At 37.9% G+C, this 101,795-nt stretch overlaps 5 protein-coding genes and 2 non-coding genes across 20 annotated transcripts; all 7 read right to left on the bottom strand.

The window, feature by feature from the left end:
• Positions 1–10,899: 10,899 nt before the first annotated feature.
• On the bottom strand, positions 10,900–43,494 carry cpne7 (copine VII). The gene is made up of 16 exons (XM_004067100.5): positions 43,233–43,494; positions 42,073–42,554; positions 37,172–37,354; positions 36,846–36,920; positions 32,983–33,057; positions 29,729–29,812; positions 29,563–29,652; positions 29,339–29,437; positions 28,889–28,975; positions 28,392–28,451; positions 27,802–27,935; positions 22,221–22,275; positions 19,272–19,323; positions 18,354–18,487; positions 17,768–18,004; positions 10,900–14,823 (listed from the first exon to the last, which is right to left on the bottom strand). Exons 2-16 carry the CDS (start codon positions 42,244–42,246, stop codon positions 14,671–14,673), a joined length of 1,692 nt encoding a protein of 563 aa, XP_004067148.1. The 5' UTR covers positions 42,247–42,554; positions 43,233–43,494; the 3' UTR covers positions 10,900–14,670.
• A 3,582-nt stretch (positions 43,495–47,076) lies between these two features.
• On the bottom strand, positions 47,077–52,730 carry rpl13 (ribosomal protein L13). Its single transcript, XM_004066989.5, has 6 exons — positions 52,590–52,730; positions 52,065–52,182; positions 51,299–51,440; positions 49,071–49,244; positions 47,597–47,653; positions 47,077–47,277 (listed from the first exon to the last, which is right to left on the bottom strand). The coding sequence occupies exons 2-6, from the start codon at positions 52,166–52,168 to the stop codon at positions 47,119–47,121; spliced, it is 636 nt and encodes a 211-aa protein (XP_004067037.1). The 5' UTR covers positions 52,169–52,182; positions 52,590–52,730; the 3' UTR covers positions 47,077–47,118.
• LOC111947252 (small nucleolar RNA MBII-202) lies at positions 47,363–47,442 on the bottom strand. The gene has a single exon (XR_002873072.1). It is a non-coding gene; the product is annotated as a small nucleolar RNA MBII-202 (small nucleolar RNA).
• LOC111947253 (small nucleolar RNA MBII-202) lies at positions 49,329–49,403 on the bottom strand. The gene has a single exon (XR_002873073.1). It is a non-coding gene; the product is annotated as a small nucleolar RNA MBII-202 (small nucleolar RNA).
• A 1,848-nt stretch (positions 52,731–54,578) lies between the features above and the next one.
• On the bottom strand, positions 54,579–58,026 carry gcshb (glycine cleavage system protein H (aminomethyl carrier), b). Its single transcript, XM_004066991.5, has 5 exons — positions 57,750–58,026; positions 57,323–57,402; positions 55,346–55,409; positions 55,130–55,261; positions 54,579–55,015 (listed from the first exon to the last, which is right to left on the bottom strand). The coding sequence occupies exons 1-5, from the start codon at positions 57,901–57,903 to the stop codon at positions 54,918–54,920; spliced, it is 528 nt and encodes a 175-aa protein (XP_004067039.1). The 5' UTR covers positions 57,904–58,026; the 3' UTR covers positions 54,579–54,917.
• Positions 58,027–59,285: 1,259 nt separating this feature from the next.
• On the bottom strand, positions 59,286–66,918 carry kars1 (lysyl-tRNA synthetase 1). 2 transcript variants are annotated; one of them, XM_011489107.4, is made up of 15 exons: positions 66,761–66,854; positions 66,003–66,170; positions 65,535–65,679; positions 65,239–65,404; positions 65,060–65,153; positions 63,657–63,843; positions 63,036–63,161; positions 62,822–62,941; positions 62,585–62,747; positions 62,257–62,430; positions 62,066–62,151; positions 61,904–61,989; positions 61,669–61,795; positions 61,409–61,552; positions 59,286–59,889 (listed from the first exon to the last, which is right to left on the bottom strand). In XM_011489107.4, exons 2-15 carry the CDS (start codon positions 66,140–66,142, stop codon positions 59,812–59,814), a joined length of 1,836 nt encoding a protein of 611 aa, XP_011487409.1. In that variant the 5' UTR covers positions 66,143–66,170; positions 66,761–66,854; the 3' UTR covers positions 59,286–59,811. The 2 variants fall into 2 exon arrangements, with proteins under 2 accessions (XP_011487409.1, XP_004067040.2); XM_004066992.5 differs by lacking the exon at positions 66,003–66,170 and having other exon boundaries at positions 66,761–66,918.
• Positions 66,919–67,823: 905 nt separating this feature from the next.
• On the bottom strand, positions 67,824–101,574 carry nfat5b (nuclear factor of activated T cells 5b). 13 transcript variants are annotated; one of them, XM_011489068.4, is made up of 13 exons: positions 101,259–101,563; positions 82,945–83,070; positions 80,445–81,063; positions 79,373–79,559; positions 78,551–78,741; positions 78,126–78,298; positions 77,226–77,360; positions 77,089–77,141; positions 75,515–75,647; positions 74,468–74,554; positions 74,202–74,299; positions 72,090–74,007; positions 67,824–71,705 (listed from the first exon to the last, which is right to left on the bottom strand). In XM_011489068.4, the coding sequence occupies exons 1-13, from the start codon at positions 101,329–101,331 to the stop codon at positions 71,467–71,469; spliced, it is 4,032 nt and encodes a 1,343-aa protein (XP_011487370.1). In that variant the 5' UTR covers positions 101,332–101,563; the 3' UTR covers positions 67,824–71,466. The 13 variants fall into 13 exon arrangements, with proteins under 13 accessions (XP_011487370.1, XP_011487371.1, XP_011487375.1 ...); XM_011489069.4 differs by having other exon boundaries at positions 72,090–74,004; XM_011489073.4 differs by having other exon boundaries at positions 74,202–74,266.
• Between the last annotated feature and the right edge of the window lie 221 nt (positions 101,575–101,795).

Below are 101,795 nucleotides of genomic sequence, written 5' to 3'. Positions count from 1 at the left end.
TTACCACAGCCTGGTGGTCAATCCCAGCACATTAAATGACGGTACACATTTTTTGTTTGCACAAGATTTTAGAATGAATTTCAGCTCGCCCATCATTGACACCAAATCTTGGTTAAAAAAAAAAAAATTTGGACAAAAATAAATATTATCAAACCCCATTTTTTTACAAATTACAAAAAGATTAAATTCATATTCCAATGTTGAATCACTCAACCCAATTTTTTTTTTTGCCTTTTGCACACTGACAGGAAAGAAAGAAGCAAAACGTTTTGGCAAATTCATTAATCCACATCAATGAAACTGTCAAATTCATGTGGTGTGTACGATCTCAAAAATTCGTGTAGGTCACCTATGTGCCTCGTACAGTTCTGCCCATTTTCCACCCAAAGACAGCCTGTATCCTTGGTCTTTACCCCAAGCACCCACAGTTAACATCAGGAAAGTTATGAAAAGTTATGAACTTCCTTTTGCAGCCATTCCTCATGCTTTCCTCTTCTTTCTTCACATTCAGCTGACAAGAAAAAACTAAATGTGTGCCAGTCATTCCACTAAAGAAAACACACACTCTTCTGCCTATAATGTCAGTGTCAGGTTATTGTTCACTCCTCGAGCATGTTTTTTATTGGAGGAGACAGTGCCAGCCACCAAAACCATGCTTCATCTCATTTTATCCTGCATAGCTTATTACAAATTCAACCACGTGTTTAGCTATTCTATTCTGTGGGCTTCTCTAACACGAGATTGAAATAATTTCTCATACAGCTTCAACATTTTCTTTTAATGCTGTAGAACAGCACTAAATAGAATCTGCTACAACAAAACAAGCTCATGAGAGGAATAGAGACACTGGTATTAAACATGCTGATAAATGTGTTTGTCCACTTTGTCAGTTCTAATGGATGGTTCTGCTGTCAGAGGCGTGTGGTCATTCAAACAATGATAGGGTATTACCCTAAGACAATGAATAAAAATAGAGGTGATGTATTGCTCTTGGAATGAATGTTTGGGGAAGTCAGACAGCTCGATCTTACTAACAGCTCTCCATAAATTTTATCAGCCTTCGGCTGAGAATCATTTGTCCAAACAATGTTTTAGTGACAACTTTGTAATAGTTTTTAATAGAGGTAAACTGACAACGCAAACAGCATCCTGTCAAGATGGATATGATAAATAAACCAGTAGGATCATAAAGTACATAGATTTAAATCTTTGTCAGAAAATACCTACTGTGGACTTCCTTTCTTTTTTTTGTCTGGTAAAATTTTCTGCTTTGTTTTTATATCCATACACTTTATTTATTGAACTTGTAAAATATTAACTCAAGAGTCTATATTTCCATCTTCCCCAACTCCTAGATGTCCGAAAAGAACAGGACAGAAAACATGTGGAAGTGGGGTCCGAAGGAAGGCTGGCCACAAATGGATTGGTATGTTCTGCTAAAAGTACATTCTGAAATGCCGTGTTTTTATGAAAAATAGCTAGAATATACTTACGCATAATCATAGCTTGACATCTTATGCCAACTCTGGACACACGAGGGTGACATTAAGAATTTTAGATTTCAGAAGATATAAAACTGCAGTTTTTATTGGACAGATGTTTCACAAATGTAACAGAGAATCTGTTTCCACTAAAATCTTGGAAACTGTCAGTTGTGATTAATGCTGATAACTTTAGTCTAATTAATTCACTTTTTACTACTCCCCACGACACGCCCTCGAGTTCAAACGTGCGTTCTGTGGTTAAAGAATTTTTTTTCTTTTTTTTTAATTGACCAAGCATAGCAGACCTGCTGGAGTCAGTCCACCCAGAAGCAACGTCTGGTAACTGGAGGCTCGGGCAAAACCAGATTAAGAAGACTCTGTTAGGATCACTCTTAACAAAGTTAGAAACAGAGGTAGTAAAAAGTTAGAATTTAGTTTTAACCATCACATTTGTTTTTGCTGTCCATTTATGTTAATATTCACAATAAACAAAACAGCCATGAATATACAAATGTTTTTATGCTACTTTACCTAAAACAACCTGCAGTTTTCAGTATAAAATCATGACAGGATTGACACAAATTTAAGAGTGTGTGTTGTTGTGAAGGAATTTCAGTGAAAAGGAGAACATTAGCTTGAAAGGTTTGGAAGAAAAAAGCCTTTTATATCCATGAGAAATGGAGTGATCAGCACTTCTTGGTTCCTGTTTTGTTTGCTGCTGCAGCTGGTTCAGAGCCAGAGCCATGCAGTCTGAGTGCTGACCAAAATGAGGCTCGTTTATCATCAACAGAGACAGTATTTTACCACTGCCTCAACGTTAGCTTCTTCATGAACTTACATAAATTGTAACATTACTTTTGAATACCTTTATGTTTTCCGTTACTCATTTGCTCTTATTGTTTAATACAAGAAACATGTCAGCACATTAAAAATGGATGTAAATAGCATTCTACATTGACATTCATTCAACTTTTTTTCCCCTTGCAGATCTTTCAAAAAGAAACTCTTGAGTGAGATTACGAATAAAGTTTTTCGGATTTGATATATTCTGTGGATGGAGAGGATAAATAAGAAAGGGTTGGAGTTGAATAGTTCTGATGGTGAAAGCTTTCAAATGACATTGCCAATCAATAGAACCTGTCTCCTGAATGGGGTGAGATAACGAAAATTTCACCATCTGATAAAAGAGACAATCATGGAAAGACTAGAGAGAGGTGTTCTTTACTGCTTAATTTTGCCACCAGTCAATACAAATTTGTTGGTTACGCACACTTTTGTATTGTTTTGGGATTCCTCTCACAGCTTTCCCCCTCAAGCAAATGCAATTTTAGATCAATAAATGAGAAGGATCTGGATTTGAAATGTGATCCTAAGGTCATAACAGCCCCTCAGGAGGAGGGGGCAACAGACATCGTTGTGATAGCAGTGGGGTATCAGAATACAGTTAGGTGGGGCAGACTAGATCGATGATCAGCGCCAAATGAAGCAGACAGTTTTGTGAACAAAGCCTTTTTTACCTTCAAGGTTTTTTTTTGACAGGATGCGACTAATTATGCAAATAAAGTCACAAAACACCAGAGTCTGGTATACAACCAAGTAATGAGATTTGACTCTATAAACTGTCCCAAGTGTCAAAAATCAAGTAGCAAAAGTTCCTTATACCAACAGTCAAGAACAAGGTGTGATAACCACAGATTTTTTTTCGACCTCATAATCTGAGTACTTTTCAGTCACTTTAGACTGAATCTTTAATCAGTGTACAAATAAACTGTAATTGGATCTGAAGGCACACAGAAGGAAATCTAATAGCTATGGATCCAATTACACAAGAGATTTTCTACAATACAAGCAAGATTTTTACTATAACTTTAATTTTTATTGAATGTAAATAGCCATGAAGCCAGGGGTGAAACTACAGGTGACAAAAGGGGGGCAGCTGCCCCCCAATAACCCCCCCACCCATTGTTCCCATATTTTTGAGTCAATAATAGTCTAATTATGATCAAAGACCGAGAAACCATTAATACACGCATCTTTAACCACTGCAAAAATAACAAAGGTCTCATTTTTAAATGAAATCTTGCCCCTTTTAAATTTTTTGGTTCGCCCCTGTATTTATACTGGCCCATCTGGGCCATTAGCACCCTGGCTTTAGACAAAATCCATGCTGTTTCCATGCTATGGCAAAAGGAAATTCTTTATTTTGGTAAACTCAACAAAAATAATAATTCATCAATAATAAAACTGAAATACGTATTTTTGATCTTTTCATTGTTAATGGTTATCTATTCTGTTGTTCCCATTTCCACCCTTCCAAAGTCTTCTGCCCCTCCCGTCTCCCTCTCTCCATATATAATGTTCAAGCTCCACTACTGTTCAAACCCCACTGTATATTTTACAAACATTTAGTTTATTAAACACAGATTTTTTTCTACAAGTGTAATTTAGCAAGGTAAACCTCTTTTCATCCCAAATATTTTTAACTGACTGCAGCTGTGCAGTTTTCAGTGGTTTGTTCCCATCTGATGCAGTGATATGGTCCCAGTTTGTGAAAATCATTGTGATAATATTATAAAATTACACTTGTGTGCTTATACTCCTTTTTTTTCAGATAAAAAAAAGCTGTAGATGTAACTGTGAAAAATATAGAAGTGTCAAAATGTAAGTTCTGCAAAAATCCAGCTTTAAAAACCTTTTTCTGTGAGGTTTTATCATTTATTTCCCCTTGCAGCCTGGGAAATTATACTTGGCTTTTTTGGTGCACCAGTAGCTTTGCAGGGGTTTACACCCCAGGCTTGTTAACTGTGCTGCTGCTCTGAAACTAATGGAATATGTGGATCATGGTTACATTGCTGGAGACACATGAACAAACTAAGCTTACTAGCAAATCAAAAAAATGTGAGCTGCTGTTTGTGGCCACTGCAGAGAGGAATGCAAAGCCACAGCAAACCCAAAACCCTACTCATCAAGAGTACATTTACAGGAAAATAGGTTAATTACATGTAAATACATTTTTTAAACTTGACAAAAGCAATAACATTTATCCAGTTGCAATACACTGCACCAGGACAGTGGAGGCTGTTGTTTTGTGAGAGATGCCAACAAACCCAAATGTACAACTCACAATATCCTAAGTTATCTGTAGGCACCACATCTTTTTCTTCCATGCCAGATGATTCCAGCTCATCCAGACTATTGGATTTCCAACCATGGATTTTAACCTTGAACTCTGCTTACATATTCTCAGTAAGAGAGGACCACAGTGGAGTGCAGTTGAGTTTTTGTACTTGAACTAAGTTCAATGGGAATTATTCTTCATTGAGCTGATCATTAAGCAATGCCTGTGCAATGACTTTTTCGATATTAATCATCTTGTTTCTGAAATCTGCGTCATTAAGAGTTCTATATATAGTGCTCTGGATTTTTACTCCCTGCAAAGAGATTTAATATTTGGGGAATAGGGGACAGTTTCAGACACAACCTTGAATTTGGACCATGTCAGAGCAGGGTTTCTTCAGGACACTCGTTTTGATGCATTTAGGTGTTACATGTGGTCTTACAATTCTGACGGCATCGGTTTTTACTGCATTTCATCGTGTTAAAACTATTCCACCTTTGCACTATTTGAATTCTAAGTTCTACACAGGGAGGATAACATTGAATGCTTTAGCAAATCAGCAACATATAAATGATACAAGGACTTTAGGAAAGTATTGCAGTCATTAGACATTTTGCTGAGATGTAAAAGTTCTTAGTGGTCAGCTGAATGTTCTGCCCTGTGGTTATACATTTTTTTGGAAACTACTTCTACTTACCTATAATTCTAAGCTTGACCCACTGTGGGGCCTTAAACTTTATTGATTGATTGAATATGATTCAGTTTTGGTAATCTGCAGGAAGACAAGTGGGGCAAATTAAATTCATGATACAGCCCCAATGTGATTTTTGTGCTGTAGCTGCGGCTAACAGGTTTATGATGCCCTCCCCTCTCTTGCGTTTCTTTGCAGTAGCATGCTCATGCTCAGGAGGTGGCTATAACACTGCTTCTGAATTTCTTAACTGTGTCTCACACTCAATCTTACAAAACAAAAGTGAGCACAGCCACATGAGATTTAGCATAATAAGATAAGGAACACACAATCAAATCAATACAGGGGGACACATAATTTTCTGGTATACCTCAAGAAAGTTATGACTTCAATATTTTGCAGGTGATGAAAAGGAGACAGTTAGAAAACAGAAGAGTCTTTGACTTCAATGAAAAAAAGAAATCTACATTTAACAGACAAAAACCAGGAGTCTACTCCAAATATGATTTATTGCAACAATTTTTCACACACACCATAATAATAATGCACAATATTCAGCAACTGATTGTCTAATGTTACAATGATGCTGCTAATAAAGTTGCTCAGATGGTGGATTCACAATTTTTATTTTTTAAACAATATTATTTTTGTGATTTATTTTTTATGTATTTTTATGTAAAAATAATAATAAAAAGAAACAAAGTTAGACGAAGCTGGAGTCTGTGCAATTTTTTTGCTTCCCGCATTGACAGAAATGGGTTAAGAAAAAATTGATATAACATTGCAATGGTTCCTACACAAAATCTAGTGTACAAATACAGTATTTTACAAAGGATAAAGGTAAATGCTACCCTCAAAGTCAAGGGAAACTGGAAGCTAGAAAAAAAAAAGTGAGGACAAAATATTGTGTGACATAAAACCGGTTGGTGGCCTGAAAAAGGTTGGGGACCACTGCCCCAGATGATTCACCAGGCAGGGCAACATGGAGACAGAAAACCACATACACACACTAAGTACAATCTAGAGTCATCAATTAACCAATGAAGCTTGTTTTTGGACTGTTGAAGGATGTTGGAGTGCCAGGAACAAACCTTAACACGTACAAGCAAACATGCAAATTTCATAAAGGACCCAGCCTGGATTCAAACCAGAGCTTTTTTGCTGTGAGGTGAAAGTGCTAGCCACTACTCAATCATACAGAACGACAACATCAACATTATTTTTTCTTTCCTGTATTTAAAGGAACTGTTACTGATGTCCTCAAACCTTAGGGGTAAAAAAATGTCAGATGAGCCTCACACTTTATAAACCAAGTTAACTAAAATGGGACTGTTAATGTGTATTATGGAAAAAACAGAAAATTAGTCTGTAAATTTAGTTGAATCTGTTACAAAGTCATGCTGACCGTTGGAGACAATTATCTATAATGCATTGTGCTCCAACCATGATGCCCAAATGTTGAAGTGCACAGCAGACTCACCTCTCCATTACATGCATCAAAATTACTGTGCAAATGTGGGCATGTGTGCAGTCCACTCATAGACTTCCACAATTAGTTCTGCCTCCAGAGCACCCAAGGTGCAAACGTTTTGTTGCTGCAATGCACTAAATGACAGACGAGGAGGGGTGTTGTGAGCACAAAGTAGAAAATCTCACAAGAAACTCAATGTTTGAGACATTTCCAGATGTGCCGTCTGCACTGGTTTTACCTCTTAAATTTACTGGAAGAAAATAGATGTGAATTTGTTGTTGTGTCATACCAAACACAAGGAGAGTCCAGCGAGAGCTCTGATGAGGCAGTACCACAATCAAGCTGTGTAAGTGTTTTATAAGTTTTATTAGTTCTACATGCCACTTTTTGGTGTAGTGCGATTCATGCGTTGTCCCTCTTTCCTACTCCCTTCCGGGGGAGCGGGAGTGATTCCAGATTCCAGTTGGCTCCTGTACCTGGCCATGTACCTCGTCTATGGCTTGTTTCTGCTCCTGCTCCTACACTTGGTTGTGGATCCTGCCTCAGGCTCGTCTCATGGCCCCAGCCATCCCCCCAACTCCATCTGGATGAAGCCCATCTGCTGCACAATTTAAACATGTAGTTGTAGAGTTAGATAAGGTCATTCTTCTCTGGTAAATCACCTGTCCGTCCTGGGACAGGATCCCTCCTTCATGTGGACATCCCTGAGGTTCCCTCTTTTTTTTCTCCGAAATCCGTTTTTTTAGGTGTTTTTCCTTACAGAGAAGGAAGGTCTTAGGGCAGGGATGCCCCGTTTAGCTTAGTTTAGACATTACCTATTGAATATGACTTCATGTTCTCTAAGATTTTATGTTAATTATATACGGTAATTATCTCTATGAAGCCCATGAGACAACTATTGTTGTAATGTCGGGCTATTTAAATAAAATTGAATTGAATTGAATTGAATAAGAGGATGCTGTCATGTACATTGTTGTGGAAGTTCTACATGCAGCATTGATGGGCATAAGGCAAACTTTTTGTCATGGTACCCCCTGCTGGCCCCGCCTCCTCATCAGGTTCACCTGAGGACTCCAGCTGCGCTTCATCATCTTCATCAGCCGGGGGACTCTTAAGGAGAACCAGGACCCGTACTCGACGCTAGTTCGTTGTACTCCACGGTGCACTCTCTGGCCTTGCTCGCTATTCTAGTCCATGTATTATCTGCCTCGCCTAACCTTGTCTTGTCTCTGCCTGCCTAGGATCACGATCACGCCTGTCACGTTCTGGACTCCGACTCACCTTCGCTCTGGTCCCTCCTCGTCGCCCCTCTGGACATCCTTCTGGAAACACGGTGTTCGCCGCCAAGACCCTCCAACCATCCACAAAACATCCTCTCTTGGAACCCTGTCATTCCTCCATTAAATCCTTTACTACTCATCCGCCTCGCCTGCCGAGTATTCCTTCCGGGTTTCAGCATCTGGGTCTGCCACAGTCTCGTCAGCCATGACACTTTTGTCTTAAAAGTAATTTGATGAGATAACTCAAAAGAAAATAATGAACTAAAAGCCATGGCATTAGCAGGATTTTATTGGAGCAGGGAAAGAGGAGGTCTTCGCAAAGCCCAATTTGTCATCCTGTCCAGGATGTCTCCTGCTTTCGTCGGGATAGGCACCGGCAGCCGCCTGACCCCAAAATGGGAAAAAATGGATTAGAAGATTAATTACTTTTTATTGCAAAATACTTGTTCTGGGTTTTTGTCCAGAAGTAGAGGTAAATTATTACATAAAAAGCATCCAATCTGGGTTTTTATTTTAATTCTTATTTTAAGAAATGCTATGTGAGAATTTTGTTAAAGGCTGTAGTAATTTGGATCGAAAAGATCCAAAGGAATTACAGAAAGTATTTTAAAAGCTTTTTTTCCTTTTTAAAAATTTTTTTTAATGTAATTTAGTGTTTGTGCAATTATTCACCAGAATAAAATATGTAAAAATAAAATGTAAAACGTTACAGTTGATATTTCCTGCAACAGCTGCTACATAAACGGTTTATGCCTTTATTGGGCTGCAATGACCTCAGAGTGTGAAGGATGGAATTCTTTATTTATGAATGCAAACTGATTTGGAATTTTAGAAGATGCTATCAGACTATATTGATTGCTAAACCACATTATTATGTAAATGGAAGAAATATAAGGCAGCATGAAATCTTTTGGAGATTTGGAGTTGTGCAATATCATAATCTTTATAACCAACCAGATATCTTTTGTTGTTTTTTATGTTAGCTCTGTTTTAATTGATCCAAACCATCAAATTTGAACATTTGCTTTAAATTTCAAGGAAAAAAAAAGCCAAAATAAATTAAGAAAAGAAAAAGGTTTATGTCCTTGTGTCTTCCATTTTCCCTAATGTTGTAGCTACTCATAAGACCAAATTCCTTAGTCGTCATCATTAACGTAAAGTTGTTGTTGTTTTTCAGTAGGTAAAGGTTTAGAACTTTTGCTAAAATAGCACATTTCCACTGATTCCACAGGGGAAAACAAAGTTCCTTCACTTAAATGAAACCAATTCCAGTGTCTCTCCCCTGCAGAGCATTATTTTCTTTCAGTGTTTACTGAATGCAGTCTTAACTTTACCTGCTGCAGCACATTACAGCACAGAGAAAACACTTTGACATGAGCTATTATCTTAGACTCACAGTCTCACAAACTGATGGATTGTCCTAAAATACCCGTGGGAGGACCTTTGTTAAATGCTTATAATGAAAGATGAGGGTTTTTTAAAAAAAAAGCAGTGACAATGGCTGTTGTCATCAGAGTATAAGAAAATATACATAAAAAAGGAACAGCAATGCATGTCAGTGAGTGCATGAGGGGGCAGGAAAGAGAGACAGAAAATTAATCAGACTTTGCCAGTGCAATTGTATAAACCTAACCAAAAAATCGGCTGTCTGCAGAGGTTTGTCAATCGTGTGGATCTTGATTCCTAATCACTCATCCGTTGGAATTTTAATCAATCTGTTCCATGCACAATCAACCAAGGATGCCTTGAGGCTTCCTTGAAAACAAGATATCAAAGTGGGGATCTTTTTCTTCTTACTTGTTACGAAAAGATGAACCCCGCTCCATGCTCAGCAACACCACACAGCTCTAAGTGTTTGGTGAGTCTCCGTAATAATGTGCATAATTGCAAAGCACAGTATATGTGTAGGTAACTGGGGAAATATCTGAGAAGCAGCAACAGGGGAGCCAAATGGAAACATTACCAAGGTCTGTACTTGTAACAATTGTGGAAGGAGGAGATTGGCAACCTAGATCGCCACCTAGATATGCCATTTTCCAATACTCATTAGTCTTTTCCTAGGATGACAAGCAGTCAGTGAAAATAAGGGTTTATACAGCACCTCATCCATAGCAGTACTAGCTAAAAAGAAAGAATAAAAGTGGGCTTATTACACGGAAGCAGTGCAGTGATTTTAGTGATTCTAGGAAAGTGCAAGTTATCCCAAAGTGGAAATCTACTCTTGGTCTTATTACCAATGAATATTGAGCACAGTGAGGGTTCTTTAATTAGAGCTATGAATCAGAAGACCAAAGATATAAAAGGTTGTAGAGGATAGAGCTTAAATGTCTGTAAAGCTCACGTGAGGATTGTAGCCTCTGGACAATCAATGGCTTTGTAAGAGGCAGCATTAGGTGCACTCAAAACATGCTTTCTTCACATTGACGTTTGGATGATCTTCTCCCTCAATTCTCACCACGGCACACAGTTTTGTCCCTGAATTAAACAAAAGTGAAGGTCTGTGTCCTCTCACAAGTACATGTCCCCATGGAAACAGCGATTATTCAGAGCTCTCGACAAATGAAAGGAGCTGTCTGATGGAATTAAAGAGTAGGCTCAGTTCCCCTCCGAAGCAGAATAGGCACAACATTAGCAAACTGTAAAATGCAAATGTGTACATGATAGCATTGCAAAACAACTCAACATAAGTTTTACATTTGTCTTCCAGTGCAGCTGGTGTGCAAACTAACAAAAAGGATACAAATGAAAAGAAAGTAGACTTCAGAAAAGTGTATATATGCATATATATCTATATTTGTATTAAAACTGTATTTTTCTATGTACACCGCAAAAAATATAAGAAACAATGCACACACTTTAAGTTTAATGATAAGATTTATTTACCCCATTGCAAGACAGAAAGCTGAAACTACAGGAGCAGAGTTTTGTGCAAATGCAGGCGTGCATATTAGCATATCATAAAATCCAAAGGAGTGACTGCACAGCACAGCTTAACAATCAAAATAAGCATGCAATAAATCCCATTCTTCTGTTAGAAGAAGTCAAACGATGCATGGGCTTCTTTTTTACCCACACAGCTTGCGGCTATGCCAGATGCATAAAGGGGTATTGACTTACAGCCTCATTTTGGTTACCAATGAATGGCCCAACAGAAATACAGAGGGAACCTGTGTGCACAAAAGTTAGTGGAAAACCTTGAAAAAGGATGTCACGCATAAAAGGATGAGCAACAATAAGTATCTCAGTGGATTCTTCTTTTTTTTTTAATAAAATGGTCTCATGAACTATGGACTCCACTGTGTTTTTAGCTTACTTTTTCTTGCACTGCTATGGCACCAAGGATAGGCTCTGACAATAATTGCAGTTACTTATTTTAAATTGCACTAGAAAACACTAGATTACACTGGAGAAAAAGATGCATTTGTTATTTAATTGCATTAAATGCATTAAAGTTTCAGTTAATTAGATTAATTATTTATGGATTTTATAAATCACCAATATATTGTTCATTTAGCATAGAAACAAGTGTGAAGACTTGAACGTTTGGGGTAAAAAAGCACTGAAATTAGCTGAAAAAAGTATTTTTTGTTAAAGATCAAATTTAAAGGAGATTATGCCTATTATTATTATTATTATTATGTAAAATGTAGGATTGTTAGATTGACATAGAAAAACAATTTTAAATGCTTTAAAGTCAGAGATCCCTCAGTTTAGCAATCAGATCTTGTGAAAAAATTCTAAATCAGTAAAATAATGGACATTTTGAGCAGCTGCAGATTCTGACCTGAGGCAAGTTGGTAAAGCAATATGAATGATAGATGGGTGACATGATGAAACAGTGCAAGGCACAATGTGCACACAGGGTGCTAATGCTCTTTAGACACTGACTGCTTAAATGAGTTTTCCCCCCCTAAATGAATACTTGCAGATGTTTAAATAATGCTTGCAACCAAATTAAGAAATTGCATGAAACTGAATTATAAATTGCATTTTTGTTGTTATAACAGTATTGAGTTTGCACGGGTTTGCATTGTAAATGTTTAAAGGGAAGTAATGTACAGTACATATTAACAAAATACTGACCCAGGCAGGGTGTCAGATTAGTGATTTTTGTTCTTGGGTCATTCCTGCTCAGCTCAAATGTGGGCCTGAGCTCAGATGAAACAAGTCTCCTTCCAGGAATATTTATGTTTGTGAAACACTATATGGCTTCCAATGTAGGTCTGCTAAATCAATAGACTTCAGTGAGGAACTTTCCTCAGTGGATCGTTGAAGGGGTTTAGACAGCAGAGGCAGCTGTGTTTTGGTGCAGTCAGTAAGGGTCAATGTTTGGGCCGGGAAAGACCAGAGGAAAACTCACAGTCATAGAAAGGTTTGCAGCTGATGGTAAACATGATACTTTTCCTGTGTGTTTACTGGCAGTGAAAGCGTCAAGTGTCTTGGTTATAGTCCAAAGTCGCTTGTAGTACAAAGGAAATTTTATATGTAACAAACTGAGTTACAAGAGCAGTTTGTATTTTATTGTAGGTTTAGATGAATTAGTAAACTGCTAGATTTATAACAGAAAACTAAAATTGGGTTGTGCTAAACAAAGAGCCGTTGGAATTCTTAAAAAGATGTTCATTCTCATCTTAAAGGTTTGAGAATTATATATTCTTTTATACTTTGCACTACAATAAATAATTTTGCATATACCATAATAGAGTGCAAGAAAAATCAAGCAACAGAAAATTTATGTCATCATTGTCCTCTTTCAATTAATATTTGTAAATGTTAATACAAAATTAAAAAAGTGGTCATTTATACATTTTGTTTTCAGGAAATATTTGTGCCAGAAGAAAAAAAAAAGGTTTTGGTTTCCACTTAAGCAGTGACACACATTTAAATAGCTGTCTGGGCTTTGAGAACGTTGCAATAGAAACATTTTACTTGGCTTTTTCTTTCTTGTTTTTGTAGTCTTTGCCCACATTCTGTAAAAAATGCAGTTAAGTATAGTTCAAAAACAAAATCTCTGCACTAGTTAACTTAGATGCCAACATTCACTTAAATTTATACAATATAAAAGAGCAGTATAGATATTTCTGGCTTATGTTACACAGACAGAAGAGCCCAATCCAGGATATCTCTATTTATTCACTAGTACACAGACATCCTTCAGTCAAGAGATACTTGAAAATGAATGTATTTACAGAGCATTATGTTCTTGGGAAAAGTTTTAGTTGTCATTTGGTTCTAAGAAAAAATGGGAAATATGACAACAATCCCACTGAAAAAGTCTAATGTAAATGTGGTTCAATGTTTGCCATGTTTGTTACAGCATGAACTGTGCTTTCCCCTTGTTTTTTAATCTTCTCCCAGAACGAAGGTCTCGTAAAATACCTCATACAATTGTTTTGCATATAAAAGCAATAAACATAAAAATTCAGAATATCTACAGAAATTAAATTTACAGCAGAAAGAACAAGCGGCTTCACCTGCATGATGGCTGGTTGAGGGACTTACATGAGGCATGATTTTCACTGCTTACACCATTGCCACTCGACAAAGGACTGGAAATGAATCACTTATCATAGATTTTCGTTGTTTCAGCTTCTTTTTTTTTGTTTGCTTTGTTTTGTAGCTCAAAACTTCTTAGCCTCCAGCTACATAAAAAACGGTGCAGACTGGTGGCAGTATGAGAGTAATAGAAGGGTGACATGATGATCTGCACACAAGATGTGTCTCTTTTTACTCCACTGATTACCTTGGCACCGATTCATCAGTGTTATTTAAATAATATTGTTGAACAGACTGCAGTTTCTTTTTCCACAGCCCTCACATATTGCAATCAACCCCCTGTTTGCCTCTGCTGTTGAGTGGGAAAGCAGTCAGGCACAGCAGTTTGCAAAGTCAGGCTATTATTTTATAACAAAAGCAGAAGCGTTCCATTTAAGTTTTAGGAATCAGTGACATCTGACACATTTAACTACAAATTTACAGCCATGAACTCCTTTATGTTGGCTTTGAGGTGATGATTAAAAAGGATTTAGACAAGTTGCGTCTAAAAAAAGGCCATTCCCTTAGACAGAAAGATTCTGACAGGAAGGGGATATGTGATTATATTTTTAGGTCTGATCATTAACTTGTGGCATCTCTGTAATTAAATTGTCTTGACTAAATTATGTGAGCTCAAACAATCTAATTGCAGCATACTTAGAAATTATCGGTACAATTTCCATAACGAGAGGGAGAAGTAATATGTAGGTGAAGTGCCAAATCTTCAAAAATAAACCTGCGTCAAATCAGTAGATCAGCACAAAGCAAATTGGTGTGCATCAAAAATGAATGGGTAAGGGGAGCTTTAAGACCTCATTCTCTACGAGATGCTGAACTATCTAGAGAATCCGGCTGAAGGGGGGACGTGCTGAATCGACACTGAGCGCAAAAAGACACCTAACAATCTCTGCAATCCCATCGCTGTGTAAACATTTTTGCTTCGAGTGAAAAATGAAATCAGTAACGACACATTTACAGGGATTTTCTCTTCAGTGCTTGTCCAAAGAAGTGAGGCATACATCCTCTCCCACTTTCAGTCCACTGGACTGGCAGTAGGCTCAAAAGCTTGGTCACAAAAGCAGGGCAGGCAGTTATTCTGTTGGAGTGGTGGCAAGTGGGCTGAGGATGGGGCTCAGTAATTCCCTCATCGGACTCATAGGGGAGATAGCCTTATGGCTGAAGTACTCGACTACCTGGCCAGGCACTTCTGCCAGAACACACTTGGCCAAGGCTGCAGGTGAAGCCTGTCACAGAAAGAAAAAAAGAGAATTATTTGAGAAAAGGAATTCTCAACAGGTTGCCAGTTCCTTTTAGAGAGGTGGTGGATTGTTGTAGGCAACAAAATAAAATAAAAAATAAAAACATGTTCTTATTTAAGACCATGTTCTGTATGTTGACAGAAGTCAACAAAGAAAATAGGGAGATTGAGACAGCAAACTACATTTACGCAGCAAAAAGTCTGGTTTTTAGAAGGAAAAAGCGTAACATTTTGGAGGTCCTTCCTATCTCTATCTATGGTTTGTTAAAGGTAGAGTCCCATTAGTTTATTAGTATCACACACCTGACTGTGTGAAATTTGTTTTCTGCATTTTTCCCCTTTTTCATAGGGGAGCAATGAGCTGCAGTCACAGCTGTGCTTGGTGGTTCAAAACCTCCATTTCAGCCTTTAATGCAGTGTCAAGCAGAGAGGCACTGGGTCCTAGTTTTTTTAACTCTTTGGTAAAACTTGATGGTGGATTTTAACCCATTACCTCCCAGTCTTAAGATCTATGGTCTATCAATAGATACATTTACAATAAAAATCATATCTCCCCCATCAAATCCACGCCCTGTTCTGGAATTTAAGGTTCACTATTTAAGCTAAAACTGGATTAAAGAGAGAGATTCCACCAGGTGGTTGAACGTGACCATAATCATGGCAAACACCTGAAAAATAAAAGGTAAAACAACTGAAACAGACTTCAACAAAGTATAACTTTTTTGTCTTAGGTTTCAATATGCACACATTGTTGTTTTTTATTTTCTGAAAGTAAATACAGAAGGATTTTATTTTTATAAAAGCTTTTCATACATTTTCATAAAGGTTTTTCATACAAATTTTATTTTTTTACATGTTCAATCACTGTTGTTTAATTACTTCCTTTTCAATAACTTTTTGCTTTTTATTTACTTGTTATTACTATTAAAGTGTGTTTCATAGTTTTTACTCATTCGTCTTTTGGGCGAGGCCTGAGGCATGCAGGAGTCAGGAGTGCAGCGGATGTGGGGAAAGGAGGCCATAGGAGCAATAGGATGAGTCATGAAAACCAATGACCTGTAAGTGTGAGAATCCAGGAAATGCCCCTGCATGGATGGAGCGGGGGGATGAAGTCAGACCGTTTTGTAACCCCTTGTGCTATCCTAGGCATTTTGACATTGGGAGTTGGTTCATCTAGACCCACTAAACAGTGCGCTGAACCTTTTTTTTTTTCAATGATTTGTGATCTTCACTGGTGTCCATGGATTACATGAAATCTTTCCACCTTTATCCACCTTTGTTATGGTAGGAAGAACACGTCAATGTAAGGGTGGGGTCATCCAAGATAGCACAAGGGTTACGAGGAATGGTCACCATAGCTTTGTAAGTTTCTCATCTATCTGCAAATAAAAATTGTTTGACCTGTTTGATTGTTCTTCCTCGACTAAAAATAACTCTGTTGAGACGTCCTAAGACAGGGAATCACGTCTCAACAATACACATGCCGGGAGATGACACACTGGTAACCTCACTGAACCTGTCAGCAAGTTAAAAGTCTAAGCCCAGGCACCATCACAGCTTGGTTTCACCATAAGAGGTGTTCACAATTTTTTCTGTATCTAATAACAAAAAAATAGAACATTCTGACTCAGAATGGGGGTTCAATAAACTAAAAACCAATCTATTTACTTTTATTCAGCTCTTGCAACTATATTGAACTATGAGCAGAATTTGTTATGGGACAAATCTGATTATCATGACTTACAAACATTGAGACAAGGCAAAACATGAAAAAACTGAGTTACAAAAGTCTTTCCAGCATACTCAGAAGAATCTAAAAGACATTTTGCACACATTTTTGCTTTATGACAATAAAATAAGGTGTGCCAATGTTATGACACAAACAGCTACACGTGGATAGCAATGGGTCAGAGGTTGAATCGGGTTTCATCAACGAGGAGGTTGGCAATTTGATGGAAACTAATTAATTCAGTGATCAAAATTTGATCCCAGACTGCTGTAACAGTTAAATAACACATTTTATGTTTTTTTTTACTTCATATGAGTGGATAAATGCTCTGGGGTCAAATGCATAATTATAGCATACGTGCCATAACCTCGCATATACCTTGCCCTGCATACATATTGATATTCATAAGAGCAGAAGATGATGTAAGAACAGACTCACCTCACGCTGTTACTCCCGTTTCCTAGTTGTTCAAATTGTGTCTCTTCCCTGCTTTTTACTTTCCTGTCATGTCTATTTAGAATTTGGAGCACACATTGCTTTTGTTTGTAAATTACTTAAGGGTGACTGCATCCATTAAAATCTTATTGTGTTTTCAAAAACAGAAAGACTCACACCTATGACCGACATCAGAAATCGGAGAAAAAGTATGTATGTGTTTTTTTGTTTGTTTGTTTTTGCTTTGTTTTTTTGCTTTTTCCCCACATACAGTATTACAGCAAAACTACAGCATGCATCTGCCCCCCAGAGTTAATTCAAAGTGAGGCATCTACAGTTAACAAGAGCCACTGAGAATCCACAACATGCAGTCAGAGGTACCCAGCATACAGGGGAAAATGGGCTGCCTTAAGGCCACAAAAATAAAACAAAACCATCAGAGCCATAGCAGAAATATTAAGATTTAGTTTGTTTGGGTCATTTAAAGAAAAGGAAGATACTGTTGAGCTATGTCAGATAAAACTGAAAAAGTGGAACGAAAGTACATTAACTTTAAAAAGTGTTCAAGTAAAAAAAAAAACACACAAAACACAAAACTGCAGCCAAAAAACAACATTCAACATCTTAGCAGCTATGACATGTTAAAAACAACAAAATACTGCCATGAAACTACTAAAATCAGATGCAGCAGCAGATGGAGATGCTGTAGGTGGAATAGACAACTGAAAGTCAACAAGTGATGATCGATAAATGACCAAATACAAACCGTTTTGAAGTCTCGAAAGGGCACAAACTGAACAATGTCCCTTAGAACCGGCTCGCCCTTTGGTGAGCGGAGCACTCCGTCATCACCATCCAAAATCTGCATGTCTGTGAAGTCGGCATTCCCCACACCAACGATGATAATGGAGAGAGGCTGGTAGGAGGCTCGAACAATTGCCTCACGTGTGTCTGCCATGTCTGTCACCACACCATCAGTGAGGATGAGCAGGATGTGGTAACACTGCAAAAAAAAAAAAAAAAGGCTTAAAGGGGGATATTTTTATTTGACGGTGACCTCTCTTAGAACAAGTCTCCACAAATGATCAATTCATTCTTGGTGATATAAACCAAGTGGTTAGGCTATTGTTGTGCTGAAGAAAGATACAGAAAAGCTCCACGGGATCTATTTTAAATTTAATTTCTGGGGGGGGAAATGGATTGTAATGAAGAACAGTTCTGTGGGTACCACACAGCATCATTTGCCTACGAAGCACAGAGCAGAACCACAGGCTGCTCCTTCAGGGGACTCTGTGGGAGGCACAACGACAAAGACAGTTTAATATCCACAAAACCTTAGTATAAAGACTTACAGAAGCATCCTTGATGTTGCCATCGCCTGCTGCCACCTTGGCTATTCTGTTAATGATGGGAGCAACATTTGTGGGACCATAGAGTTGGATTTTTGGAAGGCAGTTCTGGTAAGCCTCAACCACGCCCTGGATCTCTGATCAACAAAAGCACAAGGACAAGAAAAAATTAATGAACACATTTTATTCTAAAATTAAGAAATACCTTTAAAAGATGTAAAGCTTTGACGAAATATGTTAAAGTTCACTTAATTGGATCATTTTGATATCCATGAATACAGACATGGATTTATTGATGCATTAATCCATTGAAAATTAGTCCAAACAATTTTGGTCAAAATTACAAAGAATCTGCACAAACAATCGGTGATTATTCTGTAGAAAATCATATTTTGTACTTATTTGAATAAAATGTAAAAGTCCCAACCCAAACAGTTGTGTGGAAAAAAGACAGCCAAATTGGAAAACTACAGCTTAAAGACCAACTCCCATGAAAATATGTTTGGGGTGTTTTTAACATGTTAACATTTATAAAGAAATCATGCTTAAATTTAAATTTCTGACTATTTCTTTATTCAAATCGTCGTGAATCAGGAGCAGGTGAAAAAATGCTGTTGGAAAAAGAGCTTATTTGTGACATAAAGAAAATATACTGGGCGAGCCACAAGCTCCACGCTCTGAGCTCTCTGCAACATGAAGGGAAAGGGGGGTGGGGTTGCTCCACACCAAAAGTCTCGCCCACAACTCAGAGGTTGATTTTAATGAATTACTGCTGCTCTGCAGAAACTATGTCCTAAAAAAACGACAGGTTAATGATTTTGGCTAAGACTGGCATAATCATGGTTAAAAGACCACTGAGAACTCTTTAAAAATAGATCAAAATATGATCAGAGTTGGACTTTAATGAATCATCCCCCTTACCTTCACATTCATCATCCTCTGGGTTGAAATTGATCGCAAAATCATGTGATACCTGTGAATGGAAGTGGAAAAATGTAAAATACTGCTTTTGTTTTTTGTTGTGATGAATTAAGCAAAATCCAAAATTAATTCCATAAACAAATGTTTTTATTTGATTTATTTACTACCAGCATCCAAACAAGGTGTAATTTAAAAATTACAAGTTAGTCATTGCAACAGTGAGAAAACAGGAAGCAGTTGAGAAAAAAAACGCACTGCATTTCTCCCCAAAAGTTTATTACTGAGTTTGATTTCACTCTGAGAGCTCTGCATGTTATTAACTACAACAACAAGAAAACAAAAAAAAACAAAAAAGAAAACAGGAATAGAAAAAGGTAGGTAGAACAACAAACTGTGGCCCATAAACAGCCCCGGATTTGAACAACAGTTGCAATAAGAAAGGAAACAAAAAGCATCAATGACCAATGTCACTTTGCTTTTCTGAGAGCTGATCAGATTATAGTCAAAAAGAAACAGGCTCTAACCAGTAGTCAGATTGATAACAGATGACTGTTACAATCTGGCAAACTTTACCTTTCTTTAATAAGAGACCGTGCATTGACCAATCAAAGATAACAGAAAGCACTTGGTCTCAACTTGTAATGATAAAGAAGCACATCACACCTCTGACCTGACTACATAACCGTAAAACACACTAGCACATTTGTGTTTTCATAAGTAATTCTGAGATGGTTAAGATTCTGTCTCACTGGAACGGCTTTCACACACCCGCGAGCGCTGATAACATTATGAGTTTGACCCGTTTTACTGCAGCATCGGTCATACCACACTAAGCACACCATGTGCTTAAGAGCTAAGAGAAAACTAAAACGCCGCACTGTGTTAACTGTTTGTGATTGTCCATTTGATCAGGGAAATTAATGCACCTGGTGCATTTGCGTTGCCATGGTCACCAAATGATTTGCATAAGTGGATTCAGTACATCATTCTGTTAGCAGCCTGCAGTGAGCAGATGGATATTACAGCAGCTGAAATTCTGATATTATATACCTAGCAGCAGTCAACTCAGCAAACAGAATTTAATTTACCATTCAGTTTTGAAACATATTGAAATGTGTAAACATCTCCCCAAACCAATTCTTTTTTTATTGACAACTACCGCCACAAAATGTGGGTTAATGAAAAAGTACATGCTGAAGAATTTTACCAGAGACCAAGTGTTTGGGTTTAGCACAAAAACAATATTTTATTCATGCGTTTTTTGGTTTTTTTACCCTGCTTGTTTTCTTGCTCTGCACTATAAAAATGTCAATTGGGCCAAAAGAAAGTTAATTTTTAAGCCACAGTTTCTATTAGCAGGAGTGGTTGGGCAGTTGCCTGTTACTATCAAGAGCCCTTTCAAAATACTTCCCCTTCAGTCCATCATCAAGTTCAGTCTGAGGTGAAAAACCAATGTCACAGGTATAGATTTTAAATGGTTTAGTGGCAGAAAGAAAGCATATTTACTTGGGATGGGGATTACACATTAACAGGTTAAAAAGAGGATAAAGACAGAAAATGGTAGGTTTTTAATGGCTTGTGCTAGAACTGTAAATTTAACAATTCAATTATTGAAAATACAGTCGTTTCAGTGTTGAAATAACACAAAAAGTAAATTCTACTAAAAGAAATGATGATTTATGATGAGACAACACAAAAAAGTTATGAAAATTCTACTCAAAAAACTTGGGGTGCAACAAGCTTCCACTTTTAATTGTGTTAAAAATACAATTCCTTTATTCCTGTGTAAGTGTTGACAAAATCTGTTCTTTCATAAATAAATGATGTAAAAATACATTTACAACAACAGACGTGAAGGGCATCATTCACCTGTCCATCATGGGTGGCCAAAAGAACCGATTGTTTCTAGGGAAAAGTAGTTTATGTGCACTTAGCACTTTGCAGAAATCTTTTTGACAACAATTAATAGTATTTGACTCACAGTCTATTAGAGTTTTATTTAAAAAAAAAAAAACATCACCAGCCACTCATGTTTGACATATCATCAAAGCTTGGAGTTAAAGTGTGTGTGTGCACACTCCCTCACACAACCACTCCTCACATCTATGGCATCTCCTCATGCAGGGTGCTTGTAAAAATCCCAGTGTGGCTTCCGGTCCTGGGTTACAGCACGGACGTGTGTGGCTCACGGCGGCTATACAACTATCTTCAAGTGATTTAAAAGTAGATTTTCTCAATCTGCATATATTTTAGATAACTGATCTGCATTTGCCATGTTGATTTCTAAAATAGTTATTTTGTACATAACAATTTCAGTAATTCATCTTTTTCATGTGCTTTATTGATACTTCAGGATTATTAATTCTGTCTGATAAAAGCTAGTAATAAAATTGTTACGGTAGAACAGGGGTGGGATTGTATAAGTTTGCTTCCTTCCACTCCCTTTCAAACAATATTTAATTTTATGTTTGATTATCCTAAGTTTGATTCATAATTGTATGAATATATAACTGATGATTGTACTGTTTTTGTGTATTATTCTTATTTGATTGCTTGAAATCAACTATTTCAAAAAGAAATAAAATAAAAAGTGTGCTTCAAAGTCTTTATATCCAATTTGCTTAGAAAAATCCTCCCAGACTATGAATTTTACGTGTAAAATGAACATCAACCCAATTTTAAGCAGAAGATTCTATTTTATCTAACAAGTTGATATTTGAAGACAAGACCTTATAAATACAAATATCCACAGTAATTGGTTTTAAATGTGAAATTTGGCAGAATGAAATATTGTGTCAGAGAAATGATGTGTAACCTAAAACCACTGGAAAAAAACTGGTCCCTGAACATAGATGCGGGATCAAAACACTTTCTTGCCATGGTAGAGAAATATATTTGGTCCACAGAGAAATGATAATGCAAAACATCAAATGCTTACCTACCACTCACCTCATAATTTGGAGGAATTCTGGCACCAAATCCCAAAGCTGAAAATCTCTTATCACTGAAATAATAAGCAAATAAATCAGTTGAATAGTTGACTTAGTGAAATAGTGACGACAGTCTTTAAATGAAAATCATTGATGGCTTAACCATCTGCTCTCATTTCCAACGGTGCAGGCTATCAGCTTGTTTGCATTTCATAACAAGCTAAAAGCTTTAATAACAGTTTGAAATCTGTCCCATGATTCCATTTTCAGATGGCATTTGCACCTGTTCAAAGAGCTTCAGACAGTCTTTAATCTCTCCATTTTTCACCACACCATTTAGAAGAGTAGATCCTGCTGTTTTGTTCCACCGGCTGCTCCCTGTCAAAGCTCAGGCTCTTGTCTAAGCAGGAACACACCATTTGTGTTTACAAATCCCTGTTTTTTCCTTCTATTCTGTGATGCCTTCATTGTTTGCACCCGAGTTTCAGAGAAAAGTATGGGCCACCTGTCTGCAACATTCACTTCAGTGGCAATGTTTAAGAGACATTCACTTGACAATTGACAAATACAGGTACACAATATCTCCAAGTGTTTTCCATGAGTTCCCGATGCCTCTGTTAAATTCGGATCTAAACAGCATGAGAGAGAATCAGACTCTTTATGCTTCTGTTAATCTTGTTTTTTGGTGTATGCTTCCCTGCACTCCAGCATCAACCCACAGTCCAGAAACATCCACCAGATTGATCTGTGCTTTTGTAGGAGTAGGTTTTGGCCTGCAACTCTGAACAGAATGAATCGGATAGACAAGTCCATTTGACAGTATGATTTACTGTATTTGGTTTTCCAATTCATGTTTTCTGTAAGATTTGTTTTCACTCTGCATGAATAATAAAGCAAAAAAAAATGCTTCATTTATAATTTGTTTGGTTCTACTTTTAGCTCAACTGGGAATTATTTTGTACAGAGAAAAATCTGGACACGTCGGAAGCAGGAATCTTCATCAAATCAATCAAGCGAAAGATTCAACAGCATTGTTTCCATCATTTAAAACTATTCCATCAATAGTGTAAAGGTCTCAGACAGTAGCCTGAGTTACATATTCAATTCAAAAGTTACATCTATCTTTTCTTCTTTGTAATTTACACTCTGCTCTTGTCCCATCTTGTCCCATCTTTAAACGTGTGATTTCCCAGTTTTTGTTTTTTTTTTATGGATTGGTTTTCCAGATTTCCAAATTACGTTTTTCGTGTGCAGGATCCTCATGACGCCATGTCTCGTCATTTGAACTCCTTGTTAATATAAATGTAGTTTAATGACGTTAATTTTGTTGTTGTTGTTTTTTTTTTCTATATTATTTTAAGCTCTTATAATTATTTTTGGGGGGGGGGGGGGTTCCTCCTCCATTTATTTTGTTCACCGAGTTTATGTTTTTCTTGTTTATTTCAGTCCTTTCTCATTCTTGTCAAAACACAGGAAAGTCATTTCTTTGTCCTGACCCCAGTTTTGGTGTTACTTTATTATTATTCAGGCCGTTCTCCCACCATTTTAATTATATATAAGTTCCTCAGTGACAATGCATGGGAAGGTGCCCTTCATATTTTTTTTCCATAGATTTGGAGTAAAAGTAAGTGGAATTATTTTCATTCCTCCCTCCTAATAAAAGCTTACTGGAAATGAATCATGCTACACTTTTGCCATGGTTGATGTGAAAACAAAAATGCAATCCCCTCTTTGCGTTTTTGCTTTAATTTTGTCACAGAATAAGCGGTGTTAAATAAGAAAATGAAAAAGCATTTTGGAGGATTGATTTCTAATTTTAATTATGAGTCATTTGATGCATTTACATTGTGAAAAGGAAAAAGCATTTCTGTTAATCCATGTTAATTGTGAAATTAGATATTTGTAATTGAATTTTGCTACAAATTTACTAAAGAACTTTTTGAAAATAAAGTGTAAAATACCATTTTCTTTATCATTTTAACGAAGTGACAGAATGAGCGGTGTTCTAGAAGAAAAAGGAAAAAGCATTTTGGCGGATTGCTTTTTCTATTTAATTTTGAGTACAAAAATGCAGCTTTATTTTGAAAATAAAAAGCATTTCAGGTATTTACTTTTATTTTTAATTATGGTATAGAAATGCTTCCATATAGGGGAGATGCAGTTTCAAGTTTAATATTCTCTATATACATGTCCTCCATCTTGAGAAAATGCTACAAGGACAGATTATAAACATTTGCAATATGTGATTGTGATCCTAACTCGGCACCAAAGTTAACAAATTGGAAGAGAGAAGATAAAATAGGTGGTAAATTAAGGTTCTCCCCCTTTAAAAAGCAGATTTACGTGAAACCATCTCTCATACGTTGAAAAAGGTTATTTTTTAGTTCTTAGATAAAGATCTCACTTTTTTGTCGTAAACCATGCATCCAGAAATTATTGCAGTGTGCTTTCTATTTCTCTTCCTTACAAACATGGCTCAGTAAAATAATGCAGCACAGAAGAGTATTTTGCACAAAATATTCAATTACAATCAATATTCTCTAAAGGACAGGCAAGAGTGACTCCAGTATTTCTCTTTCATAGATCCTCTATGCATGGCTTGGCTTTTATGGTATAATGTGTCCTGAATAAAAATAAAAAAGAAATATAGGATTTCCTGTTCATTGCATTTATTTGTGTTATCCGCCTGAGGTTTTTTTTGCATTTTCATCTAAATAACCAATTTAATAGAGGCCTCACTCCTACCAGCATGACCTTTTAAACACAGCGAGGCAACCTGAGTGAATGCATAACTAGAATTATGAACAACTGCTATTGGTTTTGTGAGCAGAGATAAGTATAATCGTCCCCACAAATAGAATTCAGTCAAGCTTAACTAATTGTCCCTGAGGTGAAATGTGACTTTTTCCATCAACTCACATGTTAATTGTAACAGCTTTGAGCTTCTGTGATTGAAACTACCTTGAATCTTCAATTATATATTTTCTTTTCAGTAGCTCAGTGGATTTAAAAAACGTTTCATATAACCAGCGTAAACCACAGAAAAAATGAAATTGTAGTTTTTCCCCCCAGTTTTGCTGTCAAGTGCATTGTGATCCTGCTCACTTTGTCAGCACATGCAGGGATGTTAGGAGCGACAGCAAAATATGCCTGATGTAACAGCCATCTTTAGAGAAGTGAACGAGTCTCCACCCACGCAGACAAAAGCTCGTCACTCAAACTTTGTAAATCACTCCTCTGCAAGGACTCCAAAAACCCACATCACCTGTATTTACTAAAGGCTAAAAGGTTTGCTTGCCCACACTTTACACCCCAACAAAAATACCAAGAGGAGAGGTGAAGACTGCCTACACTTGCAGCCGCTGTTTGCCCTTAGGCACGTTTCCGTGCATGGTGCTGCCGAGTCCATGCAGTCATGTGCAAAAGAAAGAAAACATCCTTTCAATGAGGTTTCAAGTGTCAAGACACTATAAAGAGAGATGTTCCATGACAAAAAAATAACAGTATAATTCCAGAGACTTAAAGAATATAAAAATGTGTTGTTTTTTTTATCACGTTCTTGTAGTATTTTTCTCATGATGGAGGACATTTATAAAGAAAAGATTACATTTGCTTTTCTGAGTATTTCTTTATTCAAATTGTGATAAATCAGGAGCAGATGAAAAAATGTAGTTGGAAAAAGCTTGAGCAGTGACATAGCAGCTACAGCCGATGGGTCACAAACCCTTCCCATTCTGATGCATCCACTTCCAGACAAACAGATCCATACGTCTTCAACTTTCACGTCTGAGCTGGCATCTGGCTCAAAACTGTACAGCTGCATAGCTCCAATATTGGTCACCATTTTTGTTGCACTAGTAATGTTAGGTTGGGGTTGTGAGGGGCTGTAAGCTAGTGTGAAGGTAACCGCAAAAAGATGGATCATGGGAATTTGGGGGGCTTACTCCGTGTTAACAACTCTGAAGTGAATTTCAAATGAACTACTGCCACTCTGCAGAAACTATGTCCTAGAAAATGATCCTAAAACGGCATAATCACAATAAAAAAATCACTGGGAACACTTTTACAATAGATCAAATGATAATCGGAGTGAGAAAAAATTCCTTAAGATTATGTGACTAAAGTTTGTTAGATGTGCACTTTTTTTTTTTTTTTTTACACAGCTTCTGTTCAGTTTTGGTCAAATACAAAAAACAATAGTATGAATGTCCTAACTTTGCTGGCTTTACATATGTTCCCCTTTCATGACTCAATGAGAAAATAAAAGGCCTAAGCTGTAAGGATGAGGCGCTAATTTTTTTGTGTGTCTTTGGAGCTACAGAATGCCCTGAATGCTATAATTAGCTATACAGCGCTCCCCTGACATTCAATAGAAGAATCTGCATAAATCAGGAGTCAGAGTGTTAATCCTCATCTGGCTTAATTTCAACAGATGAGAGCATCTTTCTCTGAAGTGCGCCAAGCTCAAATTTTCCTATAATTAAGTGATATTTTCCACAAAATTCATAGCCTTTACCAGCACGTTCACTCACAGTGACAAGAATTTCCCCATGAAAGAAATGTTCTGTGTTGCCTCATGCAGCAAATTCTACCCCCTGCTGTTTCTTCCAAAGCCATTATGCTCTCCACTTTATTTGGAAGTGTCTGCCATCTTGGTGGAGACCCCATCTCTGCACGAGTTTGCCTCAAATTCTTTGTAATGAGCCTTTGAAGAATCAAAAGAACAAGTCTGTGCAAAAGATGCTCCGAATCACCACTGTTACTATGACATCCAATCAAAACAGTGCACCACAACTGACATGCCAATTAGGCACAGCTTTGTGCTTTGCAGGACAAAAAATTCAAAATTTCAAAAGGAAACAAAAAGGACCTCCTTTGAACCTGAAGCTACAATGGATATCTCAAGTCATGTGCTTGGAAAAAGTTGTTATTCAACTCATAGGTGAATGTAGTGACAAAGGCATGAAGAATACACCACTTTTTCATGTGAAAACATCTCAACTTGCTCTGTTTGGCTCAAACGCTGACTTGTTTTTGTGAATTTAGACTGCAACTCAGTCCTTCTTTCTCTTAACGAGTTCTTTTGCACATTATTCTCTCTAAAATAAAGCATGTATCACTTCCGGGATCAGGTTAGAAATGAATAATGTCGGCAACAGATTTCAATAATGCAAGCAGACACTAAACATGGCACGCTTTCATCATCTGTGACAGCATTTTCACATTTTACTGAGCCGCATCTCATTTGAGCTGTAAGTGATGCCTTCTCCTAAAACATTACAGAGTATGTCAGGTGCTAAATACATTTCTGTGAAAAACTAAATGTGAGGGAAAAGTGGTCTGTATCCCACTTCCATTAGCTTCATAACAACCTGGCAAGCCGAAATGCAATATGCTGCAGGAGTCTGTATTTGCACTCCACATTTCCCATTATGGTCCTTTTGCTGTGGTATGGATGGAGTGGCTCATTTCAGTGAGAAGAGAGTCCAGCGAAATGGCAAACGTGGAGCACTCTGTAACTGTACTCTGCATCAAAAGAGACACTCACAGTTCCCGCAGGCTCCACAGAGCCTTTTCTGAGAAACAGAAGATTGACACACCTGTCATAGTCTTGACAGATCTCACCAACGGCTATCAGCGCCTTCAGGTACTCGTTAGGCTGGTAGGGGTTGATGTAGTGCAATGAGCAGCTGTTCCTTGGGTCTCCGTTGGAGGCTGTGAAGTCAATAGCAACCTGGTAGGAAGAAAATGAAAAAAGGAAACTGTGAACAATACAACAAAATCAATTCTTCTTATTGCTCCTTGTCTGCAGCAAAGACTTTCACTTGGGCTCTTATCACCTTATGAGGAGGCTGAAAATGTCTAATGGTCAAGTAATTCATATGATCGAAGAAAGAAACTTGCATTCTTTTACACCCACATCAGTTTGAAAGTTAGAGCTCACATGCTCTGTGGCAGCTTTCCTCATGATTATTATTCAGCGCTTCTGTGATCCAGTAAAAATGGAAGTTAACACCACAGAGAGCAGACCAAAGGTTGCATACTGAATAAAATTTCTACATGTTCCATGAAGCGTCCTACATGCAATAAAAATAATTACACTTAGACATAAGACAACTGAACTCACCTCGATTTGAGACAACATAATCAGAAAAAAAACTTTGAATGTATAATAAATTGTTCAGTTTACCGTAAAATGAATCTGGCATCCTCCCATGATGTAATCTAAGAAGGAGTACACTCTGTGGAGCTGCAGGAAAAACAAAAATATGCAATTTTATTCAGGCCAAATCTCATTTAAAATAAATCCTAAAGTCAATGTCACCAAGTTATTTCCAGAAATCTTTATGGTCCTGCTTCTGTAAAGATAAAGTTTGATTTAAAAGCCATATAATTTAGTTTCACAGAGTAAACTACAATCTAAAAATGGGATGTTGCAAGTTCAAATCCACCAAAAACTGTTGAAAATGAGGGCCAATGTTTCCCTGCTTGACACTCAGTGCTAAAGGATTGGATTCCTGGGTTAAACCCCCAAACGGTTCCTGTAACTGCACCTCACTGCTCCCCCCAGGGGATGGTTCACATGCAGAGAACAAATTTCATACACCCAGGTGTGTGACAACTGATGCGACTTTGACTACAACTCATGTTCTGTGCAGTTGATGTGTAACCAGAGAAGATTTTTACCTTGAGGTCGTTGAGGATGACAACCCCTGAATTTTTATAATTCCTCTTCTTCTGCTTGTATTTGGGGTTCACACAGTCCCATGTCACCTTCAGTGGAAAAAGTCAGAAATCAGAAACAGCAGAGAAAGGTGTTCTGGACCATGTATTCTATCAGCAGATTATCCTAAATCCTTATTAGGTGGGGAAATGGGTTACAGGGTCACTGAGGCGTTATCAAGACAAACAACCACAGACACATTCAGAGACACTTCTACAGCCAATTTCAAATCACCACTTAACCTGACATTCATGTTCTTGGACTGTGTGAGGACACCAGAGGACCCAGTCAAACCCAACAGAAAAATCCAAAAGGGAACAGAATTCAATAAAAGCCATATATATTGAAAATGGATGAAGCAGATATATTGATGCCTAGCCTCCACTTTGTCTCACCTTTAAATATTTACTGACCTTATTTCCACTGGAAATTTTCTGCATTTCCCTGAAAGTGGCGTAGAACTCGCCGATGAAATCGTGCTTCCCTCTGGAGTCATAATCCCACACTAGGCACTGTGCCACACACAGAAAACACTGCTTACTCCCGCTGAATTGCTAATTGGATCTCACTTGAGTCCTAGAATCTATAGTGATAGTTCCCTCTAAACAAAAGGAAAAACAGTAGTGCAAAAGCAAACCTTGAGCTTCCGGTCCTCATTACAGCTGCACAGAGACATGAGCGAGACTTTGAATGGCTCCCACACTGGATTCAGGTTGTTTTTGATTACCTGTTGGATTAGCCCCACACTGTTAGCAAGGCCTACTGCTAATCAAGCTATTGAAAGGAAAATCCAAAGACTTTACCTCAGTTCTGTGGACGAGCTGCTCGGTTCCATCATCATTGATTTTAAATATTTCCAAAAAAGGGTCTGACTTGCTAAAGAGGTCCTGCAGAAACAAAGGGAAAAAATGAGCAAAGCAATGTCTATTACATATTTGCATCCCTTAAAAAAACCTGTTAGTTGCAACCTTTATTAAGGGTTACACTTCCTGTCATCAATCTGTTTACACTCTCTCCCACTAGCTTGCAGCCCCTCACACCCTCAACCTAACATTAGCGGCTCAACAGAAATGGCGAGCAATATTGGAGCCGTACAGCTTTGAGCCAGATGCCAACTCGGACAAGGAAAACAAAGACATCTATTTGTCTGCAAATGAATGCATCAGAATTGAGGGGAGCCTGCCGATTGTAGCTTCTTCATCACAGCACCAAACTTTTTCAAACACCTTTTTTTTTTACGTCTATTTCTCATTCACAATGATTTGAACAAAGAAATACTCAGAAATGCAATTCTAATCTTAGTTTTCTTTATATATGTCCTCCATCATCAGAAAAATGCCACCAAACATGTTAAAAACACCAAAAACACGATTTTCATCTGAGTACGTCTTTAATGGAATTTTCTTTCCAAACAGGTTTTATAAAGTCCTGAAAAACCCCAAGTGAATTCTGCTGCCAATATGTTTACTTGAGAAAACGGATTTCTTTCACAGTGCGTGTCTTTCCATGCAGATGCACGAATTAGGAACTGTTCCCATTCATTTACACCCTCAGTGTTTAGGGGGAAAACACACACACAGTGTTTAAACATAAACATACAAAACATTTGGCATCCCATGCAGTTATTTGTGGCTGCCTTACATCAGCTCCAGTAGAGGCGTCTGGGAGCAGAGGCGGCGCTAACTATTTAGGTCAATTGATTCTTCAGGGAGGAAAACAAATAATTACTGTTGTGTAAGTCTGTGGATGTTGCAGTTGGGTGGGTGAGGGGGCTTTGTGTACATGAGATGAGACAATTAAGGGTGCATTTCCCGCCACATTAGCCAGATAAGTCTCCTGAGGGATAGCAGCAAGAAAAAAAAAAAGAAAGAAAAAACAATTTTTAAAAAGAGCTGTAGCATCCTCTTTTTGTTGCTATGGCAACTGCTGGCCTGTGGCATCAGCTCCATGGACTAATGAGGTACTCGTGTCAAGATTTAATCTTTGGCTAACAATGACATTAATTGTGGCATCATTACCAGATACCACAATCTGTCACATTAAAAGCCTCTGTTCACCTGCAGACATGCTCTGTGAATGAATACTGCAGGTTGGAGACATGATGGACAAGCAGCCTGCTTGAAACTTCACGTTGTCTCAGTCAGTACTCGTTATATGGAAGTGGATCTTAGAGCTAATTATTTGCGCAAAAAAAACTACAGTCCCCAACTGGGTGATAGATATGAATCTGTTTTTGTTGTTTTCGGTTCACTTTTTCATCTAAATTCAAGTTTTAAAATTCATTTTTAATGTTCAAAATTTGAAAATATTGAGTGGAAAAAATTTCACATGCACTTATTCACATAACTGGTAAATGTTGCACAAATGTAAAACTAAGTAAATAAATTACAGTGAAAGATTATATGGGTTGTAGTCATCATAGGTGGAAAGTTTCTGTCTTATGTGCACAGTGGAAATAATTTACATCCCCATAATAATATTATGGTATTGCTTTAATTCACCTCTTTTCCCATCTAAGGTTTTATTAAAACTGCAAAACAGTGTGAAAAGCTAAACTTCTCATCTTTCAAGGAGAAGGAATTTTTTTTTCTAACATCAGTTTTTTAATTTAATTTTCTTCCTGGTGGGTTATTTATTCTATAATTCTACAGCAGTGGCAGGTTCAAGGACAAGGAAAGACTCAACAAAATTTGAAATAGAGTAGCTTATTTGGAAAAACTCAAGACTCAAAGGAAATTTGGTTTTAAATGAACCAGACAGCAAACAGGCATCTAAAAAAGCACACAATCAGAAGGCAGTCTAGACTGTCAGAGATTCAGATGCAAAACAGAGTTACCCAAGATTGGATGGAGAAAATAAAAAGTGAAGAAGCACACAAAGAAGAGAAACTAGCTCGTGGAAAGTTTTACACTCAATTACAAAGATAATCTGACATGAAACACCATCAAGGACGACAAACTCTGAGGAGGTGAGTCATCTCAGAAAGATCTCAGGGGTGAGACATTCAAACGAACACAGAACACGTACTAAAAAGAGCCGACAGGGACATAAACAGCTACAATGCATCAGACTCAACTGAACTTGAAACTCAGACCCAACACAAAGTAGAATTTCCATGTAAAGCATAACCCAAACTATATTAAAAGATAATTTAGAACAACCCAGATTATTCTCCATCATAAATACATTCCTACCAGAGACGTTTGTTAAACAGCATAAATAAAAAAGTTAGTTTCCGTATGTAAAAACCTGTAAATATGTATTCTAATATGATTTTAACACTTTTTTTCTTTTTAAATTTGCTGTTTAATCTGTTGAGTAATTAGGATTGGAAAAAAAATCCAACACATTGTTAAGCATTTTTCAGCACCTGTAAGTTAATCAGGTTCACTTTAAGAAAAAATAAACAGAGGAATATTCAGAATTTCAAAAGTTCAATATTTTGAGTATAAATTGAGTATACAATAATAATTGTAACAAAAATTAATTTTATTTTGTGTCTTTATGTACTTGTGTTTTTGTTTATTTTTTTAAAATTTATTATCAGTGCAGAACACACAGGGATTCATAGTTAAAATTTCTGTAAATGTCAAACTGTAATTTTAAAAGCAAATGCACATGCTGTGTGTGACGTTGAGAATCAAGGTCAACCCTTGAATCTGGACTCTAAAAGCTTGCTGCCGAGAACCCAGTATGACTCAGATCATCAGAACTGTAAGTGGATGTAAGCTCCTGCTGTCTTTTTGATTGAACTACGCCTCGGGCAAAGTTTGAACATGTAAGAGCAGCTGGGGTCAGATGTTTCCTGCCTTGAAGTGGAAGCGGTGGTACATATTTCCTTTAAGATGTTATGTAGTGAATATTTTTTTTTTTTTTTATATATATAAGACGATAATGTTTTATTTTTTTACATATCTGTGCCAAAGGAAACCTCCTGTGTTCATGGAAGTGATGAAACCAGCCTGTAACCACGACAACATGAGGAGCATCATGTTATCTCTACCTCCCAACTACTTGTGTAGTTTTGTTAAACGATTAAATAAATCACAGGCCTCACCTTATCATCAAGCTTCTTGGCACAGAAAAAGAGCTCCACATAGCCATTATTGCCAGAAATTTCTTCAGCGTGCACCTAGAAGAAGAAGAACAGATATTTCAATAAGATTTCATCTGACAGAGATACATTATTAAAGCCTAAAACTGTTGCTTTGACTCAAAAACTCCAGAGAAAAGAAATGTCATTTATAAAAATGTTCAGTGGAAGACAGCTGGCAGAGCCCACTGAACAGTTTAGCTTTCAGATGAATCTAAAAAATAAACATTCAGATAAACTTTTTGAAACAATTTACTTGATTTAAAAAAAAAACTCATCTAGTTGCAGCTCATAAATATTGTGATTTACATTTATTAAAAAAAACTCAAATGTATGAGCAGAAAACACATTTTAAAAACACTGTACTTTGGGGAAAACTAATTAAACTGTATTTTGCAGAGACACTCAATTAAAACACTTTATTTTTTTGGCTCCTTTTCATCAAACCTTAAATATTGTTTTATATTTTACTTTAAAAATGCCTTTGCTAAGATTACTGGAGACTGAGAGGCTGGCTGACAATTGGAGGCCCCAGTTTTGTCACAAACTGCGTTTTAAACTTATAGAGTGACGTTTTTTTAGTCACCAGATACCAAGCAGGGTTATAGAAGGGTCCACAAATGTTTCTAAATGTTTTTTTTTTAAACTTGTGATTTACTTTAACATGAAAAGTTTAAAAAATCTTTGAAAAATCTTTTTACATTCTCTTCTCTTGCCTTGCCATCTCCCAGCCTCAGAATCCAAGGTTGCCCTCCTCAGTGATACACGAGAAAACCTCACATCAAACTCCCAGAACTGTGGCTGTAAAGCGAGCAAGGCCACGGCCAAACAAAGCATGACATTGATGGCTGGCAAAGTGGGGAAACCTGTGGGATTTACAAGACAGCTTGCCTTGTTTTGAAGCAGAGGAAAGTAAAAATCTTTATAGAAGGTGAAAGAAGGAGGATGTTAGCATCCATGGAGGCACTGTACAGTTTGTACCCTCGTTAGGATGAAGGTTTGGATTGTAGTACTTTCATCATCTTCAGCTGAACCTGTGCTTGTGTCTAAGAAGCCTAGTTAAAATTTGGTATTTTTTGTGTGGGGAAAAAGTGTACTGTTAGTTTAAAAGAATTGTGGTTTTTTGCTGTAAAATACACAAATGTTGGGTCGTCTTTAGAAAAAAAGTAACATAAACAGGTAAAAGTTCTTGATAAATTTTAGACACTCACCAAAACACAAATTAACTTTACTTCACAATGCAATTAAATACAAATTCAAAGGGGGAATACAAAAATAAATAGAAATTGGTAGAACGCAGATTGCAAACCTTCCTTTTAGACTCAGTGCAGGAGCACAATATATGTAAGTAATAGCTGGAGGTGGTGGGAGTTCAAATCACTTTTTGTCGAGCTTCGCTGTCTCCACAAAAGTCAAAATTACTTATTTTTAGTAGTAATACATGATTTTCTTATTTAGAAAATGCAGTTTATCCTAAAACATAAGTCACAAAAGTACTGGAACAATTTTTCTCTTTAGTCACCTTTTCTAATAATCACACTCGGTAAATGCTTTGCTTCTCGGTGCCTAATTAGCAATATTAACCATGCGCTGCTCATCCCCCATATTATCCTACCACCCCCATTTGTATATGAGTTAGTGATTTGGGAGGTGAGGGCTTTCCCATTTGGCAGAGAATTTCCCAAATCATCAACTTGCAAGATACAATTGTTCCTAGTTTCATTCCCTGATAGGACATCTTTATAAAGTTCTGTTTGTTTGGGAGTTTTTTTTCCCCCCTCGAGTAGTTTTGTTTTCGTGTTCACAGCAATAGGGGATTCATTATTCGAGCTGAACTGCAGCACAAAGCACAGCTCACTAACTATCTCGCAAAAGTTTCCTTCCCATTTACATCCTCTAATTGCCTGTTTTCTCTCTCAGGAAGGATCATCATTCCCCGAAATGTCCAGTAATTGTCTGTAGCCCATTTTACATTCTATCATTTAATACTGGTCTACTGGATCATGCAAGGTTTTTTTTTTGCAGATATACAAATATTCACTGACACTCACATGCATATTCTTGTCTCAGCATCATCTTCATCAGATTATTTGTTTACGAAATGCTTTCTGAACTCATATTTTCTACTCAGAACCATCGAAACGTAATCCATAACCACATTTGTTTCCTTATCGTCCCACTCTGATCATTTTTGATCTATTGTAAAAGTGTCCCCAGTGGTCTTTTAATTATTATTGTCATTTTTAGACTAAATCAGTAAACCAGTGTCATTTTCTAGGACATTGCTTCTGCAGAGCGACAGGAGTTTTTTTTTTTTAATTCACCTCTGAGTTGTGGAGGGGACTGTTGCCCTCCCTTCCCCTCAACATTGCGGAGCAGGGATCTTGTGGTCCGCCCAGCATATTTTCTACATCATATCTTTTCCTGTCAGAAGTAAAAACTCTGTCTACCCTTCTGGTCACCGGCAGGAATTGTCTCCAGAGTTCTAACCACATTACAGTTCCCAGCAACCTCAGGACACCCTTCCTGGATGCCGCACACCTGATTCTCATTTATTTCATCAAGCACATCATACTTAAACACTGCACTGAGTGAAGCTCAGTACAAAGTATTGTTTGTGCCACTCTGTGTTGTATTGAGACCCCGGCTCCTGACCCCTGACCCCTGACCCCTGACCCCTGACCCCTGACCCCTGACCCCTGACCCCTGAGCCTGCCTGCCTGCCTGCCTGCCTGCCTGCCTGCCTGCCTGCCTGCCTGCCTGCCTGCCCGCCCGCCCGCCTGCCTGCCTGCCTGCCTTTCTGCAGCCTGCCTGCCGCCTGCCCCAACTCTCGCCTGGATCCTTATTACCCCTGTTACTTCTCCTATGCTCTCATGCTTGTGATTGACCTTTGCCTGCCTGACCCTGATTTAGCTTTGTGGACTTTTAGCTGTGCTACTAAACCTGCAGCATTTCGATCCAGTCGTCTGCCTGTACTTGTGACGCTTACAAATTTCTTTTTTTTTTTTTGTCTGTTCCTGGTTTACAACAATTTGAAAATAAACGCTCAGAAATGCAATTTTAAGCTTAGTTTTCCTATATTGTCTTGATAGTATTTGTCCTCCATCATTAGAACGTGCTGAAAGAAAATGTTAAACAGCATTTTAATCAGTGGGTCTTTAATCTAATTTTCCTGACCCAAGCAATAACACAAAGTTCAAACTCTCAAAAATTATATTACATTTGTAATTATGGAGGTTAAGAGATTCAGGTTAAACCCCAAGTTTGAGAAGTTCTAAAATGTGGCTTGTCAAATTCTAGTCCCTGGGCTCTCCAGGACCCTACCAGCAAAAACTAGAATAATTGCAAAGAGAAGAATAATTTAATCACATAATCCCACTGAGTTAAAGAAAAAGAAAGCATAGCCCTAGGTGACCAACATGTTTTCTTCTCCTTTGTTCTCCTTTTCCCACAATCGACATGGCACCAATAGTGACATCTTCACAACAAACAGTGATATGCTATTACCACAAAACCATTTTTACATCATCCAGCCTGGTCTTCTAAAACTGTCAAATTATTGGAAGGGTTTGAACTTACAACTAGGTAAGTTTTTAATTAAGACTTGATTAAGTGTGATGGTTTATTATTTTAAACTGAGTACAAGTGCGATAAAGATAGGATAAGTGTGCATGTGTGTGTCTGAGTGTATTCAAATGTAGCACACAAAAAAAGGATGGAAAAAAAATCCTATGCTGCTTTCAAACAGTTGGTCATCCATTAGTTCTCTGATGCACACAGTTTCCTTCACCAGAGCAAAGGGGATAAGCACAATGCAAGACACCTACTGTGATAGTAGATTTGCCAGCATATTTCCCGTATTTCAGCAACAAAGGTTTCACCATCTTCTTTTGGGCTACAATCTGCAAGAGAAGCAAAACGCAGGTCTCAAGCCCTCTGCTGAAAAGAGGCGTACACGGGGTATGAGTCATCAAGAGCAGCGATCATTATCAGTCAGTTCCTCTGACTCTCATAGACGTAAATGCTCACTGTCAAGCATTTTGTTTCAAACATCATAAACACAGAGAGCTTGCTTCTGCATGTTCTTTGATCAGGGTTTGTTACATTTTAAGCAATTTCAGCAAATGTAACGAGGAGTGTAACATTTAAGTACCTGTCCAAGAGTGCACTCCATTCCCCCAAGAAAGTCATCGTCACGAGTCCCAATACTGTGAGTGCCATGGATGTCATAGACTTCAAACCGCAGCTTCTGAACCTCTTCAAAGTAGTAATCCAGAGAGAAAACCTTCCCAAAAATTGGATGCAAGTTGCTCTTGATCACTTCTGTCCTGTCCAGCTGAGAGGGAACACACATCCACAGAGTCACAGATTATTATTTTTAAATATTTAAAGTCACACCATTTTCATGTAGTTCATTTTTTGTAAGCTACACTTTTCCGAGTGTTTGAGAAAACCAGTGTTCTTTGCAGAGCAAACATCCATGGGAGGATGTGAAAGACGATTGGAGTGATTCGGCAGTCATTCTGGAGAAACAAGCCATGTTTGTCGGGAAGGGAAATTCCCTCAAGCCCTCTCTGATATTGGATTTGCCCTCGCACACATCACCTGCAGTCATATGCTTTCCATTTTATTTAATTTCAAAATGCGAATTTTGAAATGAGCGATTCTCTACAGCAGTGAATTTTTTTAATGTGTGTTTGATTAATATTATATAGATAAATGTAACCAGCTTTTTGCCAAAGATGAAAAAAAGCCCACCTGGAGGATTTATTAGATGAAATTGAGAGAACCTGATTCGTCATTATGTTACTTTTGTCAGATTTGGATCAAACTGCGTGTCATCCTGACTTTGAACTGCACGACAAAGCAAAGTTGACTCGTTTTTCTTTTTAACAGATGGCAGACAAAGGACTTACTTTAGTTTCCTATCATCTCAACAAAAGTCTTCTGTAGGTCTTTTAAATGCACACACAAATATAGGAATAAGAACATATCAGAGTTTTTTTTCTTTGTCTGTGATGTGTATTTGCATTTTGTTTAGCATACATTTATGCATTTGACATACATTCCAATACAGTAATAGAAGTTAGAGTATTATAATTTTTTTAGACAACAGTCTCTCCTATGGTCTTCTGAAAATGAAGCAATAAATCACAACAAAGACATTTCTAAATAAAATTGTAATGAGGAAAAAAACATTTTTTATGGTGTTTAATTTGGGTATAAGTCTCAGATTTTTCTAGCTGACCACATTTTGTGACTACATATTGACTAAATTTAATCGAAACCGGTCATCTTTGTGGCAAAATATGTAACCAACTTGTAAAAGTCATGGGTTACACTTTTTACTTCTATATAAAATATCTATTTAAAATGTTCATAAATAGATATTTAGATAGTGTTTTATTTTCTTAGGACACTGTCTAAATATCTATTTATGAACACATTAAATTCTTTTAAAAAATCAGAATGAATTTGAGTGATTTCAAAAATTCAGTGACAAAGTAATTATTAGCTTGGTTTTAATTCAATCAACATCCTGATTTCACAGAGTTTCTTGAGGCCCCTTATCTGTCACATGGAGTCATAGTTCCTATAGCATATATTACATTCATTGCATACAAACTGTTACTTGTTAAGTCAGTGGATTTGGAGGACAGTACTTTGTCTCACATAGTTGAACGCTTGCAGTTTTCATCTGGACTGATGATCATCTGCACTTTTCGGATTCACAGTTTGCCCTGTTTGGGTTTTTCTGTGCACTCCAGCTTACTTTCCAGGTCAGAATACATGCTTGCCCCAGATTATTATTTGAAACTGAAATGGGTGTGAGCTTGTTTTCCTCCTTGTTAGTGTGCTGATGGACCGCTGTCCTGTTCTCCGCCTTTCACCTCGGGGTGGTTAGAACAGACTCTCTCACCCTGGACAGGACAGAGCACTAGTATACAGGATGGATGGCTTAATGGGTTAATGTGGATGCTTTAAAAAATGTCTTTCTGAACACCATGCTGTATCCACATCAGCCCTGGTTATGAAAAACAAATGAGGATTTTTATTTTGGAATGATGGCAATGACTCAGAGTAACTGCATTTGCTTGTGCAGAGCCGTCCCTCTACAGGGACCATAAAACAAAAAGCCTCCCACCTGCATGGAAGCATCTGCACATGCTCTGTTCTTCTAACCTCTCCAAAATCCAACTGCAAAGCTCTGAAAATCAAGCTCTTTTTCACTTTCTGTGTTAATGTGATGTGTACTTTTAACTGTATTTTATTTTTTATATTGTCATTCTCCATTTTAGTGCCAAGTAGAGGCGGTGGTTCAACATACTCTTGTGCAAATATGATTGTGTTTAGATGAGCCCCTGTTTCTAATAATTTCATTACCACTGTTTATATACACCCACACATGTTAATTTCATAATAATGCAAGGCAATCTTGACATTTTACTTTCTTATTATCTCTTTGAGATCCAGTTATGAGTTAGAACACAGCACAATTGTACGGAAAATTAAAGAAAGTATATATGACATAACAATAAAATAGTTTAATGTGCAGAAAAACAAAAGATGGAAAAAAGAGGAAATGAATAAGCAACCACCCTGCTTTTCTTCTGCTGTCTTTTTGCTGTCTCTCCCACTCTTTGTGCCATCTGCATGGACAGATTTGGGATGAGTCTGTTTGTTGATGAAAGCTGATCAGAGTCATATAGAATAGATTGAGTTAAATCTGTGAAGCCTGCTCAGTGATGTGGGGTTAGAGCTTTGGACTTCCCTCAGAAATCATTCTCTATTAGCATTACCTGCTGTTGAGTGCTGCATTTTCTTGTGATGTACCTTCATAACAGGCATAATCACCTTTTAAAATATCAACAAAAAGATTGGGTTTGGGTGAACTCCTCAACAAAGGAGCATTTAAAAAGCATAGTCCACAAGATACAAGCTTGTGGGCAGCAGAAAATGTCATTTCATCTCAACCTTGTTTTAGGATTCATGCTACTGATGAGAAAGCCTGCAAGTCACAGGTTTCAGTAAAGCACATTTGGAAACAAAAGAGAGGTAGATATGTTGTTGCTATGAGTGGGCTCTGCCTCCTTATCAACCATTGGCACAAGCAAATGATTTGCTCAAGCAGAGGAGCCTCCCGGCTTTGGGGTTTGCTGTCAAGAGATTGATGGATGGAAAGATAGATGGATAGATGTGTGAGTGAATGGAAAGGGCTAATGCATTTTAAGTAAGGTCAATATTAGTCCTAAGTCAATCATTTATCTTTAAAAACCACATCTACATGGTTAGTAGGTGAGGAAACATTGATTGAAAGACTCAAATAAGCTGTGCTTTAGTCAAATAACTTAATTGGGAAAGACTATAAACTCCTTGCGAAGAAGGGATACCACAATGCTGACAAGAAAAAAATACGTCAAGAGTTTAAGGAGAACTTGATTGTCATTTTGAGCTTTTAATTTGGTCTAAACCAACTTTAGATTGTTTAAATGTGAAGAACATGAAATCAAGTGTAAAAAGTACAAGACTTCCAAAACTTTAGAGAAAGACAAATTCTCAAGTAGTTAAAGAAAAACATATAGAGGTCTGCAAGAGGATGGTTGCTAAAACATCTTTTTAAGGAAATTTTGTGTAATAGAAAAGTGCTCCAGGGCTTATCATTATTGAGGTTTGAAAGGTCCAAATCTATTAAAATCTTTGTCTCTGAAAAAGTAGCTTATGAAAGTATTTAAAATTTCATTTTGGAAACTCCTCTCAAGCATTTTTGACAGTTTGGTTTGTCAGAGGAAAGGGAGAAGACCAGGATGGTGGGGGCATAATGATGTGGGAAAGTTTAGTTTTTCAGGCACAAAAAATCTCATTAGAAAAAAGAACACATTAATTCAGCCACAGATTTTTCATCTTTGTTTTTTTCAGTTTATCTGTAAAATAACCCTAATTTAGCCGTACAAACATGTAATCACTCTTGTTTGGAGCCAGTATGACTCTTTTCAGTGTGATCATTCTCAGAATAAACTTTGGGGTTTTGTTTCATTCACTTCAGAGGAATAAAAAATGCTGCCTTTAGATTACTTGCATGGACAAAAGGTGTGTTAAAAGATCTATGTGCACACTGCAAATGAAATGCTGCATTGTGTGAGTTACTCCATATGAATTTGCGTCACTAAGTAAAGCTAAAAATAGCCAGTAATACACTCATGCTACGTTGAACTTAGGTCAGTCAGCTCATGTTACAACCTCCCACCATAAGAAGGCAAAAAAAGAGAGAGACCTCCATTAGCAAGCTGCATTTACCGTGTCTGCACAAAATAGTATTTCAAGATTCATATGACTCCAGTGTGACAGGTGTTTGGCAGAGCTTTATAAAATGATTAGATCATATTTCCATGAAATCAACTGGTTACTGTCAGATTAAGAGTTGAAGTTAAAAAGAAATCCATATCATTCGACATCCTCTCCACATGAACACATCCTTCAATAAACAAAGATTTGTGTTTTGGACTAAACTGATAAACAAAATAAAAATAACGAAGAAAGGAGAGATTTCTTTTTCGACATTTAGGAGTGTACGTATATACTGAAAGTAAAAGAACGCTGATTTTATACCTTTCAACTATATTCATGACCAATATTGATATCTTTAAGCAGTGTTTTACAAATATGGCAGAAGTGCAATAACACGGAAGCTGAAATGGTAAAGAAAACATTGCCCACTTTTTATTTGTTAGTCAATAAAGAAGAAAAACAAGATTCTGATCTCTAAAAAATTTAGAATTTTATGGGGGAAGAGGAGATGGAAATCATCATTAATAATCGTGTGCCTGTCTATGCACATGAAAACACTGAAAAACATCTTTAGATCACCTCAACATTCTGTAGCTCTCTTCGGGTGTGGCTAAAATCACTCTTTAAAAAGAACATGGGTAATAAAATGGTGAAAGGATTTTCAAAATAGTATATCAGATCTTCCTGACTGAATGAAAATATCTGCAGCACTTTGCTGTAAAAGTTTCAGCAGCATGTTTATCACATTTAAGAGAGAAAGAGCCTCACCTCTATCCACTGCCCATTGTTCTGAACCATTAGTACAACGCAGGGGTCAGACTTATTCAGAGTGTCTCGATCCAGGAGGGATTTGCAAGACACACGCAGTTCCACTTTGGAGACACATGTAGCCGGGCCGCTTAGGCTGGTCGCAGGGGAGGTGGCCTCATCAACATCATTCATCTTGACTCAAAGTGAGAAGAGCTGCCAACTTGCAAAGCAGTGTGATGTGAGGCTGCTGGTACAGCTCCAGGCAATGAGAGTGAAGAAAAAAAACTCAAGTGCTTGGTTCTGGAATCTCAGTAAAGACTTGGCTCGCTCACAGGAGACTGGCTTTTTTTTTTTTTTTTTGACTTGGTACAGATGTCACCAAAAAAAAAGGGAAAAAGAAAAAAACAGAGATTCTTGTGGAGTCCTTGGGGAGTGAAGCAAACCCAAGCTGATGCACAGGCTGTCAGAGCTATTGCCTTGTGAGGGGTGTCATCTCACCTCTAAAAAGATGGGAAACAAAAGTGACAGACATGTGCCTTTAGAAGTGTAGGTCAGATGCCTGCAAAGATTTGTTCAGGTAGATGAACTGGAATGACACATATTTTTAACTTGAAACTAAACATTTGTACAGCATTGTCACCTAAAAATTAAATAGTAAACATTCATCTGGATGGGGCATTGTTCTTCTCATTCAGCAATAGGCGAAACACATTAAAAAACAAAAAAACAAAAGGCTGTTACGGTTTCAGCACCGCGGACAGCGCCCGCGCCGCTGCTCCCTAGCTGAGAGCGCGGAAACCACATGTCAGCCAAACGCAGCTGTTTGCACGAAACCCCGAGATTCCAAACGCATCTTCATCTATTCTATTAGACAAAACTTCATATCTAGAGGTGAAAGCAACATTAGAAGACCTGCATGCAGCCGGCAAAGCTCATGAGAGTTCAGTTAATAATTTAACACTAATCAGTTATAACTGTCAATAAATCTTTGTAGGTCCATGACGCCAAATGACCTAAGAAGATTTATCAAGAGACCCCTTCATCTTTGATTGTTTTGATAGGAAAAGGACAACAATTTAAGCAGTTCTTAACACCACTTGTTCCTCAAAAGCAGAAGCTCATGGTTGAAATAATAAACTGAGCTGAAAGTCCAATGGAAAGCAGTAAACTCTCCCTACCTGCTGTTTCTCCTTGCTCCAAAAAGACTTGTTAAATCCACTCCCATAGCACGCTGCTTGGTGTCTTTCTTTAATAATATTGGAATATTTGGTTGCCGAAACTAGACAAGGGAGGAGGGAGGAGGAGGAGGCTCTGCTTGTGAGAGCAGAGAGAGTCCAGCTGCTCAGGCAAGGGGGGGCTTTTTCACTGGGATGAGATTATCTCAATTCAGAACCGACTCTATAAAAGAAAGGGGGACCGCCAGAGCTGAAGTGCTGCTACAGAGGATGGAATCTGACAGCTCACACAAAGCACTAAACCCCAGAGAGATGCTAGGAAATATGCACACATGCGTTTGTGTGATTTCAACTGTGCCCCATAAATAAATCCATAGAATTGAGTTAAACAGATAAGCATATCATTTTTTTTCTTATCCTTTCTCTTTAAGGGTTAGTGTTAATCTGTTCCCAGAAAGGCTTTTAAATATAGATTTAGAATGGCATGCAGGTGAGAATTTATTATCTTAAACTATGAACACTTTCTTATAACCCTCTTTACTCTTTGCTGTGCAAAATCTCAAGATAACTCAGAATTTTACCAAGAAAAATAAAAAAATGATGGACATTTTAAAGAATCTATCATGTCAGTCTGTCTTGGTAAAGATGCATTATCTAACCAGGGTGCTCCAAGTAGCACAAAGGAGGTGTGTCAAATCCAAATAATAAGCAAAAAACAACAGAATTACATCAAAACCAATTCTTAATGTGGAACCTCCAAACAGACCCAAAACACATCCACATATTGAGCTTCAGGGTTTAAAATCCCCGTTGGATTCAATTCATTGAGTTTAAAGCCTATTTATGCTCTGCCATATCGCAGAAGCTGCACAAATGCATTTTGCACAGAAATCCATGACTTAGCAGTAGATTTCCAATCACTTTTTTCTCTTAACTGTATGTGCCTTGTACATTGTATTGTTTCTCTGTGATGTTTATACCGTGCACCCTTTCTCAGTCCACCCACAAATGTATTATTTTCATCAATGTAACTCCAGACATTGCGTAACATTTTCCTAAAATGCACTGAAAAAACAGCAGCTTTCAAATTGGGAAAACATAGAAAACAAGGCCATGAAAGACAAAGCTTTTAAAAATGAAAAGAAGAAAACATCATGAAACTGTCTGCCTTCAAAAAAACCGAATAAAAGAGAAGAAAAGGTTCATTCAATACAGTTAGAGCATCTTTGAGTAGTTAGCTGTGGACTAGTTTTTAATAAGAAAACAGAATGTATCCTTTTTTTATCTCACTTTTTGACTTTTTTAGAAGGAAAAGAAGAATCCAGACATGTAAAGTCCATTTAAACACTGTCTTCCAACAAGACAAAAAGAAAAAAACAGAGCTCAGCTTGCTGCTTTTTAATTAGTTCATCTGTTGCGCTGATCACTTTGTGACTCAGAACATAAAGACTGCCTTACAGTTTGATTGCAAACAAGATTCTTTCAAGAAAACAATTAAATGAATCCCGGGATCTGCACACACTATTTAGCATCGCCTTCAGTCGTGTCTTTCCAGCAGTTTTCACCCTCACTGCCTCTTCTTCAGTGGGAGGCGACTGCTGTGGTGCACACACCTGAGCCCTGTTACGCCACAGCTCCAAACAACGACCATCTGCTGCTGCTGTCGGTTCAGCACCTCGCAGGACATTCCACGCGTTTACACATGGATTATCTATTCATAGTCCCCCATCCTTCTGCCTTTCTTTCCCCAGTCACATTCCCTGTTGCCTTTGTGCTGCTGACCACACGGAGTAAACAACAACCAAAGATGAAGGGTCTCTTGATTTGCCTGAAGCACCCACTTTTTTGTTTACTCAGTCAGTGCATTTTTGCAGCATGATCACCAGAGGGAAGGTGATTCTGTACAAACAGTATTACTTTTTAGAAATCTAGAACCAAATGTTGTCTTAGCTTTTCTTTTAGAGAAATAAACTGTAAGAAGGTGATGGGATCCTCAAGGCGTTCAAATGTAAATTCTCAGCAACTTGCTTTGAATTTTTTTTAGAACATGTATTAATTTTTGTTTTTGACCGTCCCTTTGGTAAAAACAAACAAAAAAAAACATACACGTCCTTTATGTTTATTAAATCTTAAAGTCCCGACTGATATTGCTGACAATCAGAAACACAGGACACAAAGTCTCACTCTGGGTTGTTTTGCTAGACTAATATTGTAGATTTTGCAACTCCCTTACCTATTTATGTAATGCTATGTGATTTATTCCATAAACGGGGAAAAATAAACAACACCGTCTTGTAAATATCTCTTCATAAAGTCCAGAACCTTCACCTTAGTTTTTGTTTTGGTCTGCCGGAACAAAAGGCATTTGGACTGCACCACTGGGATTTCTTTTTTACCATCCACCTCTCCTGGCCTCCATCTTCTAATACTTTTTAATCAGAATACTGAGGATAATCAACTTATTTTTTTTTTTTTAAATATATCCATTAAAAAACAAAGAAAACACTAGCTCTTTTGCTAATCGGGCTAAAAACTGCATGCGTCAGTTACACCCTTTCAGTTGACTTAATCATCAATCCTGTCATTTTGGAGATTTGTATACACTTCCAAACATTTACAGCAGAGTCAGAAGTATACCTTTAACACACCCAAAAAAACCTGGATGTCTTAGTTATGAGGAAATATTTTTGGGCCTCTGATGCCCCCTACTGGTGGTAAATACAGCTTAGAGCAGTTATTCTTATATTTCAGGTTCCCCTTCCAGCTTTCACTGCCAATACAAGTTCAGTGTCTATTTTTTCTCATATAAAAAACCTTAAGTAAAGGATTTTGCTTTACTTAAAAAAACTTCAGTAATATTGACAATTTTTTTCACACACCTGTGATGCTTATGGTAAATGAAAATAAAGAATACAAGTAAATTAATACTTGCATAGCGCTTTTCTAGCTTCCTCAAAAGCCCAAAGCACTTTACAGTCACAGTCCCATTGACATATGGGTGGGCAAGGAGAGAATCAAACCTGCAATCTTCCTATCAGAGGTCAACTGCCTTACCACTGTTCAAACGCAAGTAGGTTTGAATTCAGTATATAGTTTGAAGGGACAAACTTTGTTCAAAGGTTTTGAATTAAAAAGTTGGCATAATACAAGTCACATATGGACCTTGTAATTGAAATATAAAACGCAATAGCACAAAACTGTCCAATTACGCTCCATCGACTTTAAATATTTTAAAATGCTGAAGTACTTTTATATTTAGTGTCAACTTTTGTTTTTCTTATTGACAGATTATTACTGCTGCTCCTATGAATAGGATTAGTAAGGAATTCGATTGGAAAAACGTACTTTGGCAGATCCTCAGTGTGGGATCAGAACCATCTACCTACAGTGATGAATGCAGACTGAGGATCTCTGCTGTCGTCAGACATGAGGTACAGATGACCCCACCCTTACATTGACGTGTTCTCCCTAACATGACAAAGGTGGCTAAAGGTGAAGATTTCATGTAATCCATGGACACCATTGAAGATCACCAATTAAAGAAAAAAGCTTCAGCGTACCGTCTTGTGGGGTCCAGATGACCCCACTCCGAATGTTGAAGTGCCTCTTTGGGAGTGGGGTCATCTGGACCCCACAAGATGACACAAGGGAAGAGAAGCTGCATCTTCTGCTCTACTTCCCCTTTCCACAGCTATTCAACCCTTCTGGGAAGTCTTCAACACAACGATCTTCATCTGAAGCGTTTCTGGTCCGTCTGACTGAACAAGACTGGACTAAGATTTTGAACTTCTCTTGAGGGATTGGCAAAGTTAAGAACCAGGACCATACTCAGATCATGACAGTCACACTCTTTTTAAAGACTTTATTTTGCCAGGTTTCACACTGCTTTTTACTTCTTCTTCTCCACGTCTTGCTCGGCAGCCTCTTTGGCTCTCTTGGCACGAATGCCGAAGAGACGAGCATTGGCGCGAGCCATACGCAGGCTGGCGAAAGCCTTAAAGTTCTTCTCGTCTTCAGAGATGATGCGCGCCTTCTCCTTCTTGTACACCTAAAAAGACAAACAGTTCCACCCCATTACCAATAATGATGGACACATTCAGGTGTCAGTTGTTTTAGATTTGTAAAAACGTTTCAGAGATTTTCAGAGCAGTCATCAGAAAAAGGTTCAAGTTTTTCATCAAAGAACTACAGAGATTCCGGAGATGTGTCATCACATGACTGCTAACCCAACAGTTTTACGCTTCAATACATAGTTCTATACCAAGCTGTTAATTAGCTCAAATGTGATAGAAGCAAAACACAAATGTTCCTAAATGGTCCACACAGCCAAAATAAATTGAAACCTGGATGTGATACGAGGAACTTACAGTTTTGATGGGCATGACAGGACCACTGAGCTGAGTAGCCATCTTCAGTTCCTCCTCCTGAAACAGATAAAGCCAACAGAACATCAGCTGTGTGCAACTACCACAGATCTCCACTTATTCCACTGTTTAAGGAAACTGGAACATATTGACTCTCATATTCTCTCATATATGGAACTACAGCAATAAACTTTGAAAACATTAAAATAATGATGGGAGTCATGTCACTGAAACATTTGGTAAACAAGCTGTGGTGGTCAGTCTGTACCTTGTCATTACTAATAGAGGAACTTAAATCCAAAGATGGACAAAATATATATTTGCATGTCTTGGCAGGATCATTCAAACAGTTTTAAATTTGTAGCTGGACAGAAAAAAACTGTCCAGTTAAAAAAGGAGTGCCAACGGTTGGGGTTTAAAGCAGGGAATAAAAAATAAAAAAATAAAAAAACCCATACAAGCTACTTTCTGTACTTAAATTACAAGTGTAAGAAAAGTTGGACTGAACTAATGAGTTTTAAAGAAAGACCTCAGGTCTCTATGACCCGTGACATCTGCCGACAGCATCAAACAAGAGAACCTAGATAGGGTGGATATTTTTTAGAGAATTCAGACACACCTGCAACTGATATTTTCAAAATAAGACAAAAAAGAAATGCACATGCTTGTTTTTTGTTCATCATAATCGTTTGGGGTCTGCTGGTCGAGACTTGATGGAGATGTTCAGTCCATTGATCAGACAATTAGAATAGCTCTGGTTAAGTCAGGGGTCTGCAAATTCAGGCTTCAGAGCCGCATGCAGCTCTGATTCATGCATTGTGACCCTTTGGAATTGAATGCAAATTTGAATAACAGCTTTGTTAGTCAAATTTTGTAATTTACACTTAGATTTTTTAACTAAGGTAATCTTACAACAGTAAAAATTGACTTTTTATAAACCAATTTTTCCACTGCTGACGATTACACTAAATCAAGAAGTATAGATATCTTTGCCATTCCTCAGAAATGTGCACATTAGATAACTAAGCAAAATGATGGTTTAAGGTTTGAGTTAGTGTTGGTGGTTTACAATTAGGGTAAGCTTAAACTCATCTTATCTCTAGCTGCTGTTAAAAGACAAAGTTTTTAAAGTGTAATTGTTGACATTTCATTTGAAAAATAACTTATGTGCTGCTGGCAAAAGCTATGTAATATAAATATAACACTATTGCACCCGATTTAATTTTCAAAGCTTATAAGTAAATTACTTAATGGCCACAAAAACATAAACTGTATTTTTCTAAACAGTACAGTGGGACTTTGCGGCTCTAGTTGCATTTTGGGCTGTAAAACTGGGAAAAAAGGCTCTTTTAGTGCTAAAGGTTGCAGACGCCTGGTTTAAGTTTGTTAAAATAATGGCATATACATGTGTATTTAACAAAACATTCAAAAACCATTTGAACCTTGGGTTTTTCTTCTACATTATAAACAAACTTACAGAGCTGTCGCCCTTCTTGGGTGCAGAGGCCTTCCTTGGGAACAGGATGAGTTTGGAGCGGTACTCCTTCAGGCGCTGCACGTTGGCTTGAAGAGATTCTGTGGATCTGTTGCGACGGCGGGGGTCAACAGCAATGCCAATGGTGCGGGCTGTCTTTTTGTGGATGCCTGCTGCCTGTAGATGATAGAACAAAGAGAAATGAAGCCACTCATCTGGTACATTCACTGATGAATGAATCATGAAAGGGACATCATTTTCATCAAACGCAGTCATCAGAAAATAGGTTCAAAGTGTTCATCAAATCATTACAGAGATTCCGGAGATTTGTCATCATCTGACTGCCACTGAAACATACAACCTATGAGTCCAAGCACCAAGCACAATGACTACTAAGTTAACCCACTACACATTTGTTTGTTGCTGTAGCCGCATATCATGAGACAGAAAAAGTGAACATCATGTGTCATTTTGTTTGCCAAACTTCTAAATGATGTGCTTTTTCAACTTTTACTACCCTTAATCTACAACCCTTTATAAACTTTAAATACAGTACAAGGCTGAATCCAAATTATTACCCTACAATTGGAGAAACAGGGAGGAGCCAGGAGGATGGGGAAGCAGTTCGGATTCAGCCTAACACTTCATGTAGGTGTACTCTGAAGCACAGATGTTTACATTTAAATGCAAGTATGGAGTTTTTGTTTTTGCATGACTTTTTAAGTTATGAAACCAATGTTTTTTAGGAAATTTCTGAGAGCTGGCAGCTATGCGCTAACCTAGATGACTGGCAACTATGGATGACATCATCAAACAGTAGTAACGCCCGTATTTGAAGACATTAGTTGGGTCCAAATTCATTCACTACTCACTACATACTGGATTCGCTATTTTATAATCCGAATCTACATTCCAAAATCGAGGGTCCTAGAAATCTCTGCGAAAACCCAGTGTTAGGGTTGTGCCGATGGATGATACCATCGTCCATCGTGATGAGTGACTGACCTCACAATGGAGAGACACCATCGTGATGCCACGCCCCCCCCAAGGACTGAGTGACCTTTCTGCTACACACCGCCCCAAAGCCGCTGTGTGAGCTGGCGGTCCGAGCTCTGCCCGGACACAGACTTTTAACGGAAGACCCGGTTCTCCTGAGTTCGTAAGCTCGTTCACCCAAAGCTGCGGGACGAATCGCAGTCTGAAGTCTCCCGTAACAAAGCATCCTCCCTCCCCCTCAAACACAAAGTCTGACTGTTCTGCTCAGAGACACGAGCGCTCAGTCCACCTGACTAATCAAGTGCAGGAGCGGACTACTTCTTTTCTATTTTGTTTATTTATTTTTGTTAAAGTCACTTCCCTCAGTTTAGACTGGATCATCGCGGATGAGTCATTAGTTGGGAAATAAAATAAATGTATTTAGTAAAATAACGAATAATTATTATATAAAAATGAAAAATTAAAAATAGAACCCCCCCCCCCCCCCCCCCCCCCATATCATTGTCCATCCCGATGGTTTACTGCAAACATCGTCAACTGCCAATTTAAGGGACATCGCCCAACCCTACCCAGTGTGCACTGATGCCCACTAGATCGGTGAAAAGACCACAATGCATCGAGACGGAACAATTTTTGCCACAGAAAAAAGTAAATGTATTTTTTTTAATAAACCATCAACGTTTTTATCTTCAAAAAACAGTGGATTTATAAATAATCATCGCAAAACTTAACTACGAGAAATGAATGACGTCATACTCGCCATTAGAAAAAAAATAGTGAGCATGATGTACGAATTGCTTTTAAAATCCAGGACGCTACATAGTCCCGCACTATTTCGATTTTAGTAGTTGAAGATTAGGGTGGGAATTCGGACAAGCCACTTTTTTTCTTATCCCTCCACTAAGACGATTAAATGTATGGACATGGAGAAACCGTAGGGTAGGAAAGCAATTCAGATTCAGCCATAGTAAAGCAGGAATTTCTTATGAAATATTTGAAATGTCGTCAAACAGACAAGTCAGTTGAAGCAAAACAAATTAATGGCAATTTTAACAAATATTCACAAATACATAATTTTTGGGAACATTTTAAACAAATAAACTAGAATGAGAGTTCATGTGCTTCACACTATTAGACTTATATCCGAGTCTGCTTATATATATTTATTTTTTTTAAACTAGGACAACTGTTTAAAAATCCTGTTTGGCATTACACATGTAGAAGAAATGTTTTACCTTAAGTTCTTCAAGAGTGAAGCCACGTCCGGAGCGAACCTTGGTGTGGTACCTGATTGTGGGACACCTGACCTGTGGCCTGAGGGGTCCAGCAATAGGACGAGGTGCAATACGGCGCGCTTTGGCTTGACGAGCCTTTCGCCTGAGAAGGAAAGTTCTTGTTAATAACAGTTCCATGCTCGCGAAGAAAAACAGACAAATTTGGAACGCTTCAGTACAGATTATATTTTAAACTTCTGTATTTCAAAACACTACAAGTTAATTTAATCTTGTAAGCAAATCACTAACAATGCACTTGCCTTGAAATAAAACCTTATTTTAATCCAACAATTGCTTGACAACGAATAAATAAGTTTATATTACATTTTAAAGTCACAGCAAAGGCATTTTGATAAGAATGAACAAAAATGTCCTTTAGGTGAGATATTTTATCGTAATGCAGTGGTAAATATTTTGAAGACCATTAAGGTTCACAAATTACTTATCGAGCTACTATAAAACACTCTACAATTGTACTTTAACCATACAGACTGGGCAGCAAATACAAGTGACGTCAGTCAGAAAGCCAAACATCAGTCATTGTGCAGATGAACCCGCTTGAGCATTGCTGCATTCAAGTAACTTTTTACAGATGATGGTAATTCAACATGGAAAAACTGAGTTTTTAGTAACGTTACTTTATCTGGACCTTGTAACATGGCTGATCCCTCCAGCCAGGCAGCTACTTGGATGAAGTTAGCACGAGCCAACTGTGAATGGTTCTTACCTACGGATCTTTCTGGCAGGCTGGTTGAACCAAGTGCGGACTCTTCTTTGCCAGTCTTTGTGGAAATGGGGGTTCAAGATCATTCCATTCCGGCTGGGGGCCATGGCTGCTTACCTCTCTGCAACACAGCGTGGCAAGTTCACACCGGCATACCGACACTCCATGCTAGGCTAACTGACATGCTAACGTCAGTAAACGCGTCTTGGTCGAAAACAACATGATCGACAAAGCCGCATTTAAGTCATACATGATAAAATACGCTTTTTTATTGCTGACGTTCATTCATTTACTGTTTAACCGTGAGGCTAAAGGGGTGAGTTTGGTCTGGAAATGCTAACAGCCGCAACTAGACTTAGCATCTCCACCAAATCATTTGCTTTAAGGTGTATATGGAAAGTAATAGTCACATAATTTAAAAGTTGACAAAACATAGTTTTCCGTGTATGATCCAATTTGATATATTATTTTTAATAATCGAGGATTGATGCAGATTGCTAAAAATGTTCTCAGGATAACTAAACGTACCTACGAGGGAGGAAAATGGCCGAAAGGAAAAAGGAAGTTGAGAAGCGGTGGATTGTGGGATATGAAAGAACCAGCCAATGGGTGGTAGAGCAAAGAGTGCGTGAATGAGAGTTTTCACTCTTTCCACAATTTACAAAACACGTCTGAAGGAAACGCGGAGATTGGGAGTTCTCTTGTCCTTGCTTCATTACAGAAATATAAAACAAAAAAATCTGTTCACTAGCTCCATTTACATAATTTTACAAAATTACTCCCATTAATGCGAAGCTTTCAATTTTGTTTTGACGTATCACTCCGACATTTAAATGAGCAAAAACGGAAACAAACAAACAAACAAAAAATAAGTCTGCCATAAAAGTGGAATTATTTTGATATAATATCTATAAAAAAGTGGAAAGATGAATGATTTTACATAACCTACAGAATGTTTAAGATGCTAGGGAATTGTTTGGCATATAAACATAATATATACACATACAGTATTAAGATCAAATATTTATTACCATTACCCTTTGGTTGAATGCCTAAGATATAATTTCAAGTTGCCTTGTGTTCTCTTTGTTAAGACAATAAAGACACTTGAAATTTGGATATTTGTTTGTTTGTTTTTTTGTTTTTTGTTTTTATTTTGAACAATGTCTAAAACATTTTGAAAATGGTATTGGGTTGGTAATGGTAATGGGCTCTCCTACAATTTATAACATTCTGTCATAAAAACATCCATCCATCCATCCATCCATCCATCCACAATCTCCTGCTTATCTTTGTCTGGTTAAAGGGGCACCAGTCTAAGCAGAAATGCCTTGGTCCTTCTTCTCCACAGAAACTTCCTTCAGTTCTGCTAGAGGGACTTAAAGTCACCAGCCAAGAGACATTGTCCCCCCAGCCCCTTCTGGGTCATTTCTGGGGCCTCCACCAAGTGGTACGTGGCAGGACCACCTAGGGAGGTGTCCAGGGACTAACGGAAAGAGAGAGGCCCAATCCCCACAGAGCTTGTCTTGATGTGGAGAAGTAACTGAAATTGCACTTTTTGTAAATGTGAAATCAATCAATTAGAGTAATTAGAAAAATGATTTCATGGGAAAAGTCTATCTATCTATCTATCTATCTATCTATCTATCTATCTATCTATCTATCTATCTATCTATCTATCTATCTATCTATCTATCTATCTATCTATCTATCTATCTATCTATCTATCTATCTATCTATCTATCTATCTATCTATCTATCTATCTATCTATCTATCTATCTATCTATCTATCTATCTATCTATCTATCTATCTATCTATCTATCTATCTATCTATCTATCTATCTATCTATCTATCTATCTATCTATCTATCTATCTATCTATCTATCTATCTATCTATCTATCTATCTATCTATCTATCTATCTATCTATCTATGCATTCAGAAGATGCTTACAAAATGAAAGGGTTCAAAATAATTCAACTTCAAGTTTTTAGCATACTATTTTAAAAGACTGCTGCAAGCAATAGTGACCCTATTGAAAGATTTCTGTTTGAGTTTACTTAAAAATTTGTGATTTTTCCAGTTTGTTAATTACTAATGCGTTTTTGGGGCATGAAAAGAGCAAAATTTTAAAAGCAGGAACATTTCAATAAATATGTAAAATTGAGTTCTAATAAAGTTTTAAAGTGTTTATTTGAAAGGGGACAAATTGGTGTCCAAACATGTGACAAGCACAAAAAAATTATAATAATATCGGCTGCAAAATAAATTTCAAAGAATTTACTTATAATAATAATGGCAAAACACAACAACTACAAAAAGCAAGTAAAATTTTTATTTAGTCAGTGTTTGTAAAAACACTGACAAATTAATCATTAATAAACTAGTATTTGCAATCTCAGTTTATCTTAAACTAAGGGCAATGGTCGAGGTGTGCAGAATTATAATAATAAATCATCAGAAGGCCCTTTCACTTCATGTACTGAATATGTGCAAGACAATACACTGGTACAGATTTAATATAACTGACAAGAGTGTCATCAACTTTATTTCAAACTTTGATTTTTAAAAATAAATCAACAAACAGAGGAATATCAAACCAGTTGAGGGGTATATTTCCCATAGCCCAGTTCATCTAAGTGAAGAAGCACAATCAAGACCCATAAGTGCCGACAAATCTTGAGATTAAGAACCCTTAAAAATTGTATTACATCAAGAAAAATCCTAACTTTTTAAGGGGAACTTTTACTTCCAAATGTATACGACTCCGTGATTAGTCTTGGAATAAATACCACAAAGAAGGCAGTGTGGTTTTAACCTCCATGTCTTTTTTATCATCCAGTCATTTTGTTTTTCATTCTTCTAATGACTTAATAAATTTATCATATGCAGCTTGATCCATGAGGGCATCAACTTCTTCAGGCTTTTCAATGGTCATTTTGATGAGCCATCCTGAAAATAGACAAACAAGTACTACTTTAATAACCATGAACTTATTAATTATTAACTTGATAAATTTACCAGACTCTATACTTGGTATGAAGAGAAAATTGCCAAGACAGATACCTTCTGCGTAGCAATCCTTATTCACCAGTCCAGGATTTTCTGCCAGCTGTGTGTTGATTGCAGTCACTTCTCCTGTTAACGGCGAATAGAGCTCACTGGCAGCCTTTACGCTTTCCAAGGCACCAAACTCATCTACAAGAGCAGCCGGAATGCAAAAAGACAAACAGTTCAAGACAAAGTAGTAATAAGCTTTGCAGGTGAATGTCAGGGTCGTACCCATCTGTTCAAGTCTTTGGCCAACTTCAGGCAGTCCACAGTAAACCACATCACCTAATGCATCCTGAAATGATAAAACACAACTCACTTAAAGCGTTAAATAAATGATTTAGTCTTGCATGTTCTTGTGTGATTGCTTTACAAAAATATACAGGATCCTGTTTAACTGACAAAGCAGGAAACAGCTTTACACATATGACACAAGAGAAAAAATATCATTCTTTGGCATTATTTTGTATGCTCTGATTAGGTTAATTTTCACACTTTATGATTTTATTTCATGCTTCCTGTTTCCTTCAAACGATGAAAACAACTTTTTATCAATCTGAAAGCATAACAACTTGGGATTCCACCATGTTACAGTGGGGACTATTGTTCACATGGGTGAAAGTCCAAAAGGGATGTGTGATGTTTCTCACACAGCGGCTAATCTTGAACAGAATTCATCGAAGTGAAAAAAAAGGTGGTACTGCATTGAAAAAGTCAAAGTCCAGATTGAAAGTTAATGAAAAAGTTGTGATTGGACATTTAGAACTCTACAATGAGCTGAAGCATCACTATAAAGGCATTCATTTTTTTTTTTTAAGAATATCTGACTTAGAGCAGATCATTTATCCAAGTTACTGACAGAGCCTTTTAGGGAATGAGGTTTACTGAGAATTTTGTTCGCTACATGATTTTGCCTCAGTTTTCTATACCACAAGTGCTGACACCACGTATCACCCAACATAATGCTGTTTATTTGAGGCTGAGATGATTTAACAGGGACTCGATGAAACCCAATTCAGTGTGTACGGATGTGAAAAATGCTTAAAAACTTAAAAATGTCTCATATAGCTGACTGAAGACATCTTATAATCTTAATAAGTTGCATTCAGTGACAACAGGTACGTTCGTGCCAAATATGTTTTCATAATTATAATGTACAAATTGTGAGCTCATATTTAACATAGATGTTTTCCCCCCAGAGCTGTTAAATAGTGTTTAAAGGCAATTTGATATAATAAAAGCTTTATATTATTATTATTATTATTATTATTATTATTATTACGTCTACCCTCATTGAACTTAGAATCAGTAAAGTCTTTGGAAATTCCTGATTTAGGTGAGGACCAAGACTAATCTTTTGATGGGAAAGTCTGCAATGAACATCATCTAACATCCCATCCAACTATCTTAGTAAAGTTTTTAAACAAGTTATATATGTGCTTTTATTCACATGATCTAAAACAACACTGCTTTTACTTTAACATAAGTACATAGATTTGTCCTTTTTATGGATACACATTATTTATGGTAACTGGAAATGCACCAACAAGCAAAAACCTTTAGATAGACACCTGGATACCAGCTTGACCTATTTTATTCCTTATAGATCTATATTTAACATCATTTTCCAAACTATTTGAGTATTTTTATGCAAAATCTGAAAAGGAATATTAGTAACAGATTAAATGGAATATCTAACCAAGAGCAAGAGGAAAATGTGTATGATGTTTATTTTCATTCTAATTGATATCTCCTATGCACTTAAGGCCAAGGTGTTTTTAATTTACAATTTTCACTTATTTAGCTCTCACTAAAACCCACTAAATCTTTAACTAAAGAGAACCAAATGTGAGCAAAACCATGTTAACGTTTACCAATTGAGGAAATTCAACGATTTATTATTTCTTGTTTACAACTGCATCTCGTATGTACAGTAAAGTAATCAAAACAGTCGCTCCACAATACCATGGAGTGGATATAATAAACTTTTGCCTTCATTCACAGCTTTGTCTTGCTCACTAATAGAAGGATAATAAACACATCACTCATCTCAAACAATAGTAATTAAGCAGTAAATGGCCCTGAAAAAGTAGAGCTGCTAAGAGCAAAGGGCAGTTTTAGGGTGTTTTCAGATAGGCATCAGGGCAACTCTGCACAAAGAGCAAAAAAAGATGAACAACTATACACAAATTCCTGCCCCAAACCTACCTGAGCATAACTGCTAATTCCAACTGTACCAATTCCACCCTCCACCTGCACCCACTCATGTTTCTCAGTGAACTTCAGGGCTGCAAAAAGAAGAGAAACATCCACAGACAACTTATTTTATATAAACAAGGGGACTCTAGAAGAATGAGGTGCAAGACGAAAATAATGTGAAGCTACAATGAGTCTTTGAAAATGTTCCCCATTTCCAGGCTTCAAGTGAGAGGTTAAATCAGTGAAGCCAAAATGCATGTCCAAAGAACAGAGAGCTGCACTATGGACCACATATCTTATGCAAGACTAAGAAGGGAACAAAAAAGAAATCAAGGGCTTTTTCTGCATGTGCAGTTTTTTAATTATAACTCTGACAGAAAAAAGTTCAAAGTGACTTGATTTTACTGTAGTTTCTGATTGTTTTCAAACCCTTTACCTGTTGACAGTACTGAGCACGAGCTGAATGTCCGCCGCGTGCCGCTCACCCACCGCAACCGAGCCGCGCGGTTATCCCGCCCGGCGGACGACAGGAGAGGCAGCCTGGGCGAAAAGTTTGCAGAGAGGCACCGCAGCGTCGCTCTCATCGCCATCTTCACTCACTCACTGTGTGTATGTGTGTTCGTGTATGTGAGCAGCAGCAGCCGCGCTGGTTTTCCCTATGCACAGTTGACTCGCCAGGCGGGGGCGCGCACCACCGCGCTGTCAGCGCGCTCGCGCCGGCAGAGTGCAGAATGACAGAGGAGGGAACTTAAAACATAAAGAAAATAAAAATGTCTGTGAAGACTGCCGTTCATCAGTAGTAGTAGAAGGTTTGAAAGTTGTCATCTGGACTTGGTTTTTAAAGTTGAGAACGTTTCACCTCTTATTCAAAGGCTTTGTCAAATAAAATAAAAATAAAATAAATAAATATGCAATGTGTCATTTCTAACAATCCGTTTCTGAAGTTTTATATTAAAATTAGTTAAGTTTTGGCCTTTTTGGCTACAATTTAGCCTAATTTAATTGAATTTTTAAATAAAAAAAATAATAAAATTATACCAGTTAAGTAAATGAAAAGATGGCAAAAAAGAAGAAAAAAGCTCAAGTAATGCATTTATATTGATCTTCAAGTTTAATACACTGTCAGTTTTAGTTTAAAAAGTCATAACATTTGAAAATAGAATATAAAAACAACAATAATACGTCATTCAACACATCAAATTATTTAAATTTAATATAAGACCTAAAACCCTTTTGTTTGTAATATTTTTAGTAGCCTATAGTGAATTACTCAATTTGGCTTTGGTTATCAAATGTGATTATACCAACATGTTTAAATGTGTTTCTTTCTTTTTGCCGACACTGCAATTACATGGTTACATGAATCAATGCCTTTCACAAGGAGGCATCTTCGTAGTTTTATTTTTTTTTTGAGGTATTGTCAGTTTAATATAAATATCAATTATTTTTTAATTAAAAATTAAAACATTTGGAGGCAATTGTTGTAATTTGCTTTTAAATAATGAGTAATTATTGTTACATGTTCTAAAGTGCTTTTTCAGATTTTAATACAGTTGTCTAAATACAGCACGGTCATTGAGGTTTACAGCAACTTTATGAATCAAATTGTCTAAATGAATCAAACTAATTACAACTGACATTTTCAGTAAAATTTCAATCATAATTTGAGTCTCCATTGTAGACCTATGGATGTTTTTGGTACAAGTCAACCATAGTTTTTTTTAGTCTATATTTATGCAATAGTGAATAAATAACATCTGTCTTCAACTGAGCTAAGAATAATATTGATCATCTGAGCGATGACACTCCTCAGATAAGGAGAGTAATTCACACATTTCTTAAAGTCCACACATTTAGAAATGTGTTACCTATTTCTACGCAGTTCTTAATATAGACCTAAAATAGAATGTAGTCTTCAGTAATTTACTGATATTTCTCTAATGAGCAAATTCATAAAAAAAGACAAAACAAGTAGACATAAATGCATTTTATTTGGACAAACCCATGTTCGAACTTCAGAAAAACAATGACTTGAGTGAGTTTTTGATGGAAAACAGCAGACGGGGTTTTACATGCAGATCCAGTAAAAAGAGAAAAAAAGGTTTCCAAAGAAGATTTAAAATACTAGAACCAGAGTTGTTTCAGTAAATATGGATCCATGTGTGGTATTTGATAGCCAAAGCAAGGAAACTCCTAAGTAGTTCAAAGTAGATGAAGCTTTGGCCATAACAGCAGTTTTATCAGTTTGTGATAAAAAACATTATCGGGGAGACAGAGTGGATTAAAACATCTGATTTAGCCAAAACCGTATGGTGCAAACGTGGGCACAGAAATATAGGAAATACAAAAGAAAAACATTTTGTTCACCAGTCAGTCAAGTTGGAACAAGGATTTCTCCTGAGAACCCCACCAACAAAAACTAGACCTGCATCCTCCACCGATGAGCACAGTGAGGTAAAGCCTTCTGCAGAGAGGAGCCGCAGAAGCTGCTACAGGCCTTACAAGGCAGGGGAACTGTCTGGAGGGGCGGTTGGCTTATTATCATCAGGCTTCATGGCTGGAAACAACAATACCTCCTATAAAAGAAAAACAACAACAGACCTGTTAAAATGCTGAAAAGAAACCAATAGGAAACCCTCCAATATTGACTGTTAGCATTAAGGATGACCAGTGTAAGCTGTTCTTTTTGCATAGTTTCTTATTTGGCTATTATTTTTGTTTGCCAACTAACAATTGCGGTTGTTTCACACCAACAACCGCTAGAGGGAACTGTAGATGTATTAGTATTTGTTTAGGAAGAGAACCTCATCGTTCCCCACCTCAACTTTATTATATTTTTCCAATTTACATCAAAACATTAATATTCTTGTTCTTCATTTTTTCCTTCCTCGGACTAATGCAGGACAGCAAGTCATGAAACTGGGTTACAGAAAGCGCCGCCATTCAGACGGAGCTCCTGCAGTAGAGAACGTAAAGATAGATGGAAAAAATTAAAAAAAAGACTGAATGATCTCATGAACCCAGACATGGAGACGTGTTTACTGATGCTTTTGCAGAGCTCTTTACAAAGAAATAAAGCTGATCTCTCAATGTCATCAGTGTTTTTCATGCATTGTAATTGACATATGGAGACAGAGCTTCCATAGTAATGAGGCTAAAAACCTGACAGTAACTTTTCCCATTCGCGGTGAGACCGCTTCGTTTATGAAAACATTTTTGGACAAGCACTAAGAATCGAATCTGACAGGTGCCAAAAATGAGGCAGGAGACGCTAATTTGTCGCCTGAATCTGGTTCAGTGTGAATGCAGCATTACGCCGGCGTGGTGGATCTGTTCAAAAGTGTGGCACTTTCCACCCAAAGGTGCGACACGTATTTGTTTTTTTCTCCTTTATTATGCATTCTTGGCTCCTGCGACTTATACTCCGGTGTGACTTAGGAGAATACAGAATAAATCCGAATTATAATCATAAGACAACTTAAATACTTCTTTATGCATTAGAAATCTATCACCATGTACAAAAATAAGACAAATAAATAAATGAAATTCAGCTTTTATTCTGTCTGGAACAACTATTAACTGGAAACAAGAGAAGAAAAACATTGAGAAATCTACTCAATGAAAAGATTTCTCAACTGAAAAAAGTAGTTTGTTTTAGAAGGACAATTACTCAAGCTACTCATCAACCCATTTTGGTATGATTGTTATACTGCGGCTCCTATTTTGATGAATTTGAGGAAAACATAACTAATTTAAAGACAGAACTGAAAGCTCAGTCCTACGTTTAAGCATAATTCTGCAGTTTCAGTCTTGAAATGTGTTTAAGTCGGAAATATAACCATTTACATGTTTATAAATGTTAGAGTTAAAATAGTGAATGTTTTTAAAATTAGAAGCCAAAGACACTCAAAGCAAAAATAATCCTGCATGACGCAAAAGGAACCGAAGTCAAAGTGCTTCCAATATTCTCCATTTGTTGTTAATGGTAACTTCCCACTACAGAACCTTTTGCTTCTTTATCACAAATCCAATCAGATGTAATGGGCTTTAACAAAGCTGCTCCTACCAACACTTCAACTCCATTGACAGTTTTACCTTGATGTTATTGGAGTCGGTGAGGAACATGGTGAGGCGGTCGATGCCCATCCCCCAGCCTGCAGTAGGCGGCAGACCATATTCCAGTGCTGTGCAGAAGGTTTCATCGATGAACATGGCTTCATCATCGCCTTCAGCTTTGGCCTGCAAATATTGATTATGGACAAACATTTCTTTTCTTTTTTTCCTTTCTTGGTCCTGGATGAGCACTAACGGTGTACAGAGTCAAGAAATAAAACCAGATGAGTCTTCTGGCACACCTTGGCTTGCTGCTCGAAAAGCTCCCGCTGTCTAATGGGGTCATTCAACTCCGTATAGGCGTTGCAGATTTCCTTCTTCATCACAAAGAGCTCAAAGCGCTCTGTTAGACCTTTCTTGGATCTGTGCCTGTAACATTACATACACTGTCAGTGAGTCTTTCCATTTCACAGAAAATATGCAATATAACTTTAAAAACAAACAAATAAATGAACATCAAGAATGTTTTATTTTTACCATTTTGCCAGAGGGCTCATGATTTGAGGGTGGTCAATGATGAATGTTGGGTTGATACATGTGACCTCAAGGAAATCTCCAACCAACTATCAAAGCCAAAAGTATACATATTTAACAAATGAATACTTGAAAGCTAAACACAAAAGCTTCTAATGATGGTACCTTGTCCAGAAGGCGGGCAGTGGTTCTTGGTGGAGGACATTCAACACCTTTTTGGACACACAAGTCATCAAAGAACTTACGAGTCTCTAAGAAATACAAACAAAACAAAAAAAAGGTTACATGAAGTCATTGACAAAATAGTAGATGATCAGTATAAAAATGGCTAATCTATTCCAGAAGCTCTCCTTTACCATCAGAGTCATAGCTGTCAGTAGGAGGGAATTTGACTCCCATGGCTTTCTCCAAGTCGTGCGTCATGCTGACTTTTCTGAACGGTGGAGTGAAGTCAATCTCATAGGCCTGTCCCTCTGGACCATCAGGGTGATAAGTCACCTTGTACCCCCCAGTAATGTGCTTCACCATTCCTAACACAACCGGAGAATCAGTTTCAACAGCAAACTTGGGAATGAAAATTATAGGCTCATAAATGACACCCCTGTGCCTTTAAAACTCAAAATCTGCATTGTAGAAAATCAACAACAAAATGTTTGGAGTCCTTTTGGATGAAATATTCCTCACCTGACAGCAGTTTTTCTGTGATCTCCATCAAATCGGTGTAGTCTGCATACGCCATGTAGAATTCGCAGGTAGTGAACTCGGGATTATGGGTCAGGTCGATGCCTTCGTTCCTGAACTGACGACCAACCTCATACACTCTGTCTATTCCACCGACCACAAGCATCTTCAGGGACAGTTTCCACACATTAGATAGAGTACATATTAGCTAAAGTGTTGTATGCTTTGAAAGCAGCAGACCTTATGGTAGAGCTCTGGGGCGACCCTCATGTAGAGTTTCATGTCAAGCTCGTTGTGGTGCGTGATGAATGGTCGGGCCACAGCTCCGCCCGGAATAATGTTCATCATTGGTGTTTCGATCTGTTTCAAACAGAAGCAAATGTGTTTCAGTCATTTTTCTGCTACAGTTTGCTTTGTTTTTTATTCTAAAAAGGTTAAAAGTGCAGCTGGTTACCTCTAAAAACCCCATCTGATCCAGAAAGCTGCGCAGGTATGTGATGATTTTGGCCCGAATTATAAACTTCTGTCTCACAAAGTCATTGAGGATCAGATCCAGGTACCGCTGGCGGAACCTTGTTTCCTGCAGGTGAAACAATTTAAGAGCAAACAGTTAAATCCATTCAGTACTGTAACAGTCTGGTTGTTCTGATCCATTTGAAAGAACAGAAAAAACCAAAGCGCTGTAAAAACAAATCTGAATTTTGTTCTCATGGTGTCAGATAAAATGAAACGTTGCCTTGATTTTCTAAAACTAACATGTGACTCCTTGAACAGGCTTGTGCATTTAAGAAGTCAGGTTTCATATTTAATGAAAGCAAACTTTTCCTAGCCCTTTTTTTAAATTTGTATACGAGGCAGAAGATGGAGTAATTTCTTGTCTTTATAAATGTTTTTAAATATATAATCTGTTTCTCTATCTAACTACTACTGGTAGAACTCAAAAGGTGATTCTCTCATTTATGATCTGGTATTGTTGTGTGTGTGCACCATAAGTGACTTAATTGGTTTGGATAAAGAGAAAAATGTGGGTGGACCATCAGCTGCTTGAGCTACTGCTACTGCGAAGAAAAGGTACCTTGTCTTTGAGGCCATAGTGCAGGTGGGGCAACATGTGCAAACATGGGGACAACAGGGTCATCTCAATGGGAATGATGCTCAGCTCCCCTTTCTTTGTCTTGCCTGGGTTTCCGCGGACGCCAATGATGTCGCCTCGGCGCAGTTTGTTGTTGATGGCTGCAAAGGCCTCCTCAGACTTGTAGTTCCTGTGACGAGAAAAAAAGGGGACAGGAAAATGCTAAATGTCTACAAGAAAAGAAGAAGTGCAACATCCAAAACCTATCTTTTTAAAATAGCATTTTCTTAATTTTCTCTGTATTCTGTGTTTTACTGTATTTTACCGTGAAGCCCTTTGTGATTTTTATCTTGAAAGGTGCTATACAAATGAAGTCTATTATAATCATCAGGGGAACACTTTAAAAAAATTCAGGTGACACAAGTTCTGTCAGTATTTTTTTTTAAGCTTTAAGGCCCGTACACACCGGGACGAATATCGCGCGCGATTTTCGCCGACGTTTAACGCCTCGTGACTAAACAAAGGGCACCAATGTGAGTGTGCACACAGACGCGAAAAAACGCCACGCGTCAAAGCGTCACTTTTTTAAAAAACGCCTCGGGTTCGTTTTTTTGGTTTGACGCGCAGCGTCGAAAACTATACGACCAATGAGAATGGCGCTTTTGCACACGTGTCTGGAGCTTCTGAAGTTACATTAAAACACAACTTGGGGGCGCTCAAACATCAAACTGCCTTGCTGAGCACACATACCAGCGAAGAAGATAGACGCCAAGTAGCGTCTACACTGCCGCGAAGAAATAATGACGGACATTCTAAAATATCCCCGAACCAAGTACCAGTTGGAGCTACTGATGCTTGACATATTCATGTTTTCTTTGTATTATTCGGACAAGAGTGTAAATACTTGCTCTCTTCTTCTGAGTGAAAAGCGACTTTAAGAAGCCTAAAGTTGCGCAGCGCCACCTTGTGTACAGGAGTATTCCTGTTTTACATTAAGCGCCATCTAATGTCAGGGAATGAAATTGCATGTTCGCTCGGCTCATCGTCAGCGAAAATCGCCTGGGTGTGAACACAAAAAACGTGGCGAATAACGCCTGGCGAATATTCGTCCCGGTGTGTACGGGCCTTTACATCCGGCAGTTTAGCTCAGGCGGTAGAGCAGGTCGTCCAACAACTGAAGGGCTGACGGATCGATCCCCACTCTCCCCAGCCAGCTGTAAAACTCTGAGGGAACTACTACTACTACTAGTGAACTACTGCCGCTCTGCAGAAACTATGTCATAGAGTGTGTGTGTGTGGGGGGTTGTTAACAGCATAATTATAATTAAAAGACCACTGGGAACGCTTTTTAAAATAGATCAAAACATGATTAAAGTGGGAGTTTAATCCAGGTTGTGGTTTAATACCTTGAGTTTGCCATGACTTGCAGCTTGACGCCTTCCCCTCGTAAATCATAGAAGAGCAGCTTGGCACCAGAGGCCCTCTTGGCATGGATGCGACCTGTCAGATATGGTTGAAGTTGAACAGAGGGTCTTCCACTGGACTAATGCAAGTTTTAGTGGCCATACATGAACACTTTGAGTACCTGACAGGTTGAGGACAACATTGGTAAGCTGGTCTCCAGGCTGTAGATGATTGTATTTCTCAATGAACTCTGTAAGAGACAAGTCTACATGGTATTTGTGTGGGTATGGGTCTTCTGCTGTGCCCTTCAGCTCCTGAATGGCCTGGGTACGGATCTTGTAGTATTGCTGATATAAAAGAAAACAAGTTTGTGTTTATACACATATGTATATACATATGTACATGTATGCATACATACGTTCACATACATAGATAAGAGATATAGACAGATAGATGTTGACTATCCTGAAAACTCACGTTGGGGTCAAGTGTTTCTTCATCCAACCCAGAGGCATTCTGATCTCCCTGATCATTGGCTTCCTTCTTGGGCTCCACATGCTCTTTGATTTTCGCTTCTTTCTCGGCCGCCTTCTTCTCTGCTTTCATTCGTCTCTTCAGCTCACTGGTCGGAAAGAAAAGAAGAAATCCACAATGAGTCGAATGTTATCAAATTGATCTATTTTTGCCAAAACAAATTGTAGCGAGCGTTCAAAAATGATTGAACACAACCCTGTGTAATCTCCCACATCAACACACTAAATACTGTACTCAGGTATCACAACTGTAAATAAAAATAAAAAAGAAGAAAGAAAGAAAAGAAGCAGAGTGAACAAGACAAAAGTCCATTAAAAAAACAACACCACAACGACCAAACAGAAATATACAGATCTACTCTGGTGACAAAAAGTTGGCTGTTTTTCACACAGTAATGGAAAAGCCACCAACCTTTTGTCACCTTTCCAACGGTTCCCAAGAAACTGAGATGAGACTGCAGCAGTATATGGCGGAGAACATTTTAACCACTCTCCCCTGACCCCAAAGGCTTGCCACACCTGCCGTCTGGCTAGCCTGACCAGAGACAGCATGCTGAACTACGACAGTCAGCAGACAGACCTAAGAAACAGACATATGTACAAACACATTGTAGAGACCATCACGGGCTTCCTGGATTACAGGAGAAAGCTGTTGAGGGATCAAATAACTATGAACTAATGACTGTTTGTATTAGCTTCCGTTTTTTAATGTAAAACGCGATTTTTTTATATACTTGTAAAATCCTTTATTTGCGAACCACCACACGATAGAAAAAATGCAACTATTACATAATGTTTTGGTTAACCAATATTTATAACAAAGGGAAAAGTGTGCTTTAATGGTTTAGCGTGGCAAGAATATTAGATTTCGTGTACTCTGGGTGTTGTAGTTCAAAAACGGCGCAGAAAATGGGCTTGGTTGATGAAACAGACTACAAGATCCGGCAGGTTACACGAACAGAATGATGGGACGTGTAGTATGTAGAGTTCTTCCATATGGGACCTTTCACTCCGCTTTCATCATTTGACTCATGCACCACTTGACCCCATCCTGTCGCAGGCTTTGCTGAAGGGGTCATTACGGTCACAGGAGCAGCGACTGTGGTTCTAAGACCCCTGCAAACGCGACGGTGGAGAAATAAAAGCTATGTGTAGAATGAACTAGCTTACTTTTTGCTGAGTTTCCCGTCGTCCGCCACAGTCACGTCAGCCATGTTCTTGATGCTGCGCTCGGAAAGGGCAAGCAACGCATGCGCAACAAGCACATGAGGTTCATGGTGCGTTTGTGGACGGTGGGAAACCATCTAACCAGAGGTAAAGAGTGATTCTGGTGGGAAAATAATAATAGAAATAAAAACAAGATATAACAAAAACATTGATTCGGGGTGATGTTTGAAAGTACATGTGGTAGACAAAATTCACCCTCTGCATCAATAATTGTTGCACCAGAGCTGAAGAACTGTGTTGTATATCCTTAAAGGTATAAAACATAAAATCATATCAGAACAAAGTATTTCTCTTTCTCATGTTCACATTCACAATCAATTCATTGTTTAAACTTCATACCACAAAGGCAGTCATCCAGCTCTCTGTGCTCTTATCCTGCTTGAAAAAACAAACCATTCTAAACTGCAGAGTAACCTGAGTATTTATGGAGATGGCACTTGGCAATGTGCTGAAACAAAAAGGCACAGACCAAGCACAGTGAGCTACAAAGACTATAACTGATAAGGTAGCTACAGTTTGTTTTATAAAAATATTTGCGGACTGTGAAGTCTAGTAATTTCAGAACCTGTGTGTTTTTAGTTCCTATCAAATATTTTCCAACAAATAGCCTAACAGTCTATTAGCAGTCAATTACGTTTTTTATCCAATAAAAATGATGGGCAAAATATTATTCTCCTTTTTTATTTTGTTCAATAGTAAAAATAACTAACATTGAATTGATAATCAATTTTCCTTTTATCATTTTAATAAAAAAATCACATTAAAATAAAGTTTGTATAGTACTAAGAAAGCAATGGCATATACAGCGGAATATTATGATTATTTTATACTGAAACAGGAAGTTGCTGCTCTTATGGGTCACGCACACACGCAAGCACAGCTCTTCCTCACACGCAACAGCTTCCATCAAAAACAAGAAATAAAACTAAACTTAACTTCAGGTATACTAGTTTAAAGATTGTAGCAACTTTACAGACACTTGACAGGAAAATAAAAGTATCCCAACCAAGTTCACAAACTGCATTTAAGCTTTATTTTTTTATTGTTTTTATTATAATTTTCAAGTTGTTTACATGGTAAAAAAAAGTGTTCAAATATGTGTTTTTATGTTTTCTAAAGAAAAAGTTGAAAAAAAATACATTTTAAGAATAAGCATAGTTTTCTCCCAAGAACAGACATCAAGAAAAAGGAAAAATACCTATTTGGCTTAGTCATTATGAAGAAAACAGTGAGGCTCTTAATAAAAAAATCTTGAAAACAACAATAAAGTATATCACCTGCATAGCAGTTTTGGAAAACCAACAGTCCGCATCTACATTAAATAACATACACGCTAAAGACACTAGAACACAAACCGATTAGATGCATTAAAGACAATGGCTAACATTAACATTTATTCATCCATCTAAAACTCATCTCTGCAGCTATCGTTATTCAGCAGTTAAAGCTCACCTGCTGCATTAAGGCCTAAAACATTCCAGTTGATGACCGTTGGTGCACCCAGCATGCACTTGTGCCCTAAACATTGTTCTAGTAACTTACCACATTGGTACCATATTGGCCATCAATGTAAAAATAATAATAAAGAAAGTGTAATTAACAGGAAAAAAATATGAGAACTTGTACAAAATCTCCGTCTTTTCCTCACAGTTCTGATTATAAATTGAGTCATTCATCTCCGACTTCCGTTTACACTGTACATACAAACACAGATGAGGACACTGTAACTACAAAAAGTAATTACCTCCCCATTAAGTGCATCACCAAACGCAAAATAAAAAATAAAAATCAACAAGGACATTTCAACATTCCCCATTTTTAATCACATTGAGTTAACAAATACTGGAATTCAGTTGGTTTGACAGTGTGGAGCCATTTTACTGATAACATTAGGTCAAGGTCACATTATTGTGGTTAATCTACAGAAATAACCCTGCACATTCATTTGCAATTGATTCATACCATATGTCATTATACAAGCTCCACAAAACATCAGGAGATCTGTCCACAAAAAAAAAGAAAGTGTGAACAGGTCTAGTAACAGCTGCAAAACCGTGGGGCAACAATGAAAACGTCGAGATTCCACAACATGATAAAGAGGGATTTAAAAAAAAAGTTGCAATTAGAATTTATTTCAGTTGGAAAAAGAGCTCCCAAAAAAAAAAAAAAAAACTTTTCACAAAGCAAATCAGAAGAACAAAATCCAAACATAATTTGTTTTAAACCAGACTGCAAATAACATACTATGGGTGAGTAAACAGTTTTTTTTTACTTCTTTTTGTTGGGTTTTCCTGGAAGATTCTCAATTGGTTCGACGCAACAGAATTGAAGCACAATAATGCTACATTCATTTTAGTCATAACAGGAGGAGGGAGCCACTTCACTGGTGACTTGGTCCCAGGGCAGGGCCCTACCGGCTGGAGGTGAGGAAAGAACCAGCAGTTGAATAGGAGCAGAGCTAGAAACATTACTATGATTCTGATTATAGGAAAATAATTTGATGGGAAAAGAAAAACAACAAAAAACATTGCACAAATAAATTAGATATAGTTTAAAAAAAAAAAAAAAAAAGCATAGGCACTTTTACAGATAAAAAAAAGTAAATGTACATTTCTCCATTCAAAAACATTAGAAATCATAAATACTAAACAAAGACACAATTTGTTTTTCTTTTTCACAAGTAGAAAGCCTGTGTCAGATAGCTCTCCTCTCAAAAGTCAGGTTTCCTTCAGGAGTTGGGTTCTGATCAAAAAACAAAAAGACACTCAAACTGTCCAGGCTGCCCACACAATCATCATCACATGCATCACATTTGTCAGCTTTACAAATTTTCTTTATAAAAAAAAAAAACGTGTGACTATAAAGTGAATATAAACTGTAACGGTGTTAAAGTATTTTCTAAGAAACATTGAAAGCATTAAACCAGTAAAGGCAAACACAGAGTTCATTTCTTTTACCATCAGAGACCAGCCCTGTGTTTATGCACACGCACACACACACACACACACACACACACACACACACACACTCACTACACACAATGGAACAACACGTCACACACAGTTTGGCTTTGCTCAAAAAAGAAAACAAAGAACCAACAGCACAGAAAAACAAACAGGAAACAAACCTTTTTCAACAGGCTAAAAGATTTTTTTAAAATGTCAATCTCAAACTGCAAATCAGAACTAATTAAAAAAAAAAAGAAGCTGTGAGCCATAAAACTGGCCTGGTATAAGGGGTTATAAAAAGCAAGACTTGAGTCAAATTTTTGTCTTCATCCTCGCTGGCTTCTATCTGACAAGAGCATTTTATCTGTCAAACTTAAACATGTAAAATGAGCTCCTCTTCTAACGGGCAGAGTTACAACCAAACAATTTGTTGCTTCTCCTCTTCAAATCCTTCACATTTACAAAACCAGTAAGATAGCTTTTTCTTTTTGCTGCTGGATAGCTTTCCAGTTCCCACTCGCCTGACAGTGATGCAAAAGAAATGACAGAAAAACAATCATTTCACTATGACAGAACAACAAACTCGACTACCGGATGAGTCAAATATCCTAATAACCCTACACCATCTTTTAAAAATTATTCAATGAAAAGTTGTTTTTAACTGAAAGAGAAAGATTTTTCAGTGTCCAGTATTTTTATGCTATTCCAAAGATGGGTTGTTTTGGCTACAAGGATCTCAATCTTGCCTCTGTTTTTTTATTCATGTTTTGTACAAAATATTACAATAAAATTCATCTTATTGACACATTGACTGAAAATTTGACTATACCTATGTAAAAATATCTTATCTGAATGAAATTAATTTTGATTGTCTTCTTAAATGTCTATTTATGTACATTAAAACTCTGCTATCAAATGAGAGGTCTCAGAGGAAAATAAACATGCATCACTAAAAAAAAAAATAATAAAAAAATCCAACATTTTTCCATATTTTTCAGCCTACATCAGACAATTTTAACCAAACTTGTAGAAAAATATCTGAATATTTATAGATTTTTAAACTTCTATGTAGCACACTTACTGAAATTCAATAAATCTGCCTTACGCATTCACACTAGTCAGATGCATTGACGGTAAATCCTTTCTGACTCCTTTTTACTATTCTTTAACTGCATGTTTATTTGCATCCTGCTAACCTGCCTGGACCTTTTATCCACCATGTCTACTTACAGTTCAGCCACACACACCACCCAATCCTTCAAGCTCACCTGCCCACGCCATCTTCAGCACAAACACATGATGGGCTTCAAACTCGCTGACTAGTTTTTTCCAGAGGGAAAGTATGCATCTATTTTGGTATAAGTTTTAATCACAAGAAGGGAGTCTGTCGTCAGATGAATTATTTTTAAGGTCAACCTGTTGAGCCAGAAACTTCAGACATGATTTCTACACCTGAACGTATGTCAGCTATGTGGCCAAAAAGTCTGACTGATAAGGACCAGCAGATCTCCATCTGTGGACACTTCCTCCTAAATCATCGAAAAAACAGAACATTAGGTCATCAAATAGTCTTGCAGATGTTTACCTGCATGTCATTCATATCACATACAGTTTGAAGGGGTTTTTCTTTGGGAATTTCTAAACAATTTCCAATGTTTACAGTAAAAAATAAGAAAACTAATCTCCAAACAACTAGATCTGTTAAAATGATCGTGTCAAGTTGCTATTGGACTCCTGCAGGCTGACTAGTAGGTCATCAATCTTCTCCATGTTCTGGGAGGCTGACATGCTGCTTTGCACAGTCACAGGCTGAGACAGGGATTGGCTGAGCAGCGACTGAATGCGGGCGTCACTCTCTCGTTGGTTCTGACCAGACTGGCTGATTGCTATTATCTGATCTGTAAGTGTGTTCCCAGGAGTGTTCATCAACTGGTCACATTCTGCAGGAATCCAAAAGAAGAAGGCAAGGTGAGTTGACAAACAAGAAAATCAAAATACTCAAATCAGCAAAAGTGTGTAGAACTAGCCTAAAGCTAAAGTCAAAAAGGGTCAAAGAAGATAAAAGAGAAAGAAAATCTAAAGATTTCCGCTTTTATGAGACTGAAAGCTGTTAAGTAATTCCTAATTTTTTTAAGCAATCGTCAATTTTAAGCAGGCAATAATTTTTTAAAGCAGAGGTTTTAATCATTTAACAAAATCAAAGCTGAGTACTACTTGTGGCGGCGACCTTTCTCTTTTAAACCAAAAAAATAAGTTGAGTGACCTTTCTTGACACTAATGCCAACAACCATAATGAGTGTGCAGCTGGATGATGAGGTTCTTACCATTTTGAATACTGAAAAGGAACAGGCCTGCCTGCTGGGTTTGGCTGGGCGGATTCACCGCGTTTTGAAACAGGTTTCCTGGTTGTTGAACTGAAGAGGAAGTCGTCGTTTGAAGGCTGGTCACACCGTTCTGAGAGGCAAACATGGCCGTTTGTGCAAGCTCCTGTGCAGCTAGTTCCCCTTGCAGAGATTGGATGTTGGACTGGGGCATGAAGAGGCCCACGGGCTGCTCCTGTTGGTTGTTGGGGTTGCCACCCAGCTGCATGGGCTGCTGCTCCTGAAACAGGACTTGCTGTTGGGGATTAGCTGGATTCCCTAAAGACATGGGCTCTGGTCCATTCTGTTGATTCACTGTCACCATGCTGGTTTGGGAAAACGGTAGAGATGGGTTTTGGGACTTCTGTGGCTCCAAATTGCTGCTGGTAAGGGGGGGCATCTGCCCTTGGTTGGTGTACATAATGTTGGATGCTGGAGGCTGTGGGGACAAACCATTGGTGCAAAACAGTAACCCTGCCTGCTGCTGCTGCTGCTGGCCTGGTGACAGGCTGTTGGGAGACGAGTGCGGGGATATAGTCTGAAACAGAGATGTTTGTTGGGTGGGCTGTGTGAGAGGCTGATGCTGGGAGGCCTGCTGCTGCTCCATAGGGCTTCTTTGCTGGATAGCTGACATTGGGGCCTGGGTCTGAAATACTGGCTGTTGCTCAGGTGAAGAGGATTGTAGAGCAGTGAGGAAGGCCAGCTGCTGCTGTTGCTGTGGAGAACTATTAGTTGAAAGCTGGGTGGGAAGGGAGCTCTGAGGGAGGAAAAGTCCAGTGGTTGCAGGTTGTTGCTCTTGAGACTGTAGCACTGTCATGGTGCTCTGGAAAAGAGCAGCCTGGACCTGCTCCTGGGAGGCCTTCTGATAAAGAGACCCCTGTGGATCTTGCGTTTCGGCCAAAGAAGTGGGATTGTGGAACATGGATGGGGATGAATGAGAAGGAGTCTGCTGGAGAAAGCTGGTCTGCATGGAGCAAAGGTCATTTGCCTGCTGAAAAAGAGCTGCTTGTTGTTGCTCAGACTGATTCTGCTGCTGCTGTTGATCCGACTGGAAAAGCGATCCCTGGTTTGTCACAAGCGTTTGAGAGGGTTCTGCAGTTTCGCCCTGTGGGGCGTCCTGAAATAATCCACACTGCATCTGGATCTGAGTCTGCAAAATCTGCTGCTGTAAATTCTCTAGAGCCTGCTGCTGCTGAATCTGCTGTTGCTGAATCTGTTGCTGCTGAATTTGCTGGTTTTGGATATGTTGTTGCTGGATCTGTTGCTGCTGAATTTGCTGCTGTTGGATTTGCTGGTTTTGGATCTGCTGTTGCTGAATTTGTTGCTGCTGAATTTGCTGATTTTGGATCTGCCGTTGCTGGATCTGTTGCTGCTGAAGTTGCTGGTTTTGGATCTGCTGTTGGTGCTGGATGTGCTGTTGCTGATGCTGTTTAGCTATCGAGTTGTCAGACTGAAGCGGCAAACTACAGTATCCTTTAGCTTTAAGCTGTCTCACTGCCTCCTCCAGCTGAGCTACTTCATCCTGAGGAAACAGCGGCAGATGCTGCTGCTGCTGCTGGGGTGCAGGTTCAGCACAGAGCCTCCCTACAGGCTCAGAGCTACTGACTGACATGTCCTGCTGAAGACCATCTCTGGACTCCACCAGGAACTGCTGTGGGGCCTGTGGGAGCAGGGACTCAGCAGATAAAGAGAATGCACAACTTGGGGCAATGTCCTGCTTCTGGATGGTACTTAAAGGCTCAGGGTTGGTGTACGCAGCTGCCTTGCCATTATCCGGTTCACCGGCTTGATTAGCCAGGTTACTACTAAACGCGATGCTATTGTTGAGTTGTCCAGCCGTCATGTCTGAATTCTGCTGCGTTGAACAAAGATCAACACTCTGCTGAAGAAACAGAAAAAGAGAGGATGAAATGTGTAAAATCCTTGGTTTAAATTTTTACAAAACTCTATTACAAAAGAAAATTCTGTTAATCAATCTGCTAAAAAAGATTGGCAACAGAGAAAATATGCAATCAAGCAAAGCAGTTTTCATGGGGTAAAATCAAAGGCTGAGACAGCATCGACCCGTAAAATCACCTTAAACACTCCAGAAGATTGAAGGTTACTCGTCACCTCCATCGGAGTGAAATCTTCTCTCTTCACTAAAGGCAATATGGGAGGCATTAAGGCACCATCTACAGATGTAGAGACAAGAACATGGCTAAAACGATGCCTTATGTCAAGATGATAAAAAAAATAAAAAATCATGATCTAAGAAAGACCAACAAGTTCTCTAAGCAAAAAGGCTTCTAAAACATATTATTATATCCATTATATTTATAAAAGCAGAGTTTCTTAAATACCTTTGATTTGCTCATCAAAAGAGCAAGTGGTCACCGGGGAGGGCATCTCTGTCTTTACAGCTACATCATTTTTCACTGCAAGATTGTCTGCAAAGCAAGACAACAAATGTTTATCTGGACTGCATCAACCACACTTATGCAAAATCTAGGCTAAGATGGTCTTGATTTTTGTTTACACTTTCATCACTGCTGTTTTTAAGTGAGTTTATGAGACTTGCAAATATTTTGTTTTTTCAAAGTGTTGATTAAAAAAAAAAAAAAAGTTCCTCAGTAAACATCCCATTTCAAGAAATGCCAAAGTGTTGCTTTTTTTTTAAACCAAGGGCTGCAATTATTTCAAAGAACTGTAGATGGTAGTGATGACTAACACTGACAACTTTATGGAAAGTATTGTCTTAGGAAAAACAAAGAGCAAAAAATCTCTAAATTTTGATGAAGTAATATGTCACACAAACATAAAATTCTTGGCCTCCCCGCTGGAAATGTTACGTCAAATTGAGATAAACGACAATGTTCGCAGGGTGGATGTTAAAATGAAAATGCAATCCCCTCTTTGCATTTTGGTATTAATTATGACACAGAATAAGCGATTTTTAAGTAGAAAATGAAAAATTATTTTGAAGTATTGATTTTTCATTTTAATTTTGAGTCATTTGATGCAGCTTCATTTTGAAAATGAAAAAGCATTTCTGTTAATCCATTTTAATTGTCAAATTATACATTTCTAAATGAATTTAGCTACACATTTACCAGAGAACTTTTGGAAAAGAAATGTCAAATACTATTTTCATTATCATTTTAATTAAGTGACAGAATAAGCGTTGTTGAAGTAGAAAATGAAAAAGCATTTCGGCTGATTGCTTTTTCATTTTAATTCTGAGTCAAAAAATGCAGCTTCATTTTGATAAGGAAAAAGCATTTCTGGTTTTGACTGTTACATTTAATTATGCTACAGAATCGCTTCCATAGATAGTTATCTACCAGATGTCTTTATAGCATTCATCCAGTCAGATCAAGAGCAACAGACAGGGGCCGATTTAGACTAACCTGGATCTGGACTGTAGGTAAACGGCTGAACGTCATGAGACCTCCCAGCGTTTGTCACCACATAAACTCCCACACACACCGAGGAGGTTATGGCTTGGTTCTGGTATGGAGGCACCTTGACTATCAGATGATTCTTTCACATGACCATGCAAAGAAACAAAACCGTCAGCAAACAAAAAACAAAACAATAACAAGGGCACCAAGTTGATGAAAAATTAAAAGAAATCAGGCCCCAAAAACTGCTAGTGTTCTTAATTATGAATTGCTCTCAAAAAAGAAAAATCTATCAAACAAAATGCAAAAGAAGAAGTGATTTTTTTTTTAAGTCTAATCTAACATTCTTTGGGCATGGGTATAGAGAATTTTGACTAGCACATGATGGAAAAATCTAAATTAGGCATCACTCGGTGAAGGTATATTTCTACATTAAAAAATGACTAACCCTTTGATCCCTGACAGTAAATTGAGCAGTATTGTGTCTCAGACACCTGCTAACAGCTGGTCAGGGCTCAGGATTCATGGTAAAACTACAGATAAAATGTTTCATAAAAAGGTTTTTGACGTGTCCCTGTTGAAATTCTTCATCAAGAAGTTATGTTAAGAAGCAATTTAAGGGTTCACATAAATGAGACTAAAACTTTGCACCAACCAGTTCAGTAATTTCTGACTATTTAAAGTCCCCCTATATTTTTATCCATTCAAAAATAATTCCCAGTGGTCTTTCAATTATGATTATGCAGTTTTAGCTCAAATCTAAAAGCCTGTATCGCTTTTTAAGACATTTCTGTAGAGCAGCAGGAGTTCATCAGAAATTTGCTTCCAGGTTGTGGGCGGGACTGTTGGCCCTTCAAGCTAACATTAGCGTAGCAAAAAGAAAACAGGGCGAGCCATATTTGAGCAATGCAGCCGTACAGCTTTTAGCCAGAAAATGGGGACATTAATGGATCTATTTGTCTGTGGACAAATAGACATTTGAATAGGACAGTGGACACATCAGAATTGGAGGCGAGCAGGGAGACTGCCCCCCCCATCGCAGTTGCTGCGTCACAAACCTGAGCTTTTTCAGACCGCAGGTTTTTATCTGCTCCTGATTCAACCTGATTTGAATAAAGAACTACTCAGGAAATGAGTTTTAACCTTAAATTTTTTTAAATGCGTCATCCAATCTTGAGTAAAATGCTTTAGTAACATGTTAAATAAAAAACATTTTCATTGGAGTGGGTCTTTAAAGGTTTGTAGTTTGAACCCCTTGATGCCTACATTTCTTCCCGAGCTATGAAAAAAAAACAACTTTCTAATGTTTTTGCTTTTAAGTTGATGTTAAATTAAGGCAATTTTGGAACCAAAGCGGTTTGATGCATATTTGCATCAATAAGGGGTCAAAGGTTTAACCCCTACTGCCCCATGAGAGTGAGTTTAATTAAATCACAACACATTGAAACTACTCAATACTATGGATAACCAGCCATTTAGGATAATTAAATCTACAACACTTAACTTATCCATCAACTCCTGACTCTGAGAGTTAACAATAATCATGTATTGATACAACAAAAAACCCTGCTTTTTTTTACCTGGTGAAACAGCTCCATGTCAATTTCAGCTTCTGCCTTCCAAGATTTCTCATCTGGATAACAGCAAGGAAGTACAGCCTTGAAATACATTTTTCAACAAAAAGGTCTGTACATGTTTTAATCGTTTGATTTCTCACCGGAACTGTTTTCATGAAAAATGACTTTGGTGTCTTTCAGAAAGTTTTTGCCAATGATGAAGACTTCCTCTCCACCCCTCACTGAAGCACTGTGAAGGGACTTCTTCAGTATTTCAGGTAATCCCGCAGGCTGAGCTGTAGAAATGAAAATACAATAAAAATGTTGCAATCTTCAGTGTTTGCATTAGATTCTTCCTTCCAGCGTTGATGGAGTGATATAATGCTGTCCCATGTAAGCAGAACCAGCATCTGCTGAGTTAAAATTACTGTCTACTTCCATTTGCTTCCTTTCCCTGTGACAGAAACTGCTGACTTTAAGGCTCTCCTGGCTGAAACAGGATCAGCCTGGACTGGTAAAACACATGGACTGTTTGCAAGTCTGTAGGGCTTACAATTTTCTCCTTTTGGCTTTGTCTAACTCAGAGCATCCTGAAGTGCATGATCACATCTCCTCTGCATACACGCCATAAGGGATTACTATTTTTTGTTGTTTTGTGGAAAGACATTTCCTTGGATTTCATGATGACTCTGTAAAACAATAAATGTCTACACGCCTCCATTGTGTCGACTTTTCCTTCTCTTTACCCCTTGCTTTTGTCATTGAAGTTGCCGAATAGATCCGTGGAGACGGGCACCTTCTGGTGGCCTAAGCGTCTTTCCTGTTTGTAAAAGAAACCACACCCATATATTTTAAGCATTGAAAATAATCTAATGGGATTTTCCACACCCCCTCCAAATGCTGGCACCAAAAGAAAATCAACTGACCTCTGGCTATGTTAAAATTGAGAGAGAGGACCTGAAGAATTTCAATGGTAATAATGAAATGGTAGGTTTCAAAGTCAACTACAGCTGGATTAACAGAACAATTTCTTGATATTATCTGTTTTCTGTTCAACTTACTACAAAGAATGGGGGATGAGGGAGCCTGAAGCGTGAGCACAGATCCATCTGAACGAGGGATGTTGACTCGAAACACCAGCCGAGCGCGCGTGCTCTTCTTCTTGGAACCGGCCACACCGATACGGGCCTCCACGTCGGCATTACGCAGCTTTAAGATCCCAACACAGTCAACCCTGAACAAAAACACACTGTCAGCTTGGAGTTGCTTGCACTTGTTTCAACTTGTAGCCTAACAAACTTTACACCACGCACTAAACAGAATAAATACCTGTCACTACATGCATGCATGAAACACATGTGGCTACAGTTACACACCCAAAAAGATGAAAGAAGTACTTAAATGCCATTGAGATCAATGCAACTTTTTCGTAAAATTCTCTCAAAGTATACACAGAAAAAATAAACAGACCAAATAAAGTACGTACGCCAGTGTCATGCTGGTGCTTTGATCAAGGACCACCTCAATGACAGTTGTGCCATCAATATTGACCTCCTTGCATGCTGTAGTGTTCCGACCAGTCACCCTGCAAGCCTGGTAAAATCCATGAGGCTTAACTCGACCGGAGTCGTTGCCAACAAAAATCTGCAAGACCACTGGCTCATTTACTCCCTCCAGCTGCGAAGAGAAAAACAAAGAGAGTGGACATGAGATCAGATTTTTTTTGTAACCAGCAGAAAATATTGTGAAATGGACAAAAGCTAAATGGTTTTGTTCCATTTCCATTTTTCTGTGGCTGTTTAAACTTAAATCTCATCTTTAATATAATCTTTTCAATCCTAGATATTTCCTCTCTAGTTTTGTTCCTGAATGCATCTTCTTCAGGAAGGTATTTTGTTCCTTTTTTCCTTTCTATTGCAACCCCTGTTACTCAGTTTGACCTATAATTTCATTCCAGCATGCCCACACGTTTACATTATTTTATTTTGAAAGAGCGTAAACATATTCTATAAATAGCCCCCTGAGAGTTAATTTAGATAGTTGCTAAAAGCAAGTATCTAGTATTTTAACTAATGCAGTCAAAAAAAGCCACCCAAATTTTACAATTTAACCTTTAAAAAAAAAAAAAAAGCAAATATGATAAAACCAAAAAATGCAAATTAAAAATCTTAAAGAAAATAAAGCTACAAAACTACAGTAAATAATGAGTCCAGATACCCCATCTAGGACATTGAAGCCTCAAGCAAATACCAAATCTATACAATGGGCTTAAAGAAAGATTATAGCAAGAGTGTTATGGTAGAGTCACCTTGACAGTAGGAAAGCCCTGCTGGGTGCGGTCTTTCACTGATCCTCTGCTGCCTTCAGTCAGATAGCGGGCTCGGTGCTGAGTCTCAGGCTGGGCGAGGATCTTCAGCTCCTTCCCTTCACACTTCTGTGGGAATTGCATCGAAAGAATTCCTCCTTTCTGTACTGGTGTCGGAGGATCTTCAGAGCTGCAACAAACACCAACCCGAGAAGATCAAATCTTTCGCAAGTCCTGAGAATGTGCAAAAACCAAGCAAAAATGACAGATCATGGCCCATATAAGAAACTCTGTTTATATGTATATGATGAAGCTTACTGCAATGAAACCTGCTCATTGCAACCACAGTGAAACCACTGGGGTTGCCATGGCACTCAGGGAAATTAAGAGCAAATAGTCTCTCTATAAGCGGTGCGTACTCTATCCTAGCTCTTAAATTGTTCAGTTATCTGTTTGTTTAATCTACTTTGCTTGTCCCAGGTCTTTGAGAGAGGCTCTGTGATTCACCGTGGCTGACCATTGTTTGTAGTTCAGTATCCGGCCCCTCCCCTCGCCTCTGATCTAACCGCTCTCCTTCAGTCAAACTGCGATGGGAAATCTGGAGCCAGAGTGTTTTTTGTTTTTTTTTGTCTTCTAAAGATTCCCATCCGTCTGTGAATGTCAACTTGACATTTTCTAGATAATACCTGAGTGACAAATAAGATTATTTAAAAGGCTCCTAAAAGAACAACAGGATTAAGAACTTCAGCTTACTTTGAAGAGCTTTGTGTCTGACCAGTGAGATAACTGATCACAGAGTGACCTTAATTTAATTCAAAGAGTTGAACGAGAGAAGAGTGATCACAAATCCAAGGGCAGACTATTTCATTTTATGACAGGTATTATTCATAGTTCCTTTGGAAGCTTCAAATTCTGAAATGCAATGACATTTTTCCATAATTCTTATAACTTTGCACACACACCATAAGGCGCATTTTCCTTTTTCATTTTTGGAAACGTTACTTGAGCTGGCATGAACAGTGAACAACAATAAATAAACATAATTGAGGGAAAACATGTCAAACTAACTACAAACCTTCCTTTTGATCCAGTTTTGGTGTCAGGGCCGAGCTGGGACAGGACAAAATGGGGCCCGTTAGCGCTGTCAGCATCAAACACATCCGTGTTGGCATTTGCTGCAGGCGCAGCCTTAGGACCGGGCCGCTGTCGAGGGGTACGCTTGCGGGACTTTCGTGGCACCTCGGTGTTGTCATTGTACGAAGACGTGCTCATGACACTGAAATTAGACAGAGAGTCATCCATCCAGATGCTGTTACTCAGCTCAGAGTCCAGCGGAGCTTCATCCTGGCAGGACATGCGGCTATCATCCAGCAGGTCTTGAGGAGGGGGAGAGATGTTCAGAATGGTGCGGCGTTTCGATGGAGTCATCTGATGGTGCGTTTGGGCCTCCTGAGACGTAGCACCCCTGACCGCTCCAAGCTCAGCATTACATCTGCCGTTAACAGCGCTGCTGCAATTCCCACTCCCAACCTCAATTCCAATAACCTCTGGGACCACTCGGGTACTTCTGATGTCCTCTGGATCCACATTTCTGTTATGAGCAGGCTTCTGGTCACTGAGGGAACCGGAGGAACTGATGGTGGAGCTGGAGGTGCTGCGTGGCCCATCCATGGTCAGAGAATAGAACTTGGCATCTACAATGTAAACGGGTATAAAGTCAATACAGGTCATTTTCCCACAGAGCTGTTGACTTCCAGGTAATTCTATTGCATTTTGTTTTTCAGCCACAAGTCCCTCTTCTTACTGGATCTTACATAAAAGTCTTTGGTGCAGAAGACTTTAAAACATACGGAATATTTGAAGCGCAGTAGACGAGCATCTTCAAAAAAAAGGGTGGAAAAAGAATAGAAATGAGAGGTAACGTGAAATTCAAACAATCATTTTTATTGGAATTATTACTAGCTATTAGCATTTCATCGTTGTTCTAAAATGTGCAAACATAATAAAATGGGGGACATTCATGTCAATATGATGCATGCCTTTTTGAATGCTGCACAGGTGAATTTTGGGGACTGGACATAGCCACAGAGTCAAAGGAAAACAAGTTTCTGACCTATGAAGCAGAGGACTGCAGATGATTTTATATGCAGACACTCCCTGCTTCAGAAGAAACCTCCTGGAATATAAAAATGAAACAAAAAAGATGAGCAATAAAAGCTGAACAGTAAATTATTCCCACCCACCCGAAAGATAAGAAGTAAAAATGAAAAGATAGAAAAGAAAGAGGAATAAAAAAAAAAGTAAAAAGTTTCCAACATGCTGTTTTTGTAATTTAAAACGTTAGAAAAATTGTAAGTTCTAAAGTACTACAGGGACACGAGGTTATTCTGGAGACGGTTACAAAAAAGAAAAAAGCAAGCAAACAACAAAAAGGTTAGAGTACTGTTTACCTTCTGCATTGTTTGGTGACTCATTAGTTTCCAAAACACACAGTAAGAATGAATAAAGACGCAGAATCTGGTGAGGGGGGTGACTTTTAATGACTTAAAAATGCACCCAGGAACACAATGGAAACATCAAATATTGAAGAACAAAAGAACTGTTTTGACATCTCAATATAAAATTGCTCACAAGCAAAGAAAATTGTGGAGATATTGCTAATTAGTAGCTTGGTTTTTGTAGATTGCAAGGAGTTTGGAGCAAAAGGTTTTGGAGGGTTAGGACTAAGGAAACACGGTAAGTTGTGCTTTTTAATATGGCGGATTTTTTAAATACAATCTTTTGACAGATATCAAGCCTGGTTGCCCTTTTGGTTGCTTAGTTGCTCTTTGGTGTTTCTGATTTATCTGTGGCCCGAGCACATTCCTACCACAAAAAGTATGTGGACACAAGTAAGTAGTAAGAACGCAACAAGAACTTCAAACAGATCTATAAAACATGAGGTCTTGAGAAATATATTTGCTTTCAACAGAAACAAAATGTTTATTTGACTGCTAGACTATGTTTTAGTTATATTTTATGTTATCTAGCTGTGATTGACGTTTAATGAATCATCCCAAAATTATTTAAAAGGACTGTGTGGTTTTAGTGTTGAGCATTTGATGAAATAATCAATCAATGAGAATTATTTCCGGAGTAAATTCTTTATCCACTTTAAAACTTCTTTAATCCACAGCAAAAGAACCACTGTGTTAATCCATTACAGGGATTTAATTTATGTTTAATACACAAGTATTGGTCCTTGTTATCATGTCAACAAGAAAATGGTACAGTCTGAGCATGTTTTTCCTTATTTTTATAGGCTGCTCCAAGTGAAAAGAACATACTAATATAAAAAAAATAAACAGACAAGCAGATACAGGCAAGCAGGCATGTTCAACTGACTCGACTCAGGTGTCATCCCTCTTTCCCTCACATGTGAGAAGCAGGGCGCTAGTTTGACAGGCTTTCTTGCTGCACAAATTGGTTTGTTCGCCTAAGGGCACAGACTGCTGAGTAAGGTGCGGTTTCTTTTGGCAGGAGGGGCAGAGGGCAGACGAGTTTGGCTCACAGAGGAGAAATGAGAAGGATACTACCTGATGCTAAAGGAGCTGAAGGGAGAGGATCTGCCTCTCCGCCACTCGTTTGACTCATGCCTTCCTGGTTCTGTTGAGTAGAAGCAGGCAACTGCAGCTCTCTGGGAAGAAGGTCATAGACTGATTCTGTTGTGAGAGTGGAAGGGGGGGGGACAATAAAAGCAGTAGTATTGGGATTCGTTCAATCACAATAAAAGGGAAAAAACAAATTTAAACTAAAAAAAACTCAAACTTAAAAAAGAAATTGTGTCACTGCGGCTATTCTTCAGACCAAACCCTAAAAAGAATAAATGAAATATGCAACAATTTCTGTTCATATTTACAGAAAAGTCTGATCAGGTTTGGCCCAAAAAATAAAAAAACAGTGCAGAATGCCCGACACAACCTCCACAGGAGACGACACTGCTGCTTCCTTTTTCGAGTGTAGAATTTTTACACCAGCAGAAGTCATCCCTTTTTATCCACTGGTTCAGCACAGGCTGATATAATGTACAGGTTGTGCTCCTTTTTATCCTTTTATGTTGGAAAAAGAAGAAAATGTTGTGCTATCCTTTCGACAAGTGAAGATACGTTTTAGAAACGTTTTAGAAAAATGAATAGAATTCTACTTGGATGTGAGAGCATCCCTTTATCCACAACATTGGAGAGAGAAGACAACGCCACGATCAACTTAAACATTGAGCAGATGGTAGAAAAGTTTGTTCTTGTTGTTTTTCTTTAAAAGACTTAAATGTAACAAAATAATCTTCTTGGAGTTTATGTTTAAAATTACAAATAAATAAACTGATAGAAAAAAATTGATCAGGGTATTGAGAAAAAAAGGGGGAAAAAGAGACTGAGCTGACAAAGCCAAAGTGAGTAGTAGTAATGCTTTAAAGTCTCAATCTGATTACATTTTGATCTTTTGCAAAAGTGGTCTTAGTGGTCTTTTAATTATGATTATGCAGCTTTTAGCCAAAATCAAAAAATCGTTGTCGTTTTCTAAGACACAGTTTTTGCAGAGAGGCAGGAGTTCGTCAGAAATTTGCCTCCGAGTTGCGGGCGGGACCGCTGGCGCAGAGTAAGCCTGCCCCCATTTCCTATCATCCATCTTTTTTACACTCTCTCCCACTAGCTTGAAGCCCCTCACAACCCCGACCTAACATTACTGTTGCAACAAAAATGGCGAGAAATATTGGAGCTATCCATCCGTACAGTTTGGAGCCAGAAGCTAACTCAGACAAGGAAAACAACGTACATGGATCTGTTTGTCTACAAGCGGATGCATGAGAATGAAGTGGAGCAGAGAGTGTGTGGCTTGCTGTTGTAGGTCCTACATCACATCTATAAGCTTTTTCCAACTACATTCTTTTGTCTGCTCCTTTTTGGCAACAATTAAAAAAAGAAATAATCAGAAATGCTATTTTAATCTGAATTTTCTTTAAACATGTCTTCCATCATGCATGAGAAAAATGCCACAGGAACATGTTAAAAACAACCCCCCCCCAAAAAAACAATCTTCTTTTGAGAGGGTCTTTATGAATCACAATATCTGTTACCAACACTAGGAGAGCATTGAAAGCGAATGAAATTTCTACATGTCACAGCGTCAATAAACTAAACAATAATGAAAAACAGCACTATTTAAAGTCAGGATAAAAAAGTGTTACGGTCAGAAACAAATAAGTATTTGATAAAGCAATAGTTTTTTTAAATGAAACAAAAAAAGGAAACATTTGATGGTAAATGTCTATAAAGTAATTATAACTATTTAAAAAAAAAAAATCAATGCTGTGACACAGTTGACATCAAAAACAGAACAAACAAGATAAAAAACAACAAACACTGAACCACATCTTTATGGAGAGAATGTGTCCTTCATTAGCTTAGATGCAAAACAGGTTTCCTCTTGCAACATCTCTCAACTTTTGCCCATAACATAAAAAAAGTAAATTGACCCTTTGATTTGTGTGATCATTGTTAGCTCCCGTTGCAACACAAACAACTACTGTTTGGTTCTTAATTACAACTACAATTCATCATTTCTGTAAAACGGAAAAAAAAAACCCTGATGAGAAAAACCCCCCACCAAAGACTCCTGCAGAACCTCTTTTTTTAACAGTTGGTTTAGTCTACACACCATTCTCTACATCTCCAGTACTAGCGTCATGACTTTACATAACAAACCAACCCTCAGACAAGACTTTACAGCCTTGAGGTATTGGCCTCTAACAGATACGATGAGAGGGCTACAAAGGTCCAGCAGGTCTTTTTCTTGTTTGTCTGTAGCCACTCCCTATTTTTTTCACTTGCAAACCTGCAGTTTTCAGTGACATCACTTGGGGCAGTTTAAAAGGCTTCCCACAACCCCTGTGCTGCAGCTACAAAGGCTGTGTCCAACCATTTTCACACGATACTCAAGATACATGGTTTTCACTAAATGCCTGAAACTCTAAAGGAGGCACTGATCCCTTTATTTGAAATACCTAAGGTCATTATGAAAGGTCTTCTCCATGTTTTTTTTTTTACCATCAGGTCTTCAGTTAAGAATTCAGACACTTTAATACATGCTGACATTTTTAGTTTTGGTAATGATAAAATAAATTATAATTTCTTAATTTTTTTGAGAATGAACATTGCAACACCACACACAGTATCTCTAAAGGTCCATGAAAAGAATTTCCATGAAAACAAGAGTCATTATTTGCAATCTGAAATAGGATTTAAGGTCTGGGAGCAGAATATAAATTGATATAACCAATTCAAGAGGTCAAATCAAAAGTTTTGCCATCACAAATACCCTACACATATAAAAAATATGTGGTAATATAAAGCTCCCACAACAGATTTGGTGAAACCTTGGATCAGCAGCCTGTCAATATTTCTAGCAAGAGCCAGATTCATCCTCCACGTGTTGTGGTATGAAGTTGGGGTGGGCGTTGCAGTCGCCCGACTCTGTTCTACCAACTGCCAGCTTTAATTACTTGCAGCTGAGTCCCAGTGTTTGGTATGTATATCAAATACTTTTCCGCCCCCCCTTCCCCATTGTTACCAGTCTCTGTGTACAATAGGCGAACCTGGGACATACTCAAACCAGCCCATGACTCTTCATTCTCAAAGCCCCCCTGTCTCTTCCAGCCTACGTTTAGAGGTACAGGCGGTCCCGATTCCCATAAACAGGGCTTGAAAAACTGGATTCAGGAAACCTGGATGAATCCCTCTGAACCATACAAACACAGAGTGAGGCTGTACCGCTTACTTTCTGCTCTCTGTAAACAAAATCACGGACACGTATGCATGCACATGCACACATAACGCACAAAAACACTCACTGCCACTGCATTTATCCTTTAACTCTGCAGTCTTCTCAGGGTCCTCTGAGTGACTGCACATGCATCAACATGTGCACAGAGTTAGAAACTCTTCCAGTAAACAGATTGCCAACCGCACAGGCAGAAAATATGCACTCTTCTCCAGGGGCAGTGGTCTCGAATCACTGACTGGACTGTTCAGTGTTTCCATAGTCCTTGTGACGTTTTTGGAGACAGAAAACAAAATTCTTTTTTTGGTGAATGTTCATTTCCGTTCAAGCAGACTGAGTGTGACTCTTTATTTACATGCAAAAACAAAGTCTCTTTCACACAAGAGCAAATATAAATAAAATAATAAAAAGAAGCTGGAAAATAAGCGGTATTTACTCACATGGAGCACGTGATGTTTTGATTTGACTCTCAGATTACAGTCGTGTTGTGCCGACCTCTCAGAGCAAAACCTTTCATTTTCCAGCCATCTGTGATAAAAACAGCTTAAAAAGCGGACCAAAATCATTCACACTGACACCATGTGGTTAGTTCGGATCACTTCTGCTCAGGCCGTCCTGCAAATCAACTTGTCAACTTGTTTCTTCACACACATAGACATCAAACGGACACTTGTCATCAAAGCTTCCAGGTTGACATGTTGCATAATGCTAAATATATTATCTTCTCATTATTTCAACAAGCTCGGTGGTGCTGCAGGCTAAAAGGAGAGAGGGGGGGGGGGGGGGGGTAAAAAGAAGGGACTCACCATGTGAATGGCAGAACTTACGCTCCCATTCATTTCTCTCACATTCCTGCTGCTTGCTTCTACTAGCCCTGGCACCTGGGGCGTGGCACTGGTTTTTGGCTGAGTGACTGACTTAACTCCCCTTTGCCCCCCTCCCCTCCCCCCTTTCTGCTCCACCCACTTCTCTCCCCTGTCTTGTTTATTATTCTCCAGACCCTTTTTTTCTGTGCTACATCTTGTTCAACAGGTTAGTGGTATTGCCATGTGGAATTCTGTCAAGCAGAAACACAACTGCTTCTGTTGCTGGAGAGTTCTGGCTCCAATGCTTGCACCGTATGAATTGACTATATTAAGCAAAATATAGAAAATGGGATTAAGAGCAGAAGATTAAGATTGTTCTAATAGAGCATTTAGATACTATTCCAAGAAAAGAAAAAAAAAAAAAAAACACAGTGAGGGGGGAAAGTACCAGCAGCAAACCATGTGCAACAACCCTGAAATGTTTACAGCCAAGCCTACACGAGGGCTGCCACTGGCTCCATAGCAACACAGATCAGGGGATGAGTCTTTTGAGCCTCTATGTCCCTCATGACCCAAGACAAGTAAAGTGAAGAGATGAAGACAGTGTTTTTCTAAAACAAGCACAAAGTAAGCAACAAGAAAACAGAACTCGCCGGGATGATCCGGAACATCTCTAAAAAGAAATGTCACGGTTGTTAGTCTCTTTTTGCTATCAGTGTAGGTTAAAGCAAAATGTTTTAAAATAACTACTAAGGAACTGGGACAATAGTAACCACAACTAAATAATCAAACAAGAAAAGTAAAAAATAGCTCTAACATAGCTGGTAGTATGTTGAATTGGTCCAAAAAAGCCATTCTCAAGGTCTATTTTACAGTGCACGTTTTTACTGTAAAAGTTTAATGGAACCACTGAAAAAGGGTTGTTAAGTGTTGTGTGTTATATATATATGTGTGTGTGTGAGTGTGTGTGTGTGTGTGTGTGTGTGTGTGTGTGTGTGTGTGTGTGTTTACAAGGTTGGCATACATTTTTAATTATTTCAAAGTCCAAGGTTAATATATGATCCTTCTTTATCAAGTATAGCATTAAAAACTTTAAGGTTGACTATACAACAGTGTAAAAACATTCCAAAATATACTATGTAGTAGGCCTGATTCCTCTTTTTTTAAATTATTTTACCAAATATAGATATATTTTTCCAAAAACAAACAAGTCCAACCTATATTCTATCAGAAAAAATATTGTTAAAACCACCTAAAAATGTATAATATTAACAAAAATGTCTAATGTTTAATTATGCAAACTGCATATTACAAACTTTACCATACTAGTTTAATAGTATATAAAGGTAATGCAACGGTTTACTTTTCCCATCATTTGATTTGATTTCTGATTTGTGTTTTACAAAACAACAAAATACTAAAAATGGGGAATAATCTATCATTTATTTGCTAAAAACAAGAAACAATGAAGAAAACCATTCAGTTGGTTTATACCAAGCCTGGTGCAATGTAGTAATAGAATAAATACTAATTTCTTCTTAAATTTAGAACAACACATGTATGATGCTCACCACATAAACATACTGGTGTGCAGCAGGGATGCAATGATTACCTTTCAACATAATTTGATTTAATTGTGCAACATACAGCTTGAATTGTGATTGTGGCATAGTAATATAGGACTACTCTTGTAGATTTACTGTAGAGTACAAGAAGGGTGTGTCAACACGATGCAAAACAACAACAACAAAACATGGCATGTGCATTTGTTTAAGGTAAAACTTCCTTTAAGTAGGCCTACTTATGTGGTTAAAAACATTTTCTCTCCAACAAAACCAATGTTTTAGAAGTCAAACTAATAAACTTAAGGGGAAAGTTTAATTAACTAATTCAGCTTTTTATTAAACTTTGCTATGAGCGTGCTATTTCCTAAGTATGATCGAATATCTTTCAGATTTTTTTGCATAAACAAACGCATATCCCGCTTTGTCATACTACAACAAGTGAGTATGGGAACCAACTTGCTTAACTTTCACAACGCTTGACAGCATGCCAAAACTATGCCAAGAGATTTTATCAGACATGATGACTCAAGAATGTTGCATGAACAGCCAACAGTACAATAGCTGCAGCCACAGCCTGAGTCACAATATTGCACTCAGACTGCGTTATGACACCAAGAGCAAAATGTATTTCTGATAAAGAAACAGATGTAAATGACAAAATAACAAGTCAAAACACGTAGCTGTATCTGTGCGCTCTGTGTGCACGTACATGTTAAGGTTTTTTCATTACATGAAATGACAAAATTCCAAAGGCCTAATTCTTCGGAAAACCCAAACTTTTGTAACATTATTTAAAAAATATAACATATTTATCTGGACAGCTTAAGGGGCCGGGTTTATAAGTAGCCGACCCAAAAAGGAAGAATTAAACAGAGAAAAATTACAGGATTATGGTGAACAAAAGTATAGATAACAGTCTGCAACAGTTATGTTTTTGCACTCCTCAAAATATGTACAGTATACATTACAAACCGTACAAATTTCTATTACATAAAGGTTTTCTGCTGCTAAACATTGGATTATGTCCAAATCACCCATTACCCTGTTATTTGTTTTGTACCATCACTGAATTATTAGAAGAATTACATATTTGCAGATTGGTCGTTATGCTTTTACCAGACCATTCGACTAAATCCTTATTTTGCTAGTTTTTTTTGTTTTTACTTACTGAGTACCTTTAGACGACATAATTCGCATTGTTACCACAGTTAAACAACATTCTTCTTATCATGACAATCATAATGTTGAAGGTGAGGAGCCCGTCATTTTTATGAGACACAAATGCACCTTTTTGAAGCAAAATACCGCTCCCACTGCAGAATGCACAAATACTCTTGTTTCAAGAGAAATGTCTTATTTTCTGTCTTTCAAGAAAAATAATCTTATCTTGAGAAGTTTTTAAACAGCAAAATAATTTTAGTTTGAGAAAACGTGTTTGAGTGACTAGAATTTGTGGATTTATTTCTAAGGGGTCTGTTTTTGCACTGCACAAACTTTTAAAATATTATTATCGGAATCTAGGCTGATTCCTTAGTGAGTTTTTATAAACCGCATTGTTCAGGTTTGTAACATTTTGATTACATTTTATTGATCATTTCCAAAAAGGGGAAAATAAGAATAAAACTGATGCGATGATACAGATTTATTGGGTAAAAATCATTAAAATCCTAAACACACATATATGTCCCCAAAACACCGCCCTCTTTCACATGGAATATGTGTCGTGGATTTTTAATGAGTTTTTTTTAAGTTTCTTCCTTTGTGCATCACTCGTGAGTCTTCCTTTTAGCAACTAATTCAGCCGTGAAAAGCAACAAAATTCACCTGTACCGGGAACCTGAATGAGAATTTCCCTGACTTCTGGACTGCAGAAAAAAAATGAACTTGTTCTAATAAAAAAAAACAAAAGCCAGGCACAAGTATCACAGCGCATGTGACCTTTAAACACTATCTCACCATTGCATGGCAAATGCCGACAGTAATCTTTTTAATTCCAGAACAGAGTGTGCTCCAGGTGCTGTGCCATTCCAAATGTGCTCGCCCAACTTATTTTTGGTACACCACGTATCTGCTTCAGGGCAGCTAATCCCAAAAAGACAATGGCAAAAACTACAGAGGTCGGACTTGCTATGAAAAAATGACTCCTCCGTTTTCTGATAAAATTATGCAATCCACTGTACCTAACCACTCAGGTAAGTTAAGTTCACTAAAGCCCTGAGTTTAGCAGAGCTTTAGTGAAACATAGGATTAGAAAACTTCCCATAGTAAAAGGAGCAACATCAACAAGTAATGAGATGATTGTTTAGAGGAGAGAAAATAAGCAGCCACCAAATTGAAAAAAACCTATGTTTGTAGGTAAACAACATTGAAAGAAAATTTCAAAACACGCCAAACATTTTGAATCAAGTCTAAAAGTATTTGCCTGTTTTCCTCTGAATAAAAAATACACTCCTGCATGTGTATACATATTCATAAAAACCCATTTGTAATAAAACAGCAACAGCAGGCCCAACAAACGTCTTTCTGTCTGCTTTGCAGGAAAGACAGACTGAGGTAACAGGAAGAAGCCAGAGCAACATTGGACGCAAGCACTCATGGGCAACGTGACATCACTTAAACTAGCTACAAAAACATGTATAAGTGTATTAATGTAAGAGCTGCACTGCTACAAAACAATCTACACAATTTAAGGAGCATCACCACAATAAAATAAAGAAAAACAAAAAGCTGGGGGAATAAATAGAGGACTTTAAGGATTATAACCAGTATGATCGCAGACCGAAATGTGCGCCTTAGATATTAGGACAAAAAATAAATAGGAAGTGCAGTTCAGTGGGTAATACATCTAAGATTATTTATTTAAAAAAAAAAGGTTCAAAATCAGGGATTGATTGGCAGAACGATGTGGGGTTCACTGTCTTGGACAAGGAATGTGCAGACATGTACGTACAGGTAGGTGATGGAGGTATAGGACAGAGCTGCTACTATTCGGACCTGTGATTTTTATTCAAGTGAGTTGGATTGCAACCACTCAATGATTAGAGTTTAAACAACAACATTCATCGATATCTATCACAGCAGGCTCTGTGTGTGAGGGGCCATTCTATCACTGGGCCCCAGAAATAGAGTAATAGGTTCAGTCTGTCACTCCACACAAATCCGTACCGGGAAAGACTTGAAAAATGAAGCTTATGAAGGGAAATGATAGTGCTTCTATTATTACTAATAAAAAAAGTTAATAGAAAAATGTGTGTCCCCTTACTAGCAGGACAGATGTCCCAGTCCCGTCCAGCAGACAGTCTCTGAGACCATCCTCCCCAACGCTGCCACACCCCAAAAAAAAACCCCGGCCAGCATGTTACGTTTTCTGACATCCAAATCCTATTTTGCAATCAAGCAGCAACAAGTTTGTCTTGACCCCACCCAACAACACCCAACACCCAAATATCAGGAGAAGCTCAGCTCCTGCTTCTAAACTCCGCTGGGAGAGACTTACAAAAGAAGATAAATGATATCTCAATTCTCACAGATTTAGGCCACTTTTTTTTGCACAGGGAAGCCACAGGTGGTGCAGGGTCCACTTTCAATCTAATAAACCTCATTTGAAAATAGCCACAAATGGAAGTGAAGCTGCTTGGAAAAGCAAATCGCCAACTATAATAATATTAAAGAAAAAACAAAAAGGCATTTGATCATCGACAAGAGTTCACCAACAAAGACTGAGTCCAGAGGGACCCAGTTATTCACAAAACAAAGGAACAATTGAGAATAAGAATGTGGAAACCAAACACGATTTTTTTGTAAACTGAGAAGACTTTCAAAACAATCAGCGCTACATACAAAAACAACCGCTGGGTCCGCTCGGGCCTTACAAAATTCCTCTGTTGTGTCGGAGCTCATCTATACTGCCCGTCCGTCCCTCGTTATGCAAATCCCCTTTTCTGTTTCAACTTTTCATTTTAAAACACTTGTGACGACGTGTTGTTGGGTTAAATGAAGCCAAGACCCTTAGTTATTATTACTTAAGGAGATTTGCTGTGAAGTCTAACTGAGGATTTGGGAGGTCTGCTGATTAGTTGAGCAAAAAACACGCAGTCTGGGAAAACAGAAGAATTATGAAACAGCAAAGCTGTTCTGGGCTTTAAAGGACTGTAATAACAAAAATAAATAAAAGAAGAAATCCTTTTGGTGGGATCATAAGTAAATATTAAACCTCCTCTTTTAAAAGAATACACATCTGTAACCCTTACAAGAACGCTGTATACACCATTCAGTCTCGTGTGCTTCAACATATTTTTTCCAACGTTGCTAAAGGCAAGGGAAGGAGAAAATCTGTGGAGTCACTCTTATTTTTATTTTTTTTTCTGAGCAGGTTTAAGCTTGTTGAGATAGTATGAACGTCAGCATTCCAGCTGACAAAGTCTAATTAGGCACGTTTGACGAAAAAAAAGAAGAAAAAAGTCCCCTCTTGCCAAATTCTGTAACATGACGGAGCAACAACTATGAGGCAATAACCCAGATCAAAACAAGACAAAAATGTCAAACTTTTCTTCAAACTGCTGCAGACAAACTGATGTGGAAACTATTTAGTAGCTTTTATGTTTAGCTTCTCTAGTCTTAACTTGTCCGCAGCCAAACACTTCCACTGTGTGCGGGGAGTGAAAGCAAACGTGACCTTTGGTTTGAAAATCCAGCCCCACCACAGCAACTCAACACAAAGTTAAAACAGAGAAAAAGAAGGAAAATGGGATGAATGCATTAAACATTTTGATTTAGCTACTTAAGAGTAATAAGGTAAATGTAATACAACTTAATTACAGGCTGGGGTTTTAAAAGGCTTTAAGAACAACATAATGCTCAATCAATGACAAAAACGGAGCCACTCAAGCCTAAAGAATTTGAAAAAGTTTTGTTTCCCTAATCTAATGTGAAATATTAAGAATGTGCAGAATTACAACAGGAGTACGAGCAGCCACCTTTACTGGTTTGCTCATACATGTCTGGGATTATTTTGTTGCATTTAGCCCCTTTTGCAATGTTGGATTTTTTAAAGGCTTTTTTTATACCCGACCTGAGTTTACATAGTGAGAGAAAGTCCAAACAATGACAGGAACTCAGACGCTTCAATACTGCAAGTTTGGTCCAGTCCTGCCAGTCAGTCCAGAAAACAGCAAATGACTCAATGGAAAAAAGAAAAGAAAAACAAAAACAGACAGGACACTGAAACATCTGAGCTATAACAAGTACAGCCTAAAGTCAAAAGTGCTTTGAATTTTTGAAAGCTTTAAAATTACTTCCAAGCAAGCCCTGTCCTTTGACACGTGGATCCATTCATCATTTCTTGTCTCATAAAGAAGAACTTATCAACATACTGTGATGACAATAAAACATCGTTTTGTTTAAAGCCTTAGGATCTCAACACATACTGGAAATGATCTGCAGGAACAGATTAGCAAAAACAGCAACTCCTTTGACTGAAGAGTACAACTTTAAATGTTTGCTGACCTAAAGAAATATTTACTAGGAGTGCAAATTAAATCTTCTGCACCATTTGGAAAACCAAAAAGCTGCTCAATAAACACCATTGGTCCTGTCTAGAATCAAAACTTCTTTGCATTCTTCACTGTTTTAATGTTTTCTACAGGGCAAATAGACTTCCCTGGATCTAAAATGTCCTTGTTCTTAATAAAACGTTTCATAGATAATTGGACTCGAATGATCTTTTTCTTATTTTAGTTCAGAAAATACCCTGGCAAAACAGCATCTTGTATGGACGCATAATGAGTTTCTGACATCCTAACCGCGGTGTCTCCGGTGCCAGTGGAAAAACTGTGGCTAGCCAAGACACACCACTCTTAATATTTAATGTCCAACTTCAGAATCATCTTGCTCTGAGGTGAAGCACAAGGGGTGGCTGTTGGAACTCGCAGGGGCTTTTGGCTTTTTATACAAGTGTGGGAAATCTCTCACCAGGTTAACACGAGCAAAACCACTGGACGTCACGGGCATCCTCACTTCCGACTATAGGCTGGCACTGTGTCCACAATCAGGCACAGAAAATAACTAATGGAGCTTTTTTTCTCTTCTACATGCAAGATGTGAAAACCATGATGCATTCAATTCTGTGCTGGGACACAACATTACTGTTAAGCCAAAACAAACACTGCAGAATTGAGCAAAAACAAGACTACATGAATGGTTTGGACACACCTGACACCCAGCACTTCAGCAGCATTTGTGTAGAAAATAAGCTGAAACTGCAGCACCTATTGCATAAACTCTGTTAAAGGACTAATCTACAACAGACCGAGGAGACAAAGGTCTCTCTTTCTTCTTTTAAAAAGTTTAAACGTTTGTGGCAGCAGGGAAAAAAACTGTCAATCCTAACATTTTTAATACTTTTGGAGGGTGTTCATGGTAGATCATAAAAAATGATGAAAGTTCTCAGTAGCACACACACAAAAAACAATAAAGTTGCATATTTACCAATAAATGCACATAACCAGCCCAACATTCTTTGTTTGACTAAGAATGCAGCCTGAATGAATGCTAAATAATAAAAAGCATGACGGATAACAGCCTAAGATTGTGGCTAGTTTTAACAGTTTATTTATCAGTTTACTCTTTATTTTTATCATTGTTGGCTTTTTTGCATTGCAGCTTTCTCAGTACTTCATTTTAATGTTAATTCTTAAATCTGTCTATTTAAAAAACTAAACAAGCCAATGATGTAAGCTTTTGTTTTCAAGTACAGAGATCCACAAATGAACTATCATTCTAAATTGCTATAAGCATTTTTAGAAAAAGAATTTTGAAGAAAAGAAAAAAAAAGAAAATTCCAAAATGTAAGCATGCAAGTGTTTAGAGTTTAGAGCTCACGTGTCACTCAAGAAGGACTCTAAAATATCAGGTTCAGGTGCTTCAACAGGTTAAACCACTTAAAGATTGATTTTCTGCCGCCAAAACAAAGTCACAAGTGTGCAGTAAATACCAGAGGAGGTGATATTTTGACCTGACCACAATTAAACTTCTTACTGAAGTTTGGTTAGTGTTAATGATTAATTACACAGATTTAACTAAAAGATAAGGGTCCAAACACACACGTTCAAATCAACACTTTTTTTTCCCCCACATGCAGAATTAGCCTGCCCGCTTTGATAGTGCCGGAATGCTTCATGTGACAGATATTTAAAGGTATATGAACTGCATTTACTCTGCACATTTCTTGCACCGTTGACCTCACAAGTGTCTACCTCAGTGTTCTCTTCAAGCCACAAATACACTGCTTTTGTAAGCATATCTTCTTTTCTGCCCACTAACACACAGACATTTATCTATGTGAGCTGTACGTGTGTCCACGATCAGTTGATCCGTAACCCTAACGCCCAATCATGTAATCCTGACCAATAGTCTAAAAGAGAACATTCCTCTGAATTAGGACAAGACGTTGGTGCCAGAAAGGGATTGAAACAGACAATATCATAACTAAGAAGAAGTTAAGTGGACAACATCTGCCAGCAGTAAGAAAAACAAAGGGAAAACCCTGAGCTCAAAATTCCAATATAAATAGGACTTAATCTTGTGATTAACAGCTTTTATAAAGTAAATAGCAACAGGACCTCTGGTAAAAAGAGGACAAATGAGCTATAAATCCAACTGCTGACATTTTTTTTCAAAAGTATCGTGCTATTTATACTCTGTTTTAATGAGCTTAGTCAGGCATCAGCTCCAAGTGCCTCTTAAGTGAAGTTAATAAGAGATTCACATTATATTGGATTTTATTTCTGATGTAAACATTCAATTCTGGTAAAAATTCAAGCCAAAGCGTAGCTATAAAGTGTGGCAGGAGCCACACAAGACCCTGATGGAGCCAATACAATTATGGCTCAATTTTGTCTCATTGGGATTCAGCAGTCAGAAAGAAAATTCTCTCAGTCAAAAGAAAGGCTGCTGTGCTCAGATAAAAGCTCCACCGCCCAATGCATGCTGAGATCCCAACCAGAGCTGGGCACAGCCCACAAAAGGTGCAGAACAAGAAGTGAGAACACATTTATGACCCGAAATAAAAAATACTGATCATTGGTTATAGTCCCGAAGAATTGAGGTGTATTTCCCTGTGCTGCTCAAAGCGTTCTTCAACCTTTTGAACCCATATAAACAAGCCCGCATTACAGTGAACAAAAAAATGTGCTTGACTGAAGATGTTCAGCTTTTTTCGTTTTCATGCATCGCTGGTTTCATATTTGTTTGTTTAGGTTTTTATTATTTTTTGGGATAGACAAACTAATTTACGCTCAAGGCAGGATTATTTAGCCATGTATGAGTTAAATATTGTGTCAGAATTATAATGACAACCTTTTATCAAAAATAGAAAAAAAGTATTATGGAATACAGATCCATATTTGTTCATGTAGGTCAGCACTATCAGAGCAAAACAGCTGAGTGAAAGTCTGAAGTATATGGAGCAGGTTTGGGTTACTGTGTAACAAACTGAAATGCTCCAAATAGCTTTTCAGAGTTGCAACAAATATCGGAGCTGCTTTGTAACACACAATTAATGTCCAAAAAGTTCTTCCCATGATTCTCTTTTTCCAATCATTGCATATCAACAAGTTTTCGAGGGAGTCCAGTATTTCAGTGCATACCTCTAAGTTTGCTTAACACAGCAGAGTCAATATTAATAGAGTGCTATTTAAAGCCAGGTTTATACACAGGCAAGACACAGTTAATTACTGACAAAGCCTTGATGTGTGTCAATAAAAAAAATGTAAAGAAAAAAACCTATGCTGAAGTCTGAGGACTCACAATGGTAAAACAAACTCACTACTACTGATGCAGAGCCGCAACACTGCTCATCTTCACAGTGAGACAGCTTGAAAGATATTTTTATTGCATCCATTATCCCAAAATCCCATTCTGACCACAAAACACAGAAGAAAAAAATGCCCTTTTACCCTGAACTGCCATTGTTAAGGTGGGTTGTTTTCCTTGCTACTCCCTGGACGACCCTCATGCTAAAAATATGATGTTCTCGTCCAGATGAGACTGCCCAGATTAAAACATAAATGTGAAACAACTGTAGAACAGGCGATAACAGGACGAAACACTATACAGCTTAACGTATGGTCGATTTACAAAAATAAACTACCGGTATATAATTAAAGTCCCTCTCCGATAAAATGTTTTGAGCATTTGATTCATATGTGAATTTCTGTGTGAATAGCTGTCAATCAAACTGTCGCAAAGACGCTTTGTTTGAATTAATGAGCCGTTGTGATGTCACAACGCCCCAGGAGCGCAAAAACATTGCACATTGATTATATAAGGCTAGTATGCAGCACCAAGGGCTACCAGAAGCTCAGAACAAGAGTCATTAGCGATACGCAAATTATCGGGGGATACAATGACTCCTTTAAAAGCAATATTACCAGACAGTGAGGCAGTGTATGTTCCTATTTTGGTGCCATGAAAAACTGCAGAGTCAAAACAGGTAAAAATGCTGTGAGGCACTTGGACGGTTCATCCAAACACTTTCCGATTGCTGTGATAAAAGTAGCAGTCAGGATATTTCTCCAAAGGGTTTAACTGCCAAGAGTAGGGCTGCACGATATGAGGAAAACTTGCGATATGCGATATTAGTGATCAATATTGCGATAAAGATAAATTTGCGGTAAATAAACAAATAGAAAAATAAACAAAAACATCATTCCCATTTCACTGCAACAGTTTAAAAATTATACTCCAAATGACCCTCATCGACATGGGGGACAAACGTCAGGGTGGCTAACCCTGGTCCTCAAGAGCCTCAACCCTGTCTGTTTTCCAATTCTCCCTAGACTGCTCGATAATGATAACCAAAATCAGGTGTGTTCAGTCAATCAGGATGTGAAATCACTTGAGTCAGCCAATCAACAGCAAGCTGGTTAAGGAGAGCTGGAAAACAGGCAGGGTTGAGGCTCTTCAGGACCAGGGTTAACATAATAGGCCTCCATCTGATTGGTCAACAATGGGAAGGCGTCCATCTGATTGGTCAAAGCATAAAGGGATTTATTTGATTCGTTAAATGCTTCAAGCTGCTAGAAGATTATTTTAACACATTTTGGGTTTGCGATTTATTGCGATATTCGTCGATAACGATAAATTTGCGGTATATTGTGCAGGCCTAACCAAGAGCAAGGCTTGACAGATCCCTGACAGGTCCCTGAAGCTTCAGAGATCCTTGGATCACACTTGAAGGTACAATATTTCATTGACATGCCCTTTTTTGTTTTGTCGGTTCGTCTATCAAACAGGACCCGTTCCTACTCCAATCACAACGATTAGGGTGAAGTATTGCAAAGTCATAGAATGGGCTATTTGACACAGCAGTGAGGGGCAACATAAACGATACAAAGTAAATATTTCAGAAAGGTCTTTTTAGTAGCGCTTGTTTGCTGCAACGTCTTTCTGACTATCCTTTTGTGTTTGTTGCTACAATCAGATCATTCATTCCTTCAATACAACACACTGGGGAGGGGAGTAGAATCATGTCATAGTTAAAAGGTTTAGATTACTGACCAGAGAATGGAAACTAGTCCCACTGAGCTTCACACAGAACCCCAGAATGTTAAAATTAGCATGCCACACCATCATCACTAAATATAGCCGAAGAACCTCTGCTGCCGTGATGTGTTGGGGGGGCTAGTTTTCATGGAGCCATACAGACGATTTATTTATTGGTTAACTTGTTGTATACACACTCAGACAGGATAATCTATGTCCCACTGATTCTGAAGCAGTCTCTGTGGGTTTACGTAACACCAGTTAATCAGATCAGTCTGGTGGCGTTTCCATGATCATCCTGAGCCTCAGGGCTAAAACTGGACTCTTAAGGAGATGGCTGGCAACAAGCGTCAAACCATGGTAACAGTCTCCACCAGCAGATATTCGAAAGTCAGCATAATCGAGAAGAGGCAATAATTATTTGAACCTCTACTGACAGCAACAGAGATAAAACAATAATCAAACATTTAGAATGAACAAAGATCAAAACAAGCACAGCACATGGGTGACTGCTTGATTATGTACATTTTCCAACAAAGAGGTAGTGCGATCCTCAGGCCTGTCAAAACATCAACACATCTCCGGGCAAGATTAAACGAGACAGATGAATAGCTAAAAAAAATTTATGAAAGATGTATAAAAGTGTGGTTTAATATGTTAGACGGAACCCCTTGCCCTGGGAAAGCTCAACTCTTGGAGCATAAATGTGAATCCGAGATCTAGCAATCTATGATGTCATTTCCAAACATTGACTGGGTGTGGTTGTTAGGAAATCCCAAACTTGTGTATTTGCAAGGTTTTGGATTTGGTATGTTTTCTGCACCATCTGCTTATTTGATACTGTTGTTAGTAACTACGTTTACAAAGACTAGACCAACAGATAACTGATAGTAGCGCCCCCAGACTACTTTATTTAAAGGAAACTATTACAGCAGTATCAAATGTCAAGGTGTGCACCTGTCGCTCTATAGCCTAGTTTCATTCACAACCTTTCAATGGTAAGGATTTTGCAAAATCTTTCAAAGGCATTTTAGGAAATTTGGTGAAAAAGACATTTAAAATATCACAATTAAATAGTCATTTTGTACAGTGATATTTCTTTGATCCTTTAGGGGTCACCAAGGGGACTCACGCCCTTCTAATCATCCACACCAACCTGTTCACAAGCTCCAACCAGCCATACTGCATATCTATTCAATATACTTTACTATCATTAAGAAAAAACACTTCAACAAATATGCACAAATGTTTCAAAATAAAAGTATCAGTGCTCCAATACTAAACTTGGTTGATTTTTAGAGTCACACCATCACGATTCGATCAAATGTCTCTTTTTAATGTACATTAGAAGAACTTTTTTTTTTCTTTATAAAAAAGCATTGTCATATAATTTTGATTTAAATTGAACCAAGGCTAAACTTTCACTCTTAAAATGACGTGACACTCACATTTACGTAGAAAATGGAAGCAATAAAATAAATTGTTTTAAAGTCTGCATTCTGCAACTGCATTTTCCATGGATATCTTCAATCATTTAATGAGACCAGTAAATGTTGAATTATTTTAATGTATTCTATATGATGGAGTTTCAAACAGTTGTATGTTTACAAAGACATTTAAACGGAGTATTTTGGAAAAGGCGTGGCAGAGCTGAATAATGCGGTTTTTCATCCTTGCACCTGGTGTTGTGAGTTGAGTGGAGTTCAGTTTGTCTATCTACAGGTTGCCTGAGGCTCCCTCGCTGATGATTACACAGTTAATGTTAATGGTCACACTAGCGCCACTGTGGCAGCGCTGGGCTGCATACATATGAGTGCATGTGCGGGGGCGTGGGGGCATTGACTGTCTATTCAAACAAGCCATAGAAAATAGATAGCGCTGTTTTTTTTTTTTTTTTTTTACGTTAGGGAGATAGTAAACAGGTCTGACCGGTGCGCACGCGGCATCTGAGAGCATCATTTTACAATGAGTTTCAGCTTTAAACATTAAAAAAAACTAGCTACGGATTATAGACAGGCATGTGACAGGAGGAGGTAGTTTGACAGACACCAGGAGGTTGAACGCTGCCGCGCATGAGCACAGTTTTGCCACTAAGTTGTAGGAAAACCATTGTTTTAAAGCAACAGGTAAAAGTGTAAAGACACTGAGTGAAGTGTTTACCTTTAGAGTACAAAGTACTGGGGGAATTCAGGTCGAGGTCCCCGTTGAAGAGGGAGATAAAGTCAGAGGGCATCGCAATCCCTCAGACTGAAGAAACCGGACACCTTCTTCAGTCACAGCACGCGTCACGCGGAGCTCTTCCAGTTTCTGTCTGACGACTAAAATGTTTCAAAGTTGCGCTGAGCACCTCAAACGCAAACATAAAGACGCTGTCGATACTGTTGGCCAACTGTCTCTTTTGCCACTAGGCTGGTGAGTCCCCCTTCGATCAGCTACGGCTCATGTTTGTTGTCAGCCGCCGATCTGAGTTACGCCCACACCGATGACGTCACACGCACACCCTACGTGGAGATCATTTATAACCAGACAAATTTGATAAAAACTCAAATTTATCCACATTTTAATTTAACCTGGAAAAACATCTTATTTGGTTACATTAATTATGATAAGACATTTTTTATCTCAATTTTATTTAATAAATCTTCTAATTTTATTAACCAAGTATTATATTCACAAATCTAAATTCAGCAATAAAGC

Source organism: Oryzias latipes, chromosome 3 (assembly GCF_053564925.1).
Source record: "Oryzias latipes strain Hd-rR chromosome 3, Olatipes_Hd-rR_3.1".
Classification (NCBI taxonomy): domain Eukaryota; kingdom Metazoa; phylum Chordata; class Actinopteri; order Beloniformes; family Adrianichthyidae; genus Oryzias; species Oryzias latipes.
The sequence above is the reverse complement of the archived record's forward strand: the minus strand, read 5'-3'. Positions and strand labels throughout refer to the sequence as shown.

Excerpts from the sequence above, each read along its gene's own strand:
- cpne7 (XM_004067100.5), bottom strand. The coding sequence starts at position 42,246 with ATGAATGATGTTGATGAGGCCACCTCCCCTGCGACCAGCCTAAGCGGC. Across the intron at positions 33,058-36,845 it reads CTGGCAAATCTACTATCACA|GTGCACGCTGAAGAAATTTC; the intron begins GTAGGTGTCTTG and ends TTCTTCTTCTAG. Across the intron at positions 14,824-17,767 it reads CCTTTCGAGACTTCAAAACG|GCTTCACCTGCAGCCTTGGC; the intron begins GTTTGTATTTGG and ends TTTCTGTGACAG.
- rpl13 (XM_004066989.5), bottom strand. The coding sequence starts at position 52,168 with ATGGCCCCCAGCCGGAATGGAATGATCTTGAACCCCCATTTCCACAAA. Across the intron at positions 51,441-52,064 it reads CCTGCCAGAAAGATCCGTAG|GCGAAAGGCTCGTCAAGCCA; the intron begins GTAAGAACCATT and ends TTTCCTTCTCAG. Across the intron at positions 47,654-49,070 it reads CCAAGAAGGGCGACAGCTCT|GAGGAGGAACTGAAGATGGC; the intron begins GTAAGTTTGTTT and ends TATCTGTTTCAG.
- gcshb (XM_004066991.5), bottom strand. The coding sequence starts at position 57,903 with ATGGCGATGAGAGCGACGCTGCGGTGCCTCTCTGCAAACTTTTCGCCC. Across the intron at positions 55,410-57,322 it reads GAATTAGCAGTTATGCTCAG|GATGCATTAGGTGATGTGGT; the intron begins GTAGGTTTGGGG and ends TTATCATTTCAG. Across the intron at positions 55,016-55,129 it reads TAAGGATTGCTACGCAGAAG|GATGGCTCATCAAAATGACC; the intron begins GTATCTGTCTTG and ends GTCTATTTTCAG.
- kars1 (XM_011489107.4), bottom strand. The coding sequence starts at position 66,142 with ATGCTGTCTCTGGTCAGGCTAGCCAGACGGCAGGTGTGGCAAGCCTTT. Across the intron at positions 65,405-65,534 it reads AAGAAACACTTGACCCCAAC|CAATACTACAAGATCCGTAC; the intron begins GTGAGTTTTCAG and ends CTTTTATATCAG. Across the intron at positions 61,796-61,903 it reads ATGAGCCCTCTGGCAAAATG|GCACAGATCCAAGAAAGGTC; the intron begins GTAAAAATAAAA and ends GTAATGTTACAG.
- nfat5b (XM_011489068.4), bottom strand. The coding sequence starts at position 101,331 with ATGCCCTCTGACTTTATCTCCCTCTTCAACGGGGACCTCGACCTGAAT. Across the intron at positions 78,742-79,372 it reads AGGGCTTTCCTACTGTCAAG|CTGGAGGGAGTAAATGAGCC; the intron begins GTGACTCTACCA and ends TTCTCTTCGCAG. Across the intron at positions 78,299-78,550 it reads AGCACCAGCATGACACTGGC|GGTTGACTGTGTTGGGATCT; the intron begins GTACGTACTTTA and ends GTTTTTGTTCAG.